The sequence below is a fragment of the Tachysurus fulvidraco genome, chromosome 20 (assembly GCF_022655615.1).
Source record: "Tachysurus fulvidraco isolate hzauxx_2018 chromosome 20, HZAU_PFXX_2.0, whole genome shotgun sequence".
Taxonomy (NCBI): domain Eukaryota; kingdom Metazoa; phylum Chordata; class Actinopteri; order Siluriformes; family Bagridae; genus Tachysurus; species Tachysurus fulvidraco.
Genome location: NC_062537.1, coordinates 14377255 through 14521433, shown reverse-complemented (window position 1 = coordinate 14521433; position 144179 = coordinate 14377255). Strand labels below are relative to the sequence as shown.

Below are 144179 nucleotides of genomic sequence, written 5' to 3'. Positions count from 1 at the left end.
ATACAGGAAGAGTGACAGGTTTAAACCTCATATTTCCATATGTATAAAAGTCCAAGTGAATATAAAAATCATCCATGTTTAATTGATTATTAAGTAATATCAAAACAATCATAGCAAAAATCCATGCATTCATCAGGGGTATAAATTAAATGGATAGAGACTAAATGTCTGAACTTCATTGTGTTCTTAATCATATTGTGTTCTTAATCATATCTCAATCAAATTCAGGTGTAGAAATTTGTTGTAGTTCATTCATTATTGTCGTTGGCGACAGATTGTTATATAATTCAATAGCAACCACTCACTCACTCACTCACTCACTCAGTCTCACTCACTCACTCACTCACTCAGTCTCACTCACTCACTCACTCACTCACTCACTCACTCACTCACTCACTCACTCACTCACTCACTCAGTCTCACTCACTCACTCACTCACTCACTCACTCACTCACTCACTCACTCACTCACTCACTCACTCACTCACTCACTCAGTCTCACTCACTCACTCACTCACTCACTCACTCACTCACTCACTCACTCAGTCTCACTCACTCACTCACTCACTCACTCACTCACTCACTCACTCACTCACTCACTCACTCACTCAGTCTCACTCACTCACTCACTCACTCACTCACTCACTCACTCACTCACTCACTCAGTCTCACTCACTCACACACACTCACTCACTCACTCACTCACTCACTCACTCACTCACTCACTCACTCACTCACTCACTCACTCACTCACTCACTCACTCACTCACTCACTCACTCACTCACTCACTCACTCACTCACACTTTCATTAACTGCTTTATTCTGATGAGAGTTATAATGAGTCTCTAGACTATCCCCAGAACACTCTGCATGACAGAGGAACACACCCAGGATGGGATGCCAATCAAACACACAATCTCATTCACACTAGGGGCAATTTACCTTAGCATGTATTTAAGATGTGATGGAAACTGGAGAAGACAGCCTATAAAACCCATTTAAACATGGGAAAATGCACAGAAATTCCAAACAGTCAGTCAGACACCTGAGCTTATTACCGAACCTGAGACCCTGGAGGTGTGAGGAAGCAGAGCTATCTCCTGCACCAGCATGCCACCTAGTTCAGTGTCAGGAGCACTTTAAACTGCTGCCATTCCATTCCAGAGAACGTTGATGGGTAGAATTAGTAATAAATAAGAAACAATCATATTCAATATGATGGCAAAGGGGGTAAGAGCAAAGGGATAGAAGGATATTTTCTGCTCAAAAGAAAGACCAACATCATTCTGCCAGACCTTGTCTTATTTTTGTGGCTTATTTTATTTTATTTATTTGTGTCAACCTGCTGTTCCATACAGATTTAAATGCCTTGTGTTCTTTTTTTTTTTAATCAGACTAAGCTATCAGACTTCAACGAATCGGTGTTGTTACACACCTCATTTGTGGATTTTCTGCCATTTCATCTCAGCTGAAATTGCTGAGATTATTGTTTCAGATGTTTTTAAGTTTAAAAGGAATTTATAGGACAAGGGTTTGTATGAGGATAAAATCAGCAGGCTTATATTAATGGTTTTTGTCTAACATATAGAGTTGTATAGCCGACACTTCACATGAACGGATTTAAAACTGCTATATTGATGTATTTAGCATTGGGATGATTATTGTCAGCACTTTATAACTAACTTGTTTCCTGGATAACATTAAATGCAATGATAAACACATGCAAAATATGATGCTTTTCTTTAAAAGATGAAAAAAAAAAAATCTTGCCATTGTTTGAATAAAACCACTTTCAGACATGCTGTTTCGAGACACCCTTTCGTTGATTATTTTTCCATAACAAGAATTCCTGTTGTGTTTACATATATTACATATATTACCATCTCTGGTTTTGCCTTTTCCTTAAAGAACAATAGCTTCCCACTATAACAACTCAAACATTTAGTACACTCAGTTTGTATGAAACCTTGTCAAATAGCTAATCTGGGTTGGGCTATTTTACTGAGACATGCTGACAAAATGTAAGATACTGTGTCATGGCATCACATTCCCAAGTCTTAGAGCATGCTTACATTTATGTTTATGTATGTCATCTTTACAGAAGGCTTGCAGAGGTACCAAAAAAGTGAGTGGGATGACGCTCAATGGTTTGAGGGATGGGGACAAGAAGTGTGATGAGTGGATCAGTGCATTAACCTATTTAGGAGATTAGAAGTTGTACCAGTCCACAGGCACATTAACTATAATGTAGAATAACAGTGAAAGTTACTGCTAAAATGCTTCTAATGAAACCAGTAAAAGAGGGTAATATTTAAATAGAATCACATAATATAGAAAACAGTTATATGATTTTAAAAATTGCAGTAATGGTGATGTGAAAATTTCAGTTATTGCTAATTACCAGGTCTTTAGACATGTAGAAAAATGACCAAGACAGCAGGCTCTCATTGACTTCATCATAACTTTGGCTTGCAAAAAAGGGAATATTAAGAAGAAGACTTGGATAATTTGCAGGTACATTATATTAAATAAATCAGTGTGGCCAGTCCTTAAAACCATGTACAAACTGCTCCTGGGGAAAGACTCTTCATTCTGTTTTCTTCCAGCTGGTCACTGAGAAATGTCATAGTAGTAGTCTCTTAGCCTGGGCTCCACCACAGAAAAGCTTGGCCTCTCATCCGGCCTGAAGAAATAAGACAGCAATTACTTGATTGTTGTATTGTGAACTGATGTTTTCGACAATGTGATTTTGGTGTTTAAATCATTGGTTCAGTGGTATTATAGTCAATACAGCAAGACTAGCCAGGGGGTGATTTTTAATTACATTGGGGTAAATGACAACTCAAACTCAGAGATGTGTACTGTGCAAAAATATAAGCATATTAGCAGGGTGAAAATATAATATATGACTATGACTATATGATTAATAAACATATACACGTTGTTACTCCTTGAAAACCATGAAATAATCTTATACTTATCTAATTTTAAGCATTTATTTTTATGCTTAATAGCATCTGCAAATGGTCGTTTAAATATTAATATTTAATATTTCTATAATTATTTTACATTTTTTTATTTAACGATTTAATCTGAGAAGGGAAAAAAGTTACTTTCACTTGGTTTATGTTATACAATAAATCTGTAGCAGTAAATGAGTTGAATATTCATACTGATTAAAAGAAAAAAAAATGACGCTAATTAGTTGCTAAGATTTTTATGGTTTCTAATAATTCTTGTAAATATTATTGTATCTATTAGACCAAGTGATAAGCATCGTATGTAATTTAGGTTATATAAGTCATACAAGAGAACCTATACTGAGAACAAGAGTGATTCATACTGAAAACATGTCACTATTTCTTCCTATCCTGTGATTAATCTTTTTTTATATCAGGATGCAAATAAAAAAAATTCTTAACAAAATGATATCGGCCAATTACACCATTATCATATGTTCTAGGAATAACTGTAACTAATGCAATGCTAGATATAAGAATACAGGAAGTCACTCACTTGTATGTCCAACATTTCAACATGATGTTGTACATCTCAGATGGGCAGTTAAGTGGAGCGCCCATCCTCTCGCCACTCTCAATCAACTGGATTACCTCATTTCCCTTCATCCCCTATAGAGTGCAGATTAGAATCAGTCTTACAAGTGACTCATGAGTGTTATCAAGTTCGGTATGACATTTTGGTTTATTGGTAATACTATTTCATTCTGTGGTATACTTTTTAATTTTGCAAAGTCTTTGGTGTAATATTTGTAGCATCCTACAAACGGCTACAAATATAGTCCAATTGAATTCAATTAAAAAAATTTTGTATAGCGCTTTTAACAATTGACATGGTCTCAAAGCAGCTTTACAGAACATAAACATAAAACAAAAGGTTGATATAAAGAATAATATAGATATTAATATAATTAAACATTTTAAGATTAATATTAGATATATTTGAATGTGTTTGTATTTATCTCCAATGAGCAAGTCTGAGGCGACTATAGCCTTTGGATAGGACAGTGTATATAAAAACAGAAAAAGTGTGTATCTTGTGTATATATTTTACTACTTTAAGATGATTGTAACTCTGCATGAAAGTGACAGTGATCACGAAGTTGATACTATATACTGTAATACAGACTTTACCTTGTATGGTTTCTGTCCATATGAAAAAGCCTCCCACATCAGCACTCCAAAGCTCCACACATCACTCTTACACGAGAACTTGAAGAAGTTCATGCATTCAGGTGCATACCACTTCACAGGCCACTTACCATGACCTTTAGACTAAACAAGAGGGAATAGACAGGAACAGTTAATACCTGGTTTATCTGCTTCATAAACACTAGACTCCCTTCATATTATAAATCATTATGCAATTTAAATATCTGTAGCAGGTGATTAATTCTACATCTGCATACAGCTTCATTAGAAGATTACAGACTTTCTGCTGATCACTGGTCCAACCTACAGCCAAGTCTGTTGTTACTACCGTAGGTTGTTCCATTACTTTATATTTGTTTTTAAAAGCTACTAGTCTACAGTAGCTAGGTAGCTCCACTCTTAGCAGAAGAATATTGTAGTTAGTAAAAACCTTAGAATAACTTTAACATTTTGTTACCACAAAACTTTTAATCATAGGATTTGAGCTATCACGTGCATAAAAATTGCTTTTGTTCAGCGAATGTAAGAAATGTGGCATTTTCTCTGAATGACTTTAAATCTTTTTGCTTATGCATATTAACATCATTAATACATCAATACATCAGGATTCACTGGCAGCAGATTGTGCCTTTAGTAATTAAACAACAAAACCCTATTAGCACTTCTGATACTGTCCCCACAATGTTCTTTATTTCCCCTGAAATTAATTCCTGACTCTGCTATTGCACTGAATGGAATGTTGTATGTTTAAACAGTTCAGCTATGTTTAATTCATTTACTGACACTTTGCATTATCTGACGTCACTTTAATTAAAACGTCTGGCTCACTGAAATCCAAAGCATCTGAAGTCATATAGGATTAGATTACCATCTTCATTTCAGCTCAAGGAAAAGTCTTCTGGAGGTGAAGCATACCTCATAATAATCATGCTCACTGGTGAGGGCTTTGGACAGGCCAAAGTCACTGATTTTTGCATAGTGCTGTGTGACTAACAGCACGTTGCGGGCTGCCAAGTCTCTGTGAACGAAATTATGCTCCTCCAGGTACTTCATCCCCATACAGACCTGATGCACAAGCTCAGTGACGTTTTTAATTGGAAGTCTGTGTGAAGAACAAGGTGCAGAAGTCATGTTCAATCTCCGTAATTAGCTATTTGCCAAAGCATTTAAGCATAACCTAGAGAACATATTGTGTGGTAAAGGGTCTGTGATACTAAAATGATTAATATTATCATACCTTTTCTTTTGCAGATACTTGTTCAGAGGGCCAAGCTCAGCCAGCTCCATGACTAACATGAGGTTCTCGGCGTCACAGATGCCGATCATACGCACTATGTAGGGGTTGTCCAGCTGCTGCATGACTTCAGCCTCACGAAGCATTTCGTCCCGTACTGCAGCATTGTTATCATCGTTCTTCAGGATCTTTACTGCTACCTGTTTCTGTGTTCTGTGTTCACACACAAACACACACACGCACACAGAACACACACACAGACACCACACACACACACACACACACACACACACACACACACACACACACACACACACACACACACACACACACACACACACACACACACACACACACAAACACACACACACACACACACACACACTTAAAATATTGTCAAAATGACACACTTCATGCTGGTTGACAGATTTCTGAGAGTTTCATTTACACTGTACACTCCCTTGTGTTTTATATCTGTATTTCCTGTATTTCAACACACTAGAACAACCATTTAATACAGCAGATGATTCCACTAGCAAGTCATCAATTTTCAACATGTATGTGTTGCCATTTGAATATATAGTTACTACAGTACATGTAACTACAGTTTCTGCATGTAACTCAAAACTGTTATTACATGTACCAAATAGCACAACACATTCTAATACCTCTTTTTATTTCTTATCATTTGCACTATTATTATTTTTTAACCTTAAAATGTAGTTTAATTACATGCACAATCTGTGAGAAATAGCCCGGGTTTTCACCTCACTGCAAGCTGTATATTGTATATAACTGCCTATCGGACAAAATCTTGAATCTTGAATCGTGGAACAAAAAATTTTGTGTATTGCTTAAAATTCATTCATTTAACACCTTTAGATTTATTTATACGGTGCTATGAATTACATATTATCTAATTTCTTGGGTCAAACCCTTGGTTTTGTATATGCTCTGTAGCTAGCTTTTCTGTTTGTGTGGACACAATGTTTTCCCTTATTCCTCTAGTGACCAGTGCAGAGCAATTTGAGATGAAATCCCAGTATACATTTTGTATATATATTTTGTATATATTTTGTAATTGTCTGTAGTGTGTTGATGTGTGAGTGAATGAGAGTGTGTGTGTGCCCTGCGATGGGTTGGCACTCCGTCCAGGGTGTATCCTGACTTGATGCCCGATGACGCCTGAGATAGGCACAGGCTCCCCGTGGCCCGAGGTAGTTCGGATAAGCGGTAGAAAATGAATGAATGAATGAATATATTTTGTATATATTTGTATTTGTGTATTATAAACCTATAATATAAATCCATAATAATAATAATAATAATAATAATAATAATAATAATAATAATAATAATAATAATAATAATAACAATAATAATAATAATAATAATAATAATAATAATAATAATAATAATAATAATAATAAGATTCTCACAATATAAGCCCTTTACATCTGCACTACAACAGACTCTAATTCTTATTTGTTCATACATATAATGTTTGAAGAAGTCATTTGATTTTCATCTTCACTTCACTGATATCCAAAAATCAGTATGCATGTAACCCACACATGGATCCTAATCCTGATTAACTTGATTCGGCTAATCGGGAAATAGTCTTACCTTGTGTAAGAACAGGGAAAATAATTAACTATGCAGGACAAAGAGTTCAAGATCCTGCCCATGAACAACTCACTTCCTCATTTGGTAAATGCCTTTAAGGACTGTGCCGAAATTGCCTGAGCCAAGCTCTCCATCCTCAAGGATCAGGTTTTTCCGGTCCACTGTAGTTGAGCGTAGTTCATCAGGGTCAGCATATGGACTCTCATACACCTCACTGCTCATGGGTAAATCCTCTGTGTTTGCATGTACAAAGAGCAAAAAGACAGAAGGGAAACACTATCAGTTCCTTTCAGCACCCTTACTGCTATATATGATGTTGAGTGTATTCAGGTTGTGACCTATACGAACAAGGGCTGATTGGGGGAACATGGGTCATGTCAACTAACCTGTGGTAGGCACTGCTGCCCCCGGTGAATAAGGATTATCTGTCTCATGATTTTTGCGAAGGTATGATGTAAGCTGTAGGCATACAGGATAATAAACAGATTAGATTGGTAAAGATACAGGTACTTGGGCACACATGGTCAAATTCACAAGTTTCCAACTCTGGACTGGAAGTACACCTTGTTCACATCCTGCACATTTAGTAGAATGAGGTGTGTTACTTCAGGAACAGTGTTGGAAACCTGTGATTTATTTAGATACACAGACACACTTTGGCTAATTACAGTCTTTCGTAAATGCTTACATAATGATATTAGCACAAATTTCTCAATTGAATAATTGTTCTTTTCCCAACCCATGGAAGTCTTCTGCTTAAATACTTTTTTTGCAAAACAAGTGCTCCATCTTCAGGCATTTCAAAAACCTCACGAACAAGTCTCACACCATATTTTGGGAGAGCTATAACATACTGTAAAATGCATGCATTTAGAAATCAGTGAAAAGACACTGACCTTACTAGGGCAAACATCTAAGATCTTTTCTTTACACCTCTTTAACGCTGTCTATGAAATGAGAAAAATAAAGTCAATATGTTACTTTCAATAAAATACAAAGGCAGAGAGATACGTGTTTCTGCGAAGGTACAATACATGAAAGAGTTATTTATATGCAGGAATGCCACAGAATAACACATGACATGGTTACTGCCAGCCAAGGGTTCAACCAGAGAGCTTTCAATTGGGACAGTATGCATGATTATAAAAGTCCTAATGGAAAAGCCATGTTACATTACATAGCCATGATTTGAATATGGGAGAAACAGAAGATTTTTCAATGACTGAGAACAAAATTCTCTGGCTGAAAAGAAATGAGCAGACTTGTTATCTTCATAAATGGACAAATTTTTTGTGAATTATTGAATCTTTTGGTTCATTCATTCATTCATTCATTCACTCATTCATTCATTCATTCATTCAGTGACAGTTACAATTTTGTTTTCTATTATAAAAAAAATTGTGATACATTTCTATACAATTTTATCTTTAAGTCTGTGCAATTTCCCTGTTTTTTGTAGCCAGCTTTTTAATTTGCTGAATGAGTGTAGAATTGTTATTTGTAAGCAGATGAGAAAAACTGTAATGACAAATTGTGTCCATGAAATGGCACACAAGCAAATCACACCACACACTGTTTCCCAGTCTCCTTCATGGCCTTTTTGCATAAATCATGCCTTTAATAAATTAATAGATTTCTATTATAAGACCATGAGAGAGAAGAGAATCTGAGTCTGTAAATAAGTCAAAAAGCCATAGGATAAATCTCATCACACAAAAAGAAGAGATACACTCTTAGAAAAAAAAATTGTTCTGTGAATAGTTATGGGTTCTCCTTAGAGAACACTTTATGGTTCAACACACAGACAAACCAAAGAATCCCATAGGGTTCCAGATTTAACCTTTTTTTCTAAGAGTGTAGGAAGGGATAAATCAGTTATTAATTGAAACTAATGAGAAAAAGCTGAATATGATTCAAGATATTACCTTATGCCTGAGTGTAATAAGGTCTATAAAGGATAGCATCTTTAATCTTTTGGCACATTTGTCAGCATCATTTCCCAGTAAGCACTAGGTGGCAGTATAACATATAAACCATGGTACAGACCTTCTGTTTAATGGTATATATTTGATAGTAAGGATTTTGTACACTGAAACTCAACACAAGTCAAACATTTGGACACAACCGATTAAATGAAACCCTCATTCACACTAGCTGGATAAAAAGTGACAGGCAATAATCTATTATATATATATATATATATATATATATATATATATATATATATATATATATATATATATATATATATATATATATATATATATATATGCAAATTAGGTACGATGGAGTCAAGCAACACAATTAAATGGTTTCCTCTTTGTATTTCTCGAAACATCTTCATTTCTCCAATCACAGCTTTACTAACTATGTCCAGATAATTTTCCCAAACGAAAAATGGAAGAAAAACCTATTAAAATTGTATAAAGTCATGAAGAAAAATACAACTAGGAAGGAAGTAGCAACAATCTTTGGTGCTTCTAGAGAGTGTTCTAGTTAGCTTCTGCATAATCTCCAAACTAAACTAACACATAACAAGTAAATCATACAACCAATTGGATCCCTGATTACTGCATTACCTAATTTTCTTCATAACTAGCTACAGGGCTCTCAAGGTTTGAAGACAGGCAAGCGTGACATCTCCACCCCCACCCCAAAATAAATAAATAAATAATAGGGGAATTGTTGTATGGTAAGGATTACTGACCGCAATTTAACCAAATACAATGCATTTGTTTAATTTCCATTTATTTATTTATTTATTGTGTGCGTGTGTGTGTGTGAGAAGGAGAGAGAGAGAGAGAGAGAGAGAGAGAGAGAGAGAGAGAGAGAGAGAGAGAGAGAGAGAGACTATGACTGGTGTTGTTTATTGTAAGTGTTTGTTGCCTTTTTGGAATCCTTTACCATTTGTAATATTACTCATTTAAAACAGTTCGGCTCAAGCCCAGCCATTTTTAGTGTCATGATTGAGGACAACGTTTCAAACCGACCATCGAAAATACCCTCTCTAATTAATGTTTTTTTTTCATTGGTTGTTCCGTTAAATCTTACCCAGATAGTGCTATTTACTGATTGGCTATTGTGTAGCCTCTTTTTTTTGATTGGCTGATCAGTGTCAGGCTCGACTAAGAACTGAGACGCGCTTGATTCCTGCCCGGTTCCATAGAGACAGCGGTGCGGACTGATACATTTTGGGCGCTGCGGCATATTAAATATATGATATATGATTAAGTCGAAAAGTTTTTCTGCGTGAGAAATACGATGTGTGGCGGCAGAGCGTGACAAAAGACCGAAATGCGTGACTGTCACTCTCAATGCGTGACACTTGACAGCCCTGTAGCTGTAGAATCTATACTGTATATAGACACAACCATTTGTCATTAGAGCTACATACAAAAATACTACTAAACAACAACAGTAACAATATATACTTTTACACATTCTTAGGCACGGTATAATTCCACTATTATTATATCATATTTTTGATAGGCTCTGGGTCGTTGATCAGAGGATCGGGGTTCAAGGCCCAGCACAGCCAAGCTGCCACTGCTGGGCCCTTGAGCAAGGCCCTCAACCCTCTCTGCTCCAGGGGCGCTGTATCATAGCTGCCCCTGCACTCTGACCCCAACCTCCTCAGTTGGGGTATGTGAAGAAAAGAATTCCACTGTGCTGTAATGTATATGTGGCGATAATAAAGGCTTTCATGCCCTGTCCTACATAAACAGTAACAGCAGTGTGAAGCCTATAACTACTTGGTGTGTCCAAAACATTTGACTGGAATTTCCTGGAATGAAGTACTAATGACTAATTTTGCATTGCATATTCGATATCAGTGTGCAAAACCTACAAAGTAATAGTATAGATTGCTATTTTGCAGGTATTTACTAAATAACTTTAGTTACCAAGTGTTAGAGAAATATTTTCACAGCTAATAGATGTATTAGACATGTTGTAAAACCAATCGAATTTTAGCTTTGAAACTGACATAGGCATCAAACACAAAGGCAGTGACTAAAGGGATGGTGAATGATGGACTGTGCAGATGAAGTGCAGGTGAGTGGAAGAAGAGATAAGAGAGTGCAGATGAGAGGGATGTAGGCAACAAACGATGGATTAGCAGGGAAAAACCACACGTAGTGGCAGATGACAGCCATGCAGAGGTTGTACCACCGGGGCAGAGAGGAGGGGTTGGCATATTTGTGCACCTTTTTGAGACCAGGTTTGGGGAAGGAAGCGGATCTGATTCTGGAGAGAATTCCACTTGTGCCACCCAGCTAGAAAACCACAATTTTGAAGAGGATAAAGTTATTGTACTGAACATTTAGTTAATGTGACCCATGCACTTTTTAGTATAGTATAATTTAGTATAATATTAATGATAAGAATAATAATAAAAAGCAAATACATGCAATTAGTTATTCAGAAGGATCTGAGGTGTACGTTAAGCCTTAACATGAATGACACAGTAATTAGAGACATTTCTGTCATACTAAGCTAAAAATTCATTCTGTCTGAACCAACAGTTTCTACTGAGAGGGTTGTCAATATTGTGATACACAGCAAAGTTTATAGCAGCTTGTGCTTAAATAATATTAATTGTTTATATCTGCTCTTAGTTTGTTTTAATGCTACTTAAATCTGATACTTATATCGAAAAAATAAATCTTAATAGTTTTTATTAGTTTAGTTTAGTATTAGTTTTATTTAGATCAGACACGAGGTAATTTTATCTGTCTGACAATATAAATATCGCTGGTAAACTTTATTACATTGTAAATATTGTATTACTTTCTTCTTTAAAATATGCACTCCATATTCTTTATTTAATAATGATGGTTGAGCAATACTCACATCAGGATGATTTCCAGGAAGTGCAGGTGGGCCTGAGCACAAAAACATAAACATTAATACATAACAAAAATAGTATAGAATTTTCCATTGGCACATCTCACACAACTTATCTACATCAACACCTTATCCAATCCATCCATCCATCCATCCATACAAGCAACCATTTATACATCATCCATCAATCCATACAACTTACCATTTATAAATCATCAATCTATTTATCTATCCATACATACACCATACATTCATCCATAGATACATTGTCCATACATTCATTTAACCAACCAAACAACTAACTATATATTATCCCACCATTCATTTCACCTGACAACCATCTAGAAATTGATTTGATCTTCCTTCTCTCCTTTTTGCCAAATAAGTGTATTAATTTGTACCTACAGTACATTTCTACATTCTTCAATTTATAGAATTTATACCTACAGTAGTATCTCCTCCCTCCATCCATTCATCCATTCATTCACCAGGCAATTCAACCATCCACCGATTCATCCATCCATCCATCCATCCATCCATCCATCCATCCATCCATCCATCCATCCATCCATCCATCTGCACAATTAAAAATGAATCCACTGATCTTTAGAGTAAAGATGGCTACCTTCGGGTCGTGGACAGGGATCCACCAGCACCCGGAGCAGGCCATCAGGTTTATATGAATAATGCTCCACCAGCTATGAGTAGAAATACAAATGATTCAAATTTTAAATAGTTTAAAAGTTAAAAATCCACAACCACCTGTAGTTTCAATGCAACATTCTATATTAGTGGTTAAAGGAAGTTAATTTAAATAAATTTATTGATGGACACAAAAACTTTTAGCAAATTTTGTGATGCAGAAACATTCAGTGTATTCTTACAGATCTATATATATATGTGTGTGTGTGTGTGTTTGAGTTAATTTCCTGTATACAATCAGTACCTGCCAAAGTGTGTCAAACTTTTTCCCATCAGGAATAGAGAGTTTGCCAGCTTTGTCCCTGTCAATGCGATAGTGCATGACTTGGCCATTGTGGAGAAGACAGAGTGCATAGGAGCCATTGTTATCTCGCTGCCGGATTCTGTTGAGTTGACAAAAACCAAGAAGAAGGACAGAATAATAAAATTGTCCAGTTTACTATAGTGCATGCTACTTAGTGACACTAGATCAGTTTCAATTTACATATTTATTTTCAACTTTAGACAACCAAGATAGTGACAAAGGAAAACATGTTTCATACATTAAAAGGCCACTGTAATTAAACAATTATTTTGGCCTAACATGTTAGACAGCATTCTCTACCATCGTTCGTTACATGTTAGACAGCGTTCTCCACCATCATTCGTAACATGTTAGACAGCATTTCCCAAAAAAAGTCCATCAAAATGATGTTTTGAAGGAATGGTGTTCATCGATCGAGCAGAGATGCAGAGACTAGTATCTGTGCCTCTGTGCACTGAAGCTGTTCTGTTGGCTTGATGGGGAACTAAATTTTAATATAGTTACAGTTTATTTCAGATCTTCAAATTGGGAGGAAGCTAAGTAGCACAAAGACATTTAATGAAGACTTCTTTACTAAGTGTGTCAGTAAGTCTGGATTAACTGCATGCATGTACACATAATTCTTAAATGATCACTCTCTCTCTCTCTCTCTCTCTCTCTCTCTCTCTCACACTCTCCTTCTCTCTCTCTCTCTCTCTCTCTCTCTCTCTCTCTCTCTCTCACACACACACGCACACACACACACACACACACACACACACACACACACACACACACACACACACACACACACACACACACACACACACACACACACACACACACACACACACACACACACATCTTTGGTCATTTCAGGAAGTCCTGTACAACAGTGTGAGAGCGGAAACCACAGTGCCTGCTTCTGCTTCTTTCTCTCTTTCTGTCTCTCTCAGCCCCTCAGCCTTTTTGTCTGTGGGTGTTGCATGGTATTTAAGTACATAGTCATAAAAAGACTCTTTTCTCCAGTTGGACTGAACAATTATAATCAATTTAGACTCACAGAAAAACTAAAATACTTAATTTCTTCTGTATAAAATTAGCTGAAACTAGCTGAGTTATGGGATTTTTGATGTACAATGTATAATTTTGTACATTAATGTACATGATTTAAAATGTATTTATGAGTTATGTAAAGCTCACAGTGAGAAGAAATCTTTTTGTACTGCCTATTAAAAAACAGTGAATAATAAATACACTTGAAAAAGTAGGAAACTATGTGCTGGCAATGTTTGTTAATCCTACACACAGTTATTTATTATAAAATATTTTAAACCCCAGTTCAAAATAATAACAAGGTTTATAAAATATATCATTACTAATCTGAAATGACTATAATTTACATTTTGTGAATAATGGTTTAAAAAATATTTTGCTGCATCTCTTTTCATTTCATAGTTTTTGAATCTTTAATTCACTTCTTGTGAAAGAAAGAGCTTTTTATTGTACTTACAGAAATTTGCCATTGGTGGGACGGTTAAGTAAACGTGGCTCAGAGTCTTCCCGTGATATGGTCCCGTGAAACCAGGGCATCTTCTCATGTGCCGTAGTGGCAATCAGCTTCTCCAGCTGAGGCCTCTGACTGATGATAGCCTGCTCCAATGAGTGACCCTGATAAAAATACAATGCATTATGATGTTAAAATGTTAAAAGCATTTTTCTTAAAATATTTGATGCATAATTCATTTATATGATTTTTCTTTTGTAATAAATTCAAAGCAAACAAGAATTAGTTTGTTCTATTTTTATAATCAGTAGACAGACAAAAAATCTTTCAGTTAACACTTCCAGTTGGTTAGTTCCAGTTCCAGCCTTCGCAAAACATAGAAGTTCTTGATAACCACTAAAGATACACGCAGTCTTTATCTTAGAATACCAAGAATCTATGGGTTACATGCAACAGGCAACAAAAAAAAATCTCGGCCTTGTGATTGCTTATGGACTACTTTAGACTTTCAAAAATGTTTGATTTTGTCCTGTTTAATTCTGTCTAAGCTTGGTCAGATTTAGTTCAGTTAAAAGGATATCGAGAAACAACAGGAACTGGTGCAGTGATTTACAGCAAACCACTGGTTTAAAGAAAGAAAAGAATAAAAAAAACATTTTCAGGAAGTCATTCTGATTTTCATCATAGCCTGCTGTTTTTCATTTTGCTTACTCTCATCATTCATTTATATTTCACATATAATTCACAACTCATTAGAGAATGAAATAAATAAAGAGAAACAGAACAGAAAAAATTTAAAGTTGAAAATAAAACACTAAGAGAGACTTTTACATTCACACACCACTGAGATCATAATCAAACATTAGAAATGCTGAGGTTTTAATAAGCTTCTCAGTTTTTCATGTGTGTAAAGATAAATAAATACATGGTGACTTTAAAGGATAATCAATATATTGTTAGTCACTGAATGCATGTCTTATAATTGACTTTAATATATTTATCAAAGTAGTTATTTAAACATTCCTTTTACACGAAGATTTGAAACTGAAGCAAACACCCACCGGAAATGAGAGGGCTAAGTGATTGGTGGGGTGTTTCTAAGTTTGTAGTCTCACCTCTAACTACTGCGTGTAATCTACAACAAGCGTACGAGTGCATGAAGAGAAACCTGAGTGCACAGACCATGCTGACATCATGTTGTTTCTTATGAAATATATATGTATTTTTCTTTAAAGTTGGTTATTTTCTTACATTTGTTTGTTTAGCAAAATTTACCAGTAACATTCTAGTTCCGAGGGATTCACATACAGTATTAGACATTAACACCCACTTAATTACACACAATATAAAATTCAGCATTTGTTTTATTTGAAAGTTTTACTGGGTTGAGAAAATACTCAGATAAAATCTACATCCATATAACATCACACACCTTGTTTTGATTTTTGTTTCCATTAGTACATAAAAAGTATTGAAGCTACGCTGTGAAACAATTACTGTAAAATATGCAGTAATTCTACAGTAAAAGTAAAGGAGTTGCCAATAAAGTACTTATTTTTATATTATAGATATAATATATATTACTCTATGTTTCCTTCTACAATGTTAAATTCTATGTTAAAATAATACAATACTTGTAAGAATAATTAGTATAAAATATTAATATAATCGAGTATATTTGCTCGTTTGTTACATTAAATTGGCCCTATATTATTCAGAATGTGAATAATATAGTGTTTACTTCCAACCATGTTGTATTAGACTCGGACTTAGACTCAGACATAAACTTGCTAAACTTAGAAGGAGTCTTATTTCAGGCCAGTGTTCTACATAAAAGAGAAGATCTAGCACTAACCTTTAGCTTCCATGTGTGCTGCACATACTGCCTGATGAGCTTCTCCTTCAGATCCTCGAAAGCTCCCACCTTGGGTTCGACGCCTCTGGGCCGATTGCAGGGCTTTTTCAGCAGACACACCAGGCCGTCAGTCTCCTGAGCATGGTAATCGACCACATCCACTGGAGTGCGATGGGATTTTCCACCTGCTATGGCGTATGTATCGTTCATCTCTCTCTCAATGGTGTAGTGGTAACATTGATGGCTATAGGCTATAGACAGTGCAAATCCTCCCAGGTAGCTGCGACTCTGGCGGAGCAGGTAGAGGCCATTGCTCATGCCTGCTTGCCTCAGATAGTGCTCAGCTTCTTCTCGAGTGATGTTGCCATAGAAATAGGACAAGCCTTGCACCTGGTCTGCCATGACTGCTCACTCACCACTGACTGCCCGAAGAAGTCCTACTCACTCGTTACCTGTACAAAAATGGGTAAAGTTTTATTCATTATATGGTCTAGAGTTAAGATACATGTTCACCTTGATGAACGTTGATGAAAAAAACAATATTTTTTCATCAATGACTTTCTGAGAAACTTTGTTATTTATATTATTCTATTACCGCAAGTGACATATTTTTGATACTTCATACTTCATCACTGCATCGTTATAAAAGACCCGACAAGTGACTAATAACTGGGGTTTATTTTTAAGTTTAGATATGGAGCAATATTTATTCAGCATAATATAACAGGACTTATGTAACAGTACAATAAAAATGCTAATATTTACTCTAACAGTCCATGTTGTGCTGTTCTTTCTACTCAAATACACATCATCCAACTAAACGGCTACTTATTTAGCTGAAACATGAATAAGTATATCACTTTTTGTTACAGTTTACTATGTTGTATATGGAATTTGTTTTATATTTAGTTTCAATATTATAGACAGCACGTAAACTCAGTAATGCACAAATATAATATCAGCTGCATAGAAAAAAAACTCAAAAGACATGAAATTGCTGACTTACTCTCGTAGTCAAAGTCTGTAAAATGAACAAATTCCCAAATCTCACCAATGCGTCCACATTCCAGACTTTACTACACACTACACACTTTTAGGTTCACTGTAGTTGAATAATTGATGCTTCATGATGAAAGCTGAGATGTTCAGGCATTTACCGTCACCTCACCAGGGTCTCGTGGTTATATTTTACTACAGTGCTATTTAATACCTCAACCTGATTGGGCAGAAAGTGTTGAATACTTTTCTGTAACAGCCGTTCTGATCTGACAGTAAAGACAAATCTAATTCTAACTACAGGTTTATATTAATGCACTCTCTAATATATTATTGTTTCTATAGTAACAATTCATTCACAGGTTTTAATTAAATTTTTTGAATAACATTTTTTGTTTTTATACTTTTATTTAAGCTTAATAATAACCACATTTAAAATTGTGTTATTTAACAAAGACATAATTCACATGGTCAATGATTTCAGAAATGAGTCTCCAGTGTCAGTGCTCTGTAACACCAGTTTTGTGTTTTCTGTCTTTTGCCATGGGGGACTTTCTGTTTTCTCGGTAACATGACAAGCTGTTTTTTTTTGTTTTTTGTTTTTTGAGAAAGAGAGAGAGAGAGAGCGAGAGAGAGAAAAGAGAAGCTAGTGAGGAAACAACTGTTTTAGCTGTTATAACATGTTATAACAGGAACTGAGTTGTTTCTTGGACGAACTATTAATAGATGAAATGTATGAGGTGTTATTTTTTGATAAACTAAAAATGCTAATTATTGAAAAGTTTCTGTGGTATAAAAGAAATAAAACTCTCAATCAGCTCCATTATTATTACATCACACCACCGTGTTGTTGATTTTTTCCCTATAATGTCCTGTTATGTATTATTACTTATTATTTACTTATCTATGTGAATTAGGCACAGAAATATAAACATTTACACCAGCACTTTTTACAGTTAAGTTATACTAATTAAGCTGTCATACAGTCAAAATGCATGCAACCAAAAAAAAAAAAGCCAGTGCAAATGTTTGTGTCTTTGTTTTTTCATTCACAATCAAAATTTACAGCCCACCTTTAACACTGTGAAAATCTAAACGCACCGTTTAAACTTGAAAGAGAGGAAGACGAGTGCAGGTAGGAGTCAAGTCCTCCTGACATGCAGCCATAACCACAAAAAGTTCCATAAAATGCAGTCTAGCTTTACTTGGCCTAAATGACATTGCTCAGTTAGTATCATCTCACACCCAGCAGAAATAAGCAGACAAAAAAGTGACAGGGTAAAACATCAGACTTCTTATTTTTAAACAAGTTACAAAGGTACAACACTGAACAACGGTACATGACATTGCTTCACTGATCCAAAGCTAATCAATGTGATCTGTCTATACTGCTGGAGACAACTGATAAGACCACCTGCTGCATTTATCCTCACTTATCTCCACCGTGGCATAAAAATAGTGATGTACAAATGACACCATGTGTGCTGAGGTTCCTTTTGGCATTTATAAAAAAGACATTTAATATACATATATAAAAGACATTTACATCCAGTTGCTTATATGAAAACCCAAGTACAGAATAAATCCAAAAGAAATAAGTAATAATACCACACATATTTCTTACTTACTTGAGTTTGGCTTTGATTGCTACTGTATAAATAATCAAAGATTTATCAGCCTTAATTGTCATATGTAATCCACAGCAGTATGGATTTAAGCAAAGGGAAGTGAATTTTAATTTTAGCTGCTAAGGAATTATTGCTGAAAACGTAATTTTTAGAAAGCTATGTAGTACGTTTATGAAATTCATGGTAAAAATGACATTGTCTATATTATTAGAAATGTAATGGGTTACGTGTCTTTTTTCCAATGACATAGATGTCAGTCATAATTAGAATGCTGCAGACAGCCATAATTAAAACTGAAAAGTCCAGCTTTCAGAATAAATCCAACTACACGAAAAGGCAGAAGGCAGAAGGCAACCATTTAAAGTTTACTTCAAAGTAACTAATAAGCATAAGCATCAGATATGCTAACCCACAACATACACACACCTGCTTCATGATGTGAAGAATGAAGCATTTGTAATTCACAAAAATACAATTTTTGTAGAATTATAAATTATATTTTGTTCCCAGACCCTGAGAATGCACATGTTTAAAACATTTTCCTTTCATAGAATCCAAGCCTAATTTTCATCACAAATGAAGTGTGTGTTCAAAAACTGAAAATTAATAACAGATTATCTATAAAAATGCTAACACAAATCAATGAAAAATGAAACAAAAATTACAAAAATGAAACGATTAAACAAAAAAAAAATTCAAATGCATAAGAACAATAAAACATAAGTTTAATTTAAGACATGCACGATTATCTAGACCGCCTGCTGTAAAATTTATGATTATTAATACGTGGCTTTTATTTCTTTATTTTCCAATAATAAACACAATTATTTATTTGTTAGGGCAGTAAAGAAAGATGTATTGAAATAGATCTTTACCTTATATACGGAGTCTTCAATTCTCTTCTACTTGAATCTGTATGACTGTGCTGTGACAACCATGTTGAAGCGCTGCTTAGCTCAACAGGATGTGGTATGGCCAGAAACACTATGGATAGTTGAGACACTGCAGCAATACTTAGACCACTGGCTCAAGAACGAAAGAATCTTTAAATCCAGCGAGTCAGGTGACTTTTATCGAGAACTTATTGCTGTAAATCCAGTTTCTAAAACCAATTACAGAAAATTTGTCACAGACCTTAATAAGCAGTTCTATTTAAGTGGTAGTTTTTGTGAGCTTCCTTGTTTTAACTTACTTGTAGCTACTTCCTTTGGTGTTTTTTCTAAGCCTGACTTCCCCTTTTATCTAAAATGTAGATATGAGAAGACACATGGACAAGGCTGAAGTGTAAGAATTGTAGTCTCGCTCCGATAGTCATGCAAAATCTCTGAATTTATTGGGGTTTATTTATAACCATAAAGATTTACATTTTCTTCTCATTTCTGAATATTGGCTAGAACAGAATTTGGGTATGTTTAGATATAAAAAATGTTTGATTCTATTTATAAATGTCTTGCCTTGACCATGTTCGTCAACCTTATGCAACCTTCGACTGTGAAACACTCAAATAATCCTAACAAATTCTTAGTTGTCCTCTGGTGCACTTTTGGTCTTTGGTGACGATTGTTCTGAGAAATACATGTGAATATATTTCCACATTATCAATTTATGAAGTCCTATTACTGGATCAGCTGTATATATTGTTGGTCCAGTACTAAATATGACTTCAGAAATACATAATGTGGAAAATGGTAGCTCTGTGGTTAAGGTGTTGGACTGCCGGAAGGTTGTGGGTTCAAAAACTAACACTGCTGGTCACTTGAGCAAGGCCCCTAACCCTAAGTTGCTCAGTTGTATAAAAATGTATGTATAAGGGCATCTGCCAAATGGCATGTAAATGTAACGTGTAAATATATTGATTTTAAATACTGTTTTCAAGACAAGACAAGCCAGCAAATGTTTACTAATGTGTGCATCTTACCTGTGAAATTTTAATCATTTGTATATTAATTTTGATTATTCTGTGGACTGAAATGTCTGCGCTCATAAGGTCCCTGAAGATCAAGTGTGTTTTTCTCAGTATGCGGCAAGTGGAGCAGAGGCTACGTGAACTGTACGTGATTGAAGGGTGCTTAAACCTTTATACTGTAGTTGTCTCCATTAATAAATAATAGATCTACTTAAATAACATAATATGCTGCCTTTTAACTTGACGTGTGCACTTAAAGCAGTTCCTGATGTCAGGCCAATGAAATGTATTTTTATCTTCATTGCATTTTATTCGAAAGAGGGTATATTTACAAAATAAACTGTCTCATTTAATGCATGAACGTTATATTTGTTAGTAAAGGTATATTCAACTTTTTGTTGCATAAACCATGAAAGGTAACACCATTAGCATCATTTAAACAAGAAATTTATATTAAATCTTATATAAACTGCTGATCATCTGGGAATTTCAAACAGACATTCCTCTAGTTTTAACACAGAAGGGTTGAAAAAACGTTTTGTTTATTCAAGTTATGTTTATTCAGCTAAAAGCTCATATAGAATTGAACAAAAAAGACGCCAAATATATTAGACGTTGTCTCTTCCTAGCATCTAACGTAACTAATTCAGGCCTGTGATTATTAAATAGTGAATTATTATGAAATATGAAGTGGAGTTAACCCTTGAATGTTGTTTGGGTATGTGGGACCCATATTCATAAACATCAATAGTTTTGAAATACTTTGCTTCCTTGTAAATTTGTTGATTTTTTCCACTCATAACTTGATTAATTTTGATTTTCTTTTTTTTTATTACATTTTATTAAAAAACAACAAAAAACTAGTAGCATTTTAATAAAAAAATGTGATGTAATAAAGGTAAAGGGCAAATATTAACCATATATGCTGTTTATATTGCTTGTAATTGGGATGAATTAAACATCTGTAGAGTAGTTATGATTTTTGATTGTTTTGTTGAGTAGTTATAATTTTTGATTGTGTTGAATTAAAAACCCACGAACACTAGCTGAGTAGCAAAAATACGAACACCATACAAGGGTTAATGAATTTAAATTTGGGGTGATGATGCTGTGGTCATGGGCCAGTGATATACTGTGAACATCTGTTTGTTATGATGTGACCCAGTGAGCTGAAACCAGTCATGAAGTTTAATGGAGGTGGCCTGGTTTTGGAAGGATGCTTTCCGGCACCACACCTGCTTAATGTTTACTTCTCCTCCCCTTCACTGATATCCGTGTCATTTCCTCTCTTCTATTTCTTCCAACAGAGCAAATTATAGAATGACAAATTCATTCACAACACTGTGCTTATGTGATCAAAAGAAAGAAGTTTTTACTCTTAATACTATTACATGTACTACTCCAATTACTCTACAGTTACTCTTACTTTTACTAATTTTACTACAATTTTTACTTTTAATACTGCTGCTACTTTTAATACTACTACTAGTTGTAACATTACACTATTACTACTATTACTTCCAACACCAATACTACTACTACTACTACTACTATTACAACTATTACTTATTAGTAGTAAAACTATTATTGGCACTATATTTTCTATTACTACCAGTAGGAAGGCATGAAGTGTATCGTATTTACTATTAATCCAGACATTTGGTTCTCTCTCGTTCAATTTGGTAAAAATATTGTTAATATTTAACCTGCTGTATGTAATTCTATCATTTTAAAAATGAGTATTTCTGTTGTTGTATTGTTTTATTGTTATTTTGAGTTTGTGTTTCATACAAAACAAAAGAAAAGTCAAGAAAACGGTCAAAGTAGATCCATTTTAAGAAGGCCCAATCAACCACTGAACCATTTTCCCCCTAAAAATGTTTATATAAAGTGCACATGTAAGATTCTAGACTTGAACACCTGACCTATTTTCAGTAAAACAAATAAAATAGGTCTTTGAGTCTGAAGAGATCATGTCGCAACTGTGTGACATTTAACATACTCTCTTCAGCTATTGTTTGGTGTAGCAGCTCTGTGGCAGCTTCTTTCATGACATTACTTTGTGTTTGAAACATTGCAGAATGAAGAGCATGCAGAGGATCAGTGATCAGAGGATCCAAAGGCACTGGTCTTCAAAGCCAAGACTATATTTAGAAAGCAGCAGGTTGACCGAGAGGCCCCAGAAGTGGCTTTATCCCAGGCACACAGACTGCAGTTTTTCACACACACTGATGGCTTTAGATTTTAACCACCAACAGAGGGCAGAACGTAACAAAAATATCTGTCAGAATTATTTATATATTATAAATGCTATTATTTAAACATCATCTTTATATTTATATATACACTGTACCTTCATGACTGTTAGATATGTTAGAGCTTGATCATTCAAAGCATCAAACATGCAATTGTTGGTCATTCCAGAAACCCAAATAAAGTTTATAAAAACAGATATATATAACATTCTGTAAAGCATATTATTAGCTTAATATTAGCATATTTCTATACAAATGGTTCCATACAATAAAAAATGCAGTCATTATATATATTATTTGACACATTGTGTGTTTTCTGGGAATCCCCATTCCCATTCTCAATGACTTTTCAAAGACCCCGTAGAGGGAATTTTACTCTGTCTAATTAGTGATATGACCTTTAAGGATAGTCTGCAAGAATCGACAGTCCCAAACAGAAACCAGCCCCAGTGTCACTAGTTCATAGCATTGTGTGTATTTTTTTTTACTGTTACACCTTTACAGTACACATTTACAAAAAATGTGAAATCATTATAAAAAATAATCTGATGTGGATGACAAAAACGCAGTCTTGCAATAATTCTAACCATGTCCTATTTTTATAGCTTTTAAAATAATAAATCCATCAGATTATCACTGTCAGAATAAGAATCTGTACATGGAATGAAACGGCTGTGGGTATGCATCAGCTAATTAGAGTGCATTTTGTTTTTCTGTCGGCGGCACATAACTTTGTTATTCAGTTCCTAATATATCCTTTTCATGTGGCTGTTTTTATCTTGAGTGAAGATGAGAGGTGGTTTGGGGCTCATCTTACAGTTCTCCTTTTCTCTCTGGTTTTACTGTATATTGGCCATAATTTTTGCATGTATTACATTTATTATAACTCCCTCAATGTATAACTGACGTCAATACCAGCAACCTGCTGCAATGCACAGTTATGTGCTTCTCCCCAAGTTTTTGATGATGATGATGATGATGATGATGATGATGATTAGGAGGAGGATGATGATGATGATGATGATTAGGATGAGGATGAGGATAACATTACTGATCATGTCAAAAATGACTACAAATGAAGAAACACTAAGGTAAACTCAATACACAGCATATTAATACACTTATATTCAGGTTATTTAGTAATCTTAATGTAAATACTGAATACCCTTAAACAATTAATAGATCAATAATAGAAATACAGAAATCATTTTAGGATATAAGTGGGTAGTATTATTGAGATTATGGGTATTATATTTTACAACTGCAGCAGCTGAGGAAAATATGCTGAAGGCCATTGTAGAGGAATTGTTGAGTGATTTAGACCAGAGTAATAATCAGCATTTAATACAGCCATGGTTGGATCTAGATGTATAAATCAAAAAGTTCTTGGAATGGTGTTTTTATAGTCGATTCCAAAATATAAGTCCCAATTAATCTTTCTACTGAATGTAAACAATCATTTAATGACAAGACTGCATGGAGGAACAAACAAAGTCCAGGAAGCAATAGAAAATTTCCAGGAAGTAAAAGTAAAACTGGACAGTAACATCCCCAGTGTTATTATCTCTTCCTGATGGGCCTAAATGAACACTGCACTAAATGTTCATTTAACCCTTGTTAATTGTCAGCAACAAAATGGCTTTGGATATCATAAATTAAATAATGTTTTAGAGACTTTCTAGAACCATCCACAAAAAAACATTTTCAAGCAAAAACAAATGCAATCAGATCTTAATATTTTCATAATCTGTCAGCGCGCTGCAATTACTGATTGTAGCACACAAGCTGTTGCACCCAGTTCATCAGACACTCTTCTGCATTCAAGGGTGAATTATTAGTGCAGCATTGAGGCCGACAGGGTAGTAGCGCAGTAGCATATTCAGTCACATACTTCGACAATAGGATTTTTCAACATCTCAGAGGCACTAATGCATAGAACCAATCACTGATTGCAATATGTCCCATCAACCAATAACTTATAAACATTGATTCTTTCACCAATACACATTTCTAAAACTCATTTCTATTCTCATCTATTCTGATAAAACAGTGTTCTATTATGAACATATTGATATGCAAACACTCATGATGCTGCAATGAATATGCAAACTGGTCTATGTTGTAAGTTGGGGAATTCTAGCAGGCGTCTGTTAGCTAGTGTACTTCCACTTAAAAAAAGTTTGCAATTGGTAACATTGGCCATTATAATATAACTGTAAATGTAGTACACCATTGCAATGCCAGTGGTATTACTGGTATTACTATTATTCACCACATGGATAATATCTGGTCAGTGGCTGTCTTTCAGTACACTCAGAAAAAACCTAATTGTTCCTTTTCTTGTCATTGGTGGTATCATTAAGGCTAAATCTTTTGTTCTGTAAGGTCCATTTATGTACATTAGATACTAAACACTAAAGGATGTACCCTTAAACCAACCAACCTAGTTAGAAGGAAAGGCGTTTGGAGAGTAATGTAGTGCCTCTTCTTTGCTGATGTCAACAAACAGATGGACTGCAGTAATTTTATGCCAATAAAAGGCACCTATAGAGAAGGTGGTCAATGAATAACTTGAACACATGTTTATTGTATTCCTCAGGACTGGAGTTTACTATGTGCAGGAATAATGTATGAAATCAGTTATATGCTCCTTCATCACCTGTCATTTGGATAAATATCGGCTACACATGATTTAATTGTGAATATTATTTTTAATGTCCTCGTGGGATTTCCCCAGCAGAATTTTTAATCAAGTCTGTGATGATAACAGATAACACTGTGTTTTCTTGATGCATGCAGGTTGTCTATACAGGACACAGTCAGGTGGTTAGGTGATGGGCTCTCAGTGCAGCCCACGCGCTGGGGGGTTTCTTGTTGCTGAGTAAAGTGGGCGGGTTTATGATGCTGTGAGATTCCACCTGACGTCACGGGGAACGAGGCCGCGCGCAACCGCGCCTATAAAAGCCTGCCTCAGCTCTCCAATGGACTTTTAGTGTCAGTGCAGCTTCACAGGTGGACAAGAAGACAACCGTGTATTTATCGTCTCTACTATACGATCCAGCATGATCACAGGAGCTTAAACTTTTCTCTTCGTCTGTGTTTTAGGTGAGTGTTTTTATTGGGGCACAGTTTTCTCTAGTACATGTAATGACTACAGGCGACATCTGGTATAATGGACTTTTATGGACTTATATGGACTTCTGCTATATGTTATTTAAAAAGTGAATAAAAGCGCAATGGAAATAGGTAGAGATACTTACAGGATATTTTGCTCTTTTGTATCCAATGCGCTTTTTTTTATCCGTCCTGCATCCTTTTTCTGCATCCTGCCTGCATCAGCACCGCTTTTGCATCACCGCTTTAACGGCATTGTACATTGCGAAAAAACAAAACAAAAAAAAAACCCAGGCCGTGTCCTGGTCAAAACGATCAAATATACACTAGTACTCAGTGTGCATGATTATAATTGTCTATTTGGAAGCGTGTACCAAGCTTTCTTGCTCTCTGTACTGCTCGAAACAGGGCGACCGGGGAGCAACGAGCTGCGTTTGCTTAATAAACACACTTTTTTCCGTATAAAATCCTTTAGATTTGGTTAAATATGCATTTTATATATATATATCTAAAAGCGAAACGCAAAACAGCAATGTTTTAGGGGAAGGACACCCAAAACTAGGATGTAAGAAAAAACAAAAAAACAAACAAACAACACATTGTAGTGTAGCGCGATGCGCATCCAGCCTGTATGTTAATGCAGCTAGTTTGACGCATGGTGGTTATATGGGCTGTGTTTCCCCCCTCAGTCTAACAGCACCCTGGAATATAGAGGATTTGATTTTGCGGATAGGGGGACACGTGTGTGAGCATGCTCCACTGTAAATCACTATAGGAAAGGGTTTCATTTACCTTCAAATGTGCTCACTGAATTTTCTTTTTAACATTACTTTTGGAAATAAAAGATCTTGAAAAAGGTAATAAAGAAGCTTGTATGAGAATACTGATTATTATTTTATTAAATGCTAAACTTGCTTATCAGGAACTCATTTCTCATTTTTGTGGTATATGTTTTTAAGATTTCAGAAAGAACGATGCCAGAGCAGAGCAACGATTATCGTGTGGTTGTGTTCGGGGCTGGTGGGGTTGGCAAGAGTTCCCTGGTCCTGCGTTTTGTGAAGGGAACTTTCCGTGAGAGCTACATCCCCACCATTGAGGACACATACAGGCAGGTAATCAGCTGTGACAAGAGCATCTGCACCCTTCAGATCACAGACACCACAGGTAGTCACCAGTTCCCTGCCATGCAACGCCTGTCCATTTCCAAGGGTCACGCCTTTATCTTGGTCTACTCCATCACCAGCAAGCAGTCTCTGGAGGAGCTAAAGCCCATCTTCGAACAGATCTGCCAGATTAAAGGTGATGTGGAAAACATTCCTATAATGCTGGTTGGCAACAAAACTGATGAGACCAGTGGCCGCGAGGTAGAGACCGGTGACGGGGAGGCCATGTCCAAGAGGTGGAAGTGTGCCTTCATGGAGACATCAGCCAAAACCAACCACAACGTAAAAGAGCTCTTTCAGGAGCTGCTGAACCTGGAGAAACGCAGGACTGTCAGCCTCCAGATTGATGGCAAAAAGAACAAGCAACAGAAACGTGCTGAGAAGCTTAAGGGAAAGTGTGTTGTCATGTGAGGGATCAAAAGAGGACGTGTCTGGATTCAGTCAGGGGAAAACCAAGGATTCAAGCTTTAACAATGTAGCAGGTCTGGCTAACACCTTTCCCACTTCACAAAGAAAGATTTGCACGTATAACCATAACACTTTGTCTTGGGAGAAGTGATTTCTTGAGTGAAGTGAGTGTTGGGGTTACTGACAGTAACCTCACAATTTACAAAAAAAAACCTTGGAGAATCATTCAGAAGTTAAGCCACTTCCATCCTGTGCTGCTCTAAAAGACATCATTCCCTGAGCTTGTCACTAATAGGATTTAGTATCACAATCTTGCAAGTTGGCGCCAGATATTAAAACACAACAGCAGTGTTTAATGCTTTGCCACCACTTTCATGCGCTCATACTGCACAGTTCAGGTGTAACTGCAAACTGCAAGGATCCAGTAATATTGGTTGCTGTGGAAAACGAGAATAAGATGATTAAAGTATGGACGAAGGTGGAATTTTAGACATCAGTTTAAATATTCTGCCCCTGACATGTATGCTCTACAAAGCAATATGTATACAGGTTTTACAGATCTGAGTATTTTGAAATGGCAATGAATTAACCATATAAAAAATGAAAAGTGGAAAAACAAAGAAGCTGCTGATTTCTGGTCACAAACACAGTTTAAATCATATGAAGTTCACCCTTTAATGGAAATATATACGGTTATATAGATGAATGTCTTTTGACAATTGTATTTTTGTGGCTTTGTGTTAGCCTCCAATGACATAGTACAAGTAATTTAAAGTAAACTGGGAGGATGACGATCCTTTATATTCCATATATTTCTAGTAATATTTCAAATATTTATTAATCTTTTTAATATTGTACACAGTTTAGCCTTCACAAATTAGGCCTTATTGCATTGAATCTCTGAAGATAACTGCAGTAGTAATGGTGTAGGAGATGGAGTTCACTGGTTAGATGAGCATTTTCCCAACTAAGGACAAATAACATATATTCTAACATATCTCTTAACAATGACAGATATTAAAGTATGATTTTGTTCTGCCTGAGATATGTCATATTTGTTTTATTATTAAGATCAATAAGATTGAGCCAGTGCTTTAATTTAAGGTTTGATTATGCTGATTTCCAAATTAAGAGTACTCAAGATGTTTACAGATTATAGTAAAAGCTTGATCTATCACTCATAGCCAGTGTGTGTGTTCACATAGGACCCACTGAAGGCAAATGAATCACTATTTAAATACCAACCTTGCTTTTTGTGATGGTGATTCACTAAAAAAAATAATAGCAGATGTTCTTATCCCAGATGCCTCATTTAGACAAATAATAACCTTGAGTGCCAGTATTTTGAATTTGTTACTGAATGTGGATTTTAAAGGTCAGTCCACTTAAAAAAATGTTAGTTAGTGTATTTTCTGAAATCATTAAGTGGCCTTTGTGATTGGTGCATGTGGTGACTGATTTAAGTGGATAAGTCCAATGAAAATGGTTATAGTTTATAAACTATATATAAAGCTTAACAGCAGGATTGCATGATTCCGGCAGCAGCAGCAGCAGGAAAGAGCTTCAGACGATGACTGTGCAAACTAAAACTAACTAACAAACCATACACTATACTTAACAACCAGCCGGATATGTTTTCTATAGGTCTAAAATCAAATAGCCTCTTTAATATTTATGAATGGATTAACATATATGTGTAGTTTTAGCATGATGGGTCTTGTACTTATAACGGTAGGCTTTGACAGCTAGCTTATATTGCTGCTACGGCGGTCTCTTTATAACATCAGTAATGCTCATGGTATGACAGATACAGTGCACTATTTATTTAAGTGATATATTGTCACAGGAATGTCACTAGTATGGTTAAAACAAAAAGGAAAAGAATGAAAATAGATTATTGCAGTCACAGTAGATAAACATATCCTCTAAACTAAAATGTAGTCACGGTACCAGCGTGTCAAAAAGAGTTGATGGTATGTGTTACTTAGGACAGGAAAGAACCTAGAATCACAAATGAATTCAATGTAATCTGTTAGTTTGCTATGATGGAACTGTAAAATAAATATATGAAATGATGTAATATTGTTTTGATGAACTGCCTGTAAAACATCATGTGTGCCTAAAAGTTTATATAGTACTGTAAATAAATCAGAAAATAAAGATAGTTCTCCATTTGAACTTGAATCCGGACTACTTCTTAACATTTCTGATATTTTAATTTTTTTGACTTTCACGAATACAGTATGTGTCTCAATATGTAGGTCATGCATTGTAGACTGACTTAATAAAAAAAATAGTTATCTAAAAATTGTACATTCTCAAAATTATCAGAATGATTAAAAATGATGCTACACTGAAGAGTCTGGTCTTTCCTAGGAGAAACATTAGAAAAGAACCTGCCAAATATACCTCCTGATGTGTGCATTTGGATAATAGGATTAAATGACACACTCACAATCCTGGTCCTGCAACAAAAAATATTTATTCCACCTTCAGCTGAAAGGAGACAAGACTATTAAAGGCCTCTTATATAACATGATTCATTTAATTTGCATGATTTACCTACTGTATAAATGTATTTAAAAAGTAAAACTGAAATGCTTAATCAATATTAATCAATATTGTATACATGGACTTAATATAACAGACTTCCATATCCTGAGGCAAACTTGATTAGATTCATTTCACATATATCATGAAGTTATGTCTTGATATAATGTGAACGGAGACACCACACCACTGAGTGAGCAATTTCGTGTAACACAGCGCTATGTAATATAAACGTATATATGATGGTAGTCTGGTGTATGGCCATATAATTTCCACAATTTTATTTTTTTATTTATATTCTAAAAATATAACATGCTTAAGCAGCTCAGCTCTAAAGCCAATTAGACTTCATAATGCCCTTTGCCACCAACCCTTCAAGGCAGTAACACATGTGAAATGTTCATTCCAGTGACCGCTAGAAAGCTTTTGTTCTTTCTAATTCAAACCAATAGACAGTGTGACCATGCTGATGAGATAGAGAGAGGCCATGGTGGGGGAGGGGTGCTATTAGATATGACTAATCAGCCTATGCAGCTCGTTATTGTGGAGTGAAGTGGTTACGTGACATAATGGCGCACCTGTTAGTGCTCACTCAGCTTGCTTGTCTCAAAGCCTCTTTTTGACCGACGGGTTCTTTTAGTGTGGTCTGAACTGGAGTGGAGTGCATCACAACACAAGCAGTGTAAAAGATGCATCAACCTGATATACTGTACACTGGAGTCAAACAGGCGTCCATATCACAAACAAACAGACAGCTTGTCATGGCTGGATATACAATAGGATACCAGATACATCTAGATATATCCGGATAAGGTTGACTTAATACACGATGATTAGTAAGGGATGTTCTCTCAGGGATATTATGCTTCTAGTATTTGCTACAGTCCCACAATTTTTTTTGCAGTGCAAATGTAGATAAAATTCACACAGCAAAAAAAGAGGTTTATTCAATAAAGTGGAAAGGATTCAGGAAAAGTCATATTTACTTCTACTTTTTGGTTCATACTCACTTTATGTAAGAGAACACTAAAATTAGTCAACAAAATTGATCACATAACTAGCAGAATTAGCAACAGAATACAAGAAACACTGGAAGCATAATATCTGAATTATGAACTGAATTATACTTATTAATAATCGCGTATTAAACCGTGTACCTTTTCTGGGTTTCTAGCTGTATCACACATTTATGGTCATTTTAACACCATAAAAAGACCATAGCTACAGTATGTATAGCCCTATCCTATCCACTGCAAAATGTCATCTTGTGCCACTTTGGTAAAAAGGTCTGTAGTTTTTATGAGAACTCAGTGGAATAAAAAAAATGTGTTTGTCTATGAGATAAATATTTTCTCCCAGGAAAGAATGCATGTTTATTATGCAGTGTTTGGCAGTGAGATTGAATGTTCTTTAAATCACTTAGCTTAATAATGTTAAATATCTTTTTTAATCAATCCAAACAATTTAATTATCAAAAAATAATAAATACATAAATTATTAAAATAGAGAGAGAGAGAGAGAGAGAGAGAGAGAGAGAGAGAGAGAGAGAGAGAGAGAGAGAGAGAGAGAGAGAGGGAGAAGACCTGCATTTCTGTGTCAATTCCTGTAACCAATGTTTAAGGTAAGCATCCAGCATCCACACTCAGTTTGATTGAAATTTCCACAAATTGATTATAAATATCAAATCAACCATTTTATAGATTTGTTTGCTATGGTTTATTAATCCATCCCATACACTGACATATGAGTTTTTTTATTTTGTGATAACAATTCTGTTTTTCCTCTCTGCCTCTCTGACTGCAGGGACTTTGTTGTTAGTGATGTTGCCACATCTGAAGAAGGAACAAACAGACCATTGTTCCTTTATAACAGTGTAATTAAATCTCTATTGATCTTTTTGAACTTATATTAAAGGTTTGCTAGACTGATTACAGTTCAGAAGTAGTTGCTAGAGAAAAGACCACAATCATGTTCTGTAGATTAGAAAAGTCAAAAGTATTAAATGATTTGCCCTAATAAGAGCCAAGGAAAAAAAACTGTTCATAGACTCATCACTATGACTGTAATGAGTCTGTCTGTATTTTCCTTTGTTTCTGTCTGCTGTCATTCCCTGCTGTTAATTGTTGGCCCCGCCCACCTATTTGTTACCATGGATATTAATTGCACTCAATCTCTTCCCTAGTCTTTGATTGTCTCCGCCTTGTGATTGGTTCTTGTTCACTATATCTACTCTGTTTGTCCACTTCCCTGGTGTGAGTCGTTATTTGGTGTAGTATGTTGTCTGTTCACTTCAATGTTCCTGTTTCCTGTCAGCTCTGTGTTCGGTCTTGTTTTGCCTGCCTGTCTGTGTACCTGTTTTCTTGTTTTTGGTTATTAAATCTCTTTACTGCATTTGGATCCTCATTCGCCTTTGCCTCACTGTGACAGAACGACTAGCCACAAATGGATCCAGTAGAAATCTTGCTTCGCCTATGTCTGGAGGATTCCCCAGTCGAGGAATATGCTGAGGTATTCATGAATTCATGTGAATTCACTTTGGAGAGAAGGCTCTAAAGGACGTCTTCAGGCATGGACTAGAGAACTACTTAATGCCGACTAGCCGAGAGATAGGATCGTTGTCGGATTTCGTCAACTTGGCATTGCTCCTGGGCGGGTCCTCCGTAACCATGGGCAGTGGAGAGACGGAAGCCGGCCTTAAATATTTTTTTTAGGGGGGGCAGCAAGCATCGGGGTCCGTGGGCTACGGAGCGGAATCAGCCACGGACGCCCGAATGCCCTACAGTACCTCCGTCCAGCCCAGTCCCGTGCACACTGACTGAGCCGATTCACATGGCTACCATACCAGCAAGCTTGGCTGAGGCCCGTGTGAACCGGCTGGTCTCCAAACTGGCGGATACCCCGATGAGGTCCCTAGCCTCACCAGCCGAACCGACCGTGTCGTCGGAATCAGATGAGCCGACCGGGTCTTCTGAACCAACCGAACCAGCCGGGTCGTCGGAATCAGATGAGCCGACCGGGTCTTCTGAACCAACCGAACCAGCCGGGTCGCCGGAACTAGCCGAACCAGCTGGTTCAACGGAACCAGCCGGACCGAAAGGGTCGCCGGAACCAGCCGGACCGACTGGGTCGCCGGAACCAGCCGGGTCGCCGGAACCAGCCAAACTGACCGGGTTGCCAGAGCAAGATGGGTTGTCGGAACCAACCGGGTCACTGGAACCAGCCGGACCGACTGGGTCGCCGGGTTGCCGGAACCAGCCGGACCAACCGGGTCACCGGAACCAGCTGGGTCGCCGGGATGCTGAAACCAGCCGGACTGACCATGTCGCCGGAACCAACCAGGTCGACGGAACCAGCCGGGTCTTCTGAACCAGATGGGCCAACCGGGTCGACGGAACCACCCGGGTCGACGGAACCAGAGGAACCGACCGGACAGAACCAGCTGGGTCGACGGAACCAACCGAACCAGCCGGGTCGACTGAAATGACTGAGTCAGAGAACGCAGTCGACATGGTTACACCCAAGCTCCCTGAACTCTCTGCCTAGCCTGAACCAACCAATTTTCCTGTGTTATCTGTCTTGTGTTTTGTTTCACTGGATTTGCCAGCCCCTCTACCTCCTGTCCCTATTTACAGGCTCAGAGCACCCCCAGCACCACCATGGGTTGCAATCACGGCCAGCTCACTGAGTGCATCGGCAGCCCTGCCCTGGTCTCCTATCCTGCTCTGGTCTCCGGCCTTGCTCCGGTCTCCGGCTCCGCCTGCGGCACCGCCCTGGTCCCCGGCCCTGCTCTGGTCTCTGGCTCCGCCTCCAGCACCGCCCCAGCCTCCTGCTAAGCCGGCGCCGCCCCGGCCTCCATCTCTACCGGCGCCGCCCCGGCCTCCTGCTCTGCCGGCGCCGCCCCGGCCTCCTGCTCTGCCACTACACGAACTCGACCCGCCCTCCCACCCTGGTTGCGCCTTCGCTCCGCCCTCCTGGACTGGTTTCTGCGTACTTGGGAGCGTCTGGAAGCTGCTCGTGGGGGGGGGAGGGTGTCTGTAATGAGTCTGTCTGTGTTTTCCTTTGTTTCTGTCTGCTGTCATTCCCTGCTGTTAATTGTTGGCCCCGCCCACCTATTTGTTATATGGATATTAATTGCACTTAATATCTTGTGTTTTGTCCTAGTCTTTGATTGTCTCCGCCTTGTGATTGGTTCTTGTTCACTATATCTACTCTGTTTGTCCACTTCCCTGGTGTTAGTCATTATTTGGTGTAGTATGTTGTCTGTTCACTTCGATGTTCCTGTTTCCTGTCAGCTCTGTGTTCGGTCTTGTTTTGCCTGCCTGTCTGTGTACCTGTTTTCTTGTTTTTGGTCATTAAATCTCTTTACTGCATTTGGATCCTCATTTGCCTTTGCCTCGCCGGGACAGAGACATGGCATACATGTGCTTCGCGGTAAACATTCAGTGATGCATACATGAAAATTCTCCAATTAGGTCCAGCATGTTAAATCACATGAATGGCCCCTAAATCCATATCAGAGTGTGCTAATTAGGCCCTCCATTACTCTCTAGTGTATCCACAGGCCAAATCTCAAGTGTCTCAAAGCACTAAATCTGTCTGTAAATGCTTGTCTGGCCACTTCAGTGTCAAAACAATAACAACAAGCTCTCCATCATTTCACCCACTCGCTCTCTGTTTAATCTGATTTGAATAATTCGTAGGCCAGGCCCATGCAGAGATTGCATGTTAGTGTGTGTAAGAGTGTGTTATGTTATGCTTGCATTGATCTCACTTGTTTAAATTTTCACCAATTCAGCCCTTCTCATTCAGGATGAAGGTAGTTTATTTTAGGTCTGTTTATTTGTTCTTAGGAGAGTCCATTGAAGCAGAGAAACAGAAATGAGTGTCAAGCACATGTAGAAAGGATGCTTTGTTATTACAATTGCCTTGAGGATAAATTAGAGATCAGAGGCATGGTTACCAAAGTGCTGCACAAAACACGTCTCTTTCAATGATTCAGTTCAAACGTTGCCTCTGCAATGAAATGTAAATATATGAGTTTGAATTGAATATGATGCAAAGGGATATGACCGGTATTTCTTTGGGCAAATCATTTCTAGTGAATATAATATTAATAAATTGTCAATACTGTGTACATTGTGTAACAGAGACATTTGGATTCTGATTAAGGCACTAGGTTTAAAACCATCTGTAGTTAAACAAAAAGGAGAACATTGTTTAAACTTTAATTAAGGGCATCATTCATAGCACCCAAACATTCATTACACCTACATAAGCCCTTGCTGATAAATGACAAGCAAATTTAAACATTTATAAATGATTCTTCATTCAGACATCATTTGTCTCAGACACATTCAAATCGAAACCACTGTAGAAAAACACACACCATCATTATGTAGCAGCAATGACTTCATTAATTATTTCAATGGAAAAATTGTGAATATTACTCTGCAAATTCAGACTAATAATTTAACACCATATAATTTGATAGATAATGCTGTAGATAACATAACGGTTTTTGATCAGCATTTAGACCTTTTAGTCCCTTTCAAGAGACTGATTTTACAAACATGCATACTGGATCCCTTACCTACAGTACACATTTTTTTTAACAGATAATTGCAGTACCTACCGAACCCCTTATGAAAATAATACATTAGCACTGTCTATGTGGCTAAATTTTTCAAGCTAGTGGTTATAAAACCTCTGATTAAAGAAACCTGACCTTGACCCCTGCCATCTGTCCAACTACAGGCCAATATCAAGCTTCTCCTTAATCTCCAAGATGCTACAAAAGCTATGATATGTATCAGTCAGTCAGTATTTAGGCATTTAACAAAGCACAGAGACAGCACTGGTTAATGTGCTAAATGGCTTGCTACTGGCCTCTAATCAGGGTTGTGTCTCCTTGCTGGTGTTATTTGACTACTTTACTGCAACATTAACCATGCAATTCTACTGGATAGACTGAAAGATGTTGATGGTGTTATGGGGACAGTCCTCTGCTGGCTCAGGTCTGATTTGACTAATTATTATCAGCTCGTGAATCTAAATGGTGAGACATCTCTTATCATATTAAGGTTATCTTTAATCCCACACAAAAGCTTCCATTGTTCTGAGTTCCCAGTGTGCCCTCTTCTTTCCAGACATACCTGAGCCATTTTGACACTCTACCCCTGGTTTGAGTCTTGTTGCTTAGTGGTGCACTCTGCTGGGTATAGATCTGCATGGACAGCCTGTGGCCTATGACATTGCTGTTGGTAGAACCACCTAGATACTATCACATCATCTTTGAACTACATCATCAGTCAGCTTTGTTCTCGGGTCTTCATCAGTGAATACGTTGTAAGGTAGGAATTAGTGTTAAGTCTGTAATAAACCTATATGAACCTATTAGTTCCTCAGGATCTCTTGGGTGCATAATTACAAATTGACTACAAACTGTTGTAGAAAGGACATCAAGTGTCACCAAAATGAGGTTCCCTTCTGAGTTTGGTTCCTCTCAAGGTTTCTTCCTCATCATCTGAGGGAGTCTTTCCTTGTCATCATCCCCACAGGCTTGCACATAAATGTTAGTGATGATAAATGATAAGTGTAAGCGATAAATTTTAAGCAATTTAATTTTAAACTTTAAAACATTATTTTTTTGTTTCTATGCTTATGTAAGGCTGCTTTAAGAATGTGTCCATTGTTAAAACTGCTATACAAATAAATTTAAGTGAATTGAATGCAACATGGTTTAAGGTATGATAATAGTATTCTTAGGCCATAGTCTATTTTCAGTAGAGGCTTCAAAGTCACTTCTGTATAAGAATGTCTGTTAAATGTAAAAGTACTGACACCCTAAAATGTCTGAACTCTGGCATTACACTCATAACCCATTTGTTAGCATGAATAATTGTGGGCATTAGAGGTGGGACTATGTTAGCTACTGTGGCTGTAGTTGTGTTGGGATGGGTATAGTGGAGAGAGTGGGTCAGGCTTGCTGGATCAGTGATGGTGATAAGGTTGCATGTCTGCTCCTCCAAAGAGGATGTTAATCTTACAGGGCCAACGATTGGAGGGAAACAAACAATCGCCATGGAGACGGCGAAACCATGCCTCTGGCAGTGAAGGAGGAGATAGAATGAGAGAATGACAGATAGAATAGAGAGAATGGTCGAGAGGTGGCAGAAAAACAGCCTAAAAGTTTGTGTGTGTGTGTGTGTGTGTGTGTGTGTGTGTGTGTGTGTGTGTGTGTGTGTGTGTGTGTGTGTGTGTGTGTGTGTGTGTGTGTGTGTGTGTGTGAGAGAGAGAGAGAGAGAGAGAGAGAGAGAGAGAGAGAGAGAGAGAGAGAGAGAGAGAGAGAGAGAGAGAGAGGTGGAGACAGGGATGGATACCCAAATCAGCCAAAATCAAACTATGAACTGTCCACTAAAAGCCCTGAAAGTGTTTACAGGTTCATTGAATGTAAGTTTAATTTTAGGTGTCTTTGTATTAACAGCCTTGTTATGAGAAAACACACACACACACACACACACACACACACACACACACACATACAGAACACAAACAGTAAAATTTGACTAATAATAATTTTACCTATTCTCTGTCTGTTCAAAATGAAACTATTTAGAAACTATTAGCCAATGTTACTCCGGTGGGTCCAGAAAATACATATCCTTCCTATTTGATTAGTTGTTGAATAATTCATTGTTGCTACTGAATATGCTTATTACACTATAATAATAAGTAACTAAATGAGAGAGGGGGGGGGGGGGTTAGAGGTGAATATACTACAAGCAAATCTCTACATACATACATACATACATACATACATACATACATACATACATACATACATACATACATACATACATACATACATACATAAAAAATACCTTTTATCCTTATGGTATTGTTAGAATGTAGCATCTGTTAAATTAGGTAAACATAAAGCTATATCTGATTGTCCTGATGTAACAGGGTTGTGCTAGAGGACAGACGTTTATTCTGTTGGCAACATACTAAACAGCAGTGATCAGCCATTCACACTCTCATTTGGAGTGTATTTAAATTATATTTAAATTATTTAGATAAACTGCACAAAAACACAATTGAGAAATATGTATCCATTATCAACACATTAAACTGCAGTGATCAGATTTGGAAATCATCCTCATGTATGTTCTATAATAAAGTGAACAAACTTTATATTACCACAAATATAACCGCAGTATGAACACAAATATACTGTACATACAGTATACATCTGAACTTGTATACATCTAAACATATATATCAATATTATTCTATAAAATAGTTACATAAATGATACAGAATTTGTTTCTCTTGGAGCACTCACTCAACACAGTCATTCACTCGAATGTAAATGAGCCTACTGTAAAAAGTTCATTATACTACCAGTTCTGGGCAGGGTAATGAGGTAGTGCAAATGAAACCGAATGTAACAAGTGGAAACACTTTTATGACCCTGTTATAGTGACATCCTACACATTGTCAGTGTAATATTAAATATCAGAGCGAAAATCTATCAATTACTTGACAGCAAGGGATGAGCAATGTGTTATATCACATAGGCTCATAGATAGGATAAGAATAATAAGAAAAAAATTGTAGTACTCTCTTGGGTACCTACAATGTTTGTTCCAAATGAGGTAACTAGAAAAGATGAAAATCTTACAGTTAAGGTTGTGTCATCTGTCCTTTTGCATAATACGTACAAAAATTTAGTTTCTCCCCAAAGGTATTTTTTGGGGGAAAAATGACTGTCAGTGTAAATAATCTTAAATAATATTGCCATGATGTTCATTAAACCCAACGCTGTGTTGCAAATGCATCTTCTCAGTGACTGCTGAAAAAAGTTTAGATGTATCAGTGGCATGATCTGAAAAATATTATTCCAAATAAAGAAATGTGGTGGATGGGGGTTGTGGTGGCCTAGTGGTTACGATGTTGACTTACCAATTGGAAGGCTGTGAGTTCAAATCCCTTTTTGTATAAAATGAGATCAAATGTGTCACTCTGCATAAGGGAGTCTGCTAAATACCGGAAATGTAAATGGAAAAATAAATCTACATGATGTCCAAGTTTAGGAATTAATGAGAGTAAAACTATTTTACTAGTCTAATTAGTGATATGACCTTTAAGGATAGTCTGCAAGAATCGACAGTCCCAAAAAGAAACCAGCCCCAGTGTCACTAGTTCATAGCATTGTGTGTATTTTTGTTTACTGTTACACCTTTACACATTTACAAATGATGTGAAATCATCAAAAAAAATAATCTGATGTGGATGACAAAAATGCAGTCTTGCAATAATTCTAACCATGTCCTATTTTTATAGCTTTTAAAATAATAAATCCATCAGATTATCACTGTCAGAATAAGAACCTGTACATGGAATGAAACGGCTGTGGGTATGCATCAGCTAATCAGAGTGCATTTTGTTTTTCTGTCGGCGGCACATAACTTTGTTATTCAGTTCCTAATATATCCTTTTCATGTGGCTGTTTTTATCTTGAGTGAAGATGAGAGGTGGTTTGGGGCTCATCTTACAGTTCTCCTTTTCTCTCTGGTTTTATATTAGCCATAACATTACAGCATAATGGTGTACTTATTACTTATGAAAGAGACGAGTTGCACAGAGAGAGCCACAATATAATAAAATACAAACAGAAGGTTAGTGGAGCACATCACTTCAATAAGCATTACTTTATTATGGTGCAACAGAAACCATGAGCAACCATCAGCATGTTAGGAAACATAGAGGCTGTGTCAGTATAAGGTAGTATGAAAATAAGGTTTGGTAGTGAATATCTAAAACAGAGATCATAGAAAAATGTTATGAACCCATAATGCGAAAAAGAGATTCACAGTCATATATAATCACAAAAAAAAGAAAAGTGGGGAAAACAAGTCTACACTGCAGTCTTATTAAAGTCTAGATGAGGTGCCAGCACACTGCCATGAAAACGATTTTTTATGGTGTGGGCGAGTGGAGAAATGTTGACTGTATAGGCTCCTTGTTGCATTTTCACCTTTGAATGCAAAGCCTGCTGGAGCTGGAAATTCATTCTATTTAAAAAAACAAAAACAAAACATGAATGCAATGTAATGCATTAGCCATTCTGGGTTGATTGTACTGTAATTTTCAGCCATAAAGTGTGTGCTGAAGATTCATTGTTAAAGCAGTAACAATGCAACTATATCACACTTTGTGCGAATCAGTGGCAAATTTATCCAGACACTGCAATTTTCCTTTGGGAAAAATAAGAAATCTGACTTACTCAAGACAGGAAAAACCCTCCACTTGAAACTATGTCCATTTAGCAAATAGCCATAAATATACCAGTGTGCGTGTTACTGTGAGTGTGTATGATTGTGTTTACGTGGATATCTCCTGTAACAGTTTTCTGCTCACGTCAGATAGAAAGAGTCAGGACAACGGCAACCGCTGTGTGCGCAATGAGAGTCTGTCAATGCCCCTGCTTTCGCCAGCAGCCCCGAATCTTTCTTTCATTGCCACAGCAACGTGTGCGGAAGGCAGTATTTTTATCCCTCCTCCTGTGAGCAGTGTGTACTGTATGCAGTCATGAACGTGGAGCTGCTTCAGAAGTATGGTGATAGGCATGAAAGACCTATGACACCCAGGAATCCTCAATGCTTTTCAGATGATGACGTAGCTGAAGCTATTTTCAGGGTGGTAATTGCAACTTTTGCTACTGAGATGCAAAGGACATCTCATGTTTGTCACTTTTGCCTATTGAACAGCAGTTCTGTATGTTGTGACTTTTATGAACATCAGATAAGCAGCACGGGCAGTAAGAAACTCCTGGATACCTTCTTCTACATGGTGAGATCTTCCAACAAAGTCACCTAGCGATGTATGACACAGTATTTGCAATAAATTCGCATGCAGGCAGCCACCCAACTGTAGAACCCAGCTCCAATTCTAAGAAATCCAAGCACTTATCTGGGGTTCACGGTATCACAGTTACATACATAACTACCATTCTACTTTTCTCCTCCTAATTGCCGAACCATGCTAATGGATGCAGTTCTGTACAGACAGTGAATAGATATCGGATCAAATCAACCAATATAGATCATTCAGTTATCCCAGAATTGTTCACTTGTTGCTACTATCTGAAAAATAAAATTAAGCAGAGGGTCCACACTAGCATTTCTGTGTTAATTAGCCCTGGTGATATAGGGAGGGGGTGAAGGGGTATTAAATAGAACTGATTATCATATACAATCATGATATGCAGTGGCATTACAACACTTATTAAATCACACGTCACATCAGTTATTGCAGCTTTCATCTCAGACCGAATTCAATTCTGCTTCAGGACCGTAAACTTGTCTATAGTTGTACAATCATTAATTTACCATAGAAAATTAGTAATGAGTTGTTTTGAGAAAACAAATAGTACTTGATTGTTTTATCTTAGTATGTCTGTTGGTTTAAATACTGTTTGAATTTGTTAACTATTTATTATTATTATTATTATTATTATTATTATTATTATTATTATTATTATTATTATTATTATTATTATTATTATTATTAAAGTAACAACCTATTCTCTATCCCTATCAATTTTAAATCCCTGTCCATCAGTTGGTGATCATCACTTTCTGTCAGCTTGATATGATATGACTTGCCTCCTCCTCTCCAGCTTTATGTCTGCCTTCTTTTTTCTTTTACACTCTCTATCCCGAGTACATGCAACAGTGATGATGATGCATCCCAGAGCTGCCTGGGGAGAGGACCAGTTGCCATGGTGATGTGGGTGGTGGAGCCGGGCGGCACGCTGCACTGTGTTGGAGACACGACAGTGACTCATTATGTTTGCTTGCTTTGCCTTCCAGTGACGAGAGGGAGAGGAAGTGGTACACATCTGCTGCTGGATTATCTTTCATTATAGGTTTTCTCTCTGTGTATCCACACTTTTCTATCTCAGACCATGTGCAATACACTGCCATTAGGTAATGGAAAGGTTGTGTATGTATACAGCACAGCAACAGACAACCAAGCCGAGCTGACACATTGTGTTGCTTTTCCATGGTGTCATAGATGATAAGGTGTTCATACAGATTAATACGTTATTTATTTTAAATGACAAATAAGAAATGATTCTTAAATATGATTTTTAAAGTGCATTTACTCCATATTAAGCACAAAGCCACAGAGAGGCCAAACAGAAGAAAGCGTTATTTGGTTAAGCATGTACACTGTAATTTAGTGTGACTGATGCTTGGCAGCACCAGGCTACTCCCTAAGAATCTCAGTAATTCCTTGTAATAGGCTCTTTTCAACCCATTACACCAAAGGTAGCATTTTAAGATCTTCCTTCAGATAAATATAGTTTCTCAATTACTATTATGACCGTGATCTTCCCAAACACCATTAATATACTTGTAAGAGTAAGTGACCTTTTAACTAACTTCAACTTCTGCCTTTAGCATCCTGCTGTGGCTTTTAAGCAAATGCAAAACCCCAATCTTACACCACGTTACACACGAGCATGAAATAACTGAAAGCTTTTTGATTATGTGATCTGCGGGGAAATCAAGCAGAACAATGGTTTTGATCGGTAAATGCAAAACCAATGGATATAATTAGGTAGTAACTGGAAACATGTCTGTTTGCTTCAGTGTGTGTGTCTCAGTATGACTGTACACTTGGATGTGTCAGTATGAAAAACTCCAGAGTACCCTAGCATTGTGTAAGATTTGTCTCTTCAGAGCAGTGCAGTTCCCTGTTGGTTGGTGTTTCTTCTTACAAATGCTTACTATCTTCACAAAATAAAGCCTGAATATCTGCCCCCTTAGAGGCATCAGCCATAAGGCGCGCACACACACACACACACACACACACACACACACACACACACACACACACACACACACACACACACACACACACACACACACTGAATATGCAAGACTGCAAACAAGCTGCATTTAAATCCACAACCGCATCAAGTATAAAATTACAATAAAGCAATTACAATTAAAATTTTTGGACATTCTCAAAATTTTCCTGCAATATACTCAAAATTATGTGCAAGATGCTGCACCTACTATTGGGTAGAGACAAGTTATAACTTAAGACCTGAGTATTTATGTTCAAACTAGGCAAATTACAATCAGTTAGTACAATTATCCACTGGCAAGCCTCATGCACAATACTTCATTTTAATCCCTCGCTAATCTAGTGCCCAATATCAGTAAGTATAATCCTGTCCATTTAACCATCTAATCTTGTGCACAATACCTTAATTAATCTTATGACATATCATGTTCATTACATAATATTTTTCACATACAATACAATTATTTCCATACAATCTAACTATGCTTGGCACTGAAGTTTATCTTCTTGACAAATGAGCATAGCTGGAGGCTTTTGAATTTTAGTGTTGGCCATATTAGGCATATGAGAAGGTCTCCTGCTGATTTCTTGAATACAAATCCAATTGGTGCTACTTTAGTATTTCATTAAAGTCAAAGATTTTTGTGAACATGAAAGTAATTACACCTTTTTTCCCCAGGAAGAATGAGACCGTAATGAAAATGAACATTGTCAACACTCAGGAAACAGGCTTTCCAGCAGAAGCCACAGTCACGATTTATCTTTCAGTTTGTTTTCACCTTCATCTTTTCTTTCTGCTACAGTAAATGCTGCCAAAAACTGGGGGATGTGACAGACTGTTGTGAATCTGTCGAATAAAAGTTATTTTGGTCCCAACATACAGTGAGATCTGCTAAGAGTCGATTGAGACTGTAGAATAGTTGAAGAGGTGAAAATTTACAGCTTTGTTAGAAATTGTTGTAAAAGAATGAATCCAGTTACACTATTTACTGTTCTGACAATTGACTGGTGGCTTTTAACCTTTTGTTCTATGTTTATGTTCTGTAAAGCTGCTTTGAGATAATGTCAATTGTAAAAAGCGCTATACAGATAAACTTGAATTGAATTGAATTGAATTGAATTGAATTGAATTGAATTGAATTGAATTGAATTGAATTGGTGCAATATGGGGATTCTACTTTTCTTGTTTTACTGCCTCTTGCTTTCTGAAGGTTGTACTCACATTCAAGTGACAAATAAAGTTATAAAATACAACAGTTACTATAAACTGTGAAAAATCCCAACTGGAAAATTGTTTCCTGTTTTAGTCTAAAGCAGAGCTGTCCAGTCTTATCTGGAGAGACGGTGCAGGTTTTCATTTCAACCAAGCAGATTCAAGACCAGAGTCTATTTGTTTGGAAAGTTAACCTGCACCCACACCAGCCCTTTCCATATAAGACCAGAAACCCTTGCTATAACTTTAGGGGTTACTGTTAACTGTTTCTTACTGTGCTCTGCTCCCTTATATTTGTATCCTGTATATCTTAGAAGTTGTACTTAATTGAAATCAACAGTCAATTTTGCAATAAATGGCTGTATAGGTGGCATTATTAATGATCATGGGCGGAAGTGGAAGCTCAGTGGTTAAGGTGCTGGCCCACTAACCAGGAAGATGTGAGTTTGAATCCCACGGCCACCAAGCTGCCAATCCTGGGCCCCTGAGCATGGCCTTAACCCCCAATTTGTCAGTTATATAGGATAGATATAAGTTGTTCTGGATAAGGGCATCTGCCAAATGGCATACATGAATTGTACATAGTGTGAAAAAGTCATATTAATTCATTCATTCCTTCATTCAATCATTTTCTACCACTTATCCGAACTTCTCGGGTCATGGGGAGCCTGTGCCTATCTCAGGCGTCATCGGGCATCAAGGCAGGATACACCCTGGACGGAGTGCCAACCCATCGCAGGGCACACACACTCTCATTCACTCACACAATCAAACACTACGGAGTACCCGGAGGAAACCCCCGAGGCACGGTGAGAACATGCAAACTCCACTAAGCCCCCGTGCCCCCAGTAATGTTCATGTCAATAACAATATATATAACATCTTAGACAAGTGAAGATTAAAATTAAGTTTGGGTGGTTAAGTTATGGTGACATAAGTTACGCTACATCAAGGAGACATTCTAGACATTTTTGTGCTTTCAATGCTGTGGCAAGAGTTTGGGATAAAACTACATGTGGGTGTGGTGGTCAAGTATCCTCATACTTTTGCCCTAATGTAGCTAATGTAACATTGCTAAATAGCTAGCCAATCAATATGTACAACAATATGAACAATATTTCTTGCCAATTAACAGGGATGCCTCAAAAGCCATGTTATCTAGCAATGCTATCTAGCCATGTTAACAACAATATTATGAACACTTGGTATGGTGGATAGTAACCCAGAAGCTAGTCTAATAAGTCATGATTAGATAAGATTCAAAATAAAAATGTAAGAAAATATCTTTAACCCTGTAACGCCCACTGTTGCAGAATTACAACATCACTTGTAACAAATTTTTAAAAAGGCTTCTGAATGTTTTTGTCCTCAAGACCACATTTACATAGTTAATGGTTTCTATTGTTTGTCCTCATAATGCTATTGGATAGAAGTGTTTATTTGTCCGCTCACCTGGCCATGAACTCACCTTACCTGCAAACTTCGTGTTGATCTTATCTCTTTCTTTTTTTTTTTTTTGCATGACTGGATTTGTCAAGATTCAAGCAAATAAAATTCCTCACATATTTTTTCCTGTGTTTATTACAAGGTCTAGAACACATACATATTTAGTTATTTTGGAAAACATTAATAAAATTTGATTTAGAGCTTGTTATGTCCATGTTGTAATTCTACAACTTTGGGCCAGAGTGGTAGTCAAAATAGCCTGTGCACATTACACATTACATAAGGACCCTGCACTTCTCACATCATCACAAATTGAGATTTAAACTGTTAGATGAATCATTGTAACTCATTTCTAAATGTGCTTTTCTGTTAAATTTGTATTTATTTTCGATTAGACCATAATTACACCCAAGAATAAATTTTATGTGGTATTTGAAACTCCATCCTATAAAGCAGTATCTGAAACTCCCTGTATATTTGTAGTTTTTTGTTTGTTATTTAATGTCTAAACGATCCTGATCTGGTGTTGCCCAAGTAGCAGTTCATAGCAATAGAAGATACAAAAGCAGGCTCTGAATGTTCTGGATTTTTGGGGTGATGCCTGTTGCATTGTTCAGGGACAGGTGTAAATGGTCTTGAATATAAACCTGTGACATGGGGGATGCATGTGTTCCTTTTAGTATGATAAGTAGAGAGCATAATAGGCCAGCCAGAGAGTATTGTTTGAATGTAGTAGTGAATTTTGATTAGCATTTGCATTGAACTGAACTTTGCTGGATAATACTTAGATCTCTCTTTCAGTTAGTTTATTCTTTCAGTTTACTGCAATTATGGATACACAAACACACTGCGTAGCAAGTGCAATGTTCGCCTGTGCTTCTCAGTAGAAAAGAACTGTCTTAGGGACTATCATTGCAATTAATCACCGACTTCTAACCACACTGAAAATGACAGACATAAGTTTTTTAAATAGATTTTTTTCAATACTTATATTAATAAATGCTTATTCTTACAAAATATGATTATGTGATTATTACTCATGATATATACTGTTATGGGCAAAGTAAGCAATCAACCCTGCAAATGAATGCTTAAATGCTCTGTATATCTGATCAGACAAAGTGAGTACAAATACAGAAATTCTGCTCCTAGCAGAGCCCAACATCGCAATATTACAACATTTCCCTAAAACCTACTAAAATATAAAAAATGTGAAAAATCTTTATTTTCTACATGAGAGGCCTCCTAAAACAATATATGAGAGGTCAAAAAAATTGCTTTTTTTTTCAATATTTGGGTTTTACAGGGTTAAGGAAGATGTCAGGAATTAATGACCTCAGATCAGGTTGCTGTACACAACAGTTCATGTGTGATTAGTCATTGTCTAATGCTAACTACATGACTGTTTAGTATTGAAAATTGATTATAAATAATAGTATCATACTATTGGAGTGTACTTAATTATTTACATTTAAATGTGCTAGTTTAATTAAAATGTATAATAGATGACATGCTGGTGGTGTATCTTAATTTGTCCTGCAGTCCAAACAGTGGCCTTCACTGCATTTTAGAAATGTTTTGTCGTTTTTAACATGTACAAAAAAATTTCATTCATTTGTTCAAGACACACAGGAAAGAAAATGAATAACCACAAGACCGTTTGGCTTTCCCATACTAACACATATCATCCATCTGCTTCCAAGACCCTAGAAAATCATTAAAAATGTATAACAGTAAACCATGTACAAGATAAAAAGTATTGGGGGGGGGGGGGGCACCAGAAGAATTATAGAATTATGAAGTAAAGCAAGAGCAGAAACGATCAGATATTCATCTCCCCTAAACTAAATTAAGGCTCAGCGGTAGCCATTACTACTGCTGATCGTTTCTGCTCCGCGTTACAGCTTAATACTCAAGTTTTCATATCATTCATGTAATTGTATTAGCAAATTTTCATTCTGTTTTCACACATTTTTTTTATAAATAAAACAGACTATTTTGTATACATACGGCAGAAATTTCTGAAGGTTTCTATGTCACACACAGAGGTTTGGCCTGCCTTGGGTCTGAGCTACTGTGAGCGAACAAATGCAAATATGCCGGATCATGGGACAGGTGATGGGGGTGTTTGCACAACAAAAGCAGGAGGAGAATCAAACTGAAGAACTGTGAAAATCTCAACGGGGGAATCACACCTCGGGACTTGCACCAGAAAATAAAAAAGTCAGTAAATCTAGTGATAATTATTTACAATTAAATGTGCTAATAATTAAAAAGTATAATAGATGACATGCTGGTGGTGTATCTTAATTGTCCTGCAGTCCAAACAGTGGCCTTCACTTCATTTTAGAGATATTTTGTCATTTTTAACACTTACAAAAAAAAAAATCATCCATTTGTTCAAGACACACAGAAAAGAAAATGAATAACCACAGAACCATTTGCCTTTCCCATACAACACTTATAATCCATCTGCTTCCAAGACCCTAGACAATCATTAAAAATGTATAACAGTAAACCATGTACAAGATAAAAAGTATTTTTTTGGGGGGGGGGGGGGGGGTGACACCAGAAGAATTATGAAGTAAAGCAAGAGCAGAAACAATCAGATATTCATCTCCCCAAAACTAAATTAAGTCTCAGCGGTAGTGCATTATAGTTTAATAGTCATTTGTGCTGTTTATGTGAGTCACATACAGAGCTGTGATACAATGCCAGCATATTATGTTCTCATCCACCAATAATCACCCATTTATTATTCATATTATTGATATTCTTTCTATTATTTTTATTAAAAGTGACTTTTAGCTGTACGTGCTTACATTAGCAAGAGTCTCTACACCAGCTTTCTGAGCATGCATGCTTTGATGTTCCATATGGAATTGCATAATGCTTCCATCTGGTCTTACAGGGTGTTAATCTTGATAGAGGCTGCCTCACAGATAGTTTGCTCACATGCCCTTAAAACATGCCATAAAATTTCAATCAGGTATGAAGGGATGTGTGTGTGCGCACTTGGCATCAGTGTGCACACACCGCAGTCTTGAATAAGAGCCATGGTGTTAAATTAGACAGCATCTTCACAACTTAGCTCTCTGTAATATGTGAAGTGCAAGGGCATTTTATAAATAAGAACACTCATGGGAGACACCACTTAGAGACATTTATTCAGTGTCATTTTATCTCACCACGAGGGGTGTTGGGTTAGTGGGTTTATACACTATCTTGTCCATAATTAAACATTCAATTAAGCAAAGATGAATACGGTCACGATTCTTTTCCACGATGCTAGTATTCTTGTTTATAAAAGTATTTGATTATTCAAAGCAGCACCTCATTTAAATGACCAAAAGGGAAAACTCTATATAATGCTTGAGCAGGATTTGCTCGGGGTTTTTTCTGACTCCGATGAACCCAAGGAACTCCATATATTTTGTCACTGCTATACTGGAATAAACTTCTTGTTCTTCATTAAGATCTTCACCCTCATCGTTTTATTTTCACTACAACACATTTTTTATTTCTTACATTGGCGAGCCACCCAGCGACGGATTCCAAAAAAAAAGTGCGGAAAGGTAAGAAAAGCGGAATTGTCTTCTTCTATGCTGATTCGCTAAATGTTTTAGTGTAGAATAGAACATAGAGTAGAGTTTATTGATTATAAGCAGTAGTAGTTATTATTGTTAAGCCTATTCTGTACATTTCTTTTTAAAACTCTAAAGGAACTGAATTAACCCGACGCAGTGTGGTGATAAAGTTGTGTGTGAATCGTTGTTTCTAAAGTAACTGAAGCAAAGTGCTTAAGCTGATAGGTTTCTAAAGTAACTGAAACTTGTTGTGTGTTTTGTTATAATTCTGTTAAGATTCTAAAGTAACTGAATCAGCACGACGCAGTGTGGCAGTTGAATTATAGCTAAAAGTGTTTCTAAAGTACGCAAAACAGTGATAGTGTAAAGGCTCTGTAGAGTGTAAAACAATAACCCGAGGTAGTGTGGTGTTGTCTGACAGACTGTAACAGTGGTTTAAAGTTTAAGTCCATGTACTGTGGTTAAGTAAACGGTTAGGTTTTAACGCAAAGAAACCCAACGTACTGTGGTTTTGTCCGACATACTGTGACAGTGTTAAACTAACGTTTTAAACTAGAATTACTGACTTTTATTTTCTGGTGCAAGTCCCGAGGTGTTATTCCCCCCTGTTGAGATTTTCACAGTTCTTCAGCTCGATTCTCCTGCTTTTGTTGTGTAAACACCCCCATTACCTGTGAGGCCACATAGAAAGATTCAGAAAAGTCTGCCGTATGTATACAAAATAGTCTGTTTTATTTATAAAAATTGGTGTGAAAACAGAATGAAAAGTTGCTAATACAATGACATGAATAAAATGAAAACTTGCTATCAATCAATCAATCAATCAATCAATCAAATTTTATTTATAGAGCACCTTACAACAGCCAAAAGGAGCACAAGGTGCTTTCCAGTAAAACAACAATAAAAAACAAAATAAATAGAATCAATAAGAACACAATGAAACATAAAATGGCAGTTGAAACCGGGTCTACGCGTTAAAAGCTTGTATGAATAAATATGTCTTCAACTGCGATTTAAAAACACTCAGCACAGTGATGGATCGTAAATCTGCTGGAAGTGCTAACACTTCAGTCTCCAATGTCAATGTATGTTTGTACACAAATGTCATTAGAGGAGTGAAGTTATGGTCCATGGGTTTTGACATGTTCGTATACATACAGAATAAAATGATGCCATTTAATTTTTATTGGCCATCACTGAATTATAACACCAAAACTGAATTTTGTTTTTCTGTGATCTCTCCAGCTTTGCAAGGTGTGATTCTGTCCATTGTGGCTGTGTATGTAAGGGAGTGGCATTGCATGACTACAGCACAGTGCTGTGCATAAAAGCAGACCGACCCAGGCAGGAGAATCATTTCTTCTTCACATTTTTGGGAACGCACATCAGGATGGCCTCCATATCACTGCGACGCAGGAAGAACCGCTCCTCGCAACAGGCTTTGGCCAGGCTTCAGGAAATGGACGAAGCAGACTCTGATGGAGGAAAGATTTCATTTGTCCAGCAGGCCACTGATACCTCCTCAGAAGACTCAGAAAAGGAGACAGAACAAGAACCCTGCATGTGTCCACAGAAGATATACCGTGGTACTGGGAAGCCCTGTCTGAACCAGACGGCAAAAGACGGCACTGTGTGGGTAGAGGAGGACATTGGAATGCCCAATGCAGTAGCAAATCGCTCGTGCTTCACTGCGCAAGCTGGACCCACAGAGTCTGCTAAGGTTTGTCATTGCTATAGTACATGTGATATTTATATGAACCCATTTAGAGTGAGGTTCATGTAAATTTACCATTCTCTATTTGTTTATCTTCCAACAGCGTAAAGTTACAAGCGTGCTCCAAAGCTTCCTTTGCCTGTTAGACGTGGGAATGCTGGAGACCATCAGGGAGTGCACGGTCCATCAAGCCCGCAGAACAGAGCCGGACTGGAATTTGGAAATTCATGAACTGATGGCATTCATTTCGATTCTGTTTGTAAGAGCAATCATGTGTCCCATTGGTGCCATTGTGGAATGCTGGTCAGAAAGCTTTCTGGTGCCAGTAATCAAAGAGACAATGCCCGAGATAGATTCATTTCAATTATGCAACATCTCCGATTTGATGACAAGGACACACGGGCAGAACAGGTGAAAACAGACAAATTTGCTGCAATCTCCGACATCTGGACACGCTTCAACAAGAACTGTGCTGAGAGTTTCACTCCAGGAGAACACATGACCATAGATGAACAGCTGTTCCCTACAAAGGTTCGTTGTCCATTCTCACAGTATATTGCAACCAAGCCCGGCAAATTTGGGATCAAGTTTTGGATGGCCACAGATTTGGAGACCAAATATGTCTGCAGTGCATCTCCTTACTTGGGAAAGGACCCCAGTCGTCAGAAGGGAGAGAGGCTGGCAGAGAGCGTGGTCATGAATCTGATGGAGCCATTTTTGGATGATGGGAGAAATGTCACGACGGACAGTTTCTTTACTTCACCGTCACTGTTGCACAGACTGCTGCAACGCAAAACAACACTACTGGGCACGGCACAAGTCCGAAATGGCAGAAATAGGAAACCAACCATGAAAACAGACTACAACCACATGAAGGTATATGTGTGTATAATTCTACAATGTTTTCTGATTTGTACTAGACAGGCCTATAGAAAAAAAGCACATATACTCATGTCTCTCTCTCTCTCTCTCTCTCTGCATTTACAGTGTGGTGTAGACGTGTTGGACCAAATGGCGCGGATGTATTCCGTAAGAGCACCAACACACAGGTGGCCAGTAGCGGTTTTTTACAATATGCTGGACCTGGCGGCGGTGAATGCCTACATTTTGTACCAGGCATGTACAGGGATGACATGCAAAAGAAGACTTTTTCTGAGTCTTCTAGCTAAGGAACTTCGTTGCCAATTCATGCAGCACAAGGAAATATTGGAAAAGAGGCAGGCTGCTGAAGCTGCTGCAGCTGCTGTGCCAGGGATTGTACAGACAACGCAGTGCCAGGTGCAAGAGAGCTGCAACAGGAATCGCAGCAGGTTTACCTGTGCAACATGTAAGAAATTCACCTGTGCCAAATGCAGGGATGATTCATACTGTGTCTGCAAACGCTGTAAAGTTTGAAACACTTTAAAATAAAACAGACTTGTGTATCCATATATTGTAAATGTGTGTCTTTTGTATAAATAGGGCAGGCATTTCTGAAGTCCAAATGTGCTGTGGCTAAGAAGACTGTTTTAAAATAGAACAAAAAACCTGACATACTGTGGTTTTGTCCGATGCACTGTGACTGTGCTACATTTTAAACTGTTTGGATGTTACTGTTTGTGACTGTTTGAGACTGTTTGTGAGTGTTTGAGAGTTGTGAGTGTTAAGTGTTACTGTAGTTGAACTTGAGGCCAGATGGAGTGTGTCTGTCTGAAGCAGGGAGACTTTTCAGTTCAAAGCCCAACGTTTGCGTCCGAAGTACTGGAGGCGTGAATAACGGTTAACTAGATAGCTTGTAGTCACAGAAACTGTAAAGTTTAAAGACTAAGATTTAAGGAAAGCTGTGAGTTTGTAAAAATGGAACAGCTGATTGTTAAGTACATCACTAAACATGGTTCTCAGGGAATGTTTGGAATAGAGAACATTGTTGATAAACCATATACTGGAATAAACTTCTTGTTCTTCATTAAGATCTTCACCCTCCTCGTTTTATTTTCACTACAACACATTTTTATTTCTTACACATACAACATAAAATCATGTAGCTACAAAAAAATTTAATATATATCAATAAAGAATCAACATTTTGGAAATTCCTCTCAAATGTTGTTTGAATGCATGTATAATTCTTTAGTAAACAGATAACTGGCTCCCTTATATTTGTATCCTGTATATCTTAGAAGTTGCATTTAATTGAAATCAACAGACAATTTTGCAATAAATGGCTGTATAATTGGCATTATTAATGATCATGGGCGGATGTGGTAGCTCAGTGGTTAAGGCCCATTAACCAGGAAGATGTGAGTTTGAATCCCACGGCCACCAAGCTGCCAATCCTGGGCCCCTGAACATGGCCTTAACCCCCAATTTGTCAGTTATATAGGATAAATATAAGTTGAGGCGAACGTGCTAACCACTAAGCCCCCGTGCCCCCAGTAATGTTCATGTCAATAGCAATATATTTAACATCTTAGACAAGTGAAGATTAAAATTAAGTTTGGGTGGTTAAGTTATAGTGACATAAGTTACGCTACATCAAGGAGACATTCTAGACAATTTTGTGCTTTTAATGCTGTGGCAAGGGTTTGGGATAAAACTACATGTGGGTGTGATGGTCAAGTATCCTCATACTTTTGCCCTGATAATGTAGCTAGTGTAACATTGCTAAATAGCTAACCAATCAATATGTACAACAATATGTACAATATTTGTTGCCAATTAACAGGAATGCCTCAAAAGCCATGTTATCTAGCAATGCTATCTAGCCATGTTAACAACAATATTATGAACACATGGTATGGTGGATAGTAACCCAGAAGCTAGTCTATTAAGTCATGATTAGATAAGATTCAAAATAAAAATGTAAGAAAATATTTTTAACCCTGTAAACCCTGTATTACTTATAACAATTTTTTAAAAAGGCCTGTGAATGTTTTTGTCCTCAAGACCACATTTACATAGTTAATGGTTTCTATTGTTTGTCCTCATAATGCTATTGCATAGAAGTGTTTATTTGTCCGCTCACCTGGCCATCAACTCACCCTACCTGCAAACTTTGTGTTGAGCTTATCTCTTTCTTTCTTTTTTTGCATGACTGGATTTGTCAAGATTCAAGCAAATAAAATTCCTCACATATTTTTTCCTGTGTCTCAGTAGAAAAGAACTGTCTTAGGGACTATCACTGCAATTAATCACCGACTTCTAACCACACTGAAAGTGACAGACATAAGTTTTTTAAATATATATATTTTTCAATACTTATATTAATAAATGCTTATTCTTACAAAATATGATTATGTGATTATTACTCATGATATATACTGTTATGGGCAAAGTAAGCAATCAACCCTGCAAATGAATGCTTAAATGCTCTGTATATCTGATCAGACAAAGTGAGTACAAATACAGAAATTCTGCTCCTAGCAGAGCCCAACATTGCAATATTACAACATTTCCTAAAAACTTACTAAAATGTAAAAAATGTGAAAGATCTTTATTTTCTACATCAGAGGCCTCCTAAAACAATATATGAGAGGTCAAAAAAAAATTTCTTATTTTTATTCAGTATTTGGGTTTTACAGGGTTAAGGAAGATGTCAGGAATTATTGACCTCAGATCAGGTTGCTGTACACAACAGTTCATGTGTGATTAGTCATTGTCTAATGCTAACTACATGTCTGTTTAGAATTGAAAATTGATTATAAATAATAGTATCATACTATTGGAGTGTACTTAATTATTTACATTTAAATGTGCTAGTAATTGGTGCTGTATCTTAATTTGTCCTGCAGTCCAAACAGTGGCCTTCACTGCATTTTAAAAATATTTTGTCGTTTTTAACATGTACAAAAATTTTCATCCATTTGTTCAAGACACACAGGAAAGAAAATGAATAACCACAACACCGTTTGGCTTTCCCATAGTAACACATATCATCCATCTACTTCCAAGACCCTAGAAAATCATTAAAAATGTATAACAGTAAACCATGTACAAGATAAAAAGTATTGGGGGGGGGGGTGACACCAGAAGAATTATGAAGTAAAGCAAGAGCAGAAACAATCAGATATTCATCTCCCCAAAACTAAATTAAGTCTCAGCGGTAGCCATTACTACTGCTGATCGTTTCTGCTCTGCGTTATGGTTTAATACTCATTTGTGCTGTTTGTGTGAGTCACATACAGAGCTGTGATACAATGTCAGCATATTACGTTCTCATCCACCAATAATCACCCATTTATTATTCATATGATTGATATTCTTTCTATTATTTTTAATTTTGAAAGTGACTTTTAGCTGTATGTGCTTACATTAGCAAGAGTCTCTAACACCGGCTTTCTGAGCATGCATGCTTTGATGTTCCATATGGAATTGCATAATGCTTCCTTCTGGTCTTACAGGGTGTTAATCTTGATAGAGGCTGCCTCACAGATAGTTTGCTCACATGCCCTTAAAACATGCCATAAAATTTCAATCAGGTATGAAGGGATGTGTGTGCACGCTTGGCATCGGTTTGCTGTGCATACACCGCAGTCTTGAATAAGAGCCATGGTGTTAAATTGGACAGCATCTTCACAACTTATCTCTCTGTAATATGTGAAGTGCAAGGGCATTTTATAAATAAGCACACTCATGGGAGACACCACTTAGAGACATTTATTCAGTGTCATTTTATCTCACCACGAGGGGTGTTGGGTTAGTGGGGTTTACACACTATCTTGTGCGTAATGAAACATTCAATGAAGCAAAGATGAATACAGTAATTTTTTTCACGATGCTAGTATTCTTGTTTATAAAAGTATTTGAACTAGAAGATTTTTTACATTTATTCATGCAACTAAGGCTGCATCTAATACACTAAACATAGGCCTATTTAAGAAATTACAGAAATTGCTCCCAAATTCCACTCCAAGGTACACATCTAAAAGAGCTCATTCCTAAAAAGGTTCAAGTATCATAAGTTAATACGTTTAGGACTCTAAACGTATAAACTTGATTCAATTATAAATATGGGAACGGCAGCAGGACATTAGGATCACCACGAACAAAAGGTTTATGTGACTGCGATTACCATTTAAAGTGACCACTTGGTTGATAACAATTGTAACAATACCAAGACAAGGTGTACGTGACTGTGATTAACATTTAAAGACATGAGCTAGACTACAAGGTGTGACCTAGCCATTTGGGAGACATTCAGTGTACTTATTCAAAGCAGGACCTCATTTAAATGACCAAAAGGGAAAACTCTATATAATGCTTGAGCAGGATTTGCTCAGGGTTCTTTCTGACTCCGATGAACCCAAGGGACTCCATGTATTTTGTCACTGCTATACTGGAATAAACTTCTTGTTCTTCATTAAGATCTTCACCCTCATCGTTTTATTTTCACTACAACACATTTTTTATTTCTTACATTGGCGAGCCACCCAGTGACGGATTCCAAAAAAAAAGTGGGGAAAGGTAAGAAAAGCGGAATTGTCTTCTTTTATACTGTTTTTGGATTCACTAAATGTTTTAGTGTAGAATAGAACATAGAGTAGAGTTTATTGATTATAAGCAGTAGTAGTTATTATTGTTAAGCCTATTCTGTACCTTTCTTTTTAAAACTCTAACGGAACTGAATTAACCCGACGCAGTGTGGTGACAGAGTTGTGTGTGAATCGTTGTTTCTAAAGTAACTGAAGCAAAGTGCTTAAGCTGATAGGTTTCTAAAGTAACTGAAACTTGTTGTGTGTTTGTTATAATTCTGTTAAGATTCTAAAGTAACTGAATCAGCACGACGCAGTGTGGCAGTTGAATTATAGCTAAAAGTGTTTCTAAAGTACGCAAAACAGTGATAGTGTAAAGGCTCTGTAGAGTGTAAAACAATAACCCGAGGTAGTGTGGTGTTGTCTGACAGACTGTAACAGTGGTTTAAAGTTTAAGTCCATGTACTGTGGTTAGGTTTTAACGCAAAGAAACCCAATGTACTGTGGTTTTGTCCGACATACTGTGACAGTGTTAAACTAACGTTTTAAACTAGAATTACTGACTTTTTTATTTTCTGATGCAAGTCCCGAGGTGTTATTCCCCCCTGTTGAGATTTTCACACTTCTTCAGATCGATTCTCCTGCTTTTGTTGTGCAAACACCCCCATTACCTGTGAGGCCCGGCACATTTGCATTCGTTTACTCAGAGTAGCTCAGATCCAAGGCAGGCCAAACCTCTGTGTGTGACATAGAAACTTTCAGAAATGTCTCCCGTATCTATACAAAAGTTTACAATAGTTTTATGTATAAAAAAATGTTGTGAAAACAGAATGAAAAGTTGCTAATACAATGACATGAATAAAATGAAAACTTGCTAAGACTTCAGTCTCTAATGTATGTTTGTACACAAATGTCATTAGCTGAGTGAAGTTATGGTCCATGGTTTTTAACATGTTCGTATACATACAGAATAAAATGGTCATTTCATTTTTATTGGCCATCACTGAATTATAACACCAAAACTAAATTTTGTTTTTCTGTGATCTCTCCAGCTTTGCAAGGTGTGATTCTGTCCATTGTGGCTGTGTATGTAAGGGAGTGGCATTGCATGACTACAGCACAGTGCTGTGCATAAAAGCAGACCGACCCAGGCAGGAGAATCATTTCTTCTTCACATTTTTGGGAATGTACATCAGGATGGCCTCTGTATCACTGCGACGCAGGAAGAACCGCTCCTCGCAACAGGCTTTGGCCAGGCTTCAGGAAATGGACGAAGCAGACTCTGATGGAGGAAAGATTTCATTTGTCCAGCAGGCCACTGATACCTCCTCAGAAGACTCAGAAAAGGAGACGGAACAAGAACCCTACATGCCTCCTCGGAAGAAGCACCGTGGTACTGGGAAGCCCTGTCTGAGCCAGACTGCAAAAGCAAATCGCTCGTGCTTCACTGCGCAAGCTGGACCCACAGAGTCTGCTAAGGTTTGTCATTGCTATAGTACATATGATATTTATATAAACCTATTTAGAATGAGGTTCATGTAAATTTACCATTCTCTATTTTTTTATCTTCCGACAGTGTAAAATTACAAGCGTGCTCCAAAGCTTCCTTTGCCTGTTAGACGTGGGAATGCTGGAGACCATCAGGGAGTGCACGGTCCATCAAGCCCGCAGAACAGAGCCGGACTGGAATTTGGAAATTCATGAACTGATGGCATTCATTTCGATTCTGTTTGTAAGAGCAATCATGTGTCCCGTTGGTGCCATTGTGGAATGCTGGTCAGAAAGCTTTCTGGTGCCAGTAATCAAAGAGACAATGCCCCGAGATAGATTCATTTCAATTATGCAACATCTTCGATTTGATGACAAGGACACACGGGCAGAACGCGTGAAAACAGACAAATTTGCTGCGATCTCTTACATCTGGACACGCTTCAACAAGAACTGTGCTGAGAGTTTCACTCCAGGAGAACACATGACCATAAATGAACAGCTGTTCCCTACCAAGGTTCGTTGTCCATTCTCACGGTATATCGCAACCAAGCCAGGCAAATTTGGTATCAACTTTTGGATGGCCACAGATTTGGAGACCAAATATGTCTGCAGTGCATCTCCTTACTTGGGAAAGGAGCCCAGTTGTCAGAAGGGAGAGAGGCTGGCAGAGAGCATGGTCATGAATCTGATGGAGCCATTTTTGGATGATGGGAGAAATGTCACAACGGACAGTTTCATTACTTCACCGTCACTGTCGCACAGACTGCTGCAGCGCAAAACAAAACTACTGGGCATGGCACAAGTCCGAAATGGCAGAAGGAGGAAACCCAACATGAAAACAGACTACAACCACATGAAGGTATATGTGTGTATAATTCTACAATGTTTTCTGATTTGTACTATACAGGCCTATAGAAAAAAGCACATATACTCATGACTCTCTCTCTCTGCTTTTACAGTGTGGTGTAGACGTGTTGGACCAAATGGCGCGGATGTATTCCGTAAGAGCACCAACACACAGGTGGCCAGTAGCGTTTTTTTATAATATGCTGGACCTGGCGGCGGTGAATGCCTACATTTTGTACCAGGCATGTACAGGGTTGACATGCAAAAGAAGACTTTTTCTGAGTCTTCTAGCTAAGGAACTTCGTTGCCAATTCATGCAGCACAAGGAAATATTGAAAAAGAGGCAGGCTGCTGAAGCTGCTGCAGCTGCTGTGCCAGGGATTGTGCAGACAACGCAGTGCCAGGTGCAAGAGAGCTGCAACAGGAATCGCAGCAGGTTTACCTGTGCAACATGTAAGAAATTCACCTGTGCCAAATGCAGGGACGATAGACACTGGGTCTGCAAACGCTGTAAAGTTTGAAACACTTTAAAATAAAATAGACATGTGTATCCATATATTGTAAATGTGTGTCTTTTGTATAAATAGGGCAGGCATTTCTGAAGTCCAAATGTGCTGTGGCTAAGAAGACTGTTTTAAAATCGAACAAAAAACCTGACGTACTGTAGTTTTGTCCGATGTACTGTGACTGTGCTACATTTTAAACTGTTTGGATGTTACTGTTTGTGACTGTTTGAGACTGTTTGTGAGTGTTTGAGAGTTGTGAGTGTTAAGTGTTACTGTAGTTGAACTTGAGGCCAGATGGAGTGTGTCTGTCCGAAGCAGGGAGACTTTTCAGTTCAAAGCCCAACGTTTGCGTCCGAAGTACTAGAGGCATGAATAACGGTTAACTAGATAGCTTGTAGTCACAGAAACTGTAAAGTTTAAAGACTAAGATTTAAGGAAAGCTGTGAGTTTGTAAAAATGGAACAGCTGATTGTTAAGTACATCGCTAAACATGGTTCTCAGGGAATGTTTGGAATAGAGAACATTGTTGATAAGTCATATACTGGAATAAACTTCTTGTACTTCATTAAGAACTTGACCCTCATCGTTTTATTTTCACTACAACCCATTTTTATTTCTTACACATACAACATAAAATCATGTAGCTACAAAAAAATTCACTGCATGTTGTATACTCTCAAATGTAAGACATTTACGAAGCAGTAGTTTGGAAAATCAATTATTTGTTATCTGAACAAAACAATACAACCACAAATTGTGTGAAATGAAAAAAAATTCAGTATACAATGTAATATAAATCAATAAAGAATCAACATTTTGGAAATTCCTCTCCAATGTTGTTTGAATGCATGTATAATTCTTTAGTAAACAGATAACTGACTCCCTTATATTTGTATCCTGTATATCTTAGAAGTTGCATTTAATTGAAATCAACAGTCAATTTTGCAATAAATGGCTGTATAATTGGCATTATTAATGATCATGGGTGGATGTGGTAGCTCCTGGTTAAGGAACATTAACCAGGAAGATGTGAGTTTGAATCCCATGGCCACCAAGCTGCCACTCCTGGGCCACTGAACATGGCCTTAACCCCCAATTTGTCAGTTATATAGGATAAATATAAGTTGTTCTGGATAAGGGCATCTGCCAAATGGCATACATGAATTGTACATTGTGTGAAAAACTAATGTTCATTCATTCATTTTCTACCACTTATCCGAACTTCTCGGGTCACGGGGAGCCTGTGCCTAACTCAGGCATCATCGGGCATCAAGGCAGGATACACCCTGGACGGAGTGCCAACCCATCGCAGGGCACACACACACTCTCATTCACTATGAACAATTTTCCAGAGATGCCAATCAACCTACTAGGCATGTCTTTGGACCGGGGGAGGAAACCGGCGTAGAGGAAACCCCCGAGGCACGGGGAGAACATGCAAACTCCACACACACAAAGCGGAGGCAGGAATCGAACCCCCAACCCTGGAGGTGCGAGGACGAACGTGCTAACCACTAAGCCACCGTGCCCCCAGTAATGTTCATGTCAATAGCAATATATTTAACATCTTAGACAAATGAAGATTAAAATTAAGTTTGGGTGGTTAAGTTATAGTGACATAAGTTACGCTACATCAAGGAGACATTCTAGACAATTTTGTGCTTTCAATGCTGTGGCAAGGGTTTGGGAAAAAACTACATGTGGGTGTGGTGGTCAAGTATCCTCATACTTTTGCCCTAATGTAGCTAGTGTAACATTGCTAAATAGCTAACCAATCAATATGTACAACAATATGTACAATATTTGTTGCCAATTAACAGGAATGCCTCAAAAGCCATGTTATCTAGCAATGCTATCTAGCCATGTTAACAACAATATCATGAACACTTGGTATGGTGGATAGTAACCCAGAAGCTAGTCTAATAAGTGCTGATTAGATAAGATTCAAAATAAAAATGTAAGAAAATATCTTTAACCCTGTAACGCCCACTGTTGCAGAATTACAACATCACTTGTAACAATTTTTTAAAAAGGCTTCTGAATGTTTTTGTCCTCAAGACCACATTTACATAGTTAATGGTTTCTATTGTTTGTCCTCATAATGCTATTGGATAGAAGTGTTTATTTGTCCGCTCACCTGGACATGAACTCACCTTACCTGCAAACTTCGTGTTGATCTTATCTCTTTCTTTTTTTTTTTTTTTTTGCATGACTGGATTTGTCAAGATTCAAGCAAATAAAATTCCTCACATATTTTTTCCTGTGTTTATTACAAGGTCTAGAACACATACATATTTAGTTATTTTGGAAAACATTAATAAAATTTGATTTAGAGCTTGTTATGTCCATGTTGTAATTCTACAACTTTGGGCCAGAGTGGTAGTCAAAATAGCCTGTGCACATTACACATTACATAAGGACCCTGCACTTCTCACATCATCACAAATTGAAATTTAAACTTAGATGATTCATTGTATCTCATTTCTAAATGTGCTTTTCTGTTAAATTTGTACTTATTTTCGATTAGACCATAATTACACACAGGAATAAATTTTTTGTGGTATTTGAAACTCCATCCTATAAAACAGTATCTGAAACTCCCTGTATATTTGTAGTTTTTTGTTTGTTATTTAACGTCTAAACGATCCTGAGATCCATCTGGTGTTGCCCAAGTAGCAGTTTATAGCATTAGAAGATACAAAAGCAGGCTCTGAATGTTCTGGATTTTTGGGGTGATGCCTGTTGCATTGTTCAGGGACAGGTGTAAATGGTCTTGAATATAAACCTGTGATATGGGGGGATGCATGTGTTCCTTTTAGTATGATAAGTAGAGAGCATAATAGGCCAGCCAGAGAGTATTGTTTGAATGTAGTAGTGAATTTTGATTAGCATTTGCATTGAACTGAACTTTGCTGGATAATACTTAGATCTCTCTTTCAGTTAGTTTATTCTTTCAGTTTACTGCAATTATGGATACACAAACACACTGCGTAGCAAGTGCAATGTTCGCCTGTGCTTCTCAGTAGAAAAGAACTGTCTTAGGGACTATCACTGCAATTAATCACCGACTTCTAACCACACTGAAAATGACAGACATGTTTTTTAAATATATATTTTTTTCAATACTTATATTAATAAATGCTTATTCTTACAAAATATGATTATGTGATTATTACTCATGATATATACTGTTATGGGCAAAGTAAGCAATCAACCCTGCAAATGAATGCTTAAATGCTCTGTATATCTGATCAGACAAAGTGAGTACAAATACAGAAATTCTGCTCCTAGCAGAGCCCAACATTGCAATATTACAACATTTCCCTAAAACCTACTAAAATGTAAAAAATTAGAAAAATCTTTAATCTTGATTTCATTTGAAGAATCTCTTTTTCAATATTTGGGTTTTACAAGGTTAAGGAAGATGTCATGTGAGTGTTTGAGAGCTGTGAGTGTTAAGTGTTACCGTAGTTGAACTTGAGGCCAGACAGAGTGTGTCTGTGTCCGAAGCAGGGAGACTTTTCAAGTTCAAAAGCCCAACGTATTGTGGCTGTTTTGTTCATTTGCGTCCGAAGTACTGGAGCTGTGAAAAAATAGACTAACGGTTAACTAGATAGCTTGTAGTCACAGAAACTCTATAAAGTTTAAAGACTAAGATTTAAGGAAAGCTGTGAGTTTGTAAAAATGGAACAGATGATTGTAAGTACATTGCCATCGTTTTATTTTTATTTAACGATCGTTTTATTTAACGATTACCATCGTTTTATTTTCACTACAACACATTTTTTTATTTCTTACACATACTACATAAAATAATGTAGCTACAAAAAAAGCTTCAAATCTTTTGGTTAAATATTCATTTCATGTTGTATACTTTCATATGTAAGACATTTATGAAGCAGTAGTTTGGAAAATCAATTCTTTGTTATCTGAAAAAAAACAATACAACCACAAATTGTGAAACATGAAAAAAATGATGTTATGCGATTTTTGCAGTATAAAATGTAATATAAATCCATAAAGAATCAACATTTTGGAAATTCCTCTCAAATGTTGTTTGAATGCATGCATAATTCTTTAATAAACAGATAACTGACTACCTGTGAATCTCAGTAACTGGGATTATTGGTTCTGAATATAAAACAGTTTAGTGCAATCTTGGTACTTGGGAGTGAATTGATTTTGGAAGAAGGTGAACCGAGTCCACAGCAGGGTCAAATTCATCAAACCTCTGCCTTCAGCTGTAATTAGCCACAGAGCTGTTCTTCGCTGCAATGACATTTCTCTTCTTGGCAAGTTGACCAAGCAAACTCAGCTAGATTCAGCATGCTGTTATCTGGAATATCACCAAACCTGCAATGCAAATTATCTGAAAAATGTGCCTGGCATTGCACTGATGTTAATGGTCTGCAGTACTAAACTGTGAGCTGGAGCGAGAGTCAGACTGTTCTTCTACCAGCAATTGACTGAAGTATGTGCTTTTGACATCAAATTAAACAGCTCATGTTCATGTTTTGTTCATCAGCTTGGGATAAATAGCAAAAATGCAAATCAAGCTGAGTGACAAGCTGAGATAATTAGCCAATTTTTATCATTATGGACTGAAAAAATCTTTTTATTTTATTTTATTTTTTTTGTTTTGTTAAAAATGACAAGTTTTAACTGTCAAAGTTTAGTCTCAGTAAAAGACATTTGCCACAACTGGTTTCACACAAATTTTTGTCAGTTTTATTGAATTTACATTGAAATCAAGAACCCATATGTTTTAAAATGTACTGACTAGCTATGCCAATATTTACACACTGCATCTGAATAACAATACAGTTAAACATTTAATGTTTCTGGATTTGTCATAAGGTGCGAGTGGGTTTGAAGGACTGACTTCTGTTTATACTCTTTGAGATATTTTGCAGATTTTTTCTATTACATTATTTACAGCATCAATATTGTAATATGACAATTACAAGCAGTTTGCTTTGTAAAATCAGCAGGTACAGATTTCTAACAAGCAGGTTAAGTTATCTATCTTTAGATGAATAAAGAAATGTACAAAGCATGAAAAGAACAAAAATGCTCAAAGCAGTCCATTTAAGAAAATAATGAGATTGAGTAACAGTATATAGAAGAGAAAAATATATAACTGTTAACCAGAACTGAATGGTAAGAATATATAGACAGTGGTAAGAGTTTACCATTGCTGGTGAAAGCCAGCATTTGGAGAAAAATTAAAAGAGCCAGGAATCCCAAAACTGGGTTGTTTCTGGGAAATGACATTAAAGTATATAGACACCTGTCCATCACAGCCATATATATAGTTGATCTCCTTTTATCTTCTGTAAAGTCTTTGCACTAGATTTTGCTAGAGCATTGGTAATGTTAATGTATTTAATGAAAAGTATATAAATGATAAGTGCCGATAGCCAACTGTTAACTAGTAAAGCAATTAATATTTGTCCCTCTAATTTAAACACACTTGTTATCTAAGTAAAATCTAAACTTTAGATAACCGCTAACTGTGTATACAGATAAGACCAGAGCTGAGAGCCACAGGTGCAAGCGAAAGTGGCCACAGAGCAACAGGATCAGATCTATATGGGATCTCAAAAAGCAGCTCTTCTAATCCCAGGCCAATTTAACATCCCTAAGCCATGTACACCTTTTCATAAAGCAAACACGATAAACCTTGATCAGACCAGAGATTAATAGATATATGATATATTATAAATAATAAATGGGTGAGAGGCATGAAAAACTTAATGCTGAACTCAGAACAGTAACAGGTCTCTGAATTCAACTACCCCATGTAAACATGTACAAATGTTTTCAATAAATGTTTCAAAAGGAAGTCAGTACTGAGTTTCAGCACTTCATCAACCCAAAACTGGCTTTGCTTTATCAGATCTTTAAACCTGCACCTAGCCAAAGAACTTCCTGGAAAGGATGTAAAATAAAAAACAATTATCATCTTTAGTCAGGCTGCAAAGTGGTGCAAAGAAGTGCAAACATATTTTATTCCAACAAGCGTCCCAAGTGTCACAATGGAAAAAAAAACTGTCTTGAAAAAATGCAGATGCAAGCTTTCACACCGTACGCTTATTACTCCATTTTGTTTAGCCATATGCTGATATACTGATGTGCACAAAGGTTTTATCAAACTTGATGTATGACTTGATGTAGCACCTGACTTCGCTAATGTCTAATGGTTTAATAGACACAAATTTCCACAGCCTTAACATCTTGTAAAAAGCCTTTCAATAAGAATGGAGGCAGTTACCGCAACAACAAGATAGACCAACTTTCAAATGAGAAGCACATATTGGCATGATGGTCAGGTACTTTGGGCCATATAGTGTATATTATTAGCCATTATTAATATTTGGCTAAAACAGAATTTTTAATTCTTCATGAGATTTAATTGATAGTTTGAATCTAATGGGTGGATTTTCCCACACTGCCATGCATATACAGAGTTAATCTTGTTCTCAAAATTGCAAAAAAAGATACATTTTCAGAAAAAAACACTCAAATAACTGTGAATATAAAGCAACATTGCCTTCTCTGTCAGCACAAGTATTGAGAATGGAAAGCCCAAGGCTGTGAAAGCTCAAGGCTGTGGCTTGGTGCAGTGTAAAAAATGACCATCACTCAGCCACAGCACGACATGGTTCAGTTGAATAGGTGCCATTGCTCAGCCACTTGAGTAGCTCCAATACATTATTCTGTGACCTCGATTCAGTGCTCTGTATCTACTAAGCTTGACGCAAATACTGAGGCCCTTTTGATGATCTTGAAGCCTTCACTGAATGCCAGGTAAATGAGTTCTGGACATACACAGGCAAGACTCAGGCAAATGTGCATGTTTACTCCTGACAGACCAGACAGAAAGAAGTACATTCCCCTTCAGGACCTTGTGGAAAAAATGAGAAGTGAATAGGAACAAAATGATTGGTGATGAAGCACTCCCTGACATCACGGTCCCGCTTGGATGCGTTATGTAACATGATACTACAACGCAATTACTGCCTCTCATGGGCTCTTGTGTTTGCCCATCCATTTACACAGGAAATGGATGCTAAATGTTTGCTCTCACAACATCAGGGTAGACACAGTGAAACAGTGCAAGTGACATGGCAAGTTTTGCACACTGAAGTCGAAGCATCATTAAACAGGTGCTGATTTACTTGTTCTTGGGTTTGTGTAGAATAAACTGCACACAACACAAACCATAGCCTCTGATTTAATTAAATAGGCAAGACATAGCTGGAAGTCATAAATTGCACAACCACGGACAGTTCCATGGGACTCCAGAGATGATGCAGATGTAATATGAATTATAAGCCTGTCCGATATATAGCCGGCGATTCTTGTGAACTCAGCCATGGGAGATTAGAGGACATTGCTATGAGTGTGGTGACAAAAGAGCTGCAAAATAGTGGAGCCCAAGTTTCTGTAATTTAATAGCTTCCACTATGGTGTCAATTTCCTGTCAATAACTCCATACTCTTACCACACCGACTATGCGCCTTTCCTATCTACAGTATAATCTCCCTGAAGACCATACAGATCATTCTTCAAACACTGAAGAGGCTTGTAAAGAGGTGATTCTATAGTTACAGTGCCATTTAATGTTTCTAACTCTTACGAGTACATTATTTCAACATTAAAAATAACAAAACATGCATTTATCCATTTTAACATGCATCTGGAGATGTATGTGGAATAGATAGTTCTATGGTGCTGCATGATCAGCAGGTAGAAAAGATGTGGTTGGATGATTTCACACGGAATCACATTTTAGGCTTTGACAAACCTGGTAAGTCAGATGTCATATGAAATGGGATAAAGCTGTCAGGCGAGTGGGAACTGAACAAGAACAATTTACTGAGGGAAAATGTGAGGACAATAAAAAAAGGAACTAATAATGACTGTAAAGATCACACATTTTGGTGACAGGATCAGAGCTACATCAAACGTATTTGAAATTAAAAGCAGTGTTTGCCCAAGTCAGAATTCTAAACAGCACTATTTCAAAGAGCAGAAACTCTGAGACGAAAATACTGGTGACTTCTCAGGAAATGAGACCTCAGAACAGATGACTATCTCTGAATAAGAAACTGGAAGATGGTGAGAGATGTGGTGGAGGCAGTAAACAGGCAGAACAGAGGAGTCAGAGAGAACTGCAATTCAGTAGACAATATACTTCATGGATAGTTTACAGCTTGGAGAGTTGTCAGATGTTTAGTCCAAAGAATGTTTAATAAGTCATGGTTAATGGATACTGCATGAGAACATGAACAGAATGAATTATATTAGGCAGCATGGAAATGAATCTAGACATTTCTGGTTTGATTACCATCAATCACAGTGTATCAGCATCAACTCCAGCCCTGCATTTCACCAGACTGGAGCACTGCAGCATATTCTAGTCACTATAATAAAATGAAACCCTTTATATGTCATGAGTTTCACTATACTGATGGTTGTCTGCATCACTGTGCATATTTTACTCAGCTGCTTCAGCGAGGCTAAGCTCAAAGACTAATTGCCTCGCCTTCTTTGTGTCCAACAGGAGGGATTCTGCATTCAGTTGCCAGATGGATGAGTGCTGGCACTCCTCTCTTCCTCTGCAGGCAGCTTTTACAACTGGCCACACACACGCTGACTGATCTTTACAGCTATTACCCGAGCTAAAGATAGCTCAAAGACACACATTGTGTGCAATATGAAATTTAAATGAGCTGTAACTACTTTGTGCATCCTACACTAATATAGTGCAATGTACAAAAGTTTGCAAATCCCTAGGACCAAATGGAAAAGACATTTCATGTAAGCACATGTGGCTAAATAACAATAACAATATGTTAATGCTATAACCCTGAAAAGTGCCATTTTTAAAATTCTTTTGTTTTTTTAGATCAATTGGGAAAAAGTGTGTGAAAATATTCAACTGTAAAACCTGAAATGATAAATCTAATAAAAAATGTTGCAGATTGTTTTTTCATTCATTATCAGTAATCTTTATTCTGCTCAGGGTCACAGATAATCTAAACCCGATCCCAGATAAATGGAGAAGGAGGCACACCTTCTGGCAATATAGAGTTACCTGTACACCAACTGTTGGACAGTTAGAAGAAACCAAATATCCTGAGGAGCCCCAGACAGACAAGGGAAGCACATGAAGTTCTACACAAATATTAACCCACGTTTTGGATCAAACAGGGAAATTCTGAGCTGTGAGACAGCAATGCTACCTGCTACACCACCGTGGTGTCCCAACTTTGGAATTATAAAGTTCTTTTTGTGGTAATAATTAAACATGTTGCTTACAATTATGGCTCTGTATAAGAGTAATGTCATATTTAGAAGAATCTGCTATCATATTATGCTATCATTGTTTTCAATTTAAGGCAGTGATATGAAATGTAATAACCTCTCTCTTTCTCACATGCAAATGTAAACGATGTTGTCATCCTACAGCATAACCAAGAACAAAAGTAATATGAAAAATGCTTGCTCTCTTTACTCAAAAATATTTATCACGCTAAAGCGGACTGACACTTCTTTCTTGAACATGAAGACTTATATGTACTCTGTATCTTATCTGAATATAAAAAACATCAGCTCTATCTACCTGCATGAAGATGATTATCAGTTAAAACTGTTGCCTTGCATCTGAGTTTGCCTGGTAAAAACTAACCTGCAATTTAAGAGCAGCAAGTGTCTTGTCAAATTTATCGCTAGGCTCTTGGAGTCATGTAATGAGTGAGGCAGGAATTGAAAGCTCCCTAGACAGGATAAACAGGCCCTCTGAGGCTGCTCTATCATGGCCAAGCATCTATTCCTCGATCTGCTCTGTCAATCAGTCTGACAATCTCTCCCTAAAGAGCAAGATAGAGACAGAGAGAAACACACAAACACACACAAACACACACACAAACACACACACACACACACACACACACACACACACACACACACACACACACACACACACACACACACACACACACACACACACACACACACACACACACACACTAGATGTCCAATGAGACTGAGCTCCCTCTTTAGTCATGCAGAGTGACAGTATTAACATGAGCACACACAGCAGTCCTCCTCAGCAACTCAGCTTGACACACATTGCTCCTCAGATGTTCACAGTTAGAGCTCAATTGCAAATAACACCCCACCACACACTCACACACACACACAGACACACACACAGACACATTATTTTAAAAGTGAAAAATGTCCAGGCTTTCTGAGCATGTCATGATTTAGGCCCAAAGCACCATGTTCTTACCTCTGTCATCCTGGTGTGGTGTGACGCGTCTGTGTTCCCCTAGCCTACATCTTTGCACACTGCAGCCTTGTGAATATTACTGGCTCTTCTTCATATACTGTGTGTGGCTTTGCTTGCCTCACACATTCTCTGGGGCTCTGTGTGGCTATAAATGGATTGTGGCTCATTCAAGCAGATAATATTTTTTGTTGTTGCTAAAAAAACATAAAAAATATAGATTTTAGGCTAAAAAAAAACAATCAGTTTGGAATTAATTTTGATCAGGTCTTCTGTTTTTCTTTGATATTTTGCTATTAAAGACTGAATTTTTTTACGGTCCTGAGATGACTGTTGGATATAAAACTGCTGAGCCACACACCCACAAGGAACTATGCAGAACAGCATGAAGCAGAGATGCCAAGTGCAGACATATTGCTGACGATGTGAGAGGCATAGGAAACAGAGGAGAGTTATGCAGTCTATTACTGTACACTTAAATAATGGCCTGGCAAGCCAACATCCTCTGCATTTTGAATGTTGGAGCCTCTTTGGTCAAACAGGGTCAGAGTCACATATAGGTTCAGGTTTCAATTGAAGGAAAATGTGATCAGGGTGTAATATAGCACAGAATCATTCAGCTGTATTGAGAATTAAATTGCTTTTTCAAGCTGTGCCTTTTGTTATTCTGAAAGCAATCCATATTACAGGAATCCAATAATAATTTCCCATTCTTTTTTCATTTCTCCAACTCTCATCTAAAAACCTGTCATTGTGCAGTCAAATATAAAGCAAGATTACAAACCTCTCAAAAATTCTTGAAGACTCTTGAAAATGGTAAATTGCTGAATCAAAGTCATACAATTTACTCGCTTCACCTCTCATGCTCAGCTGTGATGTCTGGTTTCAAAGAATGAACAATGATTTACCTCCTTTAAACATTTGTTGCACAAGGCTGATGCTCAAAGATGCAAACATATTAGCTGTTATTCATTTGATTGGCACATTTTTTTGACTCACAACCATATGTAAGTCTTCCCCAAACTGGTAATGAAGTTGGAAACACACAAGTCTCTGTATGCTGTAGCTTTACAGTTTCTCTTAGCGGCCCAAACATGTTCCGGCACAAAGTAAGGTCTATAAAGACATGCTTTGCAAAGGATGTTGTGGAAAAACTTATGTGGCCAGCACAGAGCTGTGACCTCAACCCCACTGAGACTTCACACTAGGCCACTTCATCCAACATCACTGCCTGATCTCAATAATGTACCTGGAAGTGGAGAGCTATCCCAGAATAGCAGAGGTTACTTACTACAAATGTTGGTTAAAGCTGGAAGAGAATGTTTAAAAAAATGTTTAGATGTCCACAAACATTTAGCCAGATTATATTTTCTGATAATTACATGAAAACAGTGTTTTATGGATTTTAAATAGTTAAAAGATTAAAAAAAACCCAAATATATCCTCTAATAGTTATCATGCACTACATTATCTCTAAGAAATTTCACCTAAAACAACATTATATGAGCAAACAGTACAACCTAATGCACATGCAAATAAACTGCTAAATCTTTGTTTAAATGCAATTACACACTGACGTTATTAGTAAATGTATTCATTCTTACAGAGTTGTTTTTTTAGGTTTTAAACTGAATAGTCTGCTAGTACTTACACCCAGGAACAAGATGTTCACAATGTCACTCTGATTAAAAGGTCAGAGTCAGTAGTCATTCAGTAGGATGTCATGAATATGACTGATTTTCAGTGAGGAATCAGTTTTCATATCAAATCAGGAAAACCTTAACACAAACAGAATGGGTCACAAAAAGTGTATAATATAAAAGTATATATGAAGCAAGTATGCAATCCTGTTGTTCTGCAGCAAAGTGAAATACTGTGCAGTAAAAAACACAACTCCACTGCGCAGTAAGTAACAGTAATGAGCCGTGGAATAAACTGCAGGATGGACGGGTCTCGTGTGGCCTCGCAGCCTGTGAATTACGAACTGTGTCTAGACAATAATCCTACAGGTAAAGAGTCCAGTTAATAGCATGGCTGAGCCGTATATCCTGCTAATACTGTCACAAGCAGAAGAGGAAGTGCAACAATACTGTGTAGGAGATTCAAAGACAAATGCACAGCTAGATGAATTAAAAAATGATGATGAATAAAAGCCATATAACAACACCTTTGCTAATACACTATCAAAGTTAAAAGCTTATTATATAAATAGGTGCCTTGTTCTTATCTAAAGGTTATAGAGAAACCACTATACACTTGTCAGCTTACAAGCCAAATATGTGTTTAGATTTTTTTTCTAAAAAAGAAATGAATATATATATTATAAAGAAGGAAAGTTCCATATAAGCCACGATGTAATAAAAGGGCAGTAAAAAAAATCAGTGGTGAGAAACAATAAATGCGATATCCATATCCTCTGTTACATCACCCTTCACTCAAGAGCTCATTTATCATGATCCCATTCAGTCATGATTGCAAGGCCAGTGCAGGGTAAACCATCAGTCAGTCCCTTTATCACACTGTGCACTCAGTGTAATAACACAAGGTTAACTGCAGTCAGCTGCAGTTGTGTGTGTTTGTATTTATGTGAGTGTGTGTGTGTGTGTGTGTGTGTGTGTGTGTGTGTGTGTGTGTGTGTGTGTGTGTGTGTGTGTGTGTGTGTGTGTGTGTGTGTGTGTGTTTATGAAAAGAGCTGTAAAGTGAAGATAGATGACAGATGTCAACAAAACATTCATTCATCATTTATCAAGTTGGAGGAATATATCCTTTTCTCACAATCATCTTAACCACACTTTTTGCTGTTTGAGTCCCGACTCTGTCCATGTGTCACTGCGGCCAGTGTTACTTGACTTAAGAAGAAAGCAATGAGGTCTTCTATCCTGTTCTCATTGAAAATGCAAAGAAGACAACAAAACCAATTTTACCTGTATTAAGTTGCTTTAAAAAAAAAAATCCATCCATCCCTCCATCAAGATAGAGGATTTTCATTTAAGCACTGAAATGATTTATTATCTTTCCCCTTTTCATCTGAACAGGTTTGAGAACGTTAGAATTTTGATGTAAGGATTTTCAACAGATTCATTCACATAAAAGCGATTCATTCAAAAACACCTTTGATTCATTCGGTTCAAAGTGGAGGCCTTGAATGTATCAGAGGTATATAACGTGCTTTCAGATTAGTTACACATCATCTTCCACTAATAAATGTTTACATATAAACTGAATGATGGCTGTAGAAAAGGAAAAACAGTCAAACAACGGACAACTTTCTCATATTTGGATCAGTTACAATGTTCAGTACATTTTGTGCTACGTATTTTAAGTTTTAAAAAAGCCAAAATCTTAAAATATCAAACTACAGTGCTCAAGTACCTTTGACCGCGATCCTACGGTCCTTATAAAAGGAGGAAATTCTGATTCATTTGCAAAATTATTTACAAATTAAAAAAACAAAAAGGTTTTGATTATATACAAAAAAAAAGGTTGTGATTATATTAATGTCCACCCCTGATTTTTATGCTCTTTGGCATATTAAGTCCAGGTACTGAAGCTCTCGGTTGTAACACTAAATAATATGGAAAGGTTCAAATGGTGTGTGAAGGCAATGTATATCATTTAAATATGTTGTTATACTAAATTCCAAGATTAGATTCTGTCAAAGTTGTAATTAAATAATGTATGTATTTATGATAGATACAACCAATAATGGATATTAAAATCTTACCCTCATATAATTTTGGCTGTATATGTTTTATAGGGACATTTGTAATAGTGTGTATTTTACCAGATTTTTTTCCCTGTTGAAAATAAGATGCTTGAAATCTCAAGTAAGATCAGGAACAACAATGTTAAATAACAGCAAGAAACAAATCCGTTTCTTTCAAAATATCCACAGTTCAATAACCTTAAGCACTAAAACCTGTCACCAGTCAGACTGCATTAACCGTAGGCTGAAATAATGTCGTCAGTCCTGTGATCCATCACTTCTTGTTTGAGTGTCGTGCCCTGCTGCGCCAGACCGCGTCATATGTTTCATTTGTGTAAAGGATGTCTTTTTTGGCTCTGTATGTTAGTGAGAGAGAGTATGGGGAGAAAGTAAAGAGAGCTTTGTTAATGAACTGAAAGTCAGAAGCCAAAGCTCTCAAAAGGAGCTGAGGTTATATAATATGCTGTTTTCAATAGAGCAAGAGAAGAAGATGTCCAAATGGCTCTGAATGCTAATTAACTAATTAAACATTTCTTCTTTCGGTCTGCTGTTTTGCATAATGTAAAAATAAAAAAGCTCTAGCAAGGTCCTGGGAGCAAGGTCACTAATTGTTTGCATCGAGTCATTCAAAGGCCTCTTTATTGCTTTGCGAATTAGATTCAATATTAACACAAAACTACAGGATATGACCGCTAATAAATCACAAAGGTCTACTACTGGAAGCACAGAATACAGCTTACTATAAAACACAGAACAAGAAGATTTATACAGTGATTTAAGCTTAATAATCTGCTGAATAATGCAGCACAGAGGCAAAAATAGCAGCGCTCTTAACTGAAGTGGTGTAGAATCATTGACGTGTGATTTCATGCTTTTCTGTGAAAAGGCAAGAAAGTTTGTCATCATAATGAGTATCTAGTGGTTTATACAAGTCTCTTGCTTCTCACTCACCTTGTTTAGAATAGATTCTGCCTCATGTGGAGTGTCAAAGTGATTGTTTTCCCCTGCTGTTAGGCTGCAGAAAAAGAAGAGCTCCCTGAGGGCTCCTACATGAATACATTTCCTTCAGCTCTCCAGAACTGCGTGGATAATTTGGTCTTTTTTACAACGCGACGTCAAATATATCAAAAGTGCGACCTTAGTAAAGGATACAACAAAAGTCTTCTGCATATGCATTAAGATTTGTAATGTTATAAAGTCATTGACCTTTCACTTCACCTCTTTGCTATCATCACCGTAGATGCCCAATGCTACCAGGGCAGCGACTGTGTAACAGATAATATAAGAATTACTATTACAAACTGTTGGGTTTGTTAATATTTTGCAGTCATGTATCCCAGTAAAACACGTCTGAGGCTCTTCTCACCTTCTGCCTTATTTTTCCTGATGTGTGACTTCTTGAAGCTGCTGCACTTGCACCTCAGCTCGTGCTGCCGTGTATGATCCTACAAATATACACTAAAAATACTCCTCCTAAAAATCATTAACTCCTCAGTTAATGCCCAGGCTTCACAGTTTAGTTGTTATTCTCACCTTGATGCTGCAGATAAATAAATAAATAAACTGCTGCCTTAATCATACAGACTGTATTGTACTCATTGCAAGACTCTATTACAAACGTTAACACTCCTTGTAGTGTTTTAGCCTTAATAGTATATAGTTTTATGATTTATGATCTCACTATCTACTGTAACTATCTACTGTGAGTCTTTTTACACTCAATGTTTTTCCCTCATGTCACCTCAGGGAGTTTTTCGTTTTTGTCTACTGTCAGCTCTTGCTAGCTCATTGGGGATCTGTATTTATACCCGGATTCCTGTAAACCTGCTGCATGCAAAATAAAAGGTCTGGATGCCCTACGAATATAGTCAAACCACTCAACATTAAGCTCAGTATATACATTTGTATAATGAGATTTTAGCTATATTTATTTCAGCCAATATGCTTTCCATTGTTTTTGTTGTGTCCAATGATAGGTTCTTATATTTGTAGATCTATTTGTTTCTGAGTTATTTGGTTTTGGGTTAAATCTGATAGAATTCAAAAAGTGACCGGTCAACCAGACTAAATGTTAACTTTAATAATGATGGGTTGTGATTTCCACCAAGACTCACAGACCCTAGTGTAGACTAAAGTACCTAAATCTACTTTTATTCACAGCGGTATTCAGTTATATTGAGGCACAATTTAGTCTACACCCACAATCATGCTGCTGAAGGTTAACAACCTCGCTATAAGATCTTATCCTGGCTCTCTGTCTGTCCTGGGATTTGAACTCAGAAAGTACAATCATTGGATTAAGAGGCCAGACTCTCATCCCTCACCAACACAGGAACTGTTCTGCACTTTTAATCAAACCAAATAAATTCTTAATAAGCACTAATACAATCTGAATAGCTATGTTTAAGCAAAAGATCAATATGTCTTAATAAATTAATCAGAACCAGAACCAAAGCTAGCTGCCAAACACATCAATACACATGCTTGCAATGTTACAGCAGTGTCTCTTGGCTTATGTATGCCATATGGAGACGGTCTGAGGACTTTACTGATCTTCAGCTCACCTGATCATACAGAGATCACGATGTAGGTCACATCTATTAGCAGCAACAAGGATGTGCTCTTACAAAATTACAAAAATGCAAAAGCAACCAGAGCAATGAATTCTCACATCTATTTATACAAGCGCAGACATGAGTCTGATGCAGAACAGATCTTATCTGTCGCATGAAGGATAAAGTATCCTTTATCTTTTTCTCTCTCTGTGTCTCTCATCACACTGCCTACCATGCATCAGTATATTATAAAGACCTCTTTTGTGTCCTTGTGTAATTTGTTGTGTAATATCAGGTATGACTGAAAGGTGGGCAGGTGATTAAGCAGAAGTCCAGACATAGTGAAGTGGGTTGACATGAGCAGATGGTGTATAGAGAAACAGCTTTAGCATACAGTGTTGACTAACATGCAAAAAATAAGCCAGACTGTCCTAGCCAATATGCTTGACTTTGTCATGCCATCTAGTGGACTAATATATAAACATCATATATATCAAAAGATATCCAGTAGTAAATATATGTATGTGTATTTGAGCGAATTTGTGTCATTGCACAATATGTCTGTAGTTTGATTTAAATTTGAGGTAAACCATCAATTTGTGGATATTAAGATAAGGATTTATTATATTTAGTATGCATCTATGCAAAAAAAGTTAGTTAGCAACACTAGCCAACTAAACTAGCCAATAGTCTATAAACCTGATTATTATAGCAAAGTGTTTAATTATCAGTAACCGCTTGATTGCCAATCGGAACTGTTGTTATGCATTTGCATATTCTCTTTATGGTTGTGATTTACTGATGCAGAGGATCTCAGGTGGGTGAGTTCACATTCGTAATGCTGTGTACTTTTATCAGTCAAAATCCCAATGTCACTTAAGATAAAGATAAAAGTATGAGAATACTTTAACTCATTGAATACTGAATGTATTGAATACTATAACTCATTTACTCACAAAGTTTTTGTTTTCCCATAATCAATGGGAATTCAGATGATGGAAATTCCTCTTGGAATGGTAACTTATGCTACTATTTCTTAGGAGTGAATGTGTTCACTCTATTTATAGATTGAACAACTTGTGGAAAATACAGCCTGAGCTGGTAAATAAATGTGTACACATGTAACTCCAGAACAAATCAGGTCTTCATTCCTTGTTAAGCTCCTTGATAAATATGGGGGTATTTAATCAATCATTATGAAGCAACAAAGTTGTACTGTATTGAATCCGAATCAATTTATCTAGCATAGAGATATTGCTATCTAGCTGCCAGCCAACTTTATTTCAGCTAGATAGAAATATCTCAAACATTTGTACCTTTTAAATCATTCTTACCATTTGTAGTCCATATTTGTAATGTGTAATATATAATGATATACTCTATACTTCATGTTTATGAAATAAATATACATCATCATTGAATTTTTCCTTAAAATTATTAAGGAATTGTCACTTTTATGATGATCTCATTTGCGAAACCTGAATATATTCTATCATTAATTTGACTATCCACTATAACAAAGCATATGTACACTGGTGCTTTCTTCAGTCAACAATTCTATGTACGAACTTTAGAACATCTGACGCTATTACACCATTGCTGGCCTTATGGGAATTTCTGGTTGTTGTTTTTTTAAAATAGAAATCCAATTAGTGCTCATCCTTATCACTATGTCATTCTGAATGTAGCTCTACTCACCCTGCTTCATACACACAGTGAATATGCATCACATGTAGCCACAGGATTAGAGCTATTAAGCTGCTTCGTGTCTTTAGTGCAAAAATAGAACAATAAGAAGTGGAACAGTGTCTAGATGAAAGGTATTACTGTTGCCAAGGCTGTTTATTTTCTTACAAATGAAGAGAGACTGAACTGACTCGACTGGGGTGGTGTGTATCCTTAAGGTAAGACAATATTTTGTTTGGATTCTGGGTTATTATGAGATTATTAGTAAGGTTATAATGCTGATGTGCTCGTTCTGGAAGCTAATTTTACTTGATAGGAAAGAGAGTTTTGAAGAGTAAAAAGATGTAAAGATTGTAAATTGAAATTGAGCTTTGGGTAGAAAGTTTTTTTTTTGCTGTATAAAGAATTGTTAAAGTTAATATATATTGTGGCAGCAAAAATGGAAATATTGTCAATATCGTCTATGCTAATACTGTGGCGGCATACAAAAAGTCTGCTGCCACAAAGATAATTATAATAAACTCTTCAACAACAGTTAGTACAAAATTCCAAATTAGCTCCCAAATTAAAAATAGAAATGTGAAGTTTATTTGATGAATTATTCTAACATTAAATATTAGTCTTTGAAGCAGAAAGAATGAAATGATCAAAACTGATTAATACATTTTGTGTGATTAAGTACTGAATGTGAATACATGATATTGTCAGTTTTGAGTATGCAGTAAAAAACATTACAACACTGTCCAAGTACTACACACTCTTCAATGTGGACTTCTGCCCATGTCAGTGATCATCATTTGTCTGAATAGTCAATGTTTGTGTTACTCTGATGCACTTTGAAACCTCGAAAGACTTTTTTTACTGCTTATACCTATTCAAATTTAAACATTTTCATCTTTATCATACTGAGCCAAAATTTGTGGATAGATAGATAGATAGATAGATAGATAGATAGATAGATAGATAGATAGATAGATAGATAGATAGATAGATAGATAGATAGATAGATAGATAGATAGATAGAGTAGATACTTTAAATAGATAGATAGATAGATAGATAGATAGATAGATAGATAGATAGATAGATAGATAGATAGATAGATAGATAGATAGATAGATAGATAGATAGATAGATAGATAGATAGATAGATAGATAACTGTCATCATGATGATTTTTCTTGTAGTAATATCTGATGGTACTTCACACGGAAAAATGAGTAAAAGGAGGAGGAGGAACAGCCGCAGGAGGAAGAGTTCCTGCAGCATGAAACGTGAGTGCTGGTCTGAGCAGGGTGTAGATGATAATCCTGTAAAGAGTGTCTAAGTCACACGTGATCATGAAGCAAACACATGGACACTGTAAGGTGCAGGATTAGCAGGGACTGAGATTTTCATCTCATTAACATGAATAAGCCAGATATAGCACATCAAACCTCAGTAAGGATGGACACATCGGTATACATTGTGTCTGCTGGTCATAATTCTATCTGCCATGTTTGATTCTTGGAAGTTCATTCAAGATGGCAGATTTCAGCAGTGTTATCTGTGATCTAAATTCATATATTTTATTAATAATATACAACATAATTAACATTAATAAAGTTAGTTATTTTATCTCAACACTAATGCTAAAACTCTGGCAGCATATTTGAAAGACTAATGCTAAAAAGACAGAACGTATTTAGTCACATACTTCGAACTGCATTTCTATAACAATAAGCCAAACTGACTGGCAAATTTGAAATGAAATGTAACCTCTATGTATCTGTTACTAATACAAAAAATGACAATGTTTCCTCACATGACAGCACAGCGGCTCCAGCCGAACAGAAAGAACTGAAATTCTGGTTGAGCCCTTCTTAAAAACCATTTTGTCCAGAACTTCTTATTTATATTTTTAAAGTAGAATAAAGGCAGCAATTTTTAATTAATTTCTAGGTCAAAATCTTGGTGAAAACTCATTACATTTTTATTTAGTAATATTCAGTACTTACTACACAGGAACCCTAGTTGTAGATGTAACATCTAAGATGTTCAGCTTTCAAATTTAGAGACATACATTACTACAAGATAGAAAATACAAAGAAATAATATATAGTTATAACATATAATTCATGTTGTGTAAAGGAAAAGGCAAACTCTCTATGAAGTGACAATGAGGGAAAGTTTATAAGCACTGTATGAGGACAACTGGACGTTTCAACACTATTATAATGTTAAATGTACTCAGAATACAGATGTGCGAAACAGATGCTGCTATTGTTCTTGTGTTCATCACAGCACTTTTGCAAAATATTAATTAATCAGATGATTGCTTATTGTTAGATGTAACTTATTTTACATTCTCAATTGTCTACAGAAACCATCTCTTCATACAGTTTTCAACAGAATGTCAAGAGCTCGTTAGATTATGTGGTTAAAGAAGACCACACCACTGAAAAGGGAGAGTCGGACTCCTTTTGCAAAGAAATCTTTTTGTCAGATGACGAGGAAAAGGAGACTGATATTTCAAGCAGGGACAAGGCTTTTGGAAAGGAAAGTGGCGGATGTAAAAAGGAAAGGGCTAACATCACAGTACAAGTGGATGAGGACAGGAAGCTAAGGATCACACATTCAGTGACACTTAGTGATTTTGGAAGGTCTCCACCAAACATTGTATTTCAGAGTCTGGAGGAGTTGACAGCAGGAGAAACAGCCAGCATTGTGATAGAAATCACAGCATCCGGGATTAAATACATGAGCTCAGACGTGAGACTAGAGGTCAGTGAGTCCCAGTCATTAACCTCTGATGTCAAAACCTCTTTGGTTCTTCAAAATGGAAAAGAAAGGGAGAGCCAAAAACCTCAAACGTCAAACAGAGAAGGTTTCCCGCGTCCGTATTCATGGAATCACTATTCAAGAAAATATAAGCAAAATGACAAACTCTGTGAAAATGTTGCATTTAAAGCCATGACAGAACTGAGGACAACTGAAGATTCATCAAGAAATCCAAGCTCATTAAGCAGCCAAGAAGAGATAGACTGCTGTAAAAGCTGCTGCAAAGACCACTTCTGCAGACCGCACTCTGGTGGACACACAGACACAGATTTCACACTGGTGGATGGATCATCTACTTGCTCTTCACCTTATGGGTTCTGGTTGCCACAAGCTGACAGTCACAGTCACAGCAGTGAGACTGTATCTGATATTTCTCCACTACCCAGGTTTGCTGATAAGGAAAGTGATGCACTACAGGACCTCACAGAGGACATAGTGTCCTGTCATATAGATGACAGTAATGTGTTCAAAGAACTGGAGGATCCTCAGCTTGAACCAGAAGCTTTAGAGTCAAAAAGCCAGTTTTCAATAGCAAAGGCGGGTAAAACAGCTTGTACTCAACCCTATGAACTTGATGTTCACAAACACGTCCTGAGATCCTCTGCATCAGTAAATCACAACCATAAAGAGAATATGCAAATGCATAACAACAGTTCCGATTGGCAATCAAGCGGTTACGCAGACATACTAAGAAAAAGGAGGACAACATACCCAGGAGTGATGTATCACTCAGGTCACAATGGAAAAAGCAAAACCTCATACAGAGAGTCTTTTTCCTCTGGCACACTGTCCTCATTCTTCATGCAGTCCTTACTCTGTCAGGCAGAGAGAGCTGCTAGATACCATCTGAAAGATGGGAAAGAAGGCATTACCGAAAGAAAGAAAAATTCCATCAGCAGCACCAGTTCCCAAACAAACTCATACTCATTCTGCGGTGATCACAACATTGTCCCCAACATCAAGTCGTACGGTTCAACAGAGCCCCCACTTTATCCATCGTACTCTGACAGGACATCAGATGTCTTTCCGAATTGCAGACAAGAACAAGTAGAGCCAGCTGAGGATCCTGATCAGATAAGTGAGTATAAGGCTGATAAGGAGAGTTCCTCAATAGACCCACTGGAACAGAGCGAGGTAGCTGAAAGTGGCTTTGATGAAGAGATGATGGAAGTGGAGAGTCCTGAAGCTCTAACTGATGACAATGTTCATCAGAAGAATCTGCTCATCCATGTGACCCCTCCTTCAGTTTGCAGCTCAGAAGAGCAAATTACTGATGCGTTGAACAGAGGAGCTAAAACACAAACAGGTGAAAGGCAAGAGGCTGTTAGCAGCCAAAAAAAGCACAGCTCTATAGTGACCGTTATAGGGGGATATGAGCAGAGATCTCTGCACAATAACTCTGTGAGTGAACACATTGTACAAAACCACCAATCAGCAACAGAGCCAACTTCTGCTTCACTAAAAGTATTCCCTGAGGTCCGGAAACAATATGTAGATGTGGAGGAACCCAAACAGCTCTCCTACACAGCCGGAAGGCGTCCCTCCTCACAATCAGCTAAGGCCTGCAGCCAAACAGAAAAACGTCTGAAGAAGACAGGTACAGAACTTTATCAGACTGACATGGCAAACTAAACCAGACATAAACTAAACTTTAGAGGAAATAAACCATGTCTGAATATCTCTAGCAACACTAGGACACAATGTAGTAAAAAAAAATGCTAAACAAACTTTTGTTATTTTGGATTTTGCTTTTATAGCCTCGACAAAAGTCAAGGAGCACCTAAAGCCAGGAGACAGCATCCCCAAAGAATCTGAAGAAACCTCAGACCGCTGGGCAAAGAAACGCAAGCTGTTCAAGGAGAGCAGACAGTGGGGTTCTGCAGAAGAGAGTTCAACTAGCAACATCACCGACGAATCAGGTGATAATGTTATAAAAGTCGACAGAGAGTCTGTACATTATCACAAACCTACAGTGGTCAGCAGAGATCTGGGAAGACTCAGGGCAAATTTAATAATGCATGCAGAAGACTTCTTTCATTCATTCATTTTCGGGAACCATTTTATCCTCGTCAGGGTCACGGTGGATCCAGAGCCTATTCCAGTCAAGAGTTTATCCAGAGGCAACCCACACACAAACACACACACAAACACACACTCACACTCATGCACACTCACACTCACACTCACACACGCACTCACACACACACACACACGCACTCACACACACACACACACACACACACACACACACACACACACACACACACACACACACACACACACACACACACACACACACACACACACACACACACACACACACACACACACACTCATTCACTGTTGTAGGCAATTTAGGGTAGTCATTCATCGTCCTGGCATGTTTCTGGATGCTGAACGAGAACCTGGAGGAAAAACACTAAGACACAGATGGAATTCTAAATAGACTGGAACCAGCGCTCAGGATCAAATCAGTGACTGGTGCTATGAAGCAGCAACACAATCCACTGATGTATCAGCTGCATTAAAATTGGTGAATTGTGACAAAAAACTAATAGCAAAATTATCCTAGGACTGAGTAATTCACAAATATTAATCATTCATTAAATATTCACCAAATTAAATCACCATTGCAAATTTTATTGCAATTATATTGTTTTCCACAATATAAACTAACAAGAAGTCAACCAGCAAAACGTATATCGTATAAATGAATTTCTTTTGCAAAGACTTTATCATAATGAGTTGTTTTTTTATTGTGGTTTTGGTCAGACACAATGAATTCAGAGGACACCCGCTCAGTCGACATGTCACTCCAAAACATTGAAGAAAGAGGTTTTTACACTGAGACGTTCCACTCAGCATCCTGGATTTATCGGGGAGACGATGCCAATCCAAATGAAACTATGAAATGCCTTAGTAACCGTCCTCGACCTGTAGCAGGTGAGCACAAAGTGATCAATCATTAGGCCAGTTTTCCCTACATGAGCTTTAGGGCAAATTTCCTTTTCTTTTTTCTTTTTTTTTTAGTTCGTGAGCGAACTGTGAAAATCAGCAGAGGAATGGGAGAATATCCATGGGGGTTCAGAATTCAGTACTCCAAACCAATTATTGTGACAGAAGTTGACACAAGTGAGTGAGCCAGATAAATCTGATCAGCATGTGACCAATTTAACTGCTCTGACATTTTCTCTGCCTTACTGACTACCAGCCTGCTAGGCCTCATGATTTGTCATTTTACTTGCAGTGTATAAAATAAACAGCATTCATACCGAGATCGCCCTGTTGCGACATAGTAAAATATAAAACCATTTACATTCTTGCTGCTGGTTGCAGATGGAGCAGCAGAGGAGGCAGGGTTAAAAGTGGGAGACTACGTGCTGGCGGTTAATGGTACTGATGTGACTGGCGTGCCGCACTCAGAGGCAGTTGACCTCGCTCGGCAAGGTAGGGCAGGCTTACAGACACAACATCTGGTTCAGATTATCAACATGCTGACAAGGATCAATTAAAGATCCAGTTCAGAGTCTGCTCATTTCTTGACTATCTTTATAGTGTTTTTCTAAATGGAGTAAAAATGGGACAATCCAGAATGTGCCTCATCTACATACACAAACATTTTTGTCTTCTTACAATTTATAATTTAAAGTAAGCAAATAAGCAGAGATTGAATATGAGATCCCAAAAAAGACAGAGAAACAGATGGTCAAAGATCAAAGAGCAGAGCAGAAAAACAGGCAACAAAAGCAGACATCATCTAAAAGCCGTTTACTATAAGACAGACAATGACATCGAGAAAGCAGAGAATAAAAATGTTCAGAAATGCAATTAAAAGTAATTCCAACCTGGAGACACAGAGACCTCTACAGGCAGGGAGAGGAAACCCTGAGTGCAATAACCAGTTAAATATTTAACTCTTAGAAAAACTATACAGGTTATAGCTTTTTTTTTTTTTTTTTTACTCTTTTTAATGTTTTAATCTTTGTGACTTGACAAACAGGCCCTGATCTACTGATTCTGACCATTGGCTCAGACATCGGTCGTATCCCAAACACCCCTAAGCCTGGGTGTCGAGGTTACCTGCACAAACGCACCCAGTCCAGTTTTCTGAAAGGCTGGAGGAAGAGGTGGTTTGTGCTCAGACATGACTGCTGCCTTTACTACTACAGAAACAAGAGAGTGAGTTTTTTCTTCTTCTCTAAATAACTGTCTCAATTTAGACTGTGAAAAAAAGGCAATTTTGATAATAATCTATAAGATATAAGAGGTGGGTCAGGATGTGGACAGTGAATCCAGAATTGAGCTGTGTGTGTGTGTGTGTGTGTGTGTGTGTGTGTGTGTGTGTGTGTGTGTGTGTGTGTGTGTGTGTGTGTGTGTGTGTGTGTGTGTGTGTGTGTGTGTGTGTGTGAGACAGGATGAAGGAAAGAGCCAGGCTCTGGCTGTTATGCGGATGGAAGGTGCCGTGGTGGAGGCTGACACCAGTCTAGGAAAGCCATTTGTGTTCAAATGTTCCCCTGTGGCTGGAAACCGTGTTTATTACTTCTGTGCTACATCAAACCAAGAAATGCGAAGGTGATCATTTGTTTAATACGAAACCGTAAAACTCACAACAATCATTCTATTAAACGATCTTTCTCTGATCATGAGTATCAATTTACATTTCAATGTTTGCTCATAAAATTCATTCTTTATCAAATATTGACCATGAATCCATTCCTTAAACCAGAAATTGCTCCTTTAATGAAATCTGATGCTGAAAACCCCAGATGTGTAGCATGTTATCTGAGACACCGATCAGGAGGTTGTGCTGTGTCTCGGCTGACTCTGCACTCTGACCCCAGCTTAGTTAGAATCTGAGATTGTATTTGGGATAATAATCGCTTCTTCTTTTGTTTCTAAACGGTTATACTGAGAAATGTGTTGCTTTTCCTTCCTTTGTTTATATTCTTTCTTTCTATTTTTAGGTGGTTGGAAGTTTTGGAACGAGCGGTTCACCCTATTACGCAGGTAATGGTCCATTTTAGGTGGAAAATATATGGGAAGCTACATTTATGTGCAATAGTCAAGAACTAGACAAAGTAGACTTGTATAAGTCAAAGAAGACAAAGTAGACTACTATGAATAAGTAGCTCATTCAATGTTAAATATAGCAACGGATCTGATTTTGAAGAATGGCCTAAAGGTTCAGAATATAAAACTCAGCATTAGTTAATCAGAAAACTGAACATCACAGGAACACAAAGCTTAATCATTGTTTTACAGACAATTGTCCTACCTAGTGTTGTCATAGTAACTCTATAAACCGTAAAGATTTTTTTGTTGCAGAATCACGTGTGGGTTGACGTTACACGCCACAACTCAAACCTCCCTCCTCTGGCTGTGAAGCACCCCGAGTGCCTCGGCCTTCTAAACTTACTGGACAGAAACAAGGACTCATGGGTGCAACACTACTGTATCCTAAAGGACGGGTGCCTTTACTTCTACGCTAGCATACGTTCAACGTTTGCAGTTGGTAGGTCACCTCTCCATTAAATTACAGCATGGAGTAATGAGGATATATATTTTAATTTCCGGTACAGTAAAGAATTAAAAATAATAATGTAGAATAGACACTGAAGTGTGTTGTGGATTGGGTGGAGTATATCTACAGTTTGCTCTGCAGGGTTTTATCCCTTTAATTCCACAAAAATTTGCTAATACTAAGCATTTTTGTTTATTAAAGACATGAAGACATGTCAATCTTTTTATTGATTTGTTCTCTTGCTGTACAAAAAGACCTAAAACTAACACAATTTGAGGGACAAAACTGCAACCATGCTGATGATGCACCACATAAATTAGTTAAGTAAATGGTCTATTAACTAGGTTTTAGAAGGAAATGCAGTGTTAGTTTGGGTATATTTTAACTCCTACTGTGTTTTCTTGGCTGTAATAACAGGTGGGATTTACCTGCATGGCTATACAGTGAGGGAACAACATTTAGGATTCAAGAGGTCCACTATTGAGCTCAAACCCCCGTCAGAAGAGTTTAAAGTGTTTTACCTCTGTGCAGAAAATGTCAATGAAAACAAAAGGTATGCAGCAAAACTACATCAAAACAATCAGAATTATACTTAACCTTATGTAAATATAGATACTTGATGGTTTAGTCACAGCGCATGCTGTCGGAAATGTTAAATTCATCTGTCAAGGTTTTCTGCTACGGGCTACATTAGAAAATGTTCATCTTCAGACAATAGTCATACTTCCATAAAGCAAAGTACACTATGTACTAACCACGAGTATAAACACTATATGGCCCAGTGTTTGGGGAAACCTGAACATTATGTCCCTTGCTGCTGAATGGATAAATCTTCCTAAATCTATCTAAAGGCCTTCAGGGAAGAGTGGAGGTTATTATAAATGCAAAGAAGGACCATATCCACAGTAGCAGCACATATGAACAGGTTTCCACAAACATATGGCATTATTGTGTACATGTGTTTTAATCATATACCTTGTGATAATAAACATATATTCAAATGTATAGGTTATAAACACTAGAATTATTATTTCTGTCCTTTCTGTCACCAAAATTACATTACTTTCTTATTTATTGTTATCAGGTGGATCGGAGCGATAAAGACATCTATAGGAAAATGGCTGCCTTGGCATCAGGCACTTCAAGACTACATGAGTCGACCTCCTGAGGAAACCAAAATGTAACTGTGGCTCGTGGTCCGGATGTGGACGATGTTCCAGCTATTTGTTCCTTTTAGCAAATGGTCTCTCTCTCTCTCTCTCTCTCTCTCTCTCTCTCTCTCTCTCTCTCTCTCTCTCTCTCTCTCTCTCTCACACACACACACACACACACACACACACACACACACACACACGTGCATATACACATGTGTACTGAAACAAACGCAATGAATAAACCGTTGCAAATTTATTACAATTAGCCTACCTGCTATTACCGGTGCTGTATAAACAAATCCAGCTACAGTGGATGCTCCAGGTGTTTTTTGTTTTTTTTTTCATAATTTTCCTTTAGTATTTTTCTCATAAATTTTATTATGAATTTTTTTTTTTAATTTTTGGAGAAAGATATTTTTCTCTGAAGCTGTTTGCCATTTTTTGCTTTTTCAAATATGTGTGTGGCTAAATGCGAGCTTCTGATTGGCCTCACTCTTGTACAAATTATACACTTAATAAACTTATTTCAATAGTCAGTATCTTTTTTCTTATGTTTTTGCTGCGTCTAAGATGGAGTCGCCACTTGATGGAGTACAAACAAGTTTTCTAACAAAGGTTACATGACGTTTTAAAAAAAAAGGTCTTTTGTAATGTGTTTTTTAGCTTATTTATAAACTTGGTATCTGCTATATTCTTTACACAGATACTATATGGCCATAGGTTTGTGGACACCTGACTATCACACACACACACACACACACACACACACACACACACACACACACACACACACACACACACACACACACACACACACACACACACACACACACACACACACACACACACACACACACACACACACACACAGACCTTCCATAAACTGTCAATGGTGTAGAATGTATTTGTATAATGTAGCTTCCCTTTACTGGCACTACGAGGTCCAAACCTGAAGACAAGGCTAAATAAACCCAGAGAGGAAGAACCCGAGTGTCCTGCACAGATCCCTGAACTCAACCCCACATTGAACACGTTTGGGATGAATCATCTGCCATCTGCCCCTCAGGCCTCCTCACACAACATCAGTGCCTGACCTCACTAATGCTCTTGTGGCTGAATGCGCAAATCCCCACAGACACATAACAAACTCTAGTTTGAAAGCCTTCCCAGAAGACTGAAGGTTATTACAACAGCAAAGGGGGAAAACAAACTGTTGGCCTAAGAGTGAAGTAGACTAGTTTCATAATGAATGCATAATATTAAATGATGCAGTAGGGTGAATAATTTGTTGCACATTAGTCATCCTTGCCTTGCTTTTAAATTCTGTTATAACTAATAGTATAGGATGTATCCTCTCAAACCCTGGTCTGTCCCTCTGGCTGTATCTCTGTGCAATCGAGCAGCACTTTAGTACACTTTGTTCACTTTAGTTGTTGCAGAAGAGGCTTCAGTGCTCATCTTATATTTTTATTGTGAATTTTCATACAATTTTGCTATATTGTAGATTTTTTTCTTTCACAGGTTTTTGTATGTCATTTTATTTCAGCTTTATTCCATGTAATAGTGTATAAATGATTTTTAATGAAATAAATGTTGTAAATAGACAAGCAGAGAAAACAAACAAATAAAAAGACATGCTGCTGTATGTAAGATGCTTTATTTGTGTTTTGTTGATGTTGCTAAAGGGTTTACATGAACTTCTGAGTAATTAGAGTGTCTATGAGCTACTAGTTGATTTGGGTTGTTAATGCACTATTAGATATCACCATTACTACTGATTTGTTTTGCTTGTATTAATCATTAAAGTGATGAATTTGTCATTACATGATTTTGCTTAAACTCCACAGCCTGCAACATAAGAGCTTAAGTCACGACCCCTGCAGTAGTTACGCCATGCCACCCTGCGAAAAGTAAGATCAATACATTACAAATCATATACATTTAGCTGGGTCCTAAAGACAGAGAACATAAAGAAAATCTGGATGTTGTTGTTTATTATTATTATTATTATTATTATTTTTATTATTATTATTATTATTATTTTAGAAATAAAGAGCATGTTCAGATGAAGCTGAAGCTATCATCAGGTTTTACACAAACTTGTGAAGTCTGTTAGCTCGAGTGGACGTGAAAAAAGTAGATGCACCAAATACTAAAAATACTTTTAAAATATTTCTGATTCTTCTTTTATCTCAGCTTAATTGCTAGTAAAGGTCTTCTATACATTCATTAAATTAACAAGGCAGTCTTACCATGCGGTAATGCCCTGCTGTCTCACTATGGTCTTGGCACACGTAGCGGCTTGTGAGATGTTATCAGTAAGAAGCTCTGTTTGAGAAAGCAAGTGTTAGGACAACTACATGAGCCTTTGTACAGCATTAATGCTTTTAGCCCAGAAAAACTACAGGCTTGTCAGAATCTTCTTGTTACAAAATCTGATTTGAAGGATAGATCTATGAAAAGGATCTTACGACTGCAGGAGATTTTACACCCATTAGCACTTTTGAATTTCCCGTTGGAACACCACCAGCGGTTGTTTATCTGGAAAATTCCGTAGTCGGTTGATCCATCAGTGTTGTGGTTGATGGCTTGGGTGTTGTAACCAGACTCATGTTTGGCCAAGCAAACCCCTAAAAAGAGTTACATAATATTTAAATGAATGCAACCACTGTAAAAAAAAAAAAAAATCTGAGATTTTCCAAAGAGGAAATGTGAGGTTCTGGTTTCTTCTTTTCTTCCTCTGGGTTTTTCAGCATCAGACTGAGGGAGGGAGGAATGCATCCTGGATGGAACACCAGTCCATCGCCTGGCACTATGCACACACATTCACACCTAGGGGCAGATTAGCTTACCTAGTCAACTTACTGGCATGTTTTAGGAGGTAAGAGGAAACCTCCATGGACACATTATGAACACAGACAGCAATGCTTTTCAGTATTAATGCACACTTTATTGTCTAGCATCTCGTTCAATTCCATTTAAGTTCAGTTCAATTTATTTGTATAGCATTTTTAACAACTGACATTGTCTCAAAGCAGCTTTACAGAAGCATAAACAAAATATCTTCCTGTGTCCAATAAAACAATGTCCTGTATTGTATGATTAAAATATCACTGTACTCACAGTTAGCCAGACTGATGCCATGATACCCGGCCATGCCATTTGCTTTCATGGCTCTTGCTAGCTCACACCGATCATAGCGTTTAGCACTGACAGCCGCCACAAGCAGAAGAAACACCAGAGCCTTCATTGTGCTGCAGTCTGTGTCCTAATCACTCTGAACAATTGTCTGTGTGTTCTCAGTTCTCTGCTCTGCACTTTATATACATACAGTATATACAGGTCACACGAGGAAGTGGATTGATTGCGGTTGTTTTTAAGGTTACGCAAACTTTCTCTACCCTTTTTGAGAGAAGTGAAATTGGCAGGACGGATATTTGCACTGCTTTGTCCTGTGAATTAAAAAACACTCCAACACTAGGCTTTTCTTTCTGAGATAAGAATGATTAATTTGAAAATGAGCTGAAATTTACACGTATGTGTTTTTGGTGTGGCTGTGGTTTTCTTGTCTATTTCATTTTCTGTGTTATTTTTGCCAAATAAATGTCTAGTCTAGTATTTTTCCTTACACGTCATTTGAAGGTGTTTTCCACATGGCCCTAGTATTTAACTGAATAGAGCAGTTGTTCTGTAAGTAGACAGTGACTGATTATACAGTGTATTATTTACTCATTAAAACTCAGGTGGGTGACGTTTATCGCACATGTCCAGTTTCTTAAATCAATGATTCCCAACCTGCATCCTATTTTTGTTGTCCCTGCTCCAAAAAAATTATGAAGTAGAAAGTATGCATGAACAAAAAATACAGGTCCGAGTAAGATTTTAGAAACTATTTACTGTAGGCATGTACGCTGCCTTGCATTAGTATTGACCCCTTCAGTAAACATACAAATAAAATGGACTTAATTCCAGTTATGTATCATGACTCTAAAAAAAATCACATAATAATCACAAATAATCTTCGTGCAGGAGAACAATATCTTTGAAGAGTTTCAGTCAGGTTTCAGGCCCCATCATAGCACAGAAACTGCACTTGTTAAAGTTACAAATGACTTGTTCTTAGCTTCAGACCAAGACGGCATGTCATTATTAGTTCTACTTGATCTTAGTGCTGCAAACGACACTATAGATGACAACATTCTCCTAGATCCCTTACAAAATTATACAGGTATTCAGGGACAGGCTTTAAGTAGGATTGGATCCTACATATCTGATCAATACCATTTTGTAGATATAAATGGAGAATCCTCCAGTTTATTGTCAGTTATGTTGCCCCTCAAGGATCAGTTCTAGGACCTCTTCTTTTCTCAATATACATGCTTACCTTGGGAAACATCTTTAGAAGCCATGAGATTAGCTTCCATCATTATGACTAGACATCAAAAGACTAGATGACCTGTAATTTTCTATAGTTAAATACTGATAAGACAGAAATATGGCTCAGAAACCAGTAAACAGAAGCTCTCACAATTTAACCTCCATTTAGAGGGATGTTCTGTAACTTCTAGCTCAACAGTGAAAGACTTGGCTGTTATATTAGATATACTACAAAAACAGCCTTCTTCCACCAAGCTTTCTTTATTGCCAAGCTAAGAAACATCCTATCTGTATCTCATGCGGAGAAGCTAGTTCATGCATTCATGACCTCCAGACTGGACTATTGTAATGCATTACTAGGTGTTTGTCCTGCATCTTTAATAAATAGACTAAAGTTAGTCCAAAATGCAGCTGCCAGAGTTCTTACCAGGGCAAGGAAATATGATCATATAACCCCAATTTTATCATCTCCATCCTGGCTACCTGTTAAAGCATGCAGAGATTGTACCAGCTTCAGTTGTGTTCCATGTCATAAAGACTTTGGACATTCACTGAGATGAGACCAACCCTGTGAGGATCCATTTACATTTTACTGTAGCATTATCACATGGCTGACGATGTCTAAGGGCAGACACACTTTACTTCCATCTTTGCAAGAGACCACTCACAATCCAGAAACAGGATCAAGGAACTTCATAAATGATTAGGTGAAAATAACAAGTTCAATAAAAACCCGGATGAAACGCTCAGGATTATTTATTTTCTCTCAGGCTATGAAGTGTTGAAGTGCAAGATCCTGCTCATGAACTTTAAATCATTTGCTTGCACAAATTGTTTGCACTGACTCATAAATTATACAGCGACGGAATTAAATATTGCGGTTTCAATATGAAGCATAGGCTTGATGCCCATTTTCTCCTGTGCTTTTGGACTCACATGTATTCCCTGCTGCTTACACATTGTTGCACTATAGCACCGTGTGAAGTGAAGCCTGAGCCATTGACCCAAAGCTCAAAAAATATTATCCCTCTATCAAACTATACATACATACATACACACACACACACACACACACACACACACACACACACACACACACACACACACACACACACAATTGCAAGACATGACTACACTTCCTATCAAGTATTGGGGAAGTTTAATGCGTAGTCAGACTCCAGTTATTCATGGTTTTTTCCTTTCTGAAGCAATTCCAACTGAACATTAAACAAGACAGAACATAGCCTTAACTCAACTATTAACCTTCCTCTAAAAGCATGTGATCTTTTCAAGAGGCTCAATTATTTAATCTTTCACTTACACTGCCATTGTAATGCATTACTTATTTGCTTCAAATCTTTGTAGGTTTGCTCGAGTGCTGTCACTAAAACACACACAGCTTATGTTATATGAGTGTTGTGAAATTCAAGAACCTTTAACAAATCATTTATCAAATTGTTTGGATCACATGATTGCACTCCTTCATCAAAGCTCAATACTCTGATTCTATCAGGTAATGATACTGATGATACTGCCCTCCTGTGGCCAATCAATGCATTGCAGGGAAGCCACATCATGAGCACAAAATTTTCCTATTTAAAAGCTTATAACAGAATTTTTCCACAGCAGATTCACAGTAAATGCTCTTTTGAATTTCTTTTAACCATCTAGAAAAAACTTTTGCCAGTGTAAATAACTGAGTAAATACAGTACAGACTACATCTTATAAGAGGTATTTAATCTAATAAGATTGAATTTGTTTATTTTTCATCAGTTCAATGATAATACTGACAACACAGAAGTTTTTAGTTTTTATGATGATGTATAACTGCATTATATTTAACTTATGAGCTCAGATCAGATCAGATTATCCAGTGCATGTATTTGATTATGGCACAGGTTTTACTCAGGGTGCTCTTCCGGACACGACCATCCCATTTTAGTTGTATTTGGGTAACGCTGTGAAAGTTACCACCTCATCGGTCAGATCTCTGACCGGGTTACAGCGGTGAGAATACAGGAACGTGCCACTGGATCACAGGGGACGAACTTCACCGGACGATAAACTTGTCAAAAATGATTTACAATCAAAATGTGTCAAAGCTTTTAAAATGAAAAGCTTTCCGACAACAGTATGATAATAAAGCTAGAAATGATGATTATTATTATTGTTATGAATATTATATACCTTTGTATAATAGGTTGTTAATGGTAGATTGTTGCTGAGTACCTGGTACCTGTACTGCACCCTTACAAGTTCAATTGACTTATTTATTAATACATAAGCGCATTCATCTATTTACACACTACAAACAATTTAGAGACAGCAAACAGTTCACATCTCAGATATTTGGATTAAGGGAGGAAACCAGAGTAACACTAAGCAGAGGGAAAACGTTCAAAATGCACACACAGTGCAGAGAATTAAATGGGAATCAAACAGCATCCAGGAGCTCGTAATGTAAATATAATGCAGTTATACAACATCAGTTATAAAAACCTATCTAGAATATAAGCTCTCTAGAATCTGTTTTTTTTTCCTTCTTTTTAACACATACATATACAATAGATTTATATTGGGATTCATAGGCATTTTAACAACAAAACAGTTCTAATGAGTGATATGGTGAAGCTATGTGACTTTGATTTTTGCAGTTTGTCACTTATGTGATTTTTATTTTTTATTTGTTTAACTTTAAAAGTGAAAGAAAATAGAAAGAAAGAAAAAGACTGGTGCTGGAACAGCTGGTCAATGCGTTTTACACTATAACTCTTATAAAACTGATTTAAATCAAACAGTACAATTAATTACTAGCAGTTTGTTACTGTATCTCTGACATTAGTGCTGTTTCGGGTCACGGCCCATAACACCACCGTGTTATTCCATCTTTTTCTAACAGCAGGTAGTGTAGAGTTTTATTCCTTTAATTAGTCTATTTCTGTGCTGGCCTCCATCCATCCTTAAAGGGAAAGAAACACACAAAAAGTGCAGCGTAGTGTTTTAATCATGGTAAGTGTAAGGTTAAACTTAATACAGATGAAAGCATTGCAGGTCACACAAACACTCAGCAGGACAAGGAAACGGAAACGCAGTCAGCCTACAGGATTACAGATTAACATAGTTCACCCTAACCATGTAAACATACTAGCTAGAGAAGTGTTACTCGGCAGAAAAGGCCGACACGAATAAAAGCGTGTCGTATGTTCACTAGAGCTCAAGGCACTGGGACCTAGCATGGCTCTTTGTGTCTGTACACCTCACAGAGAAGCAGTGAATCTGTGAGGCTGAGTTTAGTTCATTAGCGTCACTGTGTCCTGACACATCGCATTCACGCACACGGAGCAAAACAGTCCAGCAGGCTAAGAAGGGATGGTGTTGCAAGAATGGGAAAAATGCGTTCGATCACAAACAAGGTGACGGTACCTTCAGAGTCCAGGAACGTTGCATTGAGGCGATAGAGCCTTAGTAAAAGAAAAAGAAAAAGAAAAGAAGAAAAGAAAAAAAAAACAATATGAAGCCTACACTATTAATATGTTAATAGTAATAGTCACATATTAAAGTACTCCTTTTCTCTCAGGGTTTCTTTATATATAAAGTTTTACATGAGCTAACAATTAGGAGTAGTTTGTTGTCCCAGTGTACTGATAAATAAAGACTCAGTCCTGAGTCACAGAAACCATTTCTAGCTTCCATATACATGAGATACATAACACAACAGCACACGATATCCGTTACATTCATGTCACACTCTGATCCAAACCCTTAATCTTTAAAAAAAATAAAAATAAATAGATTAAAAGGAGGGGAGGGTGAAGAAAGAAAAAAGAAGAAGCACAAACTGATAACAGCGTTACAGTCTTATTATAAAGCAATATGTAAACAAGATGTTATGCAGTTCATCAGAAGAAGACAGAAGAAAACATGACCAATACATCACCAATATTTGTGAATCTAAGGTGCTGAGAATATTTATACAACATATTATTAATACACAAAAGTAGACAAAAATTGAGGGGAAAAGGAGAACAAGTGCACGGTTTCAGTCCGAAGCATGGAACTCATCGAGGAAGTGAAGGAAAAAATCTAGAAAGAGAACACTCAGTAGGAGTCAAAGTTATTTGGAAGAAATGGGAAGAAATAAAGGGTGGGGCACGATGGGACAAATCGTCCACTAAACACCCCTCTCTCCTGCCCCTACATGATTGTAGATTTACACTATTACACCATACACCGCTTCAAGGAAAAGTGAATCAAATTAGTATGACAATTAAAAAAATAATAATAAATAAATAAAATAAAAACAGTCATAGCGTAAGCCACTCAAATATTATCAGTGTAGTTTTGGGGGATTCTTTTTTTTTTTTTTTTTTAAACATACAGTATACATTATTGTTTGATCAAACCATAGACCCAGATGGTCCTAAAAAAATACATTATATGCCTCAAACCAGTGCATCAGATTCACACTATTAACTGTGGTAGTGTTTATAATGTGACTAACAGTAATCAAGTCAGGAAATATTTTAAGAGGATGAGACACGAGACGAGTGTGACATAAGAAATACAATGTCTGATGTGCACCAAAACTAAGAGTAAGGGGTTTGAACTGTCTGGATTGTTGGGTAGAAATATGATTGTCAGGTGTTGTTGCACACACACAAAAAAATTGCATTCTCAATCAAGTTTTTCCCAGGACAGCCAAAGTTCATCCTTTGGTTTGTTTTAGTAGCAATGCTGTGCACCAGCATAAGAAAAATATAATGAATCCATGTGAACCAGTCAAAATAAATATTACCACTGTTCACAAATATCCTTCATGTATGGAGTAAATAACCGTGCAGGATTACTCGGTGTAAAGATAGAGATAAAATGACAGCTGGAGAAACTAAAGGGGATTAATAGTGTGTATGTGAGGCACTAATCTCAGCGCGAGTGAATGCAAGCTTTATCTGACCGTCTTAAATAACTTGTTTAACAGTCTGTGTTTTATTTATTTAATTTTTAACATCGAGTTTCACCTAAATGGCAGGTAAATGAGTGCCAAGATCACCTACTGACACATATACGAGTGTGAAGATGCTAATGCTAAAAGGTTAACGTCAGGAGAACACCACAGTGACCTATGCTAAACCAGAAAAAAATGAAATCCAAATGGCTAACAGTATGATCTAGTGCAGGTTATAGGTACATTTTCTGCAAAAGAGGCATTTTCACCTCAGCACAGGTGTACACACACACACACACACACACACACACACACACACACACACACACACACACACACACACACACACACACACAAACAGTAGTAGCAACTGTTAAGCATATAGTTTATTGCTAATCCAGAACAAACTTATCCCAACACTTCTCTCTGTCTTACTCACACACACACACACATACACACACATTATTAAAACAACTTCACTTTGTTCACAGGTTAAAGTTTGTTAGCTGAACCTCGCTGAACCTTCTGGTTAACAAACAGTTCTTAAAATAATGAGATTAGTGGCCTACAGTTGCCTTTACTACAGGATCTGCCTATGATCTGACTGGAGAAACGCAAGGCCCAAAGACAGCAGCCAGTTCTTGGGGTGTGTGAGGCCTGGCTGTGGGTGCGACTGGCCCATTTTCATCCGTTCATGTTTTGTTCCTGGTGAAGATGCGCTCGGCGCGCAGTGTCAGGTGCTGGAGCTGGTACTGCAGCACGTCGGTGTCGGCCGGCTCGCTGAGACTCATCTTGTCCAAGTTGAGGTAGTCCAGAGATTTAGAGTGCGCACGCTTGGCCTTGAGCAAGCAGAGGGGCAACGGGCCATGCAGGGCCTTACTGCTCTCCCCTGCTGCTGAAGATCGGAAGCAGGCATCGCCTGAGCTGGGCATTCGTCTTCTGCGTCGCCCGTTAATGGAAGGGATGTCGTAAGGTTGGTAGTAACGGCTTTTGGTTTTGTAAACACGTGAAGCACGGTGCATCCCTAAATCCATGGGCTTCTGGATGGCACCAGGCAAAGGCTCTGTGCCACTCTTCTCTGGCCCGGACCACTTGTGGGCCAGTTTGAGAAGCTCCTCACCAGTGGTGAAGCCCACCAGGTAGTTAGAGTTCATGTGGAGGATCTGGTATCCTGAGACAGTACTTTTGATGGGTGAGCAGGGCGTGCTGGAGCAGCGCGGTTTCTCTACCTCAGGCTTTAGCGTGGCTTTGACCTCAGCAGCGGGTAAAACGGACACAGGGGCCCGGGAAACTCCACTGACATCCAGCTCCATCTTTAAAGACATGGCCTGGCTAGAAGAGCGAGAGGACATTGAAAGAGAAGAGAATGCAAACATTCAACAAAAAAAAATATATATATATTTTTTTTTAAATCAATCCATATTCAGGATGCATCAAAGGCACTTCTTTCCCATTTCAATAATCACAGGATCCCAACCCTGACCTGAAAAGTCTGGCATCTTTAGTGATGTTCTTAAACTGTCCAAGACTCTCAACAGTTGAGAACTTTGGTAACACATAGGAGACATCACGATCACGATAACGCATTACGTTAGCATATTAAACACCATTTGTGTTGTTTATCAGGGTCATCCCTGATATCAATATAAAGTACCATTCCTACTCCATAATTACTCCTGTATCTTCACAAAAACAAGTCAGTCCACTAAATAACATGTAAGCACAACCACATGATCTGTCCCTGAGTCATAACCCAGAGATGAATCCCAGAAGAGTGCCAGTCTGCCTTGAACAACATGGGCATATGGTCAGGCGTGTTGTTCTGCCAACATGGTCAACACTAACACTGGCATGAAGAATGTTTTTCTGAGGCATCTGATTTTGTTTTTTTTTTAAAATAAATAAAATCAGTCACCATCACTGGAGGTAATCTGATTTTACAGCACTACACCACTGTGGACACAAAATGGTTGGGAGTCATTTACTATAAACACGAGGCTGTGTTCAATCTGGCTCATGAGTACAGACTGAAATGTGAGAAAAATCAATATGAATCCGTGGTGAGGGGAAAATTTTCTTTGCGTTTTTGCACCAAGCCTAAAACAACTGTCATCATCATCCTCATCATCATCTTCCTCATCCTCCTCCTCCACATCATCATCATCCTCACCAGGCTGTGTCAGAGCATTGCTATAACCAAATATCGTCAATCTCGTGTCTAACAGATCAATTTATAATAAGCTCTGGATAAAAAAACGAGGATTTAAATCTAACTGTTGTCGGTTGAGGCCTTAAGCTAAATGCTAACTCCGTTGTGATGAAGCAGCTAACTAGCTTCTGACAACTGCTACTAAAACAGCTTAGAAATAAAGGTTATACTTTTAAAAAAATAAACATCGTTTTTTTTGTTTTTGTTTTTTATTATTATTAATATTATTGCCTTCAGGGTTTTTACTCCAGGGAAATAACCTGAACCAAAGCAGGAGCATCTCTTGTGTTTAGCTCGATAGCTAACTGCCTCCTCTGTAGCCGTTATCTATGGCTAAGAAACATCCCTAACACCACCATAACGACTCTTAATAGAGATTATAATCGCGTCCTGAGCTGTAAAGAGACTCGTACAGGATTCAAAAGATCGTATTTCAGAGCGTGAAAGAATGAAAACACATAACAGACCTGTTCGGCTAAGCCAGCTCCGTCTGCACACGCCTCGGCTTGTCAGTGTAGTATCGGGCTTATGGAAGGCCAAAAGAGTCAAAATCCTCCCAATTCTTTCTACTGAGGTTTCTCTTCACACAAGGAAGTGATGTCAGCATAAGTTAGAAACCACCTTTGACAGGCTATAAAGTGAAAAGAAAAGAAAAAAACAGTACAGGGTTTAAATTCATCATCTACATCTAGCATCTTGTTATTATTTACATAGAGCAATTCTATAACATGTAATAGATTGAGCTGTTGTACCAAAATAACACACATTACATTTACAGCATTTAGCAGACGCCCTTATCCAGTGCGACTTACATTTTATCTATTTTTTTTTTAAATAACTGAGCAATTGAGGGTTAAGGGCCTTGCTCGGGGACCCAGCAGTGGCAGCTTGGTGGACGTAGGAATCGAACTCATAACCTTCCGATTGGTAGCCCAACGCCTTAACCACTAGGCTACCACATCCTTATTAGGGGTGTACCACATTAGGGGTGTGATGCAGCACAATGCAGAAGATACCCCACTATGGTGTATTATTGGTTTTTTTTGTATTACTTCACAGTCTGGAGTGTGTGTTCCACTAACACCAAAGCAATCTGCCAACAATTAAATTTACTTTGTTAATGCACGACACTGATAATTCATCCCTTATTTTATTTATTTGTTTTTTTGTTTATATATATATATATATCCCAGAAGTTAGTTCTCATATAGCAATTGAGGGAGACTGCATGAACAGATGCAACTTTGGACTTTGGATTCTTAAAAAAATGCATTGATCACATAAATGATTAAATTGTTTTATCTGATATAGAATTTATTACATTTATACTCTGTATCCTACTGTTTGCAAAAGTAACTTCTCCTAATTCAGTTGAAATATGTTAATAGTACAATCTAATGTAAGTGATTTTAGGAACTAACTTTAATTTATTATATTTATTATTTATTGTGCCAAATACTAAAGTGAAAGATAAATAGCACCAAATTGTCTTTTCAGTATTTTTTCTGGAACATGAAAAAACTAAATATTCTGTCCCCGGTACAATAACACTGTGTAAATATATGGTTTAAAAGTTTAAACCTGAGTTACATCCAAAAGCGCATTACTCGTTTTTGTGCCCAAATCCACTAGATTAGACTGAGGATGATCACATTATTTAAATAACCAATTGCCAATAAAATCTTCATTCAATACAAAATAAAAATGTAAAATAAACTCACTTATACCTTCCGTAGCAGCTACATCAATGTTGTTTTTTTTGTCCTAGCAGACATACACATTACAGCAGCAGGAAACAACAAGCCCAGGTGTCACACCATTGTATGGTGTAATATACTATTCACCCGTGTTACTAAGAAGTAGAAAGAAAATTATACAGCAGTTGTCAGATGAGATCATGGATGTGGGTAAAGCGGTCAAAAGAAAACACTTTAAACGTACCAGAAGGTAAAGTCATAATATAGAATATATTTTTACATAATATAATTAATTTAATGCTGTTCTGCAGCCCAGCACACACACTTGCATTTGATGCTCTGTAACCAGAGATAGATTCAATGTAAACAAGGATTTAAAGTGCTGAACATAGACATAGTGACATCTGCAGCTAAGAAACCAAAGCTACACAAAAGCAGGAAGTGAACACTGACATAAGAGCTGTAATCATTAGCAGCAAACGTGTTATTAGCGAATGGAAAGTGATTATGTTACAGTGTCGCACAGCTGCAGTCGCAGAGAGAAGAAAAAATAAGCCATGTGCAGTAAATGGTCCAAGCGTTTATGTTAATAGGGTGAAATTAGTTCATAAAGGTCACACATTACACTTTAATATGTGCATAGAACATATTAAGAACAATATATTAAAACTGACTCAAGAGGACTCCTTAAAGACAAACCATCCTGAAACAGGTTTATATTGAAATATTTGATTTACTTTGCAATTTTGGAACTATTTCCAAGGAGAAATTGCCTCTCTGACGTTATAGTCAGGGAACAATCTACAATGTTTAATGGTCAGATTCTGCTGTTAGTTCCAAAAATAAAAAAATTAAGACCATCGTCTCCTAAATCACCATTTACAAAATGTTTAACACCATATGAATGAAATCCAATTAAGAATTCGTTTGGGTTCAGATAGTTAGCGAGCTTTGACAAACAAAATTACACTGACTAAAGTATTAGCATTAAAGATAAACACAGAACTCATCTGTATGAGTGAGAGTGTATTGATGCGTTTAAAAAGACTCAAGGATTAAAGTGCTGCTGCATTACTCTCTTTAAGTAGTGATAAAATCTCACTAGTGTCCCATCAGCAGCCAATAATTCTGATTCTGATAAACCGATGCTGAATGAAACTTGACAAACTTTCGTCTCAGAATTTTACTTAAAAATAAATAATTTACTCAGTTGAAGATCATATATTAATGCTAAAGATTAACAGGTCAGATTTTTAATTTTAAACAAAATTAAGCTCCAATGATTCCTTTCTCAGTGTGGAGTGATTTAACTCACATGACCCAAAGCAATTAAAATCACATGTTACACATTTCTCCGCCTCAGAGACCTTAACCAGCATTATCAGCAAATACATGGAAAGATTTTCTGCCTGAGCTGTTAAACATGACACTAAGAGCCACATAGGTAAGCATTTCCCAATCCATATATTTGTTGCATCAAAATTCTTTTTCCTGGTGAACCGAGTGTCTGAGGAAAACTCTCACGTTCGTTTTCACATCATATAAAAACTCACCTCTTTCTGTCAGACCTTTTAAAGGTCCAGTTTAATTAGATTTAAATGTTTTGAAAACTAGCTTCAAACTATAACAGCAAATAAAATACTGATAACATCATTATATTTCTATATCATCATGAAAACTATATTTGTTACCAAATTTTAATTACACATACATTTACATAGAAATGATTATCAAAACGTACATTTAGCATATAACATGGTTCCATTGAGGTTTATTCCTAATATACATACATATATGTATCTATACAATCATTTTTGGTAAGGGTGGAATGCACTGGTGAAAAATATCTTTTACAGCAATAACTATAAGGCAGCTAAATGAGAAGAAAAAAAAAGATAAAATGTACATTTTTGGTAACCAAAGATATGTGAAAAATATAACTTTCAGTTACATTACATTTTACTTTGGATCTCGATAATAATATCCAAAAAAGTGCTGTTTATTTAATGGTCAGGTTGAATCTACAATCAAACAGATCTAATGAGTGTATACATCTGGTTTACATTCAAATATACATGATATGAGAAATAAATTCTTCATAAGAGTACATTCGAAATCGTACTAAATAGCACAAATTGTACTACCGCTGAACTACTGTGTACAACTCTGACAGGAATCATTAAGCAATGGTTGAATGTAACATGGAATGTTAGAATGGTTGTCTGAATACAAGTGAAACGGAAGGTTTGGTCAGATTTGAGAAAGCATGGCTTTGTGGTCTTGTGGCACGGCCACTGATAAGTTTTGCGTTATTGGTGGTGGAGAACATGGCTGCGCTTTGCCTTCATGTTGCTCCTCATGAGCAGTCTGCTTAGTGAACTTGTGTGCAGCTACGGCTCCGCTCGGAGTTTCCTCCATGCTGCTTTGTTTTGGTGTGATATGGATGTGATCGTCACTGGATGATACTTGAGGTGCGTTTGTGACACTCGTGTGAGGACATGTGAGCTGTGATGAGACTTGACAGCATCCTGTCCAGGCTTGAGTGTGACTGGACGCACTGTCCTCATGGCTTTCCTGGCAGTTCGAGTAGAGTTGGGCTTTACAGGACGTTGGTGGAGAGGATACCAGGATGCTAATAGCAGTGTGTTCTGCAGTGTTGGGCTTACATTGTGTGTTGCTCTCTGAACACCGCAAAGGTGAGCGCTGCTGTAATGCTCTGTCTACAGTGGCAACATGCTGAACAGCATCAGCTCTGCTCCACCGAGTCACTCTGGAAGGAGAGCTTCCACAGGCTGGGCAGAATAAAATACACAAGGTCAACTCTAGAATTAATGGCACCCTTCAATTATACCATTAATAAGAAGCATACACAAGTGCACTCGTTTCAACATACAGTGTTAAGATTCAAGAGCAAATATTTTTAAATCAAATATATTGTTATTCCCCACCCCTTTTCAGTGCTTTTGTGTTATGTGTCCTGTCCAGATGCTTCTTCATTACGTCCAGTGTACTGAAGGTAGCAGTTAAGGCACCATAAGGCAAAACGTTGTTTACGGTCTAGTGCTCACTCATTTTGGGATTTTAATTGAAATCTAGAGTGTGACCCTTTGCTTGTTCATAGACTCAGAAATTATCCTGTTCCCTTAGGCTTTTGTGTGCATGAGTGTGTACAGTTTGTTCTTGTAAATACTAAATATTTTCTAAAGTTCTAAATATTTTGTATTTACAGTCCAGGTAACTGGGATTTGTAAGGCTCAGATGCTGTTGTGTGGTGTTTTGTGTGTATTGACTTAATCTATGACTCAAGAACGTCATTTGTTTTGCATTATGCATTTATTTATCTTTTTGAGGTAAAGTAGCTTCTTTCCATATATTTGGCCTGGTGTGTGAGTTATTTTGCCTATTTTGGCTTGCCTAGCAACAGGTTTCTGACTAAATATCCTTACTCCTTGCAATATATGACAGAAATAATGGTTGCAAATTATGTACAGAAATTCAAATAAGAATTGACATCAGAAAGAGTTGGGTGCTTAGTTGTAACCATAGCAGTTTTGTGGCCCATTGTTCCTATTAATTATTATAATTAATTACACATGCCTGATTTAGTGCGCTCAGGTGTCTTCTTGCCGGTGGTCTGAGTGAAAGGACATGGTAAAACCTTTGCAGGAGTGTAGGTATTTAAAGGAACTTTCTTTCCTTGAACAGCTGACAAACAACAAAGAGATTTTAAAATGTAAAAAAACAGTCAAATCAGTAACAAAACAAAAATATATATATAAATGTATGTGTATGGTTGTATCTTGTATTCGTTTACCTGGTGAGCACACAGACAAATCCAGTAAGGAATCATGGGAGGTGGCAATCGAGGCAAGGAAGTCATCGACTTGTTTAAGGGAAAGTGAATTGTGGAGGGTCTCCAGTGGGCAGATGGAGGGAACCATGGAGTACAACTCAAAGCCTTAAATGAAATACAACAGACATTTATTAAGCATTTATAACACCAGGAGTTAAGCTGGAGTGATTATGAGCATTCGGCACACACACACAGATGTGGAGTTCCAGTACCTGAGAGAATGACAAAGAGCAACAGCACCATCAAACGTGAGTTTGAGGCGGGCAGAATGGAAGCAGATGGCTCACACAGAGTACAACTCACTACAAGCTCTACCTACCACAACATCATCAGCCAGGATGATGCTACAAAGTGAGAATGGTGGTCTACTTACCTTACATGCATGTTTTAATTCCCAAAGACTATACAGGTTTAGTTTTAATAATCAAAGCAAATTCTATGCGTCCACGTCACTCATTGTGCCAAAAGCCAATATTCAGTACAGATTCCCAAGTTCAGATACCTCTCATTAAAAAGGCACCAAGCTAGAAGTCACAAAAGTACAGATTCATATCACCATTTCTTTAGTGTGGATCACATTGATAGCTTCTTTTTCTAGCTCTACAACAATAAATCATCACAATATCTTTAACTGACATCATTATGCTCATTGTGTCGGCACAGAAATCAGTCCAACTGCAGGAACTAAAGTAACTTTATGAATGGCTAAACATCACTTGAAATTAAAAGATGGCTATACAAGAACACTTAGTTCAGGTCAAGCTATTATTTATAGACATGTTCATGGAAAAGACATGGCAATGTACAAACAAAAATAACTACAGGAAATAGTGACAGTAGCCATGGGGTAAATGTGAGAGTGGGCAGAAATGGTCAAAAATTTCTGTGGATAGATGGGATAGGTTAAAAGTGACTGAGAGTGTAGGTGGACTGGACAAATGTGTCTGTGGTGATGAGTGGGACTGTTTGGGAGTGTCTGAGAGGGCAGGAAGGGCTGCACAAGTGTGTCTCTGAGAGCGGACAAGATAGGACAAGAATGTCCTGCGAGAGCAGGTGAGACTAGTGAAAACTATCTGCAGGATTGGTCAGGAGTGTCTGTAGAGACAGGCAAGGCTGGTCAAATGTGTCTGTGAATGCAGGAGGGATTGATGGGATTGGTTAAGAATGTCTGAGACAGTGATTGAGATTGCTGAAACTTTCTGCTACCAGGTATGGGGACCAAAATAAAACAAAAACAAACAAACAAAAAAACAGTTTCATGAAACACAGCCCTGTTATACCTGACTGATCTAACTCACATACATTATGTATGTTATACAACCAGGAGCACTGCATTCACTGGAACCTATTGATAGTCTTTCACATACAGCAAATGTTAGAAATCTAATAAACATACTGAAGACATATCTGAAGGCATCTGACTGAAATGGATATCAAATCAAACCTGATCAGGTGCTAATAAATGGAATCTTCTGCTGATATCACTGTAGACTTGTGAGTTTTTATAGTAACTGTGTGTACAATTCAATGATTAATCACTCACCTGAGGTGAACATAGATGGAATGTACATCAAAAACTTTAATGGTGAAATAAAACAGGATAAATGTGTTGCTAAAGCACACAAATGTTACACTACTGCTACAAAAATAAACATATGGATTGGGAATTTGATAAAATGTCAAATGTTTTTGACTAAAACTTTGAAATAAGGGAACTAACTTCTACAAGACGTCAAGAAACTGAACCAAAACAACAAACAAGATACAAATGGGTAAATTAAACATAATTAACACTTACCACAGAACATACTGGGAAACACTGACCCATTTAGAAAAGCAGATTAAAAACAAACAAAACAACAACAAAAAAAGAATAAAAGTGATATTTCCAAAATGATCCAATTTCTAGAATTTTAATAAACACCTAAAAGTCAAAAAAATACACTTAAGTCCTACATTTGCAAAATGATGCCCTCATCACTATTGTATATTCTACACTAAGTGCTAATTTTATATGGAAATGTTATACATTTTTTATCATTTAATAGAATGTATAAATTATAAACCAAAGCCAGGCCTTAATGCAACCATTATACTCCCCCATCCACTTTATTAGGAATACCTGTACAACCATGCAGTTATATAAACAGCCAAATGGCTGATAGCTGGCTGATTGGATAACTGCATATCATAGTGAACGGTGTGTGTCTCTGCGTGTTTATACAGAAACATAGACTGAACACAGTTTGATGGCATAAAAGAATGGCAGAATCAAACAAAACATAACAAAAAAGAAAATAAGGGAATAATCCCTGTTCAAAAGTTTGCATACCTTTATAATTATTAATATCGTGTATAGAAACCCTTTAGCATCAATGATGGAATGCAGTCTTTAAAATATAACTTTGTAATAACTGGGCATGAGGTCCTTAATTCTCTCAGGTGTTATAGCGGTCCATTCTTTTTAGCAAAATGCGTCCAGTTTCTTACATCTTTTGGTTGTCTTGCACAAACTGCACGATTAAGATCTCCCCAAATTTGCGTAATGATATTGAGGTCAGGAGACTGTGCTATCACAGTCATATCTATCCTCCAGAACATTCACCTTTTTCTGCTGCAGCCATTGGAGGGTCAACCTTGGCTTTTCCTTTGGAACTAAAGGCATCCCATGCGCAGCTTTCATGCTGTAGAATGCAAATTGTCTGACAGTATTTTCTGATAACATGCTGCATTCATCTTGCCATCAGTTTTTAACAACTTACAGTGGCACTGGAGCTCACACAGCCCCAAAACATCAGAGCTCCACCACCATGCTTTACAGTGGGGATGGTGTTTATGGTTGTGACTTTAAAGTTCAATTTTGGTCTCATCACTCCATATGACTCTGCTCCAGAAGCCATGAGTGCTGTCTGGTGTAATGAAGGTGGGGTATTTTGTGGCATGGGTGCAGTAATGGCTTTCTCCTGGCAACTCGACCATGCAGGTCATTTATGTAGAAGTACCTACTTATTGTGCTCCTTGAAACAACAGCACTTTTTTCCAGAGCAGCCATTATTTTTCTCAAAGTTGTTTATAGGTTTTTCTTTCGAACAATTCTTCTGGTAGAAGTGTGTAAAATCTTTCTTGCTCTACCTGACTGTGGCTTAGTGTCATCCGAACCTCTTATTTTCCACCTCCATCGCCATTAACAGGTCTTTTGTCTCCCCCCATGGTGCAGTATGCAGCCAGCCAAGAGCATCGCCTCATGAGCTGAGAAACTCACTGACTATTTATGCACAAACACTAATTACAATTACAACGAGTCACAGCTGTGGAAACCTCCATTTAATCGCCATTTAAACCTCCGTCTGTCAACCTGGGTGTTTATAATGTGGCCAAACATTCAATGATATGTAAACTTTTGATCAGGGTTGTTTGTGATTTCAGTTATCATTACATATTAAAAAAAGGAGTTAAACAACTATGTGATAATTAATGACTTTACCTGACCACTATCCTTAAATAAGAAAATTCTTTTGCATAATCATTCATATTTTCCAAATAAATGGCAACTTTTAACAATTCCTTCAGGGTATGCAAAACACTCATGAGAGAGAAAAACAAAATCACAGGCTTTCAATAGCTTCACCCATCAACAACCTCCTCAAATATATATATAGGATATTTTGACAGACAAAACGAGTTCACGTCTAATCAAGTGACATAAGATTGGACGTTATATTACTGATTTAAATGATGTAGTTTCGTGCTGAATGTTTAACAATACGTTTTAGCCATTTCAGGCTTTCTGATGATATATGTGTGGTGGCCTGGGAAAACTTTTCACTCAATCCGATTTAAACACCACACACGTTTTTTCTGTTTTTTTTTGTTTTTTTTTGTCTTTCTCCGTTATATATATAAGAACCACAAATACTGTTGTGTGTGGTTATCCACAGAAAGGCACCCTGCTTACATCCACATCTAAACCCAATCTACTAATGGATTGTCAACTTTACTGTGTCACAAAATTATAAGTTGACGATAAGCATTATCCCATTAAGGCTCTGCTTCATCACCTGAGGTAAAAAGTTGCTTGCAAGATTTAAACACGTCTTGTCTTTGTCTCGACACTGTTTTGAGTTCATACTGCCATTGGTACTCAGCCAATTCCTTCAGTCGGTTAAATGCTTTAAATTAGGTCATTTAAAACCTGCTATCCTCCTCTCTCATCTGTAAAGAGTGCGTAAGCAAACAAAACTTCCCTTCGTTTTGTTGATGTGAATGGAGAAATCATGAAGGTTGGTACTTGGTTATAAACTGAAAAGATAAGGCTTATGTCCACTTTGCTACATGAGATTTTGGATGTGTTTAACTGGCTCATTACTTGACCTGATGTTTGCAGGTAGAAACCAAGGCAAGGATAGAAAAAAATGTTTAGGATTTCTAAATGTAGGGATTTCAAAGTATATTAATTACTGCAATTAGATTGCAAACCAGATTTTTTTTTAGCTGTTTTCCAGAACTCCGGTTTTCCCAGGCCGTCTTACACTTAGCAGAACTGAGTGAAAGGGTTTGGAAAAGCACATGGTCTCTGAAGGGCTGCACAAGCATTTTAGCCACTTCAACACTCATGGCTGTAATCCATTTGCACTGCTCTGGAGTTAGTTGAGAAACTGAAAGGAGTCTATATCCAGAACAAAATAATGGGGATGATGGGAAGAAGGATGTACTGGGAATTAACAAAAGCAAACATACCATTGGTTGGGTGTCGCGCAAATGAGATAGAAAATCTTTTTACAGCAGAACCACGGGTGGCCTCTGAGAAAGAGAAACACAGGTACCTGAAATGTACAACAACTAACAGAAAAAGGGCTAAGAAAAGGGCAGAAATAAAAATCAACAGTTAGTGGGCATGCAGGAGAGGGAGAAAAAGAAATAAGTGGAGTGCTCAAATTTAGTGAGTTAGATGTGTTGGGATTCTGTCAGGCAGACTGCTGTGAATTTTTAATTTTTTAAAGATGTTCCAAATCACTTTGGTTATCGGATTTTGTAAACAGCAGCAGGATGCTATTAGGGTACAGTGAAAACAGAAGAAGCAGGTATCCACATGGATGGTGACATGAATACTCATTCCACCCAAAACTTATCTGACTGCAAACGTATTCATGTTTCCCATCTTACCTGTTTACTTAAATGTAAGCACTTTATTTTGTTTACAGCTTGTTATTTGTTTGTCTATACAGCAATGTGGCTCATTACGATCACAGCCCCAAAAAAAAGGACAAAAAAAAAACCAACCGCCTGGATTTCAAGGTACCTCTACACAAAAACCATTTCTACTGGCCACTAATTAACAACACACAAGGCTTCAAATCAGAACGACTCACCAAAATATGTGCTTTTAATCCAAATGCAATGCCATTCTAATCACAAGATCCACAATTTAGACATACTGAAAAGATAAGGCTTATGTCCACTTTGCTACATGAGATTTTGGATGTGTTTAACTGGCTCATTACTTGACCTGATGTTTGCATGTTTGCAATATCATACAGGTCAATAGGGTTGAATGCATCACCTTGATGTTTAACTCAGTCATGAGTAATATGTACCACTGTTTCTTGGGTCACGGTCAAGATTAGGACAAAAGGCACTTCATTCTGGCTTTACTTTTTAGACATATAAAAAAAATATGCTAAAAATATTTAGCCTGACTACCCAGCAGTGGCAACTCCAGCAAACTGTGAAACTGATCATAACCCTGAACTGCTTAGCAGTACAATTGTAACTGAATCAGTTTTAAATCACTTTTGCTAATTGCATATGCTTAATAAATAAATAAATAAATATAATATAGCATATTTTAAGTGACTCTTATTAGTTTAAAACAGACCTTTTAAAAATCTTGTACCTAAATTGTTGTACATTATATTTTACTTTATATGAAAGGTATATCATTTAAAATTGATATTTAAAATAAATTTAATGACCAAATAATAAAAAAATTCCAACAAAATCGCTTCACACAACCAATATTAAAAAAAAATATTAAAAAAAATAATAATAAAAATTAAAAATTAAAAAAAAAAGGAAGGCCTTAAACACAACACAGAAAAGGGGAGCTTCCAGGATTCCTTACTAGAGGGGATGAGGGTTCACCTTTTTAAAAACAAAAACAAACAAACAAAAAAAAAAAATGATGTGTGCGCATGTTTGCACATACCATCTAAGAAGGCAGAAGAGGTCAGCTTTTTACGGTGTGTGCGAGCATAATCTTGTAGGTTAGGGGCGCTGGAGGAGCCTCCCAGCACCATGGTGCTAAACAGGCCAGCACAATGAGACCCTGATGGGAGTTAGAGAAGATACATAGAGCAGTCGTGTGTTCTAGGAGCCACACCTCGCAATGCATGCAGCATGCACGTCTACGAGATTCTTGCCACAGAAAGACTTGTGCAGCCTCGTTAAAAAAGATCCCATAATGACAGTAATGTCGTTTGTCCTGCTCATAACGAACAGGTTTACAAGATAAGCTGAGCTCTTGTGTTTACATCTTGTTTTCATCATCGCTACAAAACTATACTGCATCTACTACATGGTTACAATAAAATAAAATAGGTACTCTCATAATGTAGATATAGTAAGACTGCTATGAATACATCAGCTAGAAAGCACATAAAAGAGTGATGGTCTACAATGAAAATTCCTGTCAAACCAACATTCATGCCCAAAAAAACCCCACAAAATATTTCATTCTAAGTTCATACGATTTTTTTTCCTCTGAAACTGAATTTTTTTAGCAACCGAAATTCTGGTACACCCTATTATTATAATTATTATGACGATATTAATAATGTAATGACAATAATAATAATAGTAACAACTACAATACTACTACTACTACTACTACTACTACTACTACTAATAATAATAATAATAATAATAATAATAATAATAATAATAATAATAATAAATTACAAAAAAATTAATATGCTGGGCTCATTTTCTCTTTTCATTTTCTGAACATGAAAATGAATAAATAAAATGTTGTTTCTTCCTGCAATATCCCTCTACATATTTATATACCACAGGTAACCTAGGCAGATAACATAACCAGGTAAAGTGTTCGCCGAGTCTGAAACAGAGCCATTTCAACAGAAGACAAAACTGCAGAGATGGCTTGCTCTCCACCAAATAATCAATGTCACTACTGCCTCATAGGCAGTAAACATACACAAAGGACATTACCAGCATATATGAGAGAAAGTGAGTCAGCACTGTATTAGATGGCTATGTGGCAAAAATCTTGATCTAGAAGGATGTTCAGATTCCGATTATGCCAATTGGGAGTATTAAAGTTAAATACAACATAACACCTTTAGTAATTAATCACTGGGTGCCAGAGGATCAGCAGAGAACAGCCTGTACAAAGGAGGCACTCTAAAAGTGCTAGAAGAGGCACAAAGCCATGACACAGAGCGAAGGGTTGAAATGGAAAGACACAATATTACTTTATGGCTTCACTCATTATTTCTTCAGGAAACATGACATGAACAACAATATGACGATCACACAGTACACAACATTAAGCCAGAAGAAATAAACAACAACACATTACTTTAACGGCAAAGCACATTTAAGGTATCATGATACTTAAGATGCTTAAGTCAGCGTTTACTTCAAGGTCTACGTCTAATTTTGGAAAAAAAAATTTAGGTGAAAAGAGACAGCTTACCTATTCCAGTGGTGAGCTTCTGATCTGTGTGAAGTCTGCCTGGTCTTGCGTGACTGTTGTTCTCCGAAAGAACCTGAAAGGCCCCAAAAACAAACGTGAGCTGTTCAATTAACCTTACAATTTGAAAGGAGATAACAGACTCTAGATATCCTGAAACCTTTGGTATGTAAGAAATAGGTCTTTTCCAGGTAGACAATAGTTAATAAGCCACATTACAAGTGTTAGTACAGGCAACAAGGACAACAGAAAGACAACATGAGAAGTAAATGGATCGTGCAAAATCCCATGGCCAGAGAGTCCATTCCGTGCAAGACATTCAGATACAGGATGAAGCACAAGACAAAGTGAGATAGGAGATGCAAAGGGAAATGGTGATAGACATGGCAACAGTTTGCAGAGATTCCACAAATCAACACGGCACAACTCGAACCAAATAGGCACTTGCACCTGTGGTTGGGGGGGAAAAAAAGGAAGAAGGAGGAGCTTTTATGTTTCTGTTGTACTGTTTCGTGCAAAACCAAGGCTTGAAATGGCTGGATCCTCTCTGATCGGACAGGAAATACAGGAGAGATGCGAGTACAGGATCCAAGGGACTGGAAAAATGAGAGCTGGAGGCGGGATGGTGGAAAGAAGACACAATGGAGGGCTAATCAAGCTGCACTTACACCTGCCATGACTTACCTGCAGCTCAGAGAAACCACTGAGCAGCAAAAAACTTAAATATGCATTACTGTAATGATAAACTTCCAAACAAGTCTTAAAATTCAGAATATAATAGTTTTTGATTGATTCCCTGTTATTAGATTTCTTATTTTTTATATTTATAATATTATCATTATGATTATACAGCTATACATGGCCTATAGCTTCTAGTATTTCTATAATACTTTGTACTTACAGCTTTCAGAGAAATTGTCACATGTTAAAAAGACAAAACTATTTCAATGTGTAACATTTTTTGATAAAGTTATGCAAAAATTTTACACAAACCTATAATGCCAAACTGATTTATAGCCAAAAGAACACACATTTCAGATGATCAGAACATTCATTTAAACAAATCCCAAACTACACACTACTATTAATAAAGCTCAGGACTGAGATATAAAGAATATAGAATATCATATACGGTCTCTCACAAGATGGGGATGTAAAACCTAAAGTACAATGTGACTGATGATGTGACATGAGCTCCACACTCCCTACTTCTTTAGTCATGTTCTAGTTTTTTGGACAATAAATGATAGAAACATTAGTAGGATCTTGCTACAGATCTCCTGGTGGAGAAGAGTAACCAAAAAGCAATAAACGTGCCAAAGCAGTGACGGACTTCATCTTTGGAAAAGGCAAGAGCTGGGAGAATGGAGGGGCAAAACATCCAACCAAAAATATTAAAAACCACAAATTGTACAGCAACCAAACGGAAGGGAAGAAAATTCTTGGAAACTGAAATGGAGCAGGTTGCAAAGGACAACTAATGAGAGTCAGCAGATGAATGAAAAGAGCTACCAGGATAAATATGACTCTGTGATGGATAATCAGAAAACTAAATATGCCTTTTCTTTCACAGTGCCTCAGCAGACAGCTTGTTAACGTAGGGGTTCTAATGGTTAGCAGAAGAGAAAGGCTGAAGGAATGAAGCTCCAGCACAAAGCAGAATGCTGCAGATAAGGTGGCACTCTACGTTCAGCTTTAAAAGCACTGGTAAGAAAGGATGCTAATGAGAAAACGTTACAGCAAAACAAAAGGTAAACATTTCACAAAATAAGAGCCACGCCTTAAAAATAAATTTCGAAATGCATGCGGCCATGACAACGCAAGACCTGTTTTAGACATGAGTGCAGAAGAATGAGGAACCACAGGCTTCGGAGTCAACCGTACAAAGAGGTGGATGGTCTGTGGTCGTAACCTGCAGGCAACCGGTTCAAAAGACCGGTCTCAGGGTTGCACCACACATGATGGCAGTGAGGGAAAAACACGTTACAAAATTATAAACATGCAACTCTGACCCGAATTCCTCCGCTGTTAGTGGACACTACGAGCGTTCACGAAACTGGATGTGTCTTAGAGGTTGGTTATTCAGATGCCTCCTTTCTCTTGAATTCCTCTTTAAGTGGAATGAAAAACGGCAAAACCAAAAAGAAAAAATGATTTTAAAAAAATATGTACTCTCTTTTAATTGATCTGCTGATTAGATGTCCTTGCTGACTGCCGTCAGGTTTCTCTGGTGCGCATGAACAAGGAGTTAGCGATTGTGAAGAATGAATTAAATTTGTAAAAACCTGTTGCCATGAGCCAAAAATACTGGATGTGAAAGCCAGTGATTTGGGGGAGACAGGGGAGGAAGTTATTTGGTCCCCTGATCTGCGTCTTCGACGCCCAGTACCAACACCACAGGTGTAATGTATCCAGGTACCAATAGACTCAGGGCTAGACACACTCAGGGGGCTTTCTTCCTGGAAGTGAGAGAGGGGGCAGAAACAGCACAGTCATGCAACGTTAACAACAGTCTAGCTACGAGTCCCATCAACATTCACAACATACGCCCTTTTGATCTGTGAGGAAAAAACAAAAAGCAAACAAACAAACAAAACAGAAAACGCTTTGCACTCATACTTTGCCAGTAGAGGTCTTGATAAAGTCTGTCTGCAATGGGGACTAAAAAGACAACAAAAAAATAAATAAATATAGGAACAAATAATAAAAAAAAATATCTGGGCAGAAAAAACTGACAGTTATTAAACAGCATATTTGCCAGGCAATGATCATAACTGGTTTGGACCCTAGTCATAATTAACAATTCTAGAAATTTCTATAATAATATTAGAATAGAGCTTTATCATAAGTCAAACACAGGAATCAATGTTAATCACAAAAAAGAAAATAATTCCCAGGAATTTAAACAGAAGAGTTGAAGTACAGCACATACATACAATCTAGTAGTACAACCTCTGTGGCTTTTAGAAAATAAAAGTATAATAATATGCTATGCAATGGTAGTGTAACACACTGACCACTTTAATAATACCACAGTTCATCAATATGCAATCATTAAACATGATTGGCGATGATTTGCCAAATTCTAATAATAACATGCTAAATCATTCAACAGTCATATTTTGGATCTTGTGAATTTTAGTGTATTATTATGGCATGAGATGGTTATTAGTTTCAATGTGTTTTTTTCCTCAATCCACTTAACTTAAAATTCTAAAAAGGGAAGAAAAAAAAATCTAATCTAAACAGTTAGAAAGTCCTTTCATGAAACTGGAAGTAAAAAGACCATTTTTACATGACATGTACACGTTGCAGAAAGAATAATAAATATATACAACCCTAAACACAGCAGATAAAACACAGAGGTGTTATTCACAAATGTATATCTACATAGTAAATCTCAATATAGAAGAAAAAAAAATACATGCTAAACAAATCTAGTTTAAAGAAATCGTCTCTGCTCAAAACTTGATCAGACAAACCATATCCCCAGAAAAACACAACAATTTAAAATAAGATAAATAAGTACAAGTTTTCAGATGATCCTGATTTTGTACAGCACTGTTAAATCACAGGGGGGGACGACAAAAAGACAAATTCAGGTGAGACAAACGGCACTTACTTCTACAGAGCCGATCTTTTTGGAACGTGGAAGAGGGGACTTCCTGTGAATGTAGATGGGGTCGGACACCATGGGTCGGAACATGACGAGGGCTCGATCTGGCTCGTCCCGCTTTAAATTACTCGACTCCTCATCGCTGTCGTTCTGCAACTTCTTTTTGGAGCCTTCGTTCTGAGACCAAAGTGTCACATTGTTACGGTTGGAATATTTACCCACTGTCATTTTTCTCCAAGATTGAGTACATGAAATAAAAATAATTGTAGATTTGAAAAACATACATTAGTTTTAACTTATATTGTTTTAAGTGTTTTTTTTAAGGATACTGCATTTTTTTTTGTTTCGGTTCAATGAAGCAATTTAACGTGATGATACAATCAACTGCGCCATAACCGAAGCATTTCATCCCGAATACAGGAGCAATATGTCTGCTCTAAAATGTCCTTTTCAGCTTCTTTACATCAAATGAAAGCCTGAGCTGAAATGTCTTAATAGCTCAGTCAGTCACTGCATTGTTTGCAGAATCAGCAAGACAGAAGACATCAAATATCCAGTCAGCTAGGTCTGACCTCTCTAGATGCTGGTCTGTAGCCAAATCCTGACGGCAGGTTTTTATCCTCCTCACAACCTTTTGCTCCTGGACTGAAATGCAGCTCCACATGAAAACGCTCCTCTGATGATGGATCCTAGAAATGACACAGGAGGCATTATACAAAATGCATCATCATCTGAAGCAGGAGCTCCATACTGACTTTACGAGAGGAGATAGACTGCGGCGTTTACCTTATTGGGATCCTCATACAACATTATCACAATCTGGGTCATGTAGTTCAGCTCACTGACCACTTTCAGGTAGTCCATGGCCCTCTTCCACTGCTCATCTTTGGTCTCCTTCAAAAAGCATTCATCACATGCAAGCGATGTGAAAATCAAAACCAGAGCATGACTAATAAAATGATGCTGCAGTCGCAAATTCAAGGGTGAAACGTTATTGGCTTTTACGTCAAAAGGGTAGCGTGTAGCTTGTAGTGATGAGGTTTTCTAACAATTAGACCAGTGCAGAGAAGATTGATTATGAAGATTATAGTATAGCCTGCTTACATCACAAAGAGCTCCGTAGCGTAGGATGGAGAGTAGAGAGTGCACGTGACTCTCACTGGTGAAGTAGAGCCTGGTGCGGACATGACGCTCTGGAGACATGACTCCTCTGGAATAACTGCAAACAGACCACAGTGACTCAGAGACGCTCGGACAGAAAACAAATGAAAGTATATTCAACATATAAAATGAATCAATCAATAAAAACAAATCAATACAATTTATTAAAACATTTTTTCTTCTAAAATTTGTAATGCTATGCTATATCTGGGCAACTTTTTTTTTTTGCCCTAAGGTCAAGAGACTAATATATTCGATATTGTTTACAGTTTGATGGCCGATATTCAGATCTTTTTACAGAAGTTCTTACATGTTTGAAGGAGAGCCAGTTTTTATAATACCTCATAGTAGCTACAATCCTTAAACGGAGTACAAAAAGAAGACTAAACTGGTTGTAGCTTACACCGGGTGAAGTTTATTGACCGTGTCATCATCCTGCGTTCTCTGGAGGTCAGAGCGGATTTTGCGAATCAGCGGTGTGCAATAGCCTTTAGCAATGTCCAGCTTCTCGGGATGAGAAATACCATATTCCTGGCAAGGAGAGTTTAAAAAATAATAATAATAATTTGCAGTACTACTGTAGTACTAAATAAAGTGACAGATCCAAACACATCACTTTGAGGCTAGCCCACCCAAACTAAATGTAAAACAACTCACTGTAAAAATGTGTCTGTTCTTATTCGCATTGCCTTTCCATCCAGACACACTCGACATTTTCAACCATCAGACGCAACCTTTTCAGAAGTAATTAATCCCGCTTATGGTACAATATGAATAGGGGGAATGAAACTTTTGTCACACAATGTCCATATTTCCAAGATGGCAGAATTTATTGTGATGCTGTTTTATAAATAAAAGTATTTTACTTTCATGTTGGAATGCTCTATATAGTATAAAAGTAATGGCAGAAATTACATAAAGGCCATGGATCAAACACCTAGTGTGCAAGCAGAGTCGTTTCTTTGTCGTTTCTGTGAAAGGGAAGCAAACTAAAATCCTTAGTGTGTTCAAAATATAACAGCATTTTACTGACCCATGCTAGTGTGTAACTTCTCTATACATGTTTACAGTGCAAAGTGATACCTAAGCATAGAAGAGCAGCAAAGATGAGTTCACCTCACCTGTGGAATGACGATATCCGCCAGAGCTTTAGAGAGCCTGTAGATCTCCATGGTGTTGTCCAGCTTAAGTGAGCTGTTGTGCTGCACATCGTATTTGATGCAGTCGTAGATGTCCGGGATTTTACTGATGTTGTAGCGCCCATTTTTCATCTTGAAGTCCTTCTCCAGTTTGGACCAGCGACGCAGCATCAGCTCCAGAGTCTCACTGTGGTACAGCTGGATGTCTGGGTGAGAAAGAGCGAGACAGACAGAACTCGAACACTAGCTGGATGAGAACTAAAATCTTTCTTTTTCTTCTTGTTCTGGCTGTGTACCTGCTGACTTGGGGTTTTCCATCCTCTCTCTGATCTGCAGTGTTAGGTTTTGGATGAGGGAATAAACTTTATCACACGTCTTTACTGGGTTCTTGATCATCTGCATGGACTTCACTAGTGATGTACTTGTCGTTGGAGCCAGCTAGTGACAAAAAAAAGGGTAAAAACTGAAAACGAAAACAGGGCAATCTGGGGCTTGAAACAAGGATAGAAAGAAATATTGTAAAAGGTTCCAAGTGTCAGTTCTGAAAGCAAAAGAATGCTTGAAAATACAGAGAATGTACTTCCTCAAGCCTGTGCTGCCATGACAGCGGAAAGCACTGAAAGCTTTTTAGATTTAAAACAATCTTAACCTAACTAAAACTTTAACTTAATCACTGTACTGATTTCTTAAAAGAACATTTTGAGCTTTAGAAGTCTCGCTTTGTGAAAAATGCAAGTTTCTTCCTTCTCTGTGTTATTTAAAAATAGCAAACCTTTTCATAGTCTTCGGGGGTGAAGTCTCTGTCCTTCTGCAGGATCTCATGGAGTCGAGCTTTCACTCTCTGTTGGCAGCTGCTTAAAGAGTCACTGTCACTGTCCAGGAGACCGTTCATGTTGGCACTTTTCACCATCTGCACTAGGATAGGTGTCAACTCACCCTCTAGTGCCAAGAGACCCTGCGGGTACAAAATTTGAGGATGTGAGGGACATACAATCATGCCTGCAATAACATATGAAAATAAATTATATTTAGAAAAGTCGTGACAAACTTTGATGTTGGCTTTGACGATGCAAGTATTCGCAAAGGCCAGTGCTTTTTGGAGGCGAGTGGACATAAGGCTCAGTGTTACTTTTGGAGGCAAGTTGACAGAAAGCATTTGGAGGTAAGTGGAGACGAGCATGTGACGTCATCTGAATACTCTTGAGGAAGTTCCCCTCATTGTTCTGAGTGTTTTGATACGCCACATATCCATGTTGTAAAAAGTTTTTTGATTTTGCATATTTTGGGGGCGGGGCTGCGGGACAACCGAGTATCACCCTAAAGGAGCTGGCCGAGTTTGGTGTAGACAGTTCAAAAGCTTGCAGTGTTATAAACCTCCAAAGTTTATAATGGTAGAAGTACGGGTACTCAGATCGCTTAGAAAAGTAATAGCAACAAACTTCGACCAGGGTCTACAACATATCCGAATTTGGTTCATGTGGCTCGAAAGTCCTAGGAGGAGTTATTACTGTTGATAAATTTTTGTCTAAGCGTAAATAGGAAAACAGCATGTTGGCTTCTACAAAGCCAACATAATAAGCAGATCATGTAACACTCACCAACCATAACTATGTGTCAGTTTATTGGCTAAATAAATCGCCTCGCTTGCCATCTAAGGGGAAGTCAAATGAAAATCCTATTTTTGTTTTATTTTGAACTATTTATTGCAATTATATGTGACAAAAGTGCATCATTTTTCTACTTAATCTCCATTAGATCACCCGCAAGTGTTCCATGCAAATGTCCAGATTCCTCTAGAAGTAAAAATGTATTCAATTCTATTTCATTCCATTTATAATGCAATTTTAAGGTTTTCATTTGACTTATCATCCTAGCTTATCATCAGTAATAAATGTTAACGCTGTAACATCACATCGTGTAGTGGTGAATGTACCAAAATAGTCAAGCTGATATTTGCAGTTATACTACAAAGTGGTATATTTGGCAATTTAAATATTATCCATTTAAAAAAGTAATTAATCTCCATTACGTTTACTTGCTAACAAGCATAATTATTTCACCAGCAAATTTTGTTCATGTATGTAACAGGGATTTTTCCTGAAATGTCTAACTTTTTGAACACCATGGCTAGAACTCCAGGGCATGTATAGAAAGGGAAGAGACACAGTTTATATGATTGCACAACTCGTGCAAACCTCACCTTGGCGAAAGCGGCTGCAGTCATCTGAACCCGGCCTTCGTCAGAAGCGTAGATCTTCAGGTCATGCCGATACGTGCTGTGCAGACGCAACAGGCCACAGCCAGGGAAACCTGCATAGTCACCTGCAAGATTATACGGCCACAGTTTTATTCTGAACTGAGAGAATCCAAATGAACTAGCATACAAGGTCACAGAAAAGCACAGTCACAGTCTACTGCAGCTCTCAAAATATGTAAATAATGAGCACAGGAAGAGCTTTAGATAAAACAGAGGTAATATTAATTATGTACCTAACATCAGAACAGGCTTAAGAAATAAAAGTAAACTGCTTACAGAACATTTGACAGAAACTTGGGGAATTGCTTAATATGCTTACTGCAGTGAAGCAGTGATTCGGCCGACTGCCTGTTTAATCAGCTGTGTCTGAGGCAATTGGATTATTTAATTAGTTTATTTCACATCAGACTTCTTGCAAACCCTTTGGGGAAGAAGCCCTTTTCTGAATCTGTTTGCTAAAGAAAGAGGTTAAAGAATATGTTGCAGGGAATTGATACAAGTTCCTGATTTTCCTGTAGCTGTACCTTGTCCTCCAGGGTACATACACCTAAATGCACGTCCCAGTTCCTCTGCCTGTACCCTGCCGGCTGGAGTCAACTCCCCACCCCATTTCAGCACCAGCAGTAAGGATGGGTCGTCCCTCCGCACGTCTGAAACACGTATACGCCAACATATTGTACGACACTGGCATCCATTTGACAGTGAATGAGAATTCTGTATAAGAAAAGTCTTACCTTCCTCTTCACTGGATGTTTTTGGGCATCCATGTGGGAGATATGTTAATTGGACCTTGCGATTAATACCTGAAAAATGGCCGTACCTGAAACAAGTAGAACAGAAGTAAACAAGTAATCCTTATATAAGCGTAGTAATTATTAGCGAGGATGTTTAAAGGTGCACTGCCACACGCATTTCATTACTTTTGTGGTAATGTCTGAAGTTTACCATGGACTCTGTAACTTTGTGGAAAAAATGCCTTGGTTACCTTGTTTCAGCTCGATTTGCGCCAGTTCTCATGAATATTCAAAATGAGCTATGCTGCTTGGCTCCGATTGGCTAACCGCTAGGATATGAGAGCATGACTATTCATTCACCCAGCGCAATAAGTAGCCTAGGCTAGAACACGAATTCTCAAGTGGGAGAGCTCATGAATAGTAATGAGCTCAATCATTACGACGTCAGACTGACCAGACTGACACAACACAAACACATATGGACCTAATACATATCAAAAAATACAAGTAAAGACGGTTTTGTGTGGAAGGGCACCTTTAAGCACCAGAAAAGGATATGTTTCAGGTTAAAGATACATTTTGTCTACTTCTAAAATGGGCCGATGACAATTATGGAGAACTCCACTTACATCTCAAGGACCGTTTTCAGCTGCTCAAGTTTGGCTTTGCTTTCTTCAATTTCCGTGTCATTATTCTGCCCTAGTTCAACCAACAGTTGTCTGGCGATGTCTAAAACTTCCTGTTGTGATGAAAGATGAAGTAATATTCATAAAGTGGGTTAGGCACTTATAGATATTCGTATGATACCTGATAATGAAACTTTTCATCAAATGTGCTCAATAAAAACTTTGTTACCTGAAGCTGTTTTGGCTTTTTTAGCTTCAGCTTTCCACTTTTGTATCCCTCGTATTTCTCGAAGAGGTCAAAAAATCTGAAAGAGACCCGAATCAAGCAAGTTGAAAGATTTCTTACACTAATTTGCTGGGAATAAGAAGCAAACGTAATATCAGCTCTGCCGATGTTACCATGCGCTCGAGGACTGCTCGAGGCAACAGGACTGGTACTGAAGCAGTCTAATTTTATAGCACTTGGTTAAAGATGGTTCAAAACAGAACATAAGGAGATAAACACAGACAACAAGCAGTACCTCTGATGTCTAACCTCCATTTTCATCTTCTGCTTGGGAGTTCTGTCTCCATGTCGGATCACAGCAATAACACACCTCAGCTCCATCCTGTTAAACATGAACACTCATAAAACACCCCAGAAAATGAAGTGTTTATAGCAGAGCAGGATATAAAAAAACACAACACTGCTTTTTATATACTTGGCAATAGTTAAAATAGGAATAAAACATGACTGGGTGCTTTATTTTCCTCCAGCGCAGGCCAAAGTGTTTCATTTACCTAATATCATAGCAACCTGCCAAATATAGCATTATTTATTTATTAAGATACATGTTTTTGATTAAACCGACACTGGAAACTCCTGAGAAAAATGCTAAATAAACATCTTCCTCACACGTCATCATTTAACTATATTATACTTAATATATAAACATTCACCATATAACAAATATCATACGTGTTATTTTGTAAAACCACACGATGTTTAAATCTGTTTATGAAGCTTCGGTAATGTAGCACATCTTCTTTAGAAGTTTTTTTGAGGAGTTTTTCAGTCAGAGATGTTATTCTAACCACTCTAATTTTAGGATTCGACAGAATTATGGTACAATAACTCAAACTAAGATTGTCAAGAAAAAGAAAAAAAAAAACATACATTGTCCCGGAGGTGGTGGGAACTATGGGAATGTCTTCAGCTTCTAGAGGGATGGACCATGGAATCTGGAACTGAGGAGCTAGCTCTCGCATGACAATATTCCTGCAGATTATACAATAACACAGATCGCGTTACAAATCCTGGTAATCGTGTTAAATACTAATTCCTGTTCAGAAAATAATAAGGGCATTTGAGGGACAATATGTAATTATCCAAGTGTTCTTTGAACGAGCTGATTGAAGTGTCCTACACTGAACTGCATATAGCTTCACAGCTGATTAATTCACAGATCTCACCCCCATTAACCTGGCCTGATTGGAACCAGGATCTGATTAAAATGACACATAATTCATGAACGTTCGTACTTAATCAGCACTTAATGCCTTTTCTAATTCTTGTTTGTGATTATCGCCTATCTATATAGCAGTTAGTGCCAGAATATTATGAATTCCTTGGGCTACATGTGAGCTCTGCATCAGCTCAATGTGTAAATGATCTAACGGATAAAAAACAGCGTGTATCGAACCCACACTGAGACCATTTACAGCTCAGGGTCAACTGTGTCATAATGCTCGGTATACAAGGTCCAATCATTGGAAGGAAGAAGCTAATAAACCTGGATCAGCCCCCTGCAGACTGTAAGATTAGTGAGCTTAAATAAGATATCCTTACTAAAAACCGGCACCGAATGATTGTATTGAAATCTATTACAATCCTATGGAGTGTTCTGTACAGGGAGAGAAAAGGCAAAAAGGACTTTCCTTTACTGTCATGTTTGATATATAAGCTAGATGAACTTTTTTTACTCATGAGATAGCAAAGGGTGAGATAGAGTCTACAGCTCACATCGCAGTGGATGTATTGAAAAGAAAAAAAAAAGATATGGTGTGTAAAATGTGTAAAACATACCCCAGAATTTTTGCACAGTCATCATAATATTTCATGGAGTTCTTGACGAAGCTGAAGCCATTCACGTCACAGACGTACGATTGGCCGTTAGCACGAAGCAGGTCAAACCCACACACTGTTTGCTGTCAGTAAAGCAAACAAAGCAACAAGAGAGTAAGAACATCACTGTTTACAGTACTAGTCAAGGCTGGGTCAGTTAGTGTGACATTTTCAAAAAAGGTACTATAAAATATCCATTTTAATATGTACAATTCATGCCATTATTCAGGATTTTGTTGCATGCTTACATATGATGTGTAAATAAACCGACAAAAAAATAACATGCTCCTTACGTATCTAAATCTTTTTAGATTTTTCTGCTCAATCAGCACACTTAAATTTGCATGTAGTGTCATCTGGCACTGTGAGTAACGTGTAGCAGAACAATATAGGCAACGTGTAGCAGAACAATATAGGCACATGGGTTTGTTTAGGAAACACATATCAGGCAGTTTGACAGACTTAATATACTGGAGGACAAAACAGGCAGAGTGAAAAGAGCTTAAAAGCTTACTGGGAATGTCAAAACAAATTAAGTTCAAAAATAACACAACACTTGGATACAGAGAAGGGGATGGTGATATAGAGATAAATATATCAAGAAGTATAAAAAGTAAAAAACAAACAAAAACAAATCCAATTTAAAACAACAATTTAAACCCTAATAAAGATTTGTTACTTTAGCAGCATCGGTCATGTGCCACTGAAAGTATTGTGCATAATACTTTACCATAAGAATTTATTATAAGGTCTGCTTTAAGACTTTAATTAACATATGTTTACAGTAAAGCTTTGTTTGTGGTGGTGAGACAAGATGCTGGTATACTGAGATAAAATTACCTGACATGAAAAACCACTTGTTAAGAGACCTGAAGTCTATTTTTTAAATGAAGATACACACCGTCACTAATGCCGTGTTAGACCTTTAGCAGATTGTATTATGACTGTCGCCACTTGATGGCACAACATCTCCACAGCATAACAAAACAAGAAACTTTTCATTGCACTGCAGTTATTTAGTGCCATGACTCAGCAATTCCACAACATAATACTGAAACAGTGGAATCGCCGCAGCTCCGCCGCAGATCCTTCCTCCATGTACTGCTAAGTATCTGCTTTACTCCTTAATGATTCGATAATAAGATTTACATTTCAATAATGGACTAAAATGCACTGAAAATTAAGATCAATTTCACAGTGTGCTTACCTTAAAGGCCAGACAGACTTTCCAGGCAATGAGTTTCTCTCTGGCGTTGAGGATGACAGGATAGCGTACCTCTTTTCCTTCGCTGTCTCGTTCCACCTTTCCATCCAGAGCAGGAGATTTACGGGCCTCAGCGTGGGCATAGTCCGGACCCACTGTGTATACCTGAGGGGAAATGTGCACACATAAACAAACACATAAAAGGGAAGGCTGTGTATTTTTGTTTGTATGTTTGTTAAATGGAGAATTGGCTATGCCTGAGCAGACAAGAGCATTTTACATGGCTGTAGCATTGCAGCACTGGTCCAAGTGCTACTAATCTTGTCACAGCACCAAACACACTGTGGACACCGAATATCTCTTCAAAGCTGTGGGCTTACCTCAGCTCAAGGCACAGCACTGAATGACCTTAAACTACCTTAATTTATTACCTTAACGTCCGTCCCATCTGTAGGCATAAACTCTTCATATATGTAAGAGCCGGTTTTCCGGACACTACTCTCGGGAGAATAAACACTACTTCTGCTGCCAATCTGCAACAAATAAATTTGAACAAGGTCATATGAGGACTTAGGATCTTATCTAGATTGGTTTTGTGTGTGTGTGTGGGTTGGGGGGTTGTGTCTAACCTTGCGGAAAAGCCTCTGGCTGCCCCCTCCTGCAGACGTAGGATAGTAGATATAGACGTTATGGTCCTCGGCACTCACCGGCTTCTCCACAAAAGGCTTCTGGAAAATTTCCCCATTTACCTCCACATGGTCTTCTCCCTCAACCAGGTTACATTCTGAAACCATGCACATATACACATAATAAACACATGATGAGCAAGAGATACCACAGTGATGCTTTCCCACAATTCTGTCTGCCACAGAGTTTAATACAATGTTTCGTGACCAAGACACTCTGATTGACATTCATATTAATGAAGCAATTTTAAGGCTGATGTGCGTCTTGGAAAATTACTGCTGAATGCCTGTGGGGAAATCGGGGGTCACATCTTGATGTATTTTCCCCCACATTAATCCTACACTGGCCATCGTTATCCATAATAACAGAGCAATCTAAATGTTTCAGGTGAAATATGAATTGAAATCGTTCCATCAAGCAGCGGAATAGAAAATTATAAAAGAAATCTTTAATTGCTTTGAGAACATTCATTTTAATCTGTTCAGGTTAATATTGTCTTTTTTAATCAAACATCACAACTAGCAATATTTTACAATCAGATGTATTCAGCTGATCTGTGAAAAAAAAAAAAGAGTATTTTAAATGACCATTTTATAGAATTTGTTGGTTTTACATTTAGAAAAAAACAAAAAAAAATTTTTAAACAAACAAACAAACAAACAAACAAATAAATAAATAAATAACACATAACCCACACAAAAACCTTTATTTCATATCTATATAGACTACAATGGACAATCGATAAACAATATTAAACAATAATAGTTAGATTTTAACATTAAACTATTAATATATTGTTGGATAGCAGTGAATCAAACCTAATCACAATTTAAGTCCTAACCAGACCCCAGCTGTCATACTGTTCATGATGATTCTGTGCTCCTTAATCGCTAGAGATTTCTGCACAAGATAAATGCATTTTTGTTTAAAAAAAAAAAGCGTGCAATTTAAAAAGAAAAAATATATATAACCATTTGTAGGGTTTTCCAGGGCCACGGTGTATATTAGGTCTAAATTCAGTCACAGTAAAAAGAACAAAAGTAACCGAATCTCATCCCGTGTTAGTAAAAGAGGGGTCTTTTTTCCCACCTATCCTAATAAAAAAGGGCAGATGAGATCATTTGGCAGATGTGACTGAAATGAATGGGCTCTTACATGGGCTGATATGGCATGCTTGCCTTCAAGTTGAAATTTCATTATGTTCAATGTTTGTTTCATTAAATACAGTTTATTACTGAAGACAATTCAATATTTCGTACAAAAAAATGGCACATTCTATTTTAACCAAAAGAGGAAAAAAAAGAATGTTTTAACACAAAACTTTCATTCATTCAACTACTCGGGTCATGGGGAGCCTGTGCCTATCTCAGGCGTCATCGGGCATCAAGGCAGGATACACCCTGGACGGAGTGCCAACCCATCACAGGGCACACACACACACACACACACACACACACACTCTCATTCACTCACACAATCACACACTAAGGACAATTTTCCAGAGATGCCAATCAACCTACCATGCATGTCTTTGGACCGGGGGAGAAAACCGGAGTCCCCGGAGGAATTTTATATGGTAATCATAATTGGACAATGATTTAAAATGTTAATTGCTTGCTTTGCTCTGAGAAATTCATGAAGGCCATTTTGACTAAAAGGTTGGAAAAAGGATTAAGATTAAAAATGGACTGTGTTAGGTTACTTATTGAATGTTGTTTCCCTTCTACATCTGTGGTTTTATGTAAAATTATTCAGGGTGTGTGGTGGTGGAGTTTCAGTGCATTTTCATGGAATTCGGTATCATGACGGTGTTAAAGTGCAGCTTGTGCTATAGGGAAAAATCTGCTTACACAAATGTGCTTACTCTGGTTACCAAGGTTCCTGTGGCCTCTCTTTTAGGCTCAAACCTGTCTGGCTGTTTTTTTTGCTGATCTCTCTCATAGCATGGCATTTCTGTCTGCTGAACAGCTGCTCAAGGGATGTTTTTTCTGCATAAACTCTAGGGGCTGTTGTGCATGAAAGTCCTAGATGATCAGCAGTTATAGAAATACTCAAAACCAGCCCACCTGGCACCAACAATCCTCATACCACAGCCAATCATATCCCCCTTACATTCTGACAGTTAATATGAACACTTCCTGAAGCTGCTGGCTCGTATCTGTATTTTATGCCTGCCACTGCTGCTACACGACTGGCTGATAAATGTGTAGGTGTCCAGATGTTCCTCAGTGTGGGCTTCTGTCCAGGCCAATTTTCTGAAAATACTATAAAGAAAACAAAATGTTTCTGGAAAATAAGCAAGCTCAGAGTACTAAGATGATAACAAAACTATGCGATTAACACGTATGACAAAAGCAAACACAGAGTTCCATCAAAAACAGATTGTGTGTTGCTGAAACACAAAGCAACATGGCATTGTGTTCTTGTAATGATTGTGTTGTGATCACACCGAGGGTTACTCTGGAGGCACAAGCTGCACGGTCTTGATTGCTCAGATGGGATTGATTAAAGTGTGCTCTTACTGAGACAAAGAGCAGCAGTCAGTTTTTTTCTGACAACAGAAATGCCAGCTAAAGCGCTTCTACCGTGGCCTGATTGATGTTCTATTAATAGTCACATCACTGCGCAGTGCTGAGAAAACGCTGTTACAATGTTCTGGCTCTTCAGGTCACAGAAATGTCTGCTATGCCATTCGTTCTTCACTGCTGTGCCGCTTCTGAGGATTGCCTCATCCGGAAACGGTGATGTTTGTTATCGAGCCCATCAGTTTTCATCCAAAGCTGCCCATAGTAGCACTTCTGCAGAAGCCCACTTTTAACATTCCCATGAGACCGGAATAAAAACAAGACGATGAGTGTTTACTAAACACCTTCACTGGCGAGGGTTTTGTGATTTGAATAATTAAAATAAACAAGTCTGAAAGATGCTGTGAGATATTGCCGTGGAAACACGACAGCATTTCCGCTTACTTAAGTGCACGAGAGGCGACTTTGCTATTTTCTTATGCACGTTTTGCCATCGGGCTTTAAGATGGAGGAAAGAAAACTCTTTCTTTAGATACAGAGTAATCTAAAACCTAGGAACCGAGAGACAGACTTGTAAAAGAAAGGAAACGAAAATGGCAGCAGCTGGTCACTATGTTGTGTTTGTTAGTGAAAAAGCAAGTCTCATGAGTACAAACTCATCACAGAGACGAGAGCGACACAGAACAGACAGCGTGACAGATGTTGCCATGGCACCAGCACTGTTACCACGGACACAGAACAATTTGATTGACTAGACCTAAAAAAAAAAAAAAAAAAAAGGAAAGAAAAAAAAGAATAAATAAATAATAAATAAACCCCCACACACTGTTATGGAAGAGATTTTCTAAGATCCCAATAACAGACCCACTGTGCAGTTCCTTTTACTATTGTGTAATAAGTAAGTGAAAGGGTGATTTAGTCAGTTGTATTTCTTAGACTTGGACAAACAAAGCTGCAATACCAACATGCTGAAACATTTAAAGCTAAAACTTGATATCGGATTGGAGGAAACTTTGTTCTATTCAAGTTCTCCTGTCATTTCATGACTGTAATCGTGAACATAAAAACATGGCTGTATTCACAAATGTTCACAATGACCAAATACCTTAAAACCGTTATACAAACCTTCTGGTCTGGCTGGGTCTCTGTTCAGGACGGCGTAGCGTGGAAGCTGGATACCCTCTGCCTTCAGTATCTGATACACTTCCCTCCTGTTCCCAGATGTATAAAAATTATAAAGCAATTTGTATTAGGACAGAAATACAAAAAAAAATAAACACTTACAGTGCAATTTGTTTTCAATAATCTTTTTTTGTATGCTATGGATAAGAATATGATGATAATCCTTGATTTGTTATGTATATGCATTAGAAAATATTCGAAAAAACTACACAATTTTGAAATAATATATATACACATGTGAAAGAGTGCATATATAGATTTTAACTGTAAATGACATGGCAGCTGCAGATTTCTGCAGTTCCACTGAACAGATTAAAGACAAACATTGCCATCATAATCATGTTACACCTGACCACAAACAACAGATGTTCTTACAGTTAAACAAACCCAAACGATTTCTCAGCAGGGACCTCGGATAAGACTGTCGTATAGTTTTCTTAGCAAAGCTTCTGTGCTATGAGGCTCACCTGTCCTGAATGCAGTACTGCAGATCCAGATCATTGATCACAAATGGGTTCCTTAACTTTTCATAAGCTACAGCTTTGTCCAAAGGAAATCCTTTAACAAGCAAAGAAAGAACAACAACAACTTTAATGCAGAGCCACCACATTTTGAGATTATAGCCGCATTTAAAATGGCTTCAAATTACATTTACATTGTCAAATGTCATCAATTATAAAGGCTTTGAGTTACACTAACTAGTGCACTAGTAACTAGTTCTCCAGTTACCAACTTACTTATAATGGAAGTCTAAAGACAGGCTGTTAAATATCTCAAACACAAACACAAAATGTCTTCCATGACCTTGCCATTTTTTCTTCTTTTTTGCACAAGAGCAATGCCACAATGGGAAATCTTAACACATCCCATACAACTGTGTGGCCCTTTATCCCCAAGGTAGTTTGAGTGCTGGTTCTGAGCCTAATTTAGAACCAGTTCTTTCTTTTTCGACACCCAAAGCACCGGCTCTGAACCAGGAAAAGTGGTTCTTAAGTAGCACCAAAACATTGCTGGTCTAGACTTAAGAACCGCTTACGTCACCGCAATATGATCAATTATCAGCACACATGATAGTAGGTGGCTACATACTAAAGCTAACTTTTTTCTGTGTTAATGAAAAACACAAAAGAAATTACATGGAGCTGCCCGTACATGTTGGATTCGCTGCGTTTGGATGCCAATGTAGATTCTCAAAGCCATGAGCATTAACAGTAAAGCAACAGCTACCATTGTTGATGTTGTGTTTGCCGCTGCAACTGTTTTCCGTGTGTGTGTGTGTGTGTGTGTGTGTGTGTGTGTGTGTGTGTGTGTGCATGTGTGTGTGTGTGTGTGTGTGTGCGTGTGCGTGTGCGTGTGCGTGCGTGCGTGCATGCGAAACACAAACATGAACCCACTCACCTTTGGAGTGAAACGAGATGAGACAGTCGCACAGTGGCCAGTTCTCCACAGGCTCATTGAGGATGACCTCCTCCTCGAATGTGACTACCGTGATGTACTTGAAGAGGCAAAGGCGCTCCAGGATCTCCTTCATTGGTTTGGACTTGGACTTTTTGGCCATGGCAGAGATTCCCACCACTATCTGTCTCTCTGGAGGCTGCAGGGTGGAATGAACAATCCGAACACCCATGAGATCAGACTCTGTTGTCTGTTCTACAGGCTACATTGTGCAAAATAAATTCTTGGCATGCTGTGTTGGATTTTGCCAAATGCCTTTTTAGAGAGATAAATCAAGACCGTAAGCAGGGTCAGAACAACAAATGCATACCATTACCGTGACACACTATTTATTTAATCCGTGACCTTGTAAGCTTGCAGGCTAAGACACCAGTCATAGATTTTAATTACATATCAATCCGATTTGTTAAAATATGTTACGGAAATTAAATTCTATAACTTTTTTAATTAGTCTTAATATTTTCATTCAAAATGCAAATCAACAAACAGCCTTTGAGCAAAGTCAAAAAAAGTATAAAACATGATCGGATAACACAAACGCAATCTGAAGGAGATAGAGATTAGGCTGACAACACCAGAGGCCTTTAACTAGATTTCACAAGACCTGGAAATGGGTCGTAAATATGATTAGAGACGTGCACTAATGCACATTATGTTCTAGGAGTTAGAAGAATTTAGTATCCTGGGCCTCCAGGACAAGATTATGTGTCTGGGTAATCCCCTTTTAAATGAGATTTTAGGCTTGTTGAGATTTTAGTTGATTCAGTAGGCTAGAGGTCACTAGAATTGCAATGCAGAATTATTAATCCTACATACCGAGTCATACTCTTCCTCGTCCACGTCTTCCTCCTCAACGTTCTCGTAGAGGCAGTCGTAGCCCAGCACTCGGCCCGGGTCAAGCAGCTCCTCTCCTTCTCCATCATCAGCACCAACAAAGAAGCGAGGATGATCGGCATCCTCGCTCTCTGACATGGCTCTGACCCACTCTGCCTCGTGCCCGTTTTGCCAGGTGCCAAGCCAAACCCCTGTACTGTGCAGGAGAACGAAGCCGCTCGCAGCGCCGGTTCATAAGCTGGCACGGTTAAAAGGGCCGAGCCGTCACTCCTCTCCCTTTTTCCTGTTCTTCACAGCTACTCATTAGGATGTTCTCCACCTTGATAAAACAAAAGTAATTCTAAAAAAAATTTATACACGGCTAAAACAAAAATCTCAGGTGTCCCAGCCAATCTCAGACCATTTAGCACAACTGAGAAGATAAAGCAAACGGAACTCATTTATATCAGCAGTGACAGAGTGGTCAGAATCTATCTGGTTAAATGGCTCCAGAGAAATTCTCCTTATTATCAGGACTGGTGGACTAATCACAGTCATTAAATGCACAGAGATACCAGAAGCAGGAAAATGAATGCCAAAAGAGCTTATTTGCTCTTTTTCACGAAGAGCGTCCTTGAAAACAAATTAAATCGCCACAATAAGTTTCCAGAAATGAGGAAACAAATGAGAAGGAAGAGACCTTCTAAAACATTAAATACACCATTTAATCTATGTTTAATTGTTGCAACACACAGCATACATTATGCAAACATCAAATTACCCTGACCACAGAAAACCAATGATATGTTGTAAAGCACTTAGAGAACAGGAGGCAAAACAAGTCAGGAAAACAAGATTGGCTTTATCAGAGTTCATTTTCATTCATAGAATATTATCAATTCTTCAACTATGAATTATAGCAAGGTAACGAACACCACACTTATAAATGGATTTCACACAATATGTAGAATATTTGGGATTTGGGAAGAATAATAAAAAATAATAAGTTTGTGGGTTAGAATAAATATTAAACATATTAAATGTTTATATTTGGGAACTGATAAGGATGATTATGGTTTTGATTGTATTTAACACCATCCCTTAGCATTTTCTGTTCATTAAAAAAGTTCAGATTTAGCCCTGAAAAAAGGCTTAATTTTTAAGTTTTAATTTTATGTATTAATGAAGTTTCTTTCATCTTTTAACCTCTGTATCCTGATCAGAGCCTATGCAAGGAAAACTGGGCCTGAGGAGGGAATACATCTGGGAAGTTACAAAGGGCACCACACACAAACTCATACATTTATGCCATTTGGCAGATCCCCTTATCACAGAGCGACTTACATGCATCTTATTTATTTAGCTGAGCTATTTGAGATTAAGGGCCTAGCTCAGGAGCCAAGGAATGGCCGATTGGTGGCAGATTGGTGGCCCACTGAGCTACAGACTGCAGGACTAAATCAAAGTTCTCCTGACTGAAATATCTAACATCAATGAAACCATTCAGCTCTTACATGAGCACCAGCTACTAACAGCGTTCACTGATATTTTCTTGTAAAGAAGTCCTCAGACTTCAGTCCCCTGCATTTAACATTTCAGTTTCAATACTCACTGATACCAGCAGAAGTGGGGAAAAAAACAAACAAAAATGGCAGTTCAAACATCATCCTGCCAGGAAATCTTCAACCCTAACAGAGCTAAGTTACTGTATATCAGGAAGAACAGATTCATAGGCAAGTGCCAATTTGAAAGTCTCAAAACTGATACTGGAAAAGTGTCGACCTAAACTTTAGACCAATATACTTTTATTGCAAGGAAGAAATGCTGATGTAAATATTGATATGTCTCTAATGAACAACGGTGGCAAGGAAAAACACCCTGAGACAACATGAGGAAGAACGCTTGAGAGGAACCCGAGCGACATTACAAATCATTCTGCTTCTAGAACCGTGTACTATAGAGTCAGCGCTATGTGTGATGGAAAGATCTTCAGTATAAAAAATAAAACTTTGTGCTTCTTATTGAGATTAATCCAATCGTGTGAAGCGGATCTTTACTCAGAGCTACAGCTGGAGTCAAAACAAGAAGGATTAGCAAAACACAGGCATGGGCGTGTGTGTGTGCGTGTGTGTGCGCGTGTGCTGTGACCAATGACACTGACCATCTGTCACGGACACCCTTCAGTCTGACAACATGCCAGAAACATAGAGCGTTAATAAAGAGCCCTTGGACATGACACACAAAGCATTATATATATAAACATGACTGAAATACCAAAAACATGCAGAGTATGGTACAAAAAAATCATCTCTTAACCTTTGCTGTGCTTTACAACCTCAATGCATTTGAATTACATTTGTTTAGTGGCATCAACACACACACACACACACACACACACACACACACACACACACACACACACACACAACCAAAGAAATCAAGAGCAGCCTGACTTTGTCTTTATAACCTGATACTAAACGACGAGGCATTTAACAGCTCATCATTTCAATGAATGACTCGACACACTCATGAATGAATTGACACAGTATTTAGAGCCACATACACAAACACGTTACAGAAACACGTCAAATCGTGTTTTACACGCACAAACGAACACAGTGTGTTAAAGTGTGTGCAGATTAACGGTGTAAAGGAGAATAAATTCAGCTCTGTTGTGACTTTCCGTTAAAGAACAACAGACAGATCTTTAACTTACCTTTTACTGTATTAATACTGTTTTTTTATATCTATAAATCTCTCTGAGGACTTTTCGGAGATCTTCTCAGCTCGGTCGGTTCCTAACATTAGCTTTCTAAAAGCCCTGAAACTAGCTAGCATGAGAAGCTAAAGCTAAACTGTGGAGCTATCGTTAGTTAGCCAGCTGTAACCGTTAGCTTAGCGTCGCTAACTACTGTAAATGTGCTTTATTCATTTTTTTATTATTTTTGTAAATACCACTTAAACGCGGTTCCGAGCTTCACGCGAGTTTTTTTTATTACCCCTGCGCTGTTTTATTGCCGTCAGAGTTTTCTTGTCTCCGAGCAGCAGCTAAATGCTAAAGCTCGTGCATGAGACTTTTCAAAGAGCCGCATCAAAAAGCGAGAGAGAGCGAGCGAGCAAGTGGCACGCGGTGACGTCACGACGTCGAGGTGTGACGTCAGAACCAAAGAGGAAACAACCGGAAGCTGCAATCCTGAAAAACTAGAGCCATGTGACTAGATGTCACTTTGGGGCCAAAATAAATCACACAAACGTATGAAAAAACTGTTGCACAAAGCACACGGTTATGTATGATACCGTTATGGCTCTATGCTGTAGCACGTTTCCCTTCAATGGAACCCAAACATGACAATGCACAAGCACAAAGCGAGCTTCATGAAGACACGTGTGAGAAGGACACAGTGGAAGAACGTTAGTGTCCTCCACAGAGCCCTGATCCACAGAGCCCTGATCTCAACCCTTAACTAAACACCTTGATGATGTTGGGGATGATGATGATGATGATGGGGATGAGCTGGGATGTTGACTACACCCATGTAGGCATCCTACCCAAATATCAGCCCGGGTTGTGACTTTGCCAGTGATTGATCTGCAGTCACCCAGTGTTTCATGAGTGACTGTGTTTAAGATGACCCGTTAGTTCATCAGGAGCTCTTGGCTGCACTATTATGAACTGTTGTAGAAAGGACATTATTTACATTTACACTATTTACTGTAGAGTGTCACCCAAATGAGGATGAGGTTCCTCTCAAGGTTTCTTTCTCATATCATCTCAAGGAGATTTTCCTTGATGCCGTCGCCTCCGGCTTGTTCATTAGGGATAGAGATATTTTTGTACAATATACAGCAGCAGTTGAGTGTGTAACATATACAGATGATGTGATGACTGACAGTTCTGATAATGCAGTGCTTATAGATATGAACATCGAATATAATTATGGTGAGTTGTTAATCAGGGTGATTGCCTGGTGCCTGGGGAAAATACTGTTCCTGTGTCTGGCAGTTTGGTAAACAAAACTCTGTACACCTGCCAGAAGGGAGGAGCTGAAAGAGTTTGTGTCCAGGGTGTGAAGGGTCAGTAGTGATTTTTCCTGCCCAGTTTCTGGTTCTTGTGTCGTACAAGACCTGGGGAGTGGGCAGGGGGCATCATTTCTTCTGTTTTTACTGTGCGTTGCAGTCTGTTCCTGTCCTACATCTAAATGCGGTCTTATTTTTTTGTTACACATAATTACTTACATTATATTTACATTTGTGGATTTTTTGTCATTTATTGTTCATCTTTGTCAAGTTTCACTAACATATTTTGTTTACAGAAGCATACATTTTGCCTGCAATTTGCTGCATACATACATGCAAATTTATTCAGTTTAGTATACATATATATATTTGATAGAATTTCATGCTGTTATGCCTTAGTCTGACTGTCTGCCTGCTGCTCACAATGAGCCTGATGCTTTTCTACCAGAAACGTCTTGCAATTTGATTGGCTGTTCAAACTTCCACCAGTTACAACAGGAACACATGTTGATCTCTGACACATCAGATATTATAAGAACCATCAGCTAACAATCCAACTAAACACTTCAAATTTTATACATTAAAATGTGAGCTCTTTTTAATGAAAACGTTGACGTGTTGTTCCTAATAATAGCAACCACTAGATGGCACTGTGTCGCTGAAGTAAATTCTCAGATTATTTTTGTCCATTTGGAGAAAAACAGGGAAAAAGCCTTAATGTGATTTAATGAAGCAAAGCATTTATTAAGTGACCCCAGATCTCTCCCACATCTCTTCATAAACACGCTTCACTTCTCAAAGGACCAAACATTTATAAAAAAAAAAAAAAAAAAGAATATTTTCACATTAAGTATAATTATATAATAAGAAAGGTAGAAACATCAGTGTCTCTGGGTCACTGTTTTAAAAAAGACCTGTTTAAACTGTTGTTTGTAATAGATGATAATGGAGGCTTAAAAAAGATTCATGAGTGTTTGGCATGTGTTTTTAGGTTTATGACGTTTTATATATTTATAAATCTGTGAGACATTTAGTGTAGGGAGATTTTTCTTTTCTTTTTCTTAAATACCTAGCATAAAGTTTTGGAAGGGTGGACAAATATATTTGCAATTGTTTGAATCATTTTGTAAGGCGATTCTTATATTTATATATATATATGTGTTTTACAAAGCTGGAGAAAAAACTATTAAACAAATGATCAAATCTAAAGAAAGATCAACAGAATAGAGAGATGCTTTGCAGACACTTTATTACACAAATAACATTGTTACTGAAAATAGTATTCTTGCAATAAAACCTCAGTATGTCACAACAAATATCAGACATCTCACATCCTGCTTGGAAAATGTCGTAAATACAGCTTTAGATACATCTTAATAATCCTCTTTTTTTTTCTTTTCACTTAATGCGGCACAAGATAAATCAAAATACAGGTGACGATAGCAGCGTTTTGAAGAAAGTGGCACATCTGTAGTAATAGGTGCTGCAGAAGGCGAAATACATAATCAAAAAGGCACAAATGTACAAATAAGAGATAAAACAAACATCTGGACCAGTTACCTGAAAACTTAAAAAACTATCAAGTTTCATCAAGATAAATTATCAGCATACATTTGCCAATTTAAAATGAAAACAAATCTACCTCCTTCTCCTCTTCCATTAAAAATAAGCATAGAGCTCTATCCCTAAATCTACCAGTGTTTGCTCCTCTACGCTTTTGCTCCCTTAAAATCATAAATTAAAATGGCAGTCGTATATATTCTATTAAAAAAAAAAAAAAAAAAAGGTTTCTGCACAAATAAATTAAAATATATTGGCAGCCAATGCGTATAGTTACGTATATGATTGCGGTACATTGTAAGGGTTCGAGCACGGACGGAGAAGGTGGAGCCTGGGCTGAATTATTAGGACGAGGAAACGGGGGGAGGAGGGGCAGAATATTCCTCGTTCTCCGAGTCGGTGGCGTCCTCGTCATCCTTCTCTAGGTCGCTGCCCTCTGTGCTTAGACGGTCAAAGCCCTGCCGTGTGTAGCCTTTGTGGGTTGCGAAGAAATTGCCTAAGTTTAATGTTCCTGCAGCTTTACCTGAGGAAACAGAGACAGAACTTTACAGCTCTATAAAAACATGTAGACGAAAGCAGCCAGAACGTTTCTGTAACGTCAATAGTTACGTACTATTCAAATGAAAGCAATATAAGACGTGAGAACTCCTAGCTAATGACAGAAAATCCAAGTCTGTTTTTTGAGAATGAATCATGGAGCCCACAGTTTATTACTGAGTAAGTAAATATTAGGGCATCTGAATAATACTTAACAAAATCGAGCAACATCTCATCAGCTGCATTGATAAAGATCCTCAAGACAAATTTCAACCAAGAACTAATTACAATTATGAAGAAAAGAGATCAACACAATCCCACACACACTGAGAACCATCAAAATAAGGACAGATCCGTAATTATTGGCACCCTTTGTAAACATGGGTCGAAATTAAAATTCAATTCTGGAGCTGACTGTAACGAATGTTGGGATGAATCTAGTGGAAAGAAATGTAATTATGTTTGGGTTAAATAAATGTTATCTACTGCCTCCTGATCTTTGCTGTGATTCTGCCTCCAGTCTCTAACGTGTCCCACACAGAAGTAAACAATCTCGTTACATAAAAGGGTCATTTAATAAACGATTGAGAACACGCAACTAAATTCACCTATAACTAACACAACCCTAAACACACTGTTAACACTAATCACCTAAGCTAATAATGAGGTTAAGAGCAGTGTTGTCTCTCAAAATTCTCTCATATTACGTTGTAGGTTCTCGCCATTTTTCCCAGAGCACTTTAATACCAGAGGTGAACATTTCTAACCTTCAGTAAGTCTTTCTGGTCACGGCTGCACTGCTACAACAGTGATGGTCATGTTGTAGGTAGCTTACTGCTAAGAGATGCTGTATTAATCCTGCCTTCACGGTCTTTATTTAAACCCCTGACTGTGTGCAGTTTCCTGAGGCAGTGCTGCATGAAGTTGTTTACAGAGCGGCTAAACAATGCATGTTGATTTAGCTTCATCGTGTATTACTCCCAACACTTTTAAATGCACATACGCAATTTAGAAAATGTTTCTGTCAGGAAAGACAGTATGCACTGCGATATGCTAAGAGGTCATGCGGGCAGAAATAAACCTGTGCTCACTCGCTAATGTCTTTATAACTCTGAATACTTTTTTCTTATTCTTTATTTAAACTAAAGCTAGTGAACCATCTGTATATTTCAATCTTCTGAAATAAAAGTCATTTATGGAAGATACCATTAAAAAAAAAAAAAAGTGTTATTAAGTACATTTACTGGATCTCTCCAAGCCATCTTAAAAGTGCCTTCAGGGCTTTTCCGCTTCAGATCCGCGCCATCTGCGGTACATTTTTACGGGCCGGGCCCTTTCCAATTAATGCCTAGTGCTTAGTCACGTAGAAAAGAGTCTTTAATGTCTCTGCATTGCTGCAGACTCACTGGCACAGACCGTATTAGCAACACAGTCTTGTAAATGAGCATAAATGATATTGCTCATGACATGTATATGCATAACAGCATTATTCTTCAAGGGACTGTTACAAGCCCTGGGTACATTTTAGAAAGCTTCCGTTCACTTACCCTACACATCTGTAGGTTTAAATTTGCTGAAGAACACAGCAGTAGTCTTATGCCATGCAATTTTTCCATGGTATACAATGACTACGGCTGATCGCACGCTGACGCATAGCTGCGGTTTACTAATTAAGTGTATGTCTGTATGCACTGAAGACAGAGAGGTTCTGAGACAGATCTTATAATTGCTATATATGGTGAGCTCCACTCACCTCTGAGTTTACCCAAGATTCCACCTGACGATCCTGATGGTTCCAGCTTCACCTCATGACCATCTTGTAAAATGGGGAAAAATGAGATACATTAAAACCAGGTGTAATGAGGCATACAGTACAGGAACAGGTTCTGGAGCAGCTGCTGTAGTGTGGTTATAGATATGTGTATCTTTTTACCCCTAACAGGTGTCGTATATGCCTCTGGTGGAGGCTAGGGAGCATTTAAACTACATGACTAAACCACAAACTAGACCGGTGGCGCCTGAGGTGCTTACTGTATGTGACAGTGATGTAGCGCTCGGGTTTTGAGTAAACTACTGAAATAATTGCTTCTTTAACATTAAATCATGTTAAAACAACATCCACTACAGTACATTTTACCGCCGTTCCTTTATCCTGGATTCTGTTCAGAACTCGAATGGGACTTGATTTGAGTAAGGATTTAAAAGTTGTATGTAACTGGAATAAGTGAAAGCACTGATCATTGATGTAAAACACGTTGCATTTGCTTTTTCTCTGCTTGGCCCAAATGTTTTAAAATACCCGCATTTTGTAATTACTCAAAATCAAGTAACTGTGTGCTTGAGATGATCAAAGTAGTCACATGTAGCTTAAATGAATCATTTTGTTCTGGAAAATCTCAATCAGGCAGACTATGACACAAAACCGACATTAAAGTGAAGCGCGGAAATTTAATGGAGTTGAAATTAGTATTAATTAAAAACAAAAAGCAGCGTGACCAACAGATGAAACAGCATGATCACACCAAGTTCAAGGACTCCTTGTTGCCTCTTAAAATTCCTGGCTATAAATCTGTCTAGTTACCTCCATACATCCTGCTCTTCCTCCAGCGGATGAACACGCCGATAGTGATGACCAGCACGAGGGGCAGAAGCAGGAGCAGAGTGGTGAGGACTGCAGGAGACAGACCCTGAGCTGTGGCAGGCTTCTTCTCATTCTCCTTTTCTTCCGCTTTCTCCTCTGGAGCTTTGACCTGTTGAACTGGCGCTGCCTCCTTCTCCTTAGTCGCAGGTAGTTTCTGTACGGTCGCTTCAGGGGCATGGACCATCTGCTTGTGGATCGGCTTTAATTTGGCCTGGACGAACGTTTCTGTTTCTAAGAGAGGAAAAGAAGAGCGTTTTCAATTCGTTTGTTCTATACTGAGGTAAATTTGTGCCATTTAAACACTGTTCGGTCAAAACAGTGGCTTTTGATACGACACGATTGTTTTATAGCCAAGTTGGTAATTAAACCTTAAAACATGAGCACTTTTCCTTTCTCACGCAAGTATTATGTTAGAAAATCTCAATTATAATACTGAGACTAATAAAGGAAATTGGCCAAAAGGTGTCAACCTTAATGGCTGTGTCATTAAACCTAATTACAGAGTAGTACAATTCCTCACTGAATTACAGGCAAAAGGTTGCCTTAAACATCCAACTCTTCACCTCCACAGGCTTTTGTGTAATCACTGGGCCAACATCTGCCCTCTGCTTAACATAAACGCAACAAGGAACGGCTCGGTAAATATTTAGTGCACTTTGTGTTTTCTTCACGGCGCTCGTGAGCCTGGCATTTTCTCTACGTGCCTGAGTTTGACAGCAGAAAATGTCAGCAGACACGACAATTTCTGTTTGTTCCCGCACCCCTGACCTGACAGACCCGAGAGTCAAAACAGAAACCAGAACAACAAGAAGGAAGCGAACATGGCAAACACGAGCGGACGTTTAGTCAAAAAAAACATGTAAACGAGACAGAAAACATACCTTCGATTTCCTGCACCTCGATTCCGCCCTTTTTAACAGAACGATGCTCTGCTTCTGAAAGGAGAAAAGGAGAATACGGTTTACTGCTTTTTGTAACTGACATTTAATAGCTGCCCATTAAGCTACCTTCTATCAAGAGAGCTTAAAAAAAGCTGAATCTGTGAAGGTCTGATGGGTTTTTCACCTTGAATAATGTTTAAAAAAAAAACATGATCTTGGCTATGAGTCATCTCAGGGCTGTATTCAGAATATTATGAATGTGCAGCCATGTCCTTGCTACATGATTATAACAAAGGAAAGGGATGGATGATTGACATGTGAGGGTAAAAAACACCCCAGATCTCAGCGGGGCATCTTGACAGCAGGTTGTGAAGTACAGCATCAAGCGTGAGGCATAATGCAATTCTTTAGACAACAAGCAGAATGTGTAATGTGTACATCAGTCAAAACCGCACACAAGACCGAGCCACATGGCTCAATGAGGCCAGACTTCATCCGTGAGTCAAGTGCTTAGGACTTTAGAGACATTTAGAGAAGAGCAGATATATTAAAAGTGTCATTTCACAGATTAATCATCACTCCTCTGCACTTTCATGCCTTTAAGTGCAAGTACTTTCAGATGATTTGGACGATGATTATGTTTGAATATAGAATTAATACAGAGAGAGTTTCTTAACTTACTTTCTGATGGAACAAACTTAATAACCGAGTCCGAGGCGGCGTCTCCGACGAAGACGCTTCCGTCCTTCGCGACGACGATGTCGTGTGGCATTTTGAATTTCTAAACCGTATAAAACACATGAGACAGTAATTAACACCTGAGATTTCATAGCACTGCTGATTTCTTAAACTGATAAGGATTCTAAACGTTAGTGAGATGGTAAAGAAGACCATCTACTTTTCTAATGCAGCACCTCTGACAGTAGCTCATGTCATGTGTAAGAAAGACAAAAAATTTCTCCCTTCATGTTCAGTTCATATTTTAATAGGCATTACTAAGGTTTTAGCACGATGTATGTTTTAATACTGAACCTTTACATCATTACAATTTACATCATTACCTTCATCATTTAATGTACTGTGGACTCAAATCTGCTGTAAGCATGAGTTCAGTGAGTGCTTCAACAATCTCGGTGGGGTTTTGCTGATGCTTTGGTCTTGCCTTAATTAGAATTTAATTTAGGTTCCTTTATTTCACATCCATATCCTTCTATTTCTCTGTTATGCTATAATATACTGTACACTTGAAGTACTTGCTTCATCTGTAAAGCTGCTCTGAGACAATGTCCAATGGTAAAAGCGCTACACAAATAAATTAGAATTGAATTGAATTTGCAAATGCTTTTGCTGTGCACTGGTCAAAATAGGACTTTGCCTACAGCTTTGGCAACAGCAAACTGAATCGGAGAGGAAAACGGACTCGCTCCGGATAGAGCAATCAAAACAAAAGCCATCAGACTAATGGGTACATGATGATGGGTAATGCTGTGCATGGTGATTTCTCATGATGTGCCTGACCATATATTCACACATACATCACACTATATTCAAGAGGCCGGTGTTTGAACTCTACACCAAAGTCACTCTCTAATCAAATGTTAAAAGGTTGGGAAATCTAAAGCATCACCTGACAAACCTACAAGCTGCTAGGCTACTTTCACGTTCTTCTTCCCAGCACAACCCGATCAAATGTTTTACATCTGATCCTACGCAAAGCACAACAAGCTGGTGGGAATTCAGCTGTTTTAAAAAATGCTCTTTTTTCCATTGAAATAATTCAAATTGACATAATCTTGTTAGTGAGGGGATTTACAACGTTTTCAACTGAAAATATTTCCAACGGTGCCGTATTAGTTCACCACATTTAGTTAAATCAATCTTTACTTAATCCTTATTACTGATAATAATAAGTAAACTAAGCTAGGTCTTGAGCTAGACTAGTCCGTCAATTAAGTGCCAATTAAGTGTGTGTGCCTTCAGCACGTAAACATTTTGGGCTTTGTTTCTGAAAACACATCAATAGAGAAATCATCCTCATCAGCGGCGCTTGGATAATGTTCAAATTGATTTTCCAGCAGTAAGAGGAACGACACAAGCATTACTTTCTTCTGATGTAATACCTGCTCAAAGTCCAAATATTGCTTAAACCTAAATGTAAAATACTGTAAAAGGCAGCACCAAAATCCCATCATGTCATCTCTTTTACATCTGCCAATCAATCATAACAGCACTGAGTGTATGAGGAAGTAAAGCTACAAAGGATACAAGATCTGTTATGTAAGGTGGAGCAGCAGTGTGTGTGTGTGTGTGTGTGTGTGTGTGTGTGTGTGTGTGTGTGTGTGTGTGTGTGTGTGTGTGTGTGTGTTCGTATAAGAGCACACCTGTGTGTCAGGCGCAAATGTATCCAGGATCTCCTTGGTTGAATATTGGAGCACAAAGCCTCGGAGCGGGGCGGACTGGCCGTATGCCGATTCTCCATTCACCACGTAGATTAAGCCACCTGAAACAGCACATTAGCATGAGAGACGCGCCATCTGAGAAACAGCAGCACATAAATATTGATTCAGCTTGTACATTAAACATCAAAGGAGCTGCCAAAGAGGCTGGGTGATCAAATCATCTGTGCATATTAAAACACAGGGGCCAGTCGAGTGGAACTGATACAGCGACGGGTAGCGACACACGTTTGTTCGTGTATTCACATCTAATGTATTTTGAATTTCGTTTAAATAATTGCTTTAAAGATTCATTAATTGTATAACATTTGATCGATTTATTTAAACACACCCCATTGCGAAACTGTGATATTTACTGTATTTGTGCCACGTTAGAACTCTACGTATATCATCTTGTAATTTTTTATTAATTTCTATATCAATTGACTATATCGATTAGGTCTTAAAAGATGTCTAAAAAAAATCTAAAAAAATCCAATACTCTGAGGTCATTATATGGCTCTCTCATTTTGTACCTTGAATCAAATCAAATGCGGAAAAGAGGGGAAGAGTCGAGTGCAGGCGGGTTGGAGTGGGTGGAGAAAAGAGCGTTGTGTGTGACAGAAGAGTGTCAGCAAGAATCAAAAGAAAGGTGTAGAAGACAGTAATGAGATCAGCTCTGCTGTATGGGTTAGAG

General features: G+C 37.6%; 9 protein-coding genes and 1 long non-coding RNA gene across 31 annotated transcripts in view; 4 read left to right on the top strand and 6 right to left on the bottom strand.

Moving 5' to 3' along the window:
* Nucleotides 1-1301: 1301 nt before the first annotated feature.
* On the bottom strand, nucleotides 1302-20092 carry syk (spleen tyrosine kinase). Of its 9 annotated transcripts, none has more exons than XM_047804732.1 (15): nucleotides 19721-20088; nucleotides 16222-16673; nucleotides 14373-14530; nucleotides 12821-12959; nucleotides 12500-12572; nucleotides 11881-11912; nucleotides 11235-11303; nucleotides 7926-7976; nucleotides 7416-7488; nucleotides 7103-7265; nucleotides 5407-5616; nucleotides 5085-5271; nucleotides 4152-4292; nucleotides 3517-3629; nucleotides 1302-2683 (listed from the first exon to the last, which is right to left on the bottom strand). In XM_047804732.1, the coding sequence occupies exons 2-15, from the start codon at nucleotides 16621-16623 to the stop codon at nucleotides 2611-2613; spliced, it is 1884 nt and encodes a 627-aa protein (XP_047660688.1). In that variant the 5' UTR covers nucleotides 16624-16673; nucleotides 19721-20088; the 3' UTR covers nucleotides 1302-2610. The 9 variants fall into 9 exon arrangements, 8 of the variants coding, with proteins under 8 accessions (XP_047660688.1, XP_026996904.1, XP_047660689.1 ...); XM_027141103.2 differs by having other exon boundaries at nucleotides 7103-7262; nucleotides 19721-20086; XM_047804733.1 differs by lacking the exon at nucleotides 7926-7976 and having other exon boundaries at nucleotides 19721-20087.
* A 4243-nt stretch (nucleotides 20093-24335) lies between these two features.
* LOC113639259 (GTP-binding protein Di-Ras2) lies at nucleotides 24336-29869 on the top strand. The gene is made up of 2 exons (XM_027141001.2): nucleotides 24336-26111; nucleotides 27080-29869. The coding sequence occupies exon 2, from the start codon at nucleotides 27095-27097 to the stop codon at nucleotides 27692-27694; it is 600 nt and encodes a 199-aa protein (XP_026996802.1). The 5' UTR covers nucleotides 24336-26111; nucleotides 27080-27094; the 3' UTR covers nucleotides 27695-29869.
* Nucleotides 29870-51407: 21538 nt separating this feature from the next.
* Nucleotides 51408-58114, top strand: LOC125139768. The gene is made up of 3 exons (XM_047805153.1): nucleotides 51408-51959; nucleotides 57629-57926; nucleotides 58110-58114. The coding sequence occupies exons 1-3, from the start codon at nucleotides 51450-51452 to the stop codon at nucleotides 58112-58114; spliced, it is 813 nt and encodes a 270-aa protein (XP_047661109.1). The 5' UTR covers nucleotides 51408-51449.
* Nucleotides 57604-59493, top strand: LOC125139776. Its single transcript, XM_047805180.1, has 2 exons — nucleotides 57604-58883; nucleotides 58984-59493. Exons 1-2 carry the CDS (start codon nucleotides 58161-58163, stop codon nucleotides 59389-59391), a joined length of 1131 nt encoding a protein of 376 aa, XP_047661136.1. The 5' UTR covers nucleotides 57604-58160; the 3' UTR covers nucleotides 59392-59493.
* Nucleotides 59494-60848: 1355 nt separating this feature from the next.
* LOC125139757 lies at nucleotides 60849-70557 on the bottom strand. 2 transcript variants are annotated; one of them, XR_007138864.1, is made up of 4 exons: nucleotides 70461-70557; nucleotides 69680-69873; nucleotides 62843-62959; nucleotides 60849-62161 (listed from the first exon to the last, which is right to left on the bottom strand). It is a non-coding gene; the product is annotated as an uncharacterized LOC125139757 (long non-coding RNA). The 2 variants fall into 2 exon arrangements; XR_007138865.1 differs by lacking the exon at nucleotides 69680-69873 and having other exon boundaries at nucleotides 70461-70551.
* A 14333-nt stretch (nucleotides 70558-84890) lies between these two features.
* pdzph1 (PDZ and pleckstrin homology domains 1) lies at nucleotides 84891-87315 on the top strand. The gene is made up of 5 exons (XM_047805152.1): nucleotides 84891-85012; nucleotides 85405-85447; nucleotides 85751-85952; nucleotides 86379-86514; nucleotides 87046-87315. The coding sequence occupies exons 1-5, from the start codon at nucleotides 84891-84893 to the stop codon at nucleotides 87143-87145; spliced, it is 603 nt and encodes a 200-aa protein (XP_047661108.1). The 3' UTR covers nucleotides 87146-87315.
* Nucleotides 87316-88756: 1441 nt separating this feature from the next.
* On the bottom strand, nucleotides 88757-90432 carry LOC113639337 (lysozyme C). Its single transcript, XM_027141155.2, has 4 exons — nucleotides 90239-90432; nucleotides 89587-89745; nucleotides 89368-89443; nucleotides 88757-89016 (listed from the first exon to the last, which is right to left on the bottom strand). Exons 1-4 carry the CDS (start codon nucleotides 90363-90365, stop codon nucleotides 88950-88952), a joined length of 429 nt encoding a protein of 142 aa, XP_026996956.1. The 5' UTR covers nucleotides 90366-90432; the 3' UTR covers nucleotides 88757-88949.
* Nucleotides 90433-94479: 4047 nt separating this feature from the next.
* Nucleotides 94480-99271, bottom strand: macir (macrophage immunometabolism regulator). Its single transcript, XM_027141153.2, has 2 exons — nucleotides 99115-99271; nucleotides 94480-97770 (listed from the first exon to the last, which is right to left on the bottom strand). Exon 2 carries the CDS (start codon nucleotides 97761-97763, stop codon nucleotides 97131-97133), a length of 633 nt encoding a protein of 210 aa, XP_026996954.1. The 5' UTR covers nucleotides 97764-97770; nucleotides 99115-99271; the 3' UTR covers nucleotides 94480-97130.
* A 2815-nt stretch (nucleotides 99272-102086) lies between these two features.
* On the bottom strand, nucleotides 102087-134558 carry ppip5k2 (diphosphoinositol pentakisphosphate kinase 2). 9 transcript variants are annotated; one of them, XM_047804571.1, is made up of 32 exons: nucleotides 134128-134558; nucleotides 131415-131751; nucleotides 130542-130737; nucleotides 129611-129701; nucleotides 129087-129172; nucleotides 125379-125533; nucleotides 125181-125282; nucleotides 124753-124914; nucleotides 123507-123628; nucleotides 122598-122699; nucleotides 121963-122049; nucleotides 121671-121746; nucleotides 121445-121554; nucleotides 120816-120901; nucleotides 120606-120731; nucleotides 120025-120146; nucleotides 118597-118779; nucleotides 118121-118262; nucleotides 117807-118030; nucleotides 117089-117216; nucleotides 116629-116743; nucleotides 116311-116418; nucleotides 116097-116213; nucleotides 115531-115701; nucleotides 114528-114569; nucleotides 114194-114367; nucleotides 111912-111984; nucleotides 110403-110522; nucleotides 108935-108997; nucleotides 104159-104302; nucleotides 103942-104049; nucleotides 102087-103136 (listed from the first exon to the last, which is right to left on the bottom strand). In XM_047804571.1, exons 2-32 carry the CDS (start codon nucleotides 131568-131570, stop codon nucleotides 102595-102597), a joined length of 4233 nt encoding a protein of 1410 aa, XP_047660527.1. In that variant the 5' UTR covers nucleotides 131571-131751; nucleotides 134128-134558; the 3' UTR covers nucleotides 102087-102594. The 9 variants fall into 9 exon arrangements, with proteins under 9 accessions (XP_047660527.1, XP_026996818.2, XP_047660526.1 ...); XM_027141017.2 differs by lacking the exon at nucleotides 114528-114569 and having other exon boundaries at nucleotides 134128-134554; XM_047804570.1 differs by lacking the exons at nucleotides 108935-108997; nucleotides 114528-114569 and adding an exon at nucleotides 105996-106016 and having other exon boundaries at nucleotides 134128-134554.
* A 2102-nt stretch (nucleotides 134559-136660) lies between these two features.
* The window catches only part of pam (peptidylglycine alpha-amidating monooxygenase), a 66472-nt gene continuing 58953 nt past the window's right edge, over nucleotides 136661-144179 (bottom strand). For all 5 annotated transcript variants that reach the window (XM_047804608.1, XM_047804606.1, XM_047804609.1 and 2 more), the window contains 6 exons: nucleotides 143429-143547; nucleotides 141729-141828; nucleotides 141048-141101; nucleotides 140107-140397; nucleotides 139279-139341; nucleotides 136661-137511 (listed from right to left, as the gene is read on the bottom strand). In XM_047804608.1, the coding sequence (XP_047660564.1) occupies nucleotides 137333-137511; nucleotides 139279-139341; nucleotides 140107-140397; nucleotides 141048-141101; nucleotides 141729-141828; nucleotides 143429-143547 (806 nt within the window). In that variant the 3' untranslated portion in view covers nucleotides 136661-137332. The remainder of the gene's footprint in view (nucleotides 137512-139278; nucleotides 139342-140106; nucleotides 140398-141047; nucleotides 141102-141728; nucleotides 141829-143428; nucleotides 143548-144179) is intronic.

Bases quoted from the DNA above. Each gene is read 5' to 3' on its own strand.
- pdzph1 (XM_047805152.1), top strand. From the start codon at position 84,891: ATGGAAGGTGCCGTGGTGGAGGCTGACACCAGTCTAGGAAAGCCATTT. The intron at 85,013-85,404 runs GTGATCATTTGT...TTCTATTTTTAG, and splicing joins TCAAACCAAGAAATGCGAAG to GTGGTTGGAAGTTTTGGAAC. The intron at 86,515-87,045 runs GTATGCAGCAAA...TATTGTTATCAG, and splicing joins AATGTCAATGAAAACAAAAG to GTGGATCGGAGCGATAAAGA.
- LOC113639337 (XM_027141155.2), bottom strand. From the start codon at position 90,365: ATGAAGGCTCTGGTGTTTCTTCTGCTTGTGGCGGCTGTCAGTGCTAAA. The intron at 89,746-90,238 runs GTGAGTACAGTG...AACTCTTTTTAG, and splicing joins TGGCATCAGTCTGGCTAACT to GGGTTTGCTTGGCCAAACAT. The intron at 89,444-89,586 runs GTAAGATCCTTT...TTTCTCAAACAG, and splicing joins GTGTAAAATCTCCTGCAGTC to AGCTTCTTACTGATAACATC.
- ppip5k2 (XM_047804571.1), bottom strand. From the start codon at position 131,570: ATGTCAGAGAGCGAGGATGCCGATCATCCTCGCTTCTTTGTTGGTGCT. The intron at 116,744-117,088 runs GTAAGCTACAAC...GTCTGTTTGCAG, and splicing joins GTCAATAAACTTCACCCGGT to TTATTCCAGAGGAGTCATGT. The intron at 104,303-108,934 runs GTATGTTTGCTT...ATTTCATTTAAG, and splicing joins TGCGCGACACCCAACCAATG to GCTTTGAGTTGTACTCCATG.
- syk (XM_047804732.1), bottom strand. From the start codon at position 16,623: ATGGCAGACCAGGTGCAAGGCTTGTCCTATTTCTATGGCAACATCACT. The intron at 11,304-11,880 runs GTGAGTATTGCT...GTGGTTTTCTAG, and splicing joins TTCCTGGAAATCATCCTGAT to CTGGGTGGCACAAGTGGAAT. The intron at 7,266-7,415 runs GTTAGTTGACAT...TACATGCAAACA, and splicing joins GGCAGCAGTGCCTACCACAG to CAGAGGATTTACCCATGAGC.
- macir (XM_027141153.2), bottom strand. From the start codon at position 97,763: ATGTCTTTAAAGATGGAGCTGGATGTCAGTGGAGTTTCCCGGGCCCCT.
- LOC113639259 (XM_027141001.2), top strand. From the start codon at position 27,095: ATGCCAGAGCAGAGCAACGATTATCGTGTGGTTGTGTTCGGGGCTGGT.
- LOC125139768 (XM_047805153.1), top strand. From the start codon at position 51,450: ATGCAACATCTCCGATTTGATGACAAGGACACACGGGCAGAACAGGTG. The intron at 51,960-57,628 runs GTATATGTGTGT...TGTGTATGTAAG, and splicing joins CAGACTACAACCACATGAAG to GGAGTGGCATTGCATGACTA.
- LOC125139776 (XM_047805180.1), top strand. From the start codon at position 58,161: ATGCTGGAGACCATCAGGGAGTGCACGGTCCATCAAGCCCGCAGAACA. The intron at 58,884-58,983 runs GTATATGTGTGT...CTGCTTTTACAG, and splicing joins CAGACTACAACCACATGAAG to TGTGGTGTAGACGTGTTGGA.